Raw genomic sequence first — 123,225 nt, 5'->3', positions numbered from 1 at the left:
AAATCTGATAGGAGAGGAGGGTGGTCCATAGGAGAAAGAGGAGGAGGAGAGGATCCAGGGGGAGGTGATAGGCAGGTGACAAGAGGTAAGAGGCCAGAATGAAGAATAGAAGAGTGGAGGGGGAGGGAATTTTTTTTTAATCGGTTGGAGAAATCAATATTCATGCCATTAGGTTTGGAGGGAACCCAGAAGAAATATAAGGTGTTGCTTTTCCACACTGAGGGTGGCCTCATTGTGGCACAAGAGGAAGCTGTGGATGGTAAGATAAGAAGTAGCTTCTTGAACAAGTTTGGTACTGCAGCAAAGAAGCTTACAGGATTCAGATTCAGCATAAGACCGTAAGATATTGGAGCAGAATTAGGCCATTTGGCCCATCATGCAAAATTTCCTTTCAATTTCAATCTCCTGTCTCCCCCCTGTATCACTTCCTACCCTAACAAAACAAGAATCTGCCAACCTCTGCTTTAAATATACATAAAGATGTGGCCTCCACAGCTGCCTGTGGCAACAAATTCCACAGGTTCTCTACTCTCTAGCTAATTCCTCCTCACCTCCATTGTAAGAAGATACTCCCTCTATTCTGGGGCTGTATTCTTTGATCGTACACTCTCCCATCATAGGCAACATCCTCTCCATATCCACTCTATGAAGGCCTTTCACCATTTGAAAGGTTTCAATTAGGTCCCTCATTCCTCTGAATTCCAGTGAATACAGACCCAGAGCCATCAGGCACTCTTCATGTGATGAGCCATTCAATCCTGGAATCATTTTCGTGAACTTTGTTTGAACCCTCTCCACTTTCAGCATGTCCTTTCTAAGATAAGGGGCCCAAAACTGCTCACAATGCTTCAAGAGAGGCTTCAACAGTGCTATATAAGGTTTCAACATTACATTCTTGCTTTTATATTCTAGTCCTCTTGAAATGAATGCTAACATTGCACTTGCCTTCCTCACCTAAATTAACCTTTAGGGAATCCTGCACAAGGACTCCCAAGTCCCTTTGCATCTGTTTTCTGTAATTTCTTTCCATTTAGAAAATAGTCAACCCTTTCATTTTTTCTACCAAAGTGCATGACCATACACTTCCTGACACTGTATTTCATCTGCCATTTCTTTACCTGTTCTCCTAACCTAAGTCCTCTGTAGCTTCTCTATTTCCTCAAAGCTATCTGTCCCTCCACCTATCTTCATATCATCTGCAGACTTTGCAACAAAGCCATCAATTCCATCATCCAAATCATTGACATATAACATAAAAAGAATTGATCCCAACACAGACCCCTGTGGAACACCACTAGTCACCGGCAGACAACCTCATTGCCTCCTGCCAATCGGCCACTGCTTTATCCATGCGAGAATCTTTCCTGTAATACCACAGGCTTGTAGCTTGTTAAGAGCCTCATGTGTGATACCTTGTCAAAGGCCTTCTGAAAATCCAAGTACACAACATCAACCAATTCTCCTTTGTCTATCCTGCTGGTTATATTTTCAAAGAATTCCAACAGATCTGTCAGGCAGGATTTTCCCTTGAAGAAACCATGATGACTACAGCCTATATTATCATGTGCCTCCAAATACCCTGAGACCTCATCCTTAATAATTGACCCCAACATCTTCCCAACCACGGAGGTCAAACTAGCTGGCCTATTGTTTCCTTTCTTCTGCCTCTTTCCCTTCTTGAAGAGTGGAGTGACATTTGCAATTTTCCAGTCCTCTGGTACCATTCCAGAATCTAGTGATTCTTGAAAGATCATTACTTATGCCTCATCAATCTCTTCAGCAACCTCTTTCAGAACCCAGCATGATGCTAATGCACACTGTTATAGGGAAAAAGAAAAGAGATGTAGTCTGTTAGTATGTGTAAACGTTTGCAATTTGCATGCTACCATGCATTAAGCAAAACAAAGCCTGTTTTGCGCTAAATTTTAAAACTATGTTATCATGTTATCACCCTAGTCTAAAGGTAGCACTAATGCTAATGTCTATTATTTCTCCTTTTCCAGGTAGAATTGCAACCAACACACACAAAAACACCATTAAGTTGTCAAGAAGATGTATATCTGTAACCCATTCAAGAGATGACAGTGTAATCTCTCTTTCTCTCAGCCTGGTACAAATAACACAGCTAAAGGATGTACTATTTCCTCTGCTGAATCACCCATGAGATCAGAGGAGATTCACTAGATTATCAAACAGTTAAATACAGTCGATCATATTTTAACTTAGTAGCAATACTGAAATAAACTGGCTTTACAGGCACTGAAGTTTTGATTGTCACAGTCACCTGAATCTAACGTTTTGGAATTTGAACACATAGGACACTATGCCACAGAAACAGGCCCTTCGGCCCTTCTAGTCAATGCTGAACTATTATGCTGCTTGCTCCTGGACCATGGTCCTCCATACCCCTCCCATCCATGTACTTATCCAAATTTCTTTTAAGTGCTAAAATTGAACCCACATCTGTCACTTCTGCTGGCAGCTCATTTCAGGCTCTTAACAACCTCTGAGTGAAATAGTCCCCCCCTCATGTTTCCTTAAATATTTCACCTTTCACCCTAAACTGTGACCTCTAGTTCTAGTTTCAACCAACCTCAGGCGAAAAAGCTGCTTGCATTTACCCTACCTATGCCCCTCATGATTTTGCATACTTTTAACAAAGCTCCCCTCTTTTTCATACACTTCAGGGAATAAAATCCTAACCTATTCAACCACTCCCTATAACTCAGTTCCTCAAGTTCCAGCAGCATACTTGCAAGTTTTCTCTGCTCTCTTTCAATCTTACTGATAACTTTCCTGTAGGTAGTTGACCAGAACTGCACACAATACTCCAAAGTAGGCATCACTGACATACAACATCAGCAGGCCCTGGCTGGTGATGTTGTATAAGATGTTGGTCCATGGACCATATCCCTTGATCCAGACCCACCTGGAGGCTCACTCAGTAACCTTTGTGATAGGCCTGCTGGCTCTTTTCCTTGCAACCCTGTGATGCCATGGAGAGAGTAGCCAGCTAAACATCTACACCCTACCTCTATAGGCTCTCAACGTGCCCTCTGCCCCTGTCTCTGGCAATGATCTACCTCCTCCTGATATTTGGCCTTCTTAGGCTCAAATGTCTCCTCAATCTGGTCTTCTCAAGGCACTCTCAGTTCTACTATGATCATCTGCTTGGAGGTTTCTGACAGAATGACCATGTCAGGCCTCAGTGACGATGATGTGATGAAACCAGGGAACTTCAATTACTTCCCAAGATCGACTCTCGCTTCCTAGTGAGATGCTGTGGTGAGCAACCCTGTTGATGATTTGGACTAAAGATGTGGTTGGCCTCCAGCTTTGACACAGGTTCTGGGCTTTCAGGGTTGGGGAGGTGCTTTCTGAATGGCCGAGGAGTTATTTTCTTCCACTGCCTTCAGCAATTGCTCATGGCACCAACTGTAGTGACCTTCTCCCTGGGCTTCTGGACAGCTGCTGAGGATGTGTCCCAGGGTCTCTCTGCCAGGCAGAGAGGACATTATAGTACTTCACTTTATCCCCAAGCAAAAAGATAAAGATCCTGGATCATGAACTTGATACTCTAGGGTTCTTCCTGCCAGATCCCAGTACGTTGATAAATTTCACAAAACTTAAATTAAAAAAATGCTTATTGTGTACTTGACAGTAATACATTTAACTGGGGAATGCTGATTGCTTAATTTAGATAGATGAGACAAAAATATTTTGGAAAGGATCAGTAAGTAAGAAATAAAACAATATACATGAGGTAAAATCCTAAACGTCAAGCATCAGTTTAAATATAATTTGGCTGAACAAGAGTAAATGACACAAAAACTGGAATTGTTTCATGATTGTAATCATTAATAAGATTCAAGTTCTACTGATCATAATCATCATGAGCTGTGCCATATGATGTGGGTGATCACAGTCTTTGACCATCAATGTTCTTGGCAATTTTTCTATAGAAGTGGTTTGCCATTGGCTTCTTCTGGGCAGTGTCTTTACAAGATGGGTGACCCCAGTTGTTATCACTACTCTTCAGAGATTGTCTGCCTGGTATCAGTGGTCGCATAAGCAGTACTTGTAATAAGTACTAGCTCACCAGCTGTTCAAACAGCTATCCACCATCTTCTCCCATGGCTTCATGTGACCCTCATTGGGGGTGATGCAAGTGCTACACCTTGCCTAAGGATGACCTGCAGGCAAACAAAGAGGAGTGCCCTACACCTCTGTTGGTAAAGACGCATCTCCACTCTACTAGCCACTCTACTCTACTAGCCAGTTGAAATGATCCACGTTAGGTGAGTGAGATTTCAATGAGTTGGCAATGTGAATCTGAAATCTAAATTAAAGTGTATTAGGAGTTAAATAACTCTTTTTTCTTTACCAGCTTTCCCTCCTGTTTCTGATGATGTTATCTTCTTCCTTGGATGTTGTTGATTTCTCAAAAAGAGGACCAGTCATTCATGTGTGATCTTGATAGACAGTATTGACAGGATATTTTGTTGGTGGGTATTACAGCCAAGTACAAGCCTATCTTCACTGTGATTGTGGGTGAGATTCAGATTTCCCCCAGAACCACTTGGCTCTAGACCTATCGTAGATTTGTTCCAAATGGGAACCAGAGAACTGAATACTGGAACTGAGGCAGGTATAACTGGCTTGGCCAGAAGTCATCAATATTCCAAAGTATGGCATCAAGAGGAAAACACTTCAATGGTTGGACTCCTGGAAAGAAAAGAAAAATGATAAGCCCAGCACTAGGACAGCATTAATGATGTTCTTCAAAGAAATGTCTTAGGGCCAATCATCTTCATGTACGTTATCAAGGATCTATCTGCCATTATGAGGTCAGAAGTGGGGGTGATTGCTGATGGATATATGATTGTTGAATTCAATTTATGACTCCTCCCCAAATGAAGCAGCCTATGCCTTCAAGCAGGAAGGACCTGCCAACATTTATGCTTGGCCTGATAATTCACAAGTAACATTTATGCCCAAGCAATAACTATCAAAAGAGGTCCTAACTTTCGATTGAATTTTCATCACTGAGTCCCTTCCTATCAATATTCTGGAGTCACTGCTAACTAGAAACTCAACCAGAGCAGCTTTGTAATATTGTGGCCACAAGAATAAGTTGGAGGCTGGGTGCATTGTAGTAAGTGACTCATGAGCTGACATCACAAAGTCTTTCCGTCACCTATAAGGCACAGGTAAGGAGTGTGCTGGAACACGTTCAACTTGGTGAATAAGTGCCATGTCGACAAGTCTCAAGAAACTTTATGCCATTCATGATACACTGGCTCCCTTGATTAGGATAAGTCCACATCATGATCTTTCCATCTCTCTAGCAACGTAAACAAGCTACACAATGCACCGGAACTGCTACACCTGTCAAAATCACAATCTCTACCACCAAGGAGGACAATGCTTTGGAATTCCATCACTTGCAAGTTCCCGTCCAACACATCACCATTCCTTTAATGCTGCTAGGTCTAAATCTTAGAATTCATTGTACCTTAACATTATGGAAGTGCTTCCATTGTCTGAAGAAGGTGGTTCATCATCATGTTAGTTTTGGGAGCAAGTACTGGAATGCTAACAGCGTCAAAATCCTGACATTTATAAAACAATACAGGCAGCTTACTATGCAAAATCACCAGTGGTACCTGAAACCTTCTTGATCTCTATGATTCAATATATCAATCCAGAAACTACATGGGATGAGGATTAATATATATTAGAGCAGAAAATGCATTCCCATTTTGGTTAACAAATATCAATACCAACTACTTCAAGTTCATGCAGAGTTGAGTTTTGCTCAGTGACCCAACATGATTCAAGAGTCTGGGAAGTAGTAAGCTATTTAAAAGGATTCTCACATATACACATTGTGTTTGCTTTTTTAAAAATTGGGGCTTGCATTTTAATTCAATTTCTGCTGTTCTCCAATGCCATTTTGATTCCTAGTCAGTAGTTTGAGAAATCTGGAAAAAATCCAACCTGCTAGCAAAGTATTAATATTACAGCATACCAAAGTGGGGGAGGTTTTCTTAAAAATAGGCTCATCAGCACTGCACAACTCAGACAATGATTCAAGTGGTTTTTGTCCACTTGATCTTGACCTTGAAACTCTTGATCACCTGGGAGTGCTTTACATGAAATGCTTTCACAGGAAAGCAGCATCTATCATCAGGGACTTGTACCACCCAGGACGTGCTCTCTTCTCGCTGCTGCCGTCAGGAAGAAGGTACAAAAGTCTCAGGAATCACACACCAAGTTCAATAATAATTACTACCCCTCAACAATCTGGCTCTTGAACCAAAGGGGTTAACTTCACTCAACTTCAATTACTCCATCACTGAACTGTTTCCACAGCCAATGGACTTCAAGGACTCTTCATCTCATGTTCTCAACATTTATTGCTTATTTATTTATCATTATTATTATTTCTCCTTTTATATTTGCACAGTTTGTTGTCTTCTGCTCTCTGGTTGAATGTTTATGTTGCACGGTCTTTCATTGGTTTTGTTATAGTTATTATTTTATAGATTTATTGAGTATGCCAACAAGAAATTAAATCTCAGGGTCATATATGGTAACATATATGTACTTTGGTAAATTTACTTAGAACTTTATTTGCTGATTGTCTTTAAAATCTGGTGGAGGTTTGCAGATCCATTTTCTATTGACTTCCTCCTATAAATCAAACATAAATAAAGCAATTAAATTCACCTGCAACGAAAGGAAATTTGCAACATGGTCAGAGATCATTTGGCCCTCTATGTTTTTACCTGTTTCCCAACTAAGCTCACCTTCCATATATCTGCACATCGTGTTTCAAGTGCACATTCAGGTACTTCTAAGATTATAAAATTTATTTGTCACATGTACATTGAAGCATGCAGTGAAATGCATTGTTTTGCATCAAATCAAATCAGTGAGAGCAAGTGTGACAAGTGTCACCACACTTCTGGCACCAATAAAGTATGCCCACAACTTACTAACCCTAACCCTAATCTTTTGAAATGTGGGAGAAAACCAGGGCAATAAGAGGAAACCCACATAATCTCAGGGAGAACAGACAACAATGAGAATCAGTCTCTGACTGATGAGCACAGGTACTGTTAAGTGATTATATTAACCGCTACACTGTCTTTTAGTACTTTCATATGTTACCAATAGTCCATACTCAGGGGAACAGGATCAAAAATGGAATATTTAACAGGGTAGTCTACATTTAATTCAGAAATACCTCCCACCAATTTAAGCAGATGGAAAGTGTTTAAAAAGTAACATCTCACCCCATTCACAAAATTTCATGGTTTTACAGTTGCAGTCTAAGAAGATTATGGGAATGCATTTGGAAGCAATTTGATTTCACAGGGTGAAATTGTATTTAGTCAACACCTCAACTGCCAATGAAAAAGATAAACATTCAGCCCAAGCTAGTAATTATGTCAAGGCAATATTCCTGAAATGCAAGGATTTTTCTTGACAATGTGAAATAAAATAACATGGAAATGGTATGAAAAAGATAAAAAACAATGAAAAATTATAATTGCATTAAACTCAGAGAAATCCCATGTATTTAATGCATTGAGAAAATTGTTAGCAAGAACTGTAAGGTGTATTTGAACAATCTGTAACTTTTTTGAAGTTGTTCCAGGATTTAGAAGGTATATTTAAGAATTTTAGGTGGCAGGGTGGAGACATGTCTCTACCAAAGGCGGGGTAAGGCGCTCCTTCCCTCCGCTAGCCGGCAGGTCACCCTTGGGCAAGGAGTAGCACCTGCTTAGACTCCTGATCATGTGAAGCCATGGGAGCTGGTGGTGGATGGTTGCATGAGCTGCTGGCGCATATCACAAGCCCTGGTTATGCGACCACTGATGCTTGGCAATCTCTGAAGAGTATTGATAATGGTTGGGGTCACCTGTTTTGTAAAGTCACTGCCAAAAGAAGACAATGGCGAACCACTTCTGTAGAAAAATTTGCCAAGAACAATCATGGTCGTGGATAAGACCATGATTGCCCATGTCATAAAACATGGCACATAATTCACATATCTCCAGAATACTCATTAACAGGTGTGTTCTACAAAAATTCATCATTTTACCTGAAACAGATTTGCAAAATTATAAGGATGAGAGGCAAGGAATCCGACAGAGTGAGCCATCATATTCACTCACTGGGCAAGAGGGGAAAGCTCACATTCCACACATGCCCAACACCAGATTCCCAAATTAGCTGCTATATCTGAATTTTGTCGTGGGAGGAGATTTCCAGGAAGACAGGGGTGAAGACCCATAAAAGTTCTTAGAGGGCCTGCCAATAATATATTGATATGGGTTACAACTAAGCAGGAGTACAGAAATAACTTAAATGTGAAAATATTTTTGAGGTTATAATCTCTAAGCTGTGAGTGTGTGCGTGTGCACGCACGTTTTTCAACCAGCGCACAAAGGAAATTAATGTGCGCACAAAAGGTTAGTTACCTAAGATAATGTAGCAATTAATAATTATACTTACTGAAAATAATCTTTTAATTAAATGTTTCTGTTAACTAGCTAACTGAATATGTATGTTATTTTGTTGTTATTCTGTGCAGTTTTATGTCAAATATTTCATAAACCTACATAAACTGTGCCATGTGTGCATTCAGTGCACACATACTTTTGTCACCCGAAAATAATTTGCACAACTTAAGATTTTTGTGCACACTGACTACAAAAACTTAGAGGGAACATTGGTTCTAACTACTGCTATTGAGAGTAATTGACACCAAGATATCACATATTAATGAACCTAAGTCATCAAATTAAAATAAATGGTAAACTTGACCTCTAGGTATTGCTTCATAAACACAATTCCTTTCATCTGTGTTTCCAAGCATCTTGATTTCTTTTCATGACTTTGCAAACAGATTTATAGGAAGGTTTCTGGCTAAGTTCCATGGAATCCCAAGGCACTAACATAGCACTCTCATGCTCCATCAAATCTTTGCTATGGGCTCATTACAGCACTGTTCTCTCTTAGCTGTGCTTGTGTGTGGCTGCGCTGTAACTAAAATGCTCCCATGCACATAGCCTTTGTTGCCATGCAGCAGGATTTTTCTTTTATATAATGTTAATATAATTGTGAAATACCTTATAATTAATTATGTTAACAAATATAGTCCATAAATCTTCTAAATTTAAACATACCTCAAACTTTACTTTGAAACATTTTATAGCTTCAATGTATTTTGGAATGAACATACATTCAGTGGCACTTTATTAAGGTACCTGTATCTAATAAAGTGGCTACTAAGTGTATGTTCCTGATCTCTTTCTGCTATAACCCATGCACTTCAAGGTTTGATGTGTTGTGCGTTCAGAGATGCTTTTCTGCACACCAATTTTGCAACGTGCGGTTATTTGTGTTGCAGTCACCTTCCTGTCAGCTTGACCCAGACTGGCCATTCTTCTCTGACCTCCATCATTATCAAGGCATTTTCGCTCACAAAACTGCCACTCAGTGGGATGTGGCTTTTTTTTTGTTGTTCTCTGCACTCTTCTTTGTAAACTCTAGAGATCGTTTTGTGTGAAGAGAGATCAACAGTTTCTGAGATACTCAAACCAACCCATCTGGCACCAACAATCATTCCATGGTCAAAGTCACTTAGATCACATTTCTTCCCCATTCTGATGTTTGGTCTGAACAACAATAGAACCTCTTGACCATGTCTGCATGTTTTTATGCATTAAGTTGCTGCCACATGATTGGCTGATTAGATATTTGCATTAATGAGCAGGTGTACAGGTATACCTAATAAAGTGGCCGCTGAGTGTGTATTATCATTATAAACAATAATGGAAAACTCTGTTCCCTCTTAAGAAAAAGTTAATTTCCAATTTCTAATCTAAGTTTTTCATGGCCAGGAAAGTATAGAACTTTTTAAAGTTATACCCAAAAAACTTTTGGATATAACTTTAAAAAATCATAAAGGCATGAAATGAAATTTTCCCAGCATGTAGAAAGCTCCTAATTGATCTCAGAAGTCAGAAATTCCCAACAACATGTTACAAGCATTTACAAAGTACTTGCAGTGGCCATTTGTAACAAACCAATTGCTGCTGCTGAGGATCCCTGCGAATTTGTTATCCTTGTATGATACACCCTCCAATCACTCCAGGAATGATGTTCCACAAAGTCAGAGAAATGTATTTGATCCTTTATTAGCAACTAGCAAAACATGCAGTCTTGAAGCGATGCAATTAAGCGTAATTAAGTGGAAATAAGAGGAATTAAGTGTAAGTGATCAACAAAAGATATGACATCTGTTGGTCACCAACTCCAAAATGCCCAGAGCAAAGCACAAAGATGTAATTTATCCCCTTCATTTCTCCCACACCCACACTCACATGATGAGTTACCACCCTACACAGAATAAATGCACAGGACAGAACAGAATACAGATAGGAAACAGATGCATGACTCCTGCACTTTTGAATGAAAGGAGTAGACCCTAAATTAGAATTAATACATCAATTTACTTAATTAATGATACAATTAAGAAGCACCATTGTAAGATGAACAATATGAACATCACATATAAACACAATAATTTGCAATTAATATGTGATTTCAACAACGGAATTATGACTTGAAATATTAACAGCGATCCTCTTTTCCACAAGTGCTGTCTGACCTGCTGAGTCTATATTTTTTGTGTGTTTTATTTTCACCAGATATCCAGATCTGCAGATTTTTTTTCATTTTCATTTATGAAACATTCTTTTTCCATCACTCCAGAAACGATGTCCATCTATTGATGTACAGTACAACCATTAAAAAAGATTTCAAGGAGAGCTTGGGAGGAACATACTGTACATTATCATCACGTAAGAGACATATGCAAGCATCAGCAATCTATAATTCTACTGATACCAATCCCCTACTCCAGAATTCTTATCTTTATAATTACTGGATATTATTATGAACTTAATTTGCAAAATACTGATAAAAATCCCAAAGTATATATCTCCAGATCCCTTTGGCATAGAAATATCTCTAATGAATTATTAGTTCTAATTGTAATGGCATTTAACTACAATACAGTAATAGATTTAACATGAATGATTTGCATGAGATTTTTCATAACAATTCAGTACTAAAGTAGAATTAAGGTTCCCAAAATGGTTAATGCAAGCTGGGGTGGGCTAAGAAATGTTGGCTATTGGGAGGCCTTGACATTAGAACGTTAAAACATTAGAAAGGTTTTGACAAGAACCAGGCCAGTCAGCCCATCAAAGCCTGTCAAATTCCTATTCACATAGTGTGTTGAAATAACTATGGAGTTTAGATTTGAAGGACTCTAAGGTACTACTCTCAACTACACATCTAGGTAGTTGGTTCCATGTGTCCACAACTCGCTGTGTAAAGAAATGTTTCCTGATGTTAGTCTGAAATTTCCCCTTAACCAGTCTCCACTCATGGCCCAGTGTTCTTGCTGACAGATTAATTGTGAAGCAGCAGCCGGCACCACCTTACTTATACCCTTAATGATTTTGAACCCTTCTATCATGTCTCCTCTCATTCTATGTCAACTTAGGCTAAAATGATTTAATTCCTTCAATCTCTCTGCATAGTTCATACTCTGCAGACCTGGAATGAGTCTCACCGTCCTTCATTGAACTCTCTCCAGTGCTTTTACATCCCTCACAAAATATGGAGACCAAAATTATACACAGTACCCGAAGTGTGGCCTCACAAGCACATTATACAGCTTAAGGAGAACATCTCTAGACTTTAACTATTATAATGACTGCATTATATAGCCCAACACTCTATTAGCCTTCCTAATCATTTCTGTGCATTGTCCAGATGTTGATAGTGATGAGTCTACCAGGATGCCCATATTCTTCTCATACAGAGCACCTTCTAACTCAAGACCCCACCATTGTACAGTTGAAGTCAGAAGTTTACATACACCTTAGCCAAATACATTTAAACTCAGTTTTTCACAATTCCTGACATTTAATCCTAGAAAACATTCCCTGTCTTACATCAGTTAGGATCACCACTTTATTTTAAGAATGTGAAATGTCAAAATAATAGTAGAGAGAATGATTTATTTCAGCTTTTATTTATTTCATCACATTCCCAGTGTCTTAGAAGTTTACATACACTTCGTTAGTATTTGGTAGCATTGCCTTTAAATTGTTTAACTTGGGTCAAACATTTTGGGTGGCCTTCTACAAGCTTCTCACAATAAGCTGCAGGAATTTTGATCCATTCCTCCAGACAGAACAGGTGTAACTGAGTCAGGTTTGTAGGCCTCTTTGCTCGCACACACTTTTTCAGTTCTGCCCACAAATTTTCTAACGGATTGAGGTCAGGGCTTTGTGATGGTCATTCCAGTACCTTGACTTTGTTGTCTTTAAGCAATTTTGTGACAACTTTGGAGGTATGCTTGGGGACATTGTCCATTTGGAAGACCCATTTCAACTGAGTTTTAATTTCCTGGCTGATGTATTGAGATGTTGCTTCAACATATCCACACAAATTTCCTTCCTCATGATGCCATCTATTTTGTGAAGTGCACCAGTCCCTCCTGTAGCAAAGTGCCCCCACAACATGATGCTGTCACTCCCATGCTTCACAGTTGGGATGGTGTTCTTCGGCTTGCAAGCCTCACCCTTTTTCCTGAAAGGCTGCTCAGCTAGGAAGAAGGCACTGCCCCAAAACCGCCATTAAAAACCAGACTACAGTTTACAAGTGCACATGGGGGACAAAGATCTTAGAAATGTCCTCTGGTCTGATGAAACAAAAATTGAACTGTTGGCCATAATGACCATCGTTATGTTTGGAGGAAGAAGGGTGAGGCTTGCAAGCTTTGTGCTTTCTGCTAACCAGCCTGTTCTTATCAGTTGCTTTTCCTGCTCGCACTTTATAAATGTTTCCATTTTCTTACCTGCAATTCACATTAAGCTTACTGGTCTATAGGTATCAGGGACAGTGGGGTCACCCTTCTTATATACTGGGACAATGTTAGCCCATTTCCAGTTCAAAGGGATTGCACCAGATTTCACCAGTCTTCACTGACTTTTGAAAAATACATGTTAGGGTGTTTGTATATACTGTATAATTACAGACCTATTTAAGTACTCTTGGATAAATGTGGTCTGGCCACATAAGTTTCAGCCTTTTCAGCTAAAGCAGATCCTCACCTTCTAAGATCTCGAAGTCACTTAAAACAACCTTATTTTTCTCTACACTTACTGGCATATTGCTAACATCTTCACAGGTGAATACTTTAGCAAAGTATGAGTTAAGAGTATCCACTGTACATCTCTGCATAATTTATACTGGCATGGATATCGGTTGGCCGCCAGTGACTAGTGGTGTGCCTCAGGGGTCAGTATTGGAACCGCTGCTTTTCACATTGTTTGTCAGTGATTTAGGTAATGGAATTGATGGCTTTGTGGCAAAATTTGCGGATGATATGAAGAGAGGTGGAGGGGTAGGTAGTGCTGAGGAAGAAATGTGATTTCAGCAGGACTTAGACAAATTAGAAGAATAGGCAAAAAAGTGGCAGATGGAATACAGTGTTGGAAAATGTGTGATAATGCATTTTGGTATTATCTAAATGGGGAGAAGGTTCAAACATCAGAGGTGCAGAGTGACTTAGGAATCCTAATGCAAGACTCCCAGAAGGTTAATTTACAAGTTGAGTTTGTGGTAAAGAAGACAAATGCGATGTTGGCATTTATTTCAAGGAGGATAGAATATAAAAGCAAGGAGATAATGCTGAGCCTTTATAAGACACTAGTCAGGCCACACTTAGAGTATTGTCAATGGCTTTGGGCGCCATAACTCAGAAAGGATGTGTTTGTCATCAGAGAGAGTCCCCAGGAGTTTCACGAGGATGCTTGCAGGAATGAAGGAGTTAACATATGAGGAACATTTGGCAGCTTTGGGCCTGTACTCACTGGAGTTTAGAAGAAAGTGTGTGTGGGGGGAGAAATCTCATTGAAAACTACCGAATGTTGAAAGGACTAGATAGGGTGGATGTAGAGAGGATGTTTCCTATGGTGGGGATATCCAGAACTAGAGGGCACTACCTCAAAATTGAGGGGCAACCCTTTAGAACAAAGATAAGGAGGAATTCTTTTTAGCCAGAGAATAATAAATCTGTGGAATGCTTTGCCACAGACTGTGATGGAGGACAAGTCTGTTCATATATTTAAGGCAGAAGTTGATCGTTTCCTAATCGGTCAGGGCATTAAAGGTGAGAAAGCAAATGTATGGGGTTGAGTGGGATCTGGGATCAGCCATGATAGAATGGCCTAATTCTGCACCTATGTCTTATGGTTCTATCACCCCACTATTATTCCTAATACACTTAACTTCCTCCTTGACTTTTCTTTTTCTACTGAAGTATTTAAAAAATCTCTTGGGGTCAAACTTAGCATTATCAGCAATATCCTACTCAACCTGCCTTTTGGCAGTCCAAATTTCTCTCGACTATAGCTCTCATATTTTCACATGCTCTAAGTTTAACGTCATTACTATTTTTTTCTGTATTCCATATATATCTTTATTCATCCATGTAGTCGACCTATTGTTTTTCTTGCTTCTCCCGACACTTTACATATTGCCTCTTTAAATCGAATCCATTGCTCCTCAACTGACTCAACACCAGGCAGTTCCTTCCACTTTACCTTCTGAAGTCTTTGATGCTTCTGCATAAATTTTGCTTTAATTGGCTTTGGTTTTTACTGATATACTCTCCCAAAAAACTTTGAGACTGAACTACGTTATGATTGCTTGTTCCTAAAGGCTCAACAACTTCTGTACTCGAAATTCTATCCCGATTGTTATAGAAATCTAGACAGGCCTCCTCAGTGATGGTGCATTTACATACTGGGTCTAAAAACAATCATTCAATAACTCAATGAACTCACTTTCCTGTAATCCATTAGTCACTGGGCTCTCCCACTCAGTGTTTGGGAAATTGAAGTCACCCATAACTATAACATCACCCTTAGAACTTGGCTTTCTAATATTCTGATAGAGTTGTATATTAAAATCACTGTCAGCATTAGGGGGTCTATAACATACTTCCAATGTTATTCTTTTATTCTTATAGCTTTCAATTCTCACCCAGATATCTTCACTCTCAATTCATCTCCTATCATAAGCAGACTTGTGTTTAAAATCTCTATTAATTTTATGATCTTGCCTATCTTTCCTAAGTATATCATTTAATACTACATTCATCACCATGGATGGATCTGGCAGGCACTGAGCAAAGATATAGGCTGGCTCAAAAACTTCTCAACTTGAAGGTCTGGTCATATTTATTTTTATTCAGCTTGGAAGTTTGTGCTTCCGTTGGGAATTCCCGATTGGCAATGGAGTCAACTGGCTCACTAGTCCCAAGACTTAAGCCCCACAGTTGACTCAGATTTCAGTGTGACGTTGGACATAAGGCTCCACTAGTGTTGTATTTCTTCTCATCTATTTAAATCTCCCTAAGCAGGAAATTCCGATTTGCCCAAGGCTTGATAGATTCAAATGTGCTTGTCAATGGTGCCCCAGTTAAGTAAATGGGCAGAAGGTGGAGATGTGATAAGCAGGGAACAGAGTAGTTTATATTGCTGGGATAATTGGTTCTTATGTATTTCAGAACATAAAATATATCTAGCATCAGCTTATTGTCAAATCAAAATAGATCACCTTTTCAGAAGTTGAATAGTTGACAATACATAGATGCAACTCTTGTTGTGTTGATTTGGATTGACACTTCCTCACTTTACAGTAGTAGTAACCATCCAACGATGCCGAGAAAGACTGGAAATGCTGAACGCTAAGGCATTAATTATATTGGAACTGCTGTAGAATCAATGGGCAGGGAATCACTTAGGCAAACACCCTTTGATAAAAGCCCCTGGGTATTAAGAGAGTTAAGAGAATAATTGCTGGTGGGGCTTCAGAGGATCTGACTCACTCACTTCAGACCTCCTTTCACATAATTGGAGGAAATTTCTGTTCAGTCCATTTTGGAACAGTCTGACAATTTTGATAGCATTAAGTGCCAAGGAAGTTAAAATTTCTCCAATTAAGAGAATAATCATAGCCTTCAACTTGCAGAGCATTTTTTCCAGTTCACAATTTGTAATGAATGCTGTAGAATAAGTAGCATTAAACTTGGATTTTTGTTTGCAACACTTTCAGTTTCTGTTTGGTTAACTGGCATCCCACCAGAGCATGTAAATAGTTTTTGTGCTGCAGTGCAGATCTCACTAACGGTTATACCTACTCAAGGGTTATGTCTCTGGAGAAAATATTAAAAAAAGGCAATGCAGCAGAATACAACTACACAGAAAAAACTGGAGGCCACAAAGTGTGGAATGAATCATATTCTCCTTGGGCAAAGCATGCAATTTCAAAACAGGTTCTTCTACTAATCCCTGTTTGAATACAAATTTTACAACACTCCAACAAAGGTGCAATATTGCATTTCCAAACACCTCTGTTTTTCTCTTAGCAATGGCAAAATGTTAATTTTGGTAAACTGTATAGATGGTGCTGGTTGTAAATATTGCCATACTCATTATCAGTACTTCCTAAAATTGCTGTAATCATTTCTGAAGACTTTTCCTATTTCACTGTGTTTTTTCTGCTTGGGGATCTTGTTAACTACAGTTCCAAATGTTAATAAAATGTTCATTCATATTGAAAATCTTTAATCTTTTCATATTGAAAACTTACACTTAGTAGAATGAACTGAAGGTTTAAGGTGGAGGGTGGATATGAATTTCTGTAATCACTGGCTGGCATCATCTAAAATAGCCCTACCTCAGGAAGAAAATTACAGCAAATAACAATAAGCTATATGATTTCCTGTGAAAATGTAATTGGGATGTCATACCCATTCATATACCAATTACTCGCCTCTTCTGTGGAGGAGTCTACAATTCCTATATTGGCCAACATTAAACACAGACTATAATTCATTACACTGGAAAAAATAAAAACAATGCAACTCTATATAAATGTATCCTCTGTTGCTGTAATTTATAATAAGGGACCCATTACAATTCTACCTGTCAAACTTCATTTTATAATTTCAAGTCAATCATTCGTCACTCTTAAATCTCACTTTCATTTACTGGAATACAAAAAAGCCAAGTTTTGAAAGGTTTTATAATTTATTAAATATACCCAACTTTGACACTTAACACAAAGGGTATAACATCATGACTTTTCCACATTAGTCATCAAGCATATTATGTTTACTTTAGCAATGAACTTAATGATCACTGAAAATTCCTGGCACTTTTCAACCTAAAGTTGATATGCCTTATTAGTTGTAGACCATAACTACAATGGAATTGATCACTAAAGTACTTTCTCTGTATTGTTGGAGCTGCAAACATTACATTGGAGGGAGTGTTATTGACGAAGCAACTGATGATGTCTTGAATATTGGCATCAGCATCACTTGTTTATTGTACTGGGAGCTGAGATGATAGCCTTTAAGAATCACAACCAACTTTCTTGTGCCAGGAATGACTCCAATCATGGGTAGCTTAATTCCCAATGTCCATCAACCTCAATTGTATACAGGCTCTTTAATGCCATATTCAGTTAAATGTTGCCTTGATATTGAATTATGTGATTGATGCTAAACAGCTCATATAGGAAGTTAATACAGATGGGGCAACTAGTTTCACTCATCACTCAAATAAAGATTGAACAATTTTCACGCTGGAATCGTAGATGAATGAATGATTCTTGACTTAAAAAAATGGTCTTCAAATGTAGATTATATATGCAAATTATATACGCTGGAGGAACTAAGCAGATCAGGCAGCATCTATGGAAATAAATGAACAGTTGATGTTTTGGGCTGAGACCCTTCTTCAGGATTTCATTTGTTTGAGATTTTATTTTACATAATAATGTTTATATGAGAATTAATTGCACCAAAGTGTTTCCTTTCAGAACAAGTCAGAATACTTCAAGTTGAAGTCACGAAGTAATTTTCTCACGCCATGCTTGCTCAGTTATATTGCAGAATTTTATTACAACTTTTCAGTTCTTAATTACAAGAATGAGTTAATGGTTTGCTGTCAGTCATCGAGACAAAAATGGAAAATTCATTGTTTTACTTATCTTTTCAATAATAAAACTAAACTTTTCAAGAAACTCGGCAGATAAAATCAGCTATTTGTAAACCAGACTCAATGGCAATTTAAACTGAATTTCAATAATAGTTGGAAGAGATACTGTACAACAAAAGCCAATATATTCACAAAAAACATTTGCAAATATCTTGGGAGACAAAATGCAAGTCCCACCATGAAATCTGCTTCATCATCATATTCAATCCAAAGTACAAAGCACACAGCTCTAACACTGATGCACATAGTTTTTGCTGTTTCATCTCTAAATTTTAATCCAATCTGGTGTGAAAGGCCCATCATAATGTTAACAGCTACACTGCGCTGCAGCGTGAATCAATTTCATTCAAGTATCGCTGAGTCACCGGTGTGTGAAGAATCCCTGTGGATGGTTATATTTAAACGGCTTGATTCGATTAGGACCTCTAAAGGAAGAAAGAGTGAAACAATAAAGATTTCTGTACATCTGGGACATCCACAACTAATTAAATAAGTAAACCAGCCAAGTTAAAATTAATTCAACACATTTCCTTTCTCAAATGATTGAATGCCTTTGATACTCTTGAAGGTTCTCTCCCTCAATCATCCTTTTCCTGCAGATCCATGGGCTGCAATAATCCTTGGATACTCAGGTGCTGCCCTCGAAGAGGGCCACAACCTTATTGTTGGGTTTGGAGGCTTACGTGCCTCAATGACCTGGAGAGCTAAGTTGTGCTTTGGCTCTTGGTACGGTCACCAATGTCAAACAGGTTAAAGGGTAAAGGCCAGGTAAGAGTTGTCCACTGGTTCTCCAGGTTCAAGGGGTTCAGCTCAGGGCTAACAATGCTGACTGGTCAAAGAACAATTGTTAAGGGAACAGTAATGAAGATGGCGGATCTTCATTGCTGCCCTAAGCACCGGCGGCATAACAGGCACTAAGTAAATAATTCAATTGCTACATTTACTGTGAAGTGATCTTGGCCAGGACTTGTGCAGAACATCACTGCACGAACTGCCATCATGCATTCTGCAGCAGAGTCACGGTTATTGAAAAGAAATATTTATATTTATTTCCCCACGTTCACTACAGCCATCCCAGCTTCCTCTTTTGAGAGCACATGTGTATGCATAAAGCTCTGGTACTACATTCAAATAACCACCAACTATTTGTCCAAAATGAAATTAGTAAAATTTAATTGGGAATCGAATCTAGGTCCTTGAAATTGTAGAGTTTAACACAGTACATGAATGTAATCCAGATATTTCAGCCCCTTTTTGAAGATATGATAGAGCTCAGGTTTGGAACTGCACAGAAAACAGCTGCAAAATACATAAACAATAAGCAATGAATTTAACAAAGTGTACAAAATTAAAATAGTCTGAAAGGGCTCATTTAAATGCTGTTTTGCAAGCTACTCGAGACCAACGTATCTATTGCACAATTTTTGCTTAATATGATTGTGCAGTATCACATAGAACATGAAGTATCATGAGTTATCCTTAGTTGGTATGGAAGTTGGAAGCTGACCTTATGCAAAATTTCTTCCTATTGTTATCCAGTGACCATGCTCGAAATGTACGTTAATGACACAGTCTCGCAGATACCAGGTGTAAGAGCCATGCATCTGTTCTCAGTCTGCATTGTATTTTGCATTGTGTGTTTATTGAGGTAACTAATCACGAGTGGAGGACGTGGTAAAGTGACGGGAATAAGTTATGCTTTGCTTGTTGCAGTTGGTAGTTTGGGACTGTCAGACGCCCTTCCCTTTGCTGACAGCTCAATTCTGCTTAGACTACACTTGGGAACACATGTTTCATCGCTTCAAGATTGTATGTTTGCTAATTGCTAATAAAGGATTTGACTTTTGGAACAATCATTATTGGAGCGGGGGATGCGTCATGCAAGTATAACAAATCTGTAGGGTCGCTGGCAGCGGCAATTGTTTTGGCTTTGCCTCTACACCAGGGTTGGGGAGTCTAACTAGATGGTGCAGATACAAGAGGGGAGAGATTAAAAAGGACCCGAGAGATAACTTCTTTACATAGAAGGTATTGAGCTCTTGCAATGAGCTGCCAGAGGAAGTGGTCAAGGTGGGCACAACTGCAATATTTAAGAGGTATTTGGACAGGTACCTGGTATCTGGAGGAGACGGACATGGAGGATTTTGGGCCAAATGAAGGCAACTAGGATTAGCAGGGAGGATGCTGTGGTTGAATAGACTAGTTGGGCTGTCCTTTATGACTGTGAGATGGTAAACGACCTATTTTGATGCTGTATCAGAACCATATGTGCACATAATGTGCCCCAAGTGGGAATTAAGTGGAGAGGAAGATTCTGGGGTGGATTTTTCAAATTTAATGTCATTTTCTAAACTGAAGTTCTAGTTGGATGTATATTGAAAGAAATTATTTTTATCTAGGATCGATTAAAAAAAGTTACCTAACAAGACGTAGAAACATCTTCTCTCTTGGGAATTCCTTTGGCCCTTCCACGCTGTTATCATGAGCTTCTGTTTCCAGATACACATCCAAGCACATGCATAAACGCTGGACCTGGTTTGTCAGCAGCTGATGGCCTGGTTTAGGACCAAGCAACTCCTTGAAATACACATTAACCTCACTTTCTATAGCCTGGTAAAAATAATCCATGGAGATAAAGAAGGTAAATAAAACAAATATAATTGGAACCACTTCAACACACTTTGATAATCAAGGACTCTGGAAAGGATGCTTGAAGATGAACTGGTAGTTTATAAGGACAGAAAGGCTGAAAGACTCCCCTGACTGTATTGTGTATATTGACTGTATCTGTGGAGTTATTAAATTTCCCAGGAGCTCTGCTGTGAAGCTCAGTATAAAGTACTTTTGGGGTGAAGAGCCACATTATTGTTTTACTGCATTAATTTCCAAAATAAAGTTGCATTACTTAAACACTGCCAGATAGATGACAACTTTCTAGTTTCTATACATTGTTTACACAGGGTTATTAGGTTGGAGACTGTATATTAAAGCACAAGAATTCCACTCAACATTGTGGCATTCGGAACTTGGTAAGAGTTCCATCCCAAAGAATAACAATCCTCTGAAGTATTTCCAAAAGTCTAAGCTCAGTGATATTTTTGAAAAGCTTTCAATACACATTTTTCAACAAGTGATTTGAAATTAAGTATTAAAGCAGCGTTTACTTAACTGTGTAATTGCAAGCGAATATGTTGTTAATTGATTCAGAAACTTTTGAAAGCAAAATTAAAATATAATATATTCAGATTTTTATTGCACTGAAATTTAAACTCCAAATCATGCATGTAATTCAGACTAGGATAAGTTAGCTTTTAACCTTATGCATCATAAAACAAGTTCCAATTTAACATCTTACCTTTAGATTATCATCATTACGACTTGATTTCTCTCCCTTCCAATTTAAACAGATACTGAAGATGGGGGGAATGGATGAATAACCCGGATTCAACACTACGGCCACATGGAGTTTTGCTAGGTATATAAAGAAGAGCTTTTCAGTTAATTCAGCAATCTTTTAATCAAAGACAAATTCACCCTTTATTCTAAATTGCAATTACCAGAGCTGCATCTAATGTTTCTTTCAATTTGTTTTAAACAGGATCACTATATCTATGTGTGTTCTGAAACTAACTAATGGAAAATCCTACAGAAAGTTGTGGATACTGCCCACGGGTAAAGACCTTCCAACCATTAAGCAATCTACAGGAAACACTAACTCAGGAAAGCAGCATCCATCATCAAGGACCCCACCACCAGGTCATGGTCTCTTCTCACTGCTGCCATCAGGAAAAAGGTACAGGAGCCTTGGGTCTTACACCACCAGTTACCACCCCTCAAACATCAGGCTCTTGAACCAAAGGGGTAACTACACTCACCCCATCACTGAAATGTTCCAACAACCAATGGACTCACTTCCAAGAATTCTTCATCTCATGATCTTGATATTTATTGCTTATTTATTTATATTATTGTTTATTCTTTTTGCATTTGCCAGTTTTGCACTCTAGTTGAACACCCTAGTTGGGTGGTCTTTCATGGATTCTGTAAAGTTACTTTACTATAGATTTGCTGATTATGCTCACAAAATAAATCTCCGAGTACATATATATGGTGATAGATATGTACTTTGATAACAAGATTTACTTTAAACTTTTGCCCAGTTTTTCATTTGACAACTCCAGCATTCCAATAAAAAAATCCTAAATAAATTAATACTGTATTTGTAATGATCTTTGTCCTTCACAAACCAGAATCTATTGTAGATTTGGACTTTCTGATAACTGTATAGTTCAGTAGAAGGCTGAGATTTTGTTGAAGATGATTGACCAATTAGATTTAGCCAGGGGATGGATGAATTTAAAATTCTAAAAGTTATTTGGAATCAAATCAATGCAGATAAAAATACATTGGAGTGCAAAAGTAAGAAACATTGCAGAAATCTTTGTCTAGATCAAGAATTTTATTCCCTGAACCTCAGGAAAGGGTCCTTCTTTTGGAGTGAATTCAGAGTTGATTTATAAGATTGATTCCTGGAGTAACGGATTATCCTATGAAAGTGATGGTGAAAACTTGGCACTGACAGTGTTTACAAGAATAAGAGATGATTTTGCAGGATTCTGGCATGTATCTTAAAATAGGTGTTTTCTCTCAGTCGATTACCTAGAGGCCATTATTTCAGGATAAAGGGCTAACCATTTAGGACTGATATGAGGAAATACTTCATTACAACCCTCTGCCTTAATGAGTTGTGAATGCTCATTGAATCTTTTCAAGGCTGAAATTGAGGGATTTGGGGACATAATGACATCCAGGTACCTGGTAACTGGGTCGAAAAGAGGATAGAAGACCATAAGACCATAATATATAGGAGCAGAATTAGGCCATTTGGCCCATCGAGTCTGCTCTGCCATTTCATCATGGCTGATCCAATTTCCCTCAGAGCCCCATTCTCCTGCCTTCCCCCTGTATCCCTTTATGCGCTGACCAATCATGAATCTATCAACATCTGCTGTAAATATACATAAACACTTGGCTTCCACAGCTGCCTGTAGCAATGAATTCCATGGATTCACCATCCTCTGGCTAATTTCTCCTCACCTCCATTCAAAAGGATGCCCACTCTATCCTGAGACTCTGTCCTCTGGTCTTACACTCTCCCACCATAGGAAACATCCTCTTCACATCCACTCAATTGAGGCCTTTCACCATTCAAAATGTTTCAATTAGGTCACCCCTCATTCATCTGAATTCTAGTGAATACAGTCCCAGAGGTCATCAAACACTCTTCGCATGACACGCTGTTCAATCCTGAAATCATTTTTGTGAACCTCCTTTGAACCTTCCTCCCCAGTTTCAGCACATCCTTTCTAAGATGAGGCCCAAAACTGCTCACAATACTTCAAGTGAGGCCTCACCAATGCTTTATAAAGCATCAACATTACATCCTTCCTTTTATATTCTTATCCTCTTCAAATGAATGCTAACATCGCATTTGCATTCCTCACCACAGACTCAACCTGCAAATGAAGCTTTAGGGAAACCTGCACAATGACTCCCAAGTCCCTACGTGCCTCAGTTTTTTTTGGTATTTTCTCACCATTTAGAAAATAGTCTACCCTTTAATTTCTTCTACCAAAGTGCAATACCATGCACTTCCCAACACTGTTCCATCTGCCACTTCTTTACCTATTCTCCTAATCTTAAGTCTTTCTCTAGCCTCTCTACTTCCTCAAAACTACCTGCCCCCCCCCACCTATCTTCATATTGTTTGCAAACTTTGCAACGAGGCCACCAATTCCATCATCCAAATAATTGACATATTACATAAAGAGAATCGGTCATACCACAGACCTACGTGGAACACCACTAGTCACTGGCAGTCAACCAGAAAAGGCCCAGTTTATTCCCACTCTTTGCCTCCTACTAACCAGCCACTGCTTTATCAATGCTAATATCTTTCCTGTAATACCACGGGCTCTTAACTTGTTAACCAGACTCATGCATGGCACCTTGTCAAAAGCCTTCTGAAAATCCAAGTGCACAACATCTGCTGATTCTCCTTCGTCTATCCTGTTTGTTATGTCTTCAAAGAATTCCAACAGATTTGTCAGGTAAGATTTTCCCTTGAGGATACCATGCTGACTACGGTAAATTTTATCATGCGCTTCCAAGTACACTGAAACCACATCCCATCCTTAACAATTGACTCAAACATCTTCAGAACCACTGAGGTCAGACTAACTGTACTCTAATTTCCTTTCTTCTGCCTCTTTCCCTTCTTGAAGAATGGAGTGACATTTGCAATTTTCCAGCCTCCTGAACTATTTCAGAATTCAGTGATTCTTGAAAAATCATTACTAATGCCTCTACAATCTTTCCAGCTTCTTCTTTCAGAATTCTGGGGTGACCATCTAGTCCAGGCGACTTATCTACCTTCAGATCTTTCCGTCTCCCAAGATCCTTTCTGGAATGATAACTTCACACACTTCATGACCCCTGACACCTGGAATTTCCACCATACTGCTCACGTCTTCCACAGTTAGAGTGATGAAAAATACTTATTTAATTCATCTTCCATTTCTTTGTCTCTCATTACTACTTCTCCAGCATCATTTTCTAGCAGTCAGATAACCACTCTCGGCTCCCTTTTACAATTTATATATCAGAAGAGACTTTTGGTATCCTCTTTAATATTATTATCTAGTTTACTTTCATATTCCATCTTTACCTTCATGATTTTTTTAAGTGGCCTTCTGTAGGTTTTTAAAAGCTTCCTAGTCCTCTAACTTCCCACTAGTTTTTGATCTATTATATGCCCTCTCTTTGGCTTTTATTTTTCTAGTTATTCAAGGTTGTGTCCTCTTGCCTTCCAAACTGCTTCTAAAAATTCCAGCCATTGCTGCTCTGCTGTCATCCCTGCCAGTGTTCTTTTCCAATCAATTCTGGCCAACTCCTCTCTCATGCCTCTATAATTCCCTTTCCACTGTAATACTGATACACCTGACTTTAGCTTCTCCTTCTTAAATTTCAAGGTGAATTTGCTCCTAAGAGTTCTTTTATCATAAGTTCTCTAATCAATTCTGGTTCATGGCACAGCAGCCGATCCAGAATATCTGATCCTCCAGTGGGCTCAACCATGAGCTGTACTAAAAAGCCACCTCATAGGCACTCTAGAAATTCCCCCTCCTGGAATCTAGCACCTAACTGGTTTTCCCAATCTACCTGCATATTGAAATCACCCATGACTGTTGTAACATTGCCCTTTTGGCATGGATTTTCTATATCCCACTGTAATTTGTAGACCACATCCTTACTACTATTTGGGGTCTGTATACAACCCCATCAGGATCTTTTTACCCTTGCAGTTCCTTAGCTCTATGCACAATGTTTCAACACCTTCCGACCCTACGTCACCTCTTTCTACTGAAACACAGAATCAGCTATGATATTGATTAGTGGAGCAGGCACAAAGGCAATATTTCTTATGTACTTATTATCCAAGTAAATCCAACTGTTAGCTCATTCATACAAAATTGAACTCCAAAAATGCTCAATGCTTAATTGGGCAATATTTTAAAGATTATGCAACAACTTAATGGCTTCAATCCCAGCTACAACTTGTTTTCAGAACCTTTCCTCTTACCTGTCCCTCGTTCAATCAAAGCTGAAAAGAAGAGATCCGTCTCTTGAGCCATATCTGCCTCGATGATATGCTTGGTAAAAGGCAGTGCCTAAAACAGAATATAGGAGATCAACTCTTTATCTGCTCTGAAATGCTACAGCAATCATAATTGAATGCGTGGATGTCCTAATTTGCTTAACCACTAACGATAAAATTACATGGACATTTAGCTGAGAAACTAGCTTTTCTCCTAAAATATTTGATACCATTATTTAAATTCCACAATCTAGCCTCCTCCTCGAATACCTCTCATCTTGTTCCTGATATGGTTACCTACCTTAAATATAACCAAGATATTTAATTCAATCATTCAATATGGTTGTGAATTTCACATTCTAATCATGGTAAATAAGAAGTTTCCTCAGAACTCCTCGCTGGATATCTAAATGGTTTTCTTTATTGGAGACCATTTGCAGAAGGACACATAACATAAAGTACATTAGAAGTAGAGTAGGCCACCTGACCTCTCAAGTCAGCATCGATCTCAATGTGATTCCATACTGGTAAGTATAGCTAATGATCTGGCCTCCAACATTCTGGGGGACTGAGAATTTCAGTGATTCACTATCTCGAGACAGAAATTTCTACGCAACTCAATTTCAATTTGCCCTTATTTTGTAACTCTGTCCCTTTGTTCATGGCTCTCCCACTAATCTGAATTCTTCTGTCCTTTCTCTTTACTTTTCTCATGATCCTGTTAGCACAGCATCATAATGTAGCTAACACTTTACAGCATGAGCAATTACCATTTAGGGTTTAATTCCCGCTGCTGTGTATAAGCAGTTTGCACGTTTTAGCTGCGACCATGAAGGTTTCCTCTGGATGCTCCAGTTTCCACCCACATTCCAAAGACTTGGATTACTAAGTTGCTCGCATGCTATGTTGGTACTGGAAGCATGGAAGCAGTTGCGGGCTGTCCGCAGCATACCCTTGGATAGCGTTGGTGTTTGACACAAAAGACACATTTCACTGTATGTTTTGCTGCATGTGTGATAAATAAGATATTCGTTTTCTCTCCTTTCTCTCAGCCTTTGGATCTTTTCACATAAACGAACCCTAATTTAGCTCAAAAATGTACCCAAACACAAGTCAATTTGGACCTTCAATGTACTTTCTCACTCAATTAGAATAGGGTTTCCTGACCTCAGGTCTACGGACTCAGTTAATGGTAAGGCTCCACGACATAAGAAAAGGTGTGAACCCCTGAATTAGATGATGGCTGATTTGTACCTTAATTACAACTATCCATCTTGGTTTTGCAACTTTTAACCACCGTATTTGAACAATGGTAGCTTGGTTATCAGTACTTTGCTGACCACTGATTCATTGTACTCTCCTTGTGATCTAGTAACGTATGGAAGAGCCACCGTCAGTGCCCGGCGCTCACAGCGCTGGCCACGATGCAGTAGTGAGACCTGCATCTCAGCTCTGAGCAGCTGCCTGCTCACTGTAGCCTGCCTAACACCAATTGTAACAGGCATCCTCTGAACATTGCCTCGGAGATTCACTCCTCACCAGACCTTCTGGCAAAGAGCTCACTTCTACTTTTCATTGCTGCCAGAATGTTAGTGGAGATGAACACTGCGAGGAGTGCAGCTGTGGGGCATGGGGCAGAATTAGTTAACTCCAAGTCCCTGGCCCAGCACTGCTGTACAGTGATGCGCAAAAGGCACATATATAGCTAGAATGCCTAAGACTTCCACACAATACTGTAGTAATTTTATGTATTGCATTGTACTGCAGTTGGTTAAACAAAAACAAATTTCATAACAAAAGTGAGCGTTGACAAACCTGATTCTGATATGGGTCTTTATTGTGGACTGAAAGTGAGAAGGGGGTGGGGAGAGGAGATCATGGTTAGGAAAAGAGGAAGGAAGAGGGGAGGGGGCGGAAAGCACCAGAGCAACATTCTGTAATGATCAAGAAACCAATTTGGAATCAAGTGAGCTTGCCTGGTGTCTCAGGGCTGGGTCTGCCTGCACCCATGCCATCATCCCTGCCCCTGGTACCCCTTCTATGCCACCTGTTCCGTCTCCCATCCCGTGTGCTCCAACTTCCCTATTCCTAACAACCTTTGCTCCTGCCAGATTTATAAACTCACTCTCCATTCCATGCTGACAAATATAGTACCATGCAAAAGTCTTAGGCACCTTAACAATATATATATGCCTAAGACCTTTGCACAACACTATAGATACTATGCTATAATGACCTATCTTTATGCTAATTTGATTAGCATTCTCAGAAACACATTCTGAGCACTAAGTGGGTACCACTGCAATTATTTTACCCTGGTCAGATACATTTAATTGATTACTGGAAGAGGTCACTGCAAATACATCGACCATTTATTGTCCTGGTGGCAGTGGTAAGGCTTAGCTGAACAGTTATCAATTTTCTTAAATACACAGGCAAGTTGACAATGGCTCTCAATGAACAGGAAAAAATATTTCACTTTCCTTCTGTCATACAGAATCTTTCTGTGAGTTACCAGTAGGGTTTTGTCAGTAGTTTATGCTGGTTATGTCTGGGGAAGGAATCTAATTTTGTTGAAGCATTCACAAATAATTGTGAAAACAGAGATTGTTCATAAATTAATTCCACTAAGATGAACAGCCAGTTATTTTTGCCTATGTCATATCATGCTCATTGCTATCTTGCTCTTTAAACCATGCTTCTACTGGGTAAGATGAGCCAGAAGAGTTCCGGTCCTTTTAGGGAGTAACCTGGAGTTGTGTGAATATAGTGGATATTTTGGGCAGGAACCAGTCATCAGCTCTTGATGTGAATTGTGGTTCGCTGTCAGTGAATTAAAGTTAAAAGCACACTTTTGCAAATAAATACTGTCTGTAAGAGATGTGGTTTGCGAAGTGGTGACCATGAGATGGCTGCATATGCATCAGTCAAGTGTTAAGACAATGGGGTTATGTTAACTGGCCTTCATCAATCCAGGGTTTGAGTAATGAGGTTATATAATTTGCACCATTGTAAACAAGTTCATAGAATCTTGCAGACTGGCCTGATTCTATCACTTAGCTCTATCACTAGCAGGGCATCTGTCTCCCTGTCGTTAGAAGTTTTTGGAATATCTGGGTTCACTAATTATTGTTTCTCCCAGCAAAGGTGTTTCAGAGAGTTTTTTTTATCAATCACAATGTGCTTCCACCACTTCTCAACCCAAGTATCGAAGTAAACAATGTCACTGTAACTGTTGAAATTGAAATGAATCTATTGTTACCTTTGATCTGAAGGGTATAAAGATGTGATGTACTTTGGGTTTGTGCCTCTACCAACAGTGCCTCCATGAGAATGCCTGCTTGTCATGAAGAATAAACACCAGCTGTATCACTAGCTTTAGTGTTTCTCCGGTGACTTCAATCAATTGTCACTACAGGTCCTAGATAGTTCCATTTGCTTGTCTTAGGACAACCGCTCCAGGACATAAATTCCCAGGCTTTGGTAAAAGTATGCAAATCAATGTGGCAAGTCACATTGAAGTGCAAGTTCAGTTGCTCCAAGTGAATGTACAACCAAGGGGCAGTAACGGCTCAGCTCATCTGGCCCATCATGTGCTCTGCTAATCAACTGACTTGATAGCCATCTCAATCTTGCATTCCAGAATTATCAAAAACTATCTTAATAATAGTCAAAGTCTGCTTCCATTATCCATTGGCCACTCGGGTGGTGGTGGTGGTGGAGTACATCATCACTGTTTTACACAGTTGACCTCTTATTTTAAGCATGAGACGTTTCTGCTCATTGGTGATGGTGATTGCTAAGTATGCTTCCATCCTGATGCTTTTAAAGCAGGGGTTCCCAGCTTGGGGTCCATGGACCCCTTGCTTAATGATATCGGCCCACAGCATTAAAAAAAAAGTCTGCGAACCCCTGCTTTAAAGAGTAAGGCTATAATGAGATGAAATATAGGAAATAATGAGATTAACACTGCACACATACCACATAGTCATCATATGAAATGGCACACCATTTGATCAGTCTGGATATGATCTTCACTGGGAAAAGATGCTGACATTCACTGGATATTGGAACAATACTGTGTTCTGTAAAAGAACAGTAACTTAGCCAGAATGGGAATATCACTATAAATTTATAAAATAAGATAAACATAGGGAATCACCGAAACAAAAGCAAGGTTTACATACTTCCTTAAAATCTGCAATGAGCAACATTGTAGATTATTTTGATATTTAATTTCCAGCAATGGGATATATTTTAGTTTAATCATTTTCAAATGCTAAGACACAAAAATTCTTGCCTATTATTTTCAAAAGCCATAAGCCTCAGTTTGGAAATAGAATAAGTAAGGGGTTCCCAACTTGGAGTCCATGAACCCCTTGGTTAATGGTTCATAGTGATTTAGCCATCATCTGCTGTCATTTTACAATGTTGTATGTTTAGTTTTCCCACTGTAAACAGATCATCGCAGAAGTTCATGGTGGACAGGGGATGACTAAAAGGATTATTAACCATGCTCTTTATCCACTCTGCACCAATCCAAATTTGTTGAGACATTTCCCAATTTGCCTAGAATTCAAAAACCAATAACTACCTTGCCTGTGAAGTGACTGCAATCTCTTTGATAAATGCAGCAACTCAAACACAGAACAAAGGCGTTGTGAGTCCCATAATCATTTGTTTAGATGATTATTCCTTCCAATATATTTTCTAGACAAGAAAACTCTACTGGGGATTCCAACACGCAGAGGTTCTCTGTTAACTGAAATTGAAAAGTCATTTTTAAATATAAAAACCAAGATCCTTAGGCCGATTACTTACAAGTCACATAGCAAAAATACCCAGAAAGTAGACAGTTCCTTAGCTTCCATTGTATATGTTCCTTTTTAAAGCAAACACTTGAGACACAAACAGAAGCCAACAGCTGTGTGTTTTGCTGTTGTCAATTCATGGCTGGCATTTACAGAAATATTGGAAAAGCAAAAAGAAAATTGACTCAAACTGCGAAAAGTGGAGCTTGCTGATAGAAAAATCTATGACAACAAGTGCTTTGGTGAGAAAGCACTAGGTACGGGAGAGCAATTGATGATCTAATGATAGTAATACTGTATGGTAATAGGCCCTTTGGCCCAACTCGCCCATGTTAAACATGAAGTCCATCTAAGCTAGTCCCATTTGCTCACACTTGACCTATGGTTCTGGTAAGATGGCAGTGCACTCAGTAGCAGCGGCCTCTCTGAGTCCAAGTAATGGCGTAATTGTTCTTTACAGCTTTTTATGACCGCAAGACGCTACTGGATATTGAGAACATCAAGTCCTGCAGGTCTACCCCACCAGCAAGCTGCTGAATAACGAAGGCGCTAAACTTGTTGTGTACTGTGTTAGCACCTGCTGCAGGCACCCAGGTAATAAGGCATCGAAGGTGGGGAGCAAAGGCAGTGCACGGTCCAACAAATGGTGCAAATGATGGTCTTGTGCATTTCTCTTGTGATTGAAAAACTCCATTGGACACTGCTAACATAAAATACTGCAAGTCTGGTTCACTGGTTCATTGGCGATAATGACAGCAGGGGAGCTGCATAGCTTCGTTTGTTGTGTTGACCAGGCCCTCATAAGACCATAAGATATAGGAGCAGAATTAGGCTATTTAGCCCATTGAGTCTGCTCCACCATTTCATCATGGCTGACCCATTTTTCCTCTCATCCCCAATCTCCTGCTTTCCCTCCTGTATCCCTTCATGCCTGACTAATCAAGAATCTACTAGCTTCTGCCTTAAATGTACATAAAGACTCGGTCTCCACAGCTGCCTATGGCAACGAATTCCACAGATTCACCACTCTCTGGAGGAAGAAATTCCTCCTCATCTCCATTCTAAAAGGATGTACCTCTATTTTGAGGTCCTCCAGTCTTACACTTTCCCACCATAGGAAACATCCTCTCCGCAACCACACTATGAAGGTCTTTCACCGTCTGATAGGTTTCAATGAGGGCACCCTTCTTTCTTCTAAATTTCAGTGAATACAGGCCCAAAGCCATCAAACACTCTTCATAATACAAGCCATTCAATTCTGGAATCATTTTGGTGAATCTTCTTTGAACCCTCACCAGTTTCACACACATCCTTTTTAAGGGGCTCAAAACTGCCCACAAATCTCCAAGTGAGGCCTCACCAGTGCTTCATGAAGTTTCAACTTTACATCCTTTCTTTTATATTCTAGTCCTCTTGAAATGAATGCCAACATTGCACTTGCCTTCCTCACCACACACTCAACCTGCAAATTAACTTTTGGGACTTTTGGGAATTCTGCACAATGACTTCCAAGTCTCTTTGCACCTCTGTCTTTTGTATTTTCTTTCCATTTAGAAAATAGCCAACCCTTTCATTTCTTCTACCAAAGTGCATAACCATACATTTCTTGACACTGTATTCCATCTGCCACTTCTTTGCCTATTCACCTAATTTGTCTGTCCTTCTGTAGCCTCCCTATTTCCTCAAAACTACCTGACTCCCCCGCCATCCACCTGGCTTCGTATCATCTGCAAACTTCGCAACAAAGCCATCAATTCCATCATCCCAATCAATGACATATAATGTAGAGAACAACATAGACCCTGTGGAACAACTAGTCACCGGCAGCCAAACAGAAAAGGCTCCCTTTATTCCCACTCTTTGCTTCCTGCCAATCAACCTCTCCTTCATCCAAGCTAGATTCTTTTCTGTAATACTTGTTAAGCAACCTCATGTGTGAGACCTTATCAAAGGCATTCTGAAAATCCAAGTACACAACACCCACCGATTTTGCCTAATCTATCCTGCTTGTTATTTTCTCAAAGAATTCCAACTGATTCGGCAGGTAAGATTTTCCCTTGAGGAAACCAAGCCTCCAAGTACTCCGAAACCCAATCCTTAACAATCAACTCCAACATCTTCCCAACCACTGAGGTCAGGCCTATAATTTCCTTTCTTTTGCCTCTCTCCCCCCTTGAAGAGTGGAGTGACATTTGCAATTTTGCAGTCTTCCGGAACATTCCAGAATCTAGTGATTCATGAAAGATCATTATTAATGCCTCCGCAATCTCTTCAGCGACAATGTCGCTCGTTGCAGCCTCCCAAGGAAGGAGATGTTGGTGGCAGTGTGGGAGAGAACAGAGGCGAGGCTAGAGTGCTGGTGTCCTTGCCGGGTTGGGGTCTGGACCCTTGCCGCCACCCCCCCCCCCCCCCCCAGTGTTCACTTAGTGGAAGACAAGCTGGACTGCAATTTATGTTTTACCCTATTATTATGTCTTGCATTGTACTGCCGCCACAAAGATAACAAATTTCATGACACTTGCCGGTGATACTTATTCTGATTCTGAAATGTTAATTTACAACTTCACTGCACAGGATTTTCTAGTGTTACTTAAATTACCTTTTTATTGAAATATTTTTTTCAGCAACTATTATGTTTTTTTCTGATGAAGAGAGATTATATTGGATTCAGGAAAGAATACTTTGACCGTCTCTTGGTTCTTATCACAAAATAGACTCAAAGCATTTACTTCTGCTGGGAACTTAAGAAAAGAAAGACTTCTGTCTTGAAGAAGCAAAAAAAGTACAAAGCTACATATTCTGCTTCGTCTTCACACTATTTAACAAGAGGGGAGATATTATTTTAGTTCATGGCTCCCCGGAACTTGGAGAGAAGGAAGCCATTGTTTATTACTTACCAAGTGAAGCGAATTGCTTCTGCAGAGCCAGTCTGGACTGCAATCTTACACGCAGCAGTCTTATCGTAGTTTCCATGTGACTTGCACTCAAAGAATTGTCTGCTATCACGGATTTCTGTTGGAAGGGTAAAAATCAAATATTTGCAAAATAATTGTTTTGGCACAGTATAATACAGAATACATCCCAAATCATAATATTACAGAAAAAAATTTAACTTTCTCATAGTTTAAATCAGCAAGGGAGAGACTGGCATCATTCCAGGGTGGGAGCCAATTTAAAAGGACAAGTCTCATTGGCACTGAGCCACCATCGTATGAGTGGGCCAGTGTTAGAATGGTCAGGCTCCAACAAAACATCACAGATTCTAAGTACTGTATCTGCTAAGTTTTTTTTTTCTCTTTCTTTGTCTATTAGTATGTAGCTTGTGCAGTGAAAATTGGTCCAGGGTTTGTGGTCAAGCTTTATTCAATTCATCCTAATATGTGCTTGGATATGATTCACAATGACAACCATGATCATTGTAATCATGGAGCTCTCCCTCATTTTATTTGTTATAAGTAGTGATCCATATCACAGAATAAAATATAAAGTCTAAAGCCAAGGCCCAATGTAAAGGATAAAAAAGCTGAGAGCCCACTGTTTCTTTATTACTTAATAAGCACACTGCCCTATTGGCCATGACTGAAGCTAAATTAATTAAGGTACTTTATAGATAGATGAGTGAAGGTCACTGTTAGAATATACCGCTTCCTAAGACCCATAAGAAATAATTACTGCACCATAAAATTGCTAGATACAGCACCTTGCCCCTTTCATAGCTAAAACCCCCTTACAGATTGCGTACTACATTATGTTTAATTTAGTTATTGCCCATTACACCACTGGCGTTATGGCAACAATGAAGGTCCTCCATCTCTGCCTGTCCTTGGCCATCTTCTCTATAGTGTCCCAGGTATGGTTCAGGGTCCTCATTTCTGCTTCTATGGTACGGCCCCAATTGTCTTTGATCTCCCATGTTTCCTCCATCATTTAGGGGTTCAATGAAGTGCTGTCTTGATGATGGAGTTAGCTTCCTATCATGTGACCAATCCATCTCCAACGTTTCCTCCTGATTGTGGCCATGTCCTCTTCATGGCTGATGGAGTAAGGTGTGGTTGGAGACCATTGCCAGAAAATACGGAGGATCTTCCACAGGCTCATGGTGTGGAATGGTGACGGCTTGGCAAAGTCATTTTCTGTCACGTTTAATTTAAACAAACAAAATCTCATCATGTTGTACATACTAATATTTTAACGACCATTTCTTTATATTACCTGTGGCTGATCCTTTGGAAAATGCAGACCGCCAAGCTTCTGAACCCAAATATAGGGGTGACCCAGCTCTCCAATGTAGTCACTAAAAGTCAAGATTCTGGGAAAAAAAAATGAGATTTTTTTTTCAACTAATATAGAGACATAACATGAGAATATTTGGATTCTATAAATTCCTTACTCAGGTCAGATTTGCTTCATATAAATTAAGAATAATTATACTGTTTTTTGACTGATGAACATTATTTTAATGGTGGTGATAGATGCCATGAATGTTTATTTCTGCTAGCTGAGTTATCCACACATTATTAGAGGAGGGAGCTCATTTAAGATACCTTTGCTCATCAGCCTAGGAAAAGGCTCCATGCCTCCAATGAACGGTTTCACGAGCAGATGTGGGATGTTGTCATGTTGCTTCAACTGGCACACTAAAGTGAAAGGTAATGAATGAACGAAGGATCCCCTCTTACTTAACTTTCTCCTATGGTCCACTCTCCTTTCTCCTCCTTCCTCTCCAGTTCCTGATCTTTCCCACCCACCTGGCTTCACCTATCAGCTTCCAGCTAGCCCCCTCACCACCTTTTTATACTGGCATTTATCTTTCCCTTCCTTCTCATCTCCAAAGAAGGGGCTCAGGCAGAAACATCAACTATCTATTTATTTCCACAGATGCTGCCGGACCTGCTGAGTTCCTCCAGCATTTTGTGTGTGTTGCAATCAAGTACTCACCCAACTTTATCAAACTGATACTGATTAGCTGGGTTTGGAGTCTTCTTGCCATGGTCCCCAGGATACAGACAACTCAGTAATGAGGCTGGAGACAATAAATCTCTACATACAAAATATTTAAGAAGAAATAATTACATAACATACAATTTTCGGTATAATTAGAACATAAATCCAATGAAAAGCAGATATTTCTGAGTTTCATGAAAATATTTTACGGTTTTGCTAGAATATAAGATTCACAGTACTTTGCTTTGAAATTTATGACTGATATTGATGAACATGCTGCTTGGGCCAAATCCCTATAACTTGTATCATAAATGCTCATACCTATACTTGCCTCATATTGACCTTGAAGAACTAGTGTTGAGGTCTCTCTTTTAAGAGTTAGTTTTAGGTCATGGGAGACAGCAGGAGATTGGAACAGGACTGAACCTCTAACAGAAGAGTGACCTGGGTTAGAATCGGCAGTTCACATCACGGATAACCTCACCTGGTCCCTTAAAATCACCTCTCTGAACAAGACACAGCAACGTCTCCACTTCCTAAGGAGATTGAGGAAAATGAGCCCCCATCCCCCACCTTAACTGCATTTTACAGGAGCATCATTGAGAGCATTCTGACAAGTCGCATCTCCATGGGGTATGGGAGCACTTCAGCATCGGACTGGAAGTCTCTACAAAGGACTATGAAAACAACTGAGAGGATCACAGGGGTTTCCTTACCATCCATTGAGGACATTTATTTGGAACGCTGTGTATGCAGGGCCCTTAGTATTATCAAAGATCCCACCCATCCATCCAGCATCCTCTTTGACTTTCTACCATCAAGCAGGAGATCCCGATGCACAAAAACAAGAATGATCAAGATGGGAAATGGTTTCTTCCCCCAGCCATTAGGCTTTTGAACTCCCTGCTGCATTGCATTCAAAGAGTCATTGGTTAATCGGTTCTGTACATTACAATATTTAATTTCTGCACTTTACTTATGTGAAATCCATCTGTAGATTTCACTCTTACCTTTCATAAGTTATTGTGCATTATGTGTACTATGATGCTTTACACCCTGGCTCAAAGAAACATTATCTCATTTGACGGGATTTATATATATAGTTAAATGACAATAATCTTGACTTTCATGCCAGTAGCATTACCTTAACTTGGAAAAAGTTTGGCTGAACCGTTGCAAAAACACAAGATATTTTGGTGAAAATAATTTAAGCTTGTGTTTTGATGAACTTTTACGCTAATTTTGCCTGTGTCTGCAAAACCTGCCCGAGTTGAAATTCAGAGCTGCTGACATGGGAAGGCTGTACAAATGTCTGTTTTTGGATGCAAAGGAACCAGAAGGCAAGCCTATAAAATTCCATCCAACTCCTGTGAGGAAACACTAATATATACTTGTGAAAGTAGCTTATAGGTTTTGCATTAGAAGTAATTTTTTTCTGAGCACAGCCAGTACTATAGGCGGCAGAATTTCTGCTACTTAAAAATTAAAAGTTTTTTGTGATAAACCCACTCCAGTAGGTATTAATAATCAACAAAAGTGCTGTAGAGCAGGGATACCCAATCTTCATTATGCTATGGATCCCTACCATTAACCAGGGGGTCCATGGACCCCAGGATGGAAACCCCTGTTCCAAAGGAAAAATAAAGACAACCAATATATGCATTATTAAGATGCCCGACTCTATTGCCTCACTGCAGATTTTACATTCGTGATTGCACATTTACTGATGCAGTACAAAGCAGAAACACTACTTTTGGAAGTCAGCGTTGACAGATATAACATTTGATGTTTATTCCACCCCTCCCCCCTAACTCCCCTCAGCTCTTACCCTGCACTGATAGCTACAGACATTTCTGTAGCTGTGGTTACTTTGGTCTTGACAGTCATGATATTGAGGTTCATCAAATAATGGAAGTAGAGATGAAGAACACTGCCATCTACCGAATGGGGGGAAAGAGATATGAAGATGAAAGACAAAATTATAACTCTAATCAAAGTGCATTTTAATACACACATGAAAGTAGTAATGCACGGAGAAGTATTTTGGAACTTGCTCATCTACACGCATCCAATTAACTAACACCAGATACTGTATATCCCTTAATATTTTAATTCAAACATTAAGTAACAATTGCACACATATTAAATTATGTGAACCTGTACAGGGCTGCGATATGTGCAAGACTGTAAAACCATAACATATAGGAGCAGAATTAGGCCATTTGGCCCATCGAGTCTGCTCCACCATTTCATCATGGCTGATCCAATTATTCTGTCTGACCCAATCTCCAAACCTTCTCCCCATGACCCTTTACGTGTGATTTATCAAGAACCTATAAACCTCTGTCTTAAATATACATAAAGACTTGGCTTGCCTGTGGCAAAAAAATTCCACAGTCTCCACTCTCTGGCTAAACAAATCACTATACCTATCCCTCTACCTACCTTCATATCATGTTCAAACTTTGCAACAAAGCCATCAATTCTATCATCCAAACCATTGACATACAATGTAAAAAGAATTGTCTCAACACAGACACCAGTGGTCATCAGCAGCCAGCTAGAAAAGGATCCCCTTATTCCCACTTTTTGTCTCCTGCCAATCAGCCACGTCTTTATCCTTGCTAGAATCTTTCCTATAATACCATGGGCTTGTAGCTTGTTAAGCACTCATGTGTGGCACCTTGTCAAAGGCCTTCTGAAAATCCAAGTACACAACACCCACTGATTTCCTTTTGTCTATCCTGCTTGTTATTTCTTGAAATAATTCCAACAGATATGTCAGGCAAGATTTTCCCTTGAGGAAACCATGCTGACTATGGCCTATTTTATTGTGTGCCTCCAAGTACCCTGAGACCTCATCCTTAATAATTGACTCCAACATCTTCTCAACCACTGAGGTCAGACTAATTGGCCTATTGTTTCCTTTCTTCTGCCTCTCTCCCTTCTTGAAGACTGGAGTGACATTTTCAATTTTACAGTTTTCTGGAAGCATTCTAGAACCTACTGATTCTTGGAAGATTATTACTAATGCCTCCACAATCTCTTCAGTCACCTCTTTCAGAACTCTGGCGTGTATACCATCTGGTGGTCACTCATCCACCTTCAGACCTTTCAGTTTCCCAAGAACCTCCTCTCTAGTTATGGTAGCTTCACACACTTCGTGCCCCTGACACCTGGAGCTTCCACCATGTTGCTGGTGTCTTCCAATATAAAGACTGATGCAAAATATTGATTTAGTTCGTCTGCTATTTCGTTGTCCCTCATTACTACTTTTTTTGCATCTTTTTCCAGTGATCTGATATCCACTCTTTGTTTCTCTATTACACTTTACATATCTGAAGAAACTTTTGGTATCCTCTTTAATATTATTGTCTAGCTTACTTCCATATTCCATCTTTACTTTCTTAATGACTTCTTTTAGTTGCCTTCTGTTGGTTTTTAAAAGCACCCCAATCCTCTAAATTCCCGCTTTTTTTGGCTCTATTATATGCCCTCTTTGGCGTTTATGTTGGCTTTGACCTCTCTTGGTATGGTTGTGACATATTTCTTTTAAAATACTTCTTCCTCTTTGGGACATATATATCCTGTATCTTCCAAATAGCTTCCAGAAATTCTAGTATGCTGCTTTGCTGGCATCCCTGTCAGAGTTCTTTTGCAATCAATTCCGACCAACTCCTCTCTCACGTCTCTGTAATCCCCTTTACTCTGCTGTACCTGATACCTTAGGTTCTCCTTCTCAAATTTCAGGCTGAATTTGATCACATTATGATCACTTTCCCCTAAGGGTTCTTTCACCTTAAGCTCTCTAATCAATTCTGGCTCATTGCACAACACCAGTCCAGAATAGCTGGTCTTCTAGTGGGTTCAACCACAAACTGCTCTAAAAAGCCATCTCTTAGGCACTCCAGAAATTCCTCCTCCTGTAATGCACCACCAACCTGATTTTCCCAATCCACCTGTATATTGAAGGACCCCACGACTATTGTAACAATGCCCTTTTGGCACCCATTTTCTATTTCTTGTTGTAATTTGTAGGCCACATCCTTACTACTGTTTGGGGGTCTGTATACAACTCCCATCAGGGTATTTTTACCCTTGCACTTTCTTATGTCTCTCCACAATGATTCAACACCTTGCGACCCTCCATTATCCCTTTCTAACGATTTGATTTCATTTTTTACCAACAGAGCAATACCACTCCCTCTGCCTTCCTGCCTATCTTTTCAACGCAATGTGTATCCTTGGACATTGAGCTCCCAGCTATAATGATTCAGTGATGCCTACAACATCATACATGCCAATCTGCAACTGTGCTGCAAATTCATCTACCTTATTCCGTATACTGTGTGCATTCAGATACACCCTCTGTCCTGTACTCACCTTTTTCGATTTTGTCTGCCTTTTATGTTGCAACTTATCTTGTTGATTGCAATTTTGCCCTATCAACAGCCTCTCCTCACTATACGTTACCTCTATTTGTAAACCAGCTACCTCATCTTCAGCATTATTATCTACCCTTCCTCCAATTCTTCTTGCATTGAAATATACACAGCTCAAGACACCAGTCGCACCATACTCAACCCTTTGATTCCTAACTTTGACTGAGGTCTTAGCAACATCTGCCTCCGCAAACTCTCCACTAACTACTCTGCCAATCTGTTTCCCATCTCCCTGCAACTCTAGTTTAAACCCCACCATGCAGCATTAACAAATTTTCCCATTCGGATATCAGTCCCCCTCCAGTACAGGTGCAAACTGTCCTTCTGCACAAGTTCCACCTTTGCTGGAAGAGAGCCCAATGATCCAAAAACCTTATGCCACCCATCCTAGGCTGTATAATCTTTCTTGTTCTGACCTGACTAGCATGTGGCACGGGTAGCAATCCTGAGATCACAACCCCAGAGGTCCTGCCCTTTAACATAGCACCTACCTCCCTGAACTCCCCATGTAGTGTCATGTCACTCGTCCTACCCATGCCATTGACACCTACACTGACCACGACTTCTGGCTGTTCACCCTCCCACCTGAGAAGGTTGAGGACCCGATCTGAGATATCCCAGATCCTGGCACCCAAGAGGCAAGCCACCATCTGGGAATGTTGTTCTCAGCCGCAGAACCTCCTGTCTGTTCCCCTAACGAATCCCCTATCACCACAGCATGCCTCTTCTCCCCCCTTCCCTTCTCAGTCACAGAGGCAGACTCAGTACCAGAGACCTGACCACTGTGACTTTCCTCTGTTAGGTCTTCCCCCTGCGACAGTACCCAAAGTGATATACCTGTTGTTGAGGGGGATGGTCACAAGGATACTCTGCATGAGCTTCTTAACCCCTTTCCCCTTTCTGACTGTCACTAAGTTTTCTGTCTCTTGCTCCTTGTAAATATAAACCAACCAATCTCTTCTCAAAAAGAATTTTGAGCTGCTATATATTGCGGCAATTAAAAAATGCCAAAGGAATTCAAATGTTTGAGAAAAAACTGACATTACAGGTGGTCCTTTTAAAATTCTGAGCATAGCACTTCTTTAGAACATAAATCTCTCATTGGAAACCGGGTTGCTGACAGAACTTAAGAAGTGTTTAGAGTAGCACTTGAATTGTCTAAGCCCAGAATGTTAAAGCGAAGTGCTAGAAGATGGATTTAACATAAATAGTGCCCACTGGTCAGCATAGATGTGGTGGGGAAAATGCCTTGGCCCAATGCTGTATGACAGTCCCACTCTTAGCAACAAATACAGAGATAATTCTACATCTGTAGCAGTACATTAAAAAGTAATACATCAAATACAAAACAGCAGTATTGAACTTATTTTGCCTTGGTATTTTTCTAGCTGGTTTCTGTGATTTTAGATAGTTCAAAGGTACATACCCTTTTACATTACAATTGGTTAAGGCAAAGAAGGGAGGATTAACTCTAACCTTTGTATTTCAGGTCTAAAGCAACAGACAGAGGGTGCCGCTTCAACATTTCTCTGCGTTTATCATCTAGCTGTAGGCCAAGAGTTGGGCGACGGCGTTTCTGAAAAACAGATTAATAGTTTGGGAAATAATTTACACTCCCAGCAAATTTGATAACAGGAAGTCGCATTTATCATATTAATATAGTTATTACAATGGCTGGTCAAGCAGAAAATCTTAACTTGAGAATAAGACAGAACGGGACATGAGCTAATCATTTTGAGTATCTTATGATATTTATTCCTGGTTATATTTTAAGAACCTTTACATTTCCTTTTGCAAAGATTCTTCTCAGAATACATTCCTCATACTTATTTTTCACCATAGACCTTATTTGTCTTAGAAGAAAACAGTTTTAAGCAATTCTTTTGTAAATAGCTGAATCACAAACAGATTAAACTTTAGAATATTAACTTTAGAATATATTTGTTTTGACATAACAATTTGATAACGAATGAAGAGCGCGTTATTAGTAGACGACCCGTTAGCACTAACTGCTTAGGGAAATATAACTATCAGTGGAGTCAATCAACCCAGTCTGCCTGATAGTTAGTTAGTACCTACACACACACACACGCACACGCATGCCCAAGATATAAAATGAGAGTGCCTAGGAGTTGTGCACAGCATTGTATTTGTCAACATGGAGCGGAGAATAAGTTTGTAAATCTGGCAAAAGCAAAGGATCTTGAGAATAGCAAGGGTGGAGCGCTGTGGGAGAGGTGGCAGAGAAGGATGCCAGGTACAGGGGTAGTCACACCAAGCACCCAGCACCGAGACCAAGGCAAAGTCATTAGATTTTAAACAATTGGTTTATTGATCATTATAGAAGGTTACTCTGGTGTTTCCTGCTCCCTCCCCTCTTTCTAACCATGATTCCCTTCTCCCTGCCTGCTTCCCACTCTCAGTCCACAATGGAATCAGGTTTATCATCATTCACACGTTATGAATTTTATTCTGCAGCAGCAGTACAGTGCTGGTATGATGAGACTGTGAGTTTTTTTTAGGATGACGGCAATATATTTCGTAAAGGAGTCTTGGGTAAATTACCCACATAGATTAATAGTTATATCTAGATGGAATAGAAGCATTAGATTTAGAAAAAAGACAGTAGGACTCCATTGCTTACAAGCCTCGTGATTTCTTCAATTAATATTCTTGCTTGTCATCAGCATGGACAAATGCCTGCAGAGCACACCCGCCATTTCAGTGTGAACATGACTAAGCATATGTCGAATGTGGGTACTCTGCCAAGACTATCATCAAAGTTGACATTTTAGCCGTTTATTAAGCTGTCAGTAAGATTAGTAGCTCTGTGGCAATGAATGACTGCAGAAAACTTCTGCATTCAACTTTTACAGCAGACAGTGTCAGATGCTAGCAAGTCTCTCAAAGCAGAAATGCTGTATTGCGATATTCTGCTATGCAGTGTTAAAAAACACTGTTCTGGCTCTGACAGCTGGTGCAAAATAATTGAAGACATTTGGGATACCTGGTATACTTCAGCTGAATCACTCTCCAAATGCCGTCCATCACAAGGCCACCTTCTCCTTAAGATGGTAAGTGTAATCAGGAACCAATGCAACCATTAAAAAAATCATTGCAAATGTGCTTACAGTGATATTGTCCATTCTGGGAAAAAGTAATTAATATTCATGTTGTTGGAAGGACCAAATCATGGAATGCATTTGTTGTAAAGGCTAGCATTTCACTGACCAAAGAACATCCAAGGCATTAAACTCATATAAGTGCGACCTTTGACTGAATAATTCTGCAATATCCTATGTAAAGTGGTTACCATGGTGAGCATCTACCATGAATCATTATATTCACTCACTCACTAAGATACAGTTCAAGAAGCATCTCCCTTTCCTGTTCAGCACTACAGGAGACCGTGGGATTGATCGGCAGCATTGTGAGTATTTTCCTGTTTGGTAAAGGTTGAAGCAGTAAACAATATCATACAAAACTGTTTAAAGGGTACATATATAAATATCTTCACGTACACTTTCGCAAAAATAATCAATTACTGCTTTGTGCTTAGCTCAAGGCAATGAAAATTACAGATTATAGATTACTTCAAAAGTGCAGCTCTCTTCCTTTCATCAGCTTCTAGTTCCTACTTTAATGAAGATACAGGACCAAAATAAAAAATGCTTATTTATTTTTCACAGTATGCAAAATCGAACACTTTTCAAAAATACCTATTTAGAATCAGAGAAAAATACAGCACAGCAACAGGCCCTTTGGTCCATCTAGTCTGTGCCAAACCATTTAAACTGCTTACTTGCATCAGCCTGCAATGGGACCAAAGCTGTCCATACCCCTACCATCCATGTACCTATCCAAACTTCTCTTAAGTGTTGAAACTGAACGTGTGTACCATTAGCATTGGCAGCTCATTCCACACTCTTACAACCCTTTGAGTGAAGAAGTTTCCCCTCAATTTCCTCTTAAACTTTTCACCTTTCACTCTTAACCCATAACCTCTGGTTGTAGCCCCACCCAACCTCAGTGGAAATTTGGCTACTTTCTTCTTAAGTAATATAGCATACTAAAATAATCTATGGTCCATGACAATGTGAGCAAAGAACCAGCTCAACAAAAAGTTTCCTTAATGAACCTTTCCTCCTATGTTAACAGGAGTTTTTGTTTCTATATTATATAATTGCAGATGCATGCTTAGAGATTAAAAGTGAACTAGAAACCATAATTAGTTACAGGTCAAGAAACAGATACCAACTCATTTGACTCCATGATGAATCTGTCAACATATAGCTTCTAATTAACTTCAAGATTTATTTATTGACACCCTCATTCTCTGTATCAATAAAACTTTACCTGTGTCTCCAGCTTTCCTAGCATTCAGCGCTCAAAATGCTGGTCCATGATATTATCATGCACCAACTCACACATATCAAAGTCTTTGCTGGCTGCCTGACCCATTTTCATTTACGTGGTAACAAACTAATCTAAAATCTTTTCCTAAAGGGGTTGTAGAATACAGAAATTCTGATACTTTTTGCTTCAAGCACTCAAGCTGTATTCTTTGCAATTCACCTTCTCTGAAAAAAAAAGACCCCCTTAAAAGCAACCACTGACAGGCTATATCTAGCACCTCAACCTTGCTTTGTATACACTAGGTTGACAAGCATGGCTTTGCTTACAAAGAGCAACACAGGGTGACGGGGTAAAGATACGTCTCTACCAAAGGAGGGGTAAGACACTCCTCTCCACTAGCCTGCAGGCCACCCTTTCGGCAAAGTGTAGCACCTGCTTAGCCCCCAGGTATCACTCACAGTCAGATCTCATTGTGGCTTGTTTTATTGGAAATGAAGAACTGGCTTCAGATTAAGTAGTTCAGATCATACCCTGATCAGGGTCACGAGACCCCATGGGAAGAGGTGGTGGATGGTCCTATGAGCAACTGGTACACGTCACAAATTCTGGTTATGGGACCACTGACGCCAGGCAGAGAATCTTTGAAGAGTATTGATGCAGGTTGGGGTCACTTGTCTCATCCAGACACTGCCCAGAAGGCAGCAATGGTAAACCACTTCTGCAGAAAAATTTGCCAAGAACAATCATGGAAGATTGCAAAACTTCAAAGCACTGGCTGGTTTAGTGATCGCTGGTCAAAGGAGCACTATTTCTGATTTTGTTTAGGAATGCAACAATGCCAGCCAGAGTAGATCGACTTCTGCAGAAATTACTGTTACTTACAGTTGTTGTCTGCTCCTCTTCTGCATCCGAGTCACTTTCATCATCTGCGATGCAAAGGCAAATAAATTAAGAAACTTAAAAAGAACTGACAATCACACATTGTTTAGATGAAACAAAGGATAGTGATATGGAAGTAAACAGTTGTTGATAATCCTCTACCACTTTAATTTGAAGCCAGTTCTTCATTCCCAACAAAACACTGTGTACTAAGCCCCCTCCTTCACCCTCTGTATACCCGTGACTGTGTCGCCACCCATAGTTCCATTCTGCTAATTAAATTTGCTGATGACAGTACACTGATTGGCTTAATTTCAAATAATAATGAGGCAGCCTACAGAGAAACTGTCATCACTCTGACACAGTGGTTGGTGTCAAGAAAACAACCTCTCCCTCAACTCGCAAAAAACAAAGGAGCTGATTGTGGACTGCAGGAGGAATGGAGACAGTCTAACTCCTATAGACATCAATAGATCTGGGTTGAGAGGGTGAACAGCTTTAAGTTCCTCGGCATAAGCATCACCAAGGATCTCACGTGGTCTGTACATACTGGCTGTGTGGTGAAAATGGCACAGCAGCGCCTCTTTCAACTCAGATCGTTGAAGAAGTTTGGTATGGCCCCACAAATTCTAAGAATTTTCTATAGGGGCATGATTGAGAGCATGCTGAATGGCTGCATCACTGCCTGGTATGGGGTCTGTACTTCCCTCAATCACAGTGCTCTGCAGAGAGTTGTGCGGACAGCCCAGTGCATCTATAGATGTGAACTTTCCAGTATTCAGGACATTTAAAAAGACAGGTGTGTAAAAAGGGCCTAAAGGATCAATGGAGACCTGAGTCACCCCAACCACAAACTATTCCAGCTGCTACCATCCGAGAAAAGATATTGCCCATAAAAGCCAGGCCATCAGACTGATTAATTCATGCTGACACAACTGTATTTCTATGTTATATTGACTATCCTATTGTACATAATATTTATTATAAATTACTATAATTGCGTATTGCACATTTAGACGAAGACATAAATATTTTTACTGCTTATGTATATGAAGGTTGTCAGTAATCAAGTCAATTCCATTCAATACAAGCCATGAGATCCAACTGTGAGTAACACCTAGGGCCTCACAGGTGCGCATGGCTTAACAAGCAAATTAAAAACATTTGCATGCCAATCAAAGCAAACATCAATTTAGATATGAAATTCTCAAGTCTCAATAAATAAGATTAGTTATTACCTTGGGAATCTTCTGGTGGTCTTGCAAGTGCCTTGGCTTCTTCCACGTCCCCATCAATTGCTACTGTAAGATTTTTGTCTGGCAAAAGAAAAATTTGATCTATTTAGCTGTGGATACACATGGAAAATTTAGATATCTAAACGTGTTATAAAAGCCATCATAACAATAGTTCATTAGCAGAAAATATGGCTCATCTTTTTCGTGAGGCAGCATTTTACACACACAGAAGTTAATAATTATTCACAGCATTGTATCAGGAAACTGCACAAAGTGCTTGCTATCATATCTGCTTTTAATATATTGAGGATTAAAATAATTCTACAAATATTCAGCTTGGAATCTGGAGGTATTATTAACATACTTAGTATTATCATACCTGATAGCAAGTAAATTGATCATTATTGCTTTGATTTTTATTGTTGCCTATCTAATAGCCTCATGGATAGTTATTCAAACTATCGATACCATTTATAATCAGGCAGAAAGACAACATAAATGTACTTTTTTAACATTTATTTTACAGTTATGGTGGTGGGTGTAGATACATCTCTACCAAAGGAGGTATAATGTGCTCCTTCCCTCCGCTAGTCAGCAGGTCACTCTTGGGCAAGGTGTAGCACCTGCTTAGCCCCCGATCCAGGTCATGAGAAGCCAACGGAGCAGGTGGTAGATGGTTTTATGAGCAGCTGGTGCACATCCCAAGTTCTGGTTGTGCAACCACTGACGCCAGGCAGACAATCTCTGAGGAGTATTGATAATAGTTGTGGTCACCCATCTTGTAAAGACACTGCCAGGAAGAAGGCAATGGCAAACTATTTCTGTACAAAAATGTGCCAAGAACAATCATGGTCATGGAAAGATACAGCACATAACAAATGAACGATAGAGCAATACTATGGCAAGCCTTTAATTAATGCAAGGAAAGCAGAAACAGGAGTACACCAAGCACTAACATCCACATCCCATCCACACAACCCGCTCCCCACCAAACTGGTTGCACAATTCAAATTAATCATGACTGATCAGAGCCCACATTGATGATGGAATAACATGACAGTACACTTCTTTAGCCAGTCAAATTTTGTGTTATGGCTAAATTGGCATGTTTCAAATTTCAGGTCACCTGCCCCACAGTCCTGTTAATTTTATTGTTCTTTTGGCTGGAACTACAGTGCATGCTGTCTCTATATTAAATTACACTCATTGTATGGTCAAGTGAAATGTTTTGCCTTTCCCTTGGAATCTAGGGAAATGGGGTTGCAGGAAAATGGGGTTGAGGATAAAGATCAGATAGGACCTTACTAAATGATAGAGGTGACGTGAGCTTTCTTTTGCTTCTTTCCCCTTCGCATCACAGAATGCAAATACAAGAGATAAGAAGAGACCACTGCAGATTCTAGCAGTCTGATGTAAATGGAGAGGGGTCCGAAACGTGCAACAGGTCTTGAAGTATCTGCAAAAATGAGTCAACACTTCACATTGTTGACTTTTCATCACTTCTGGTGAAAGTCAAAAGTCATGGATCTGAAACGTAAAGACTGTGTTGCTTTCTCTTTCTCTCTGCAGAGGTCCTGTCTGACTTGAGTTTTTTCATCAATTTTTGTACTCAGCTCAAGGAAACTACTACATTAGGTCATCCACTAATTTAAATCAGTACAACTAAAGTGGCTTCAGCCCAACAAATCTTTGGATAATACCAAATATTATATAATTACCCCATATTTATGGATTGATTTTATAATTTCTTGAACATTTCAAAATCAAGTCTGAAACGGATACTATACAGATATTAAAATTAGATTTCTCAATTAAATGGCAGTAAAACTAAATTCAAAGTAAATTGTTTTACAGTGAAAAGCAAATGCAATATATAAACTGGGGTTGTAGGGTGATATATTCTAATTCCAAAGATACAATATTTTTCTAAGACTTATATGTAGTTTTCTGTGAGTTGCAATTAAGAGCGATAGAAGGTATCATCAACAATACTGGCAAATAACAGTAAATAACCTGTTCACTGATATTTGGTCTGCATTTTACCAAGACCAGCCAGCTACAGATCTCAGTCTTGGCCAAGCATAGAACAGACTGCTAAATTCTTGAGGTAAGGTAACATGGACTGTCGTTGACATCAAGGCAGCATTTAACAGAATTAGGCATCAAGGCATCCTAACTAAGATGAAGTCAATGGACACCAAGGTAAAGCATTCCAATGACCAGAGCTCCACTTTGCAAAGAATGATAGTGGTGGTGTTGGCAGTCAATAAAGAACCCCCGAAGGGCATCACTATAGGGGTTCTAGGCCTAGTTATTTTCCTACTGTTGCATCTATCATCTTCATCTCATTGTAAGGTCAGAGACAGTGAAGTTTGCTAATAACAGACAATGTTCAGTTTCACTCACAGCTCCTGGCAAATGAAAGATCCATGTTTGCATGCAGCAAGTCCTAGACAACACCCAGGCTGGGCTGGTAAGTGTTAGGTAAACTTTCCACCATGGAAGTGAAAAACAATGACCGCGTGCAACTACATAGTCCAAGCACATTCGATTGCCACCCCTCTCCCCCCGCCCCAAGCAAAGCACCATCCAGGACAAAGCAGCCTGATTGATTGGCACCCCCATCACCCATGCTAAACAATCAAGCTCTCTTCACTACCATTAGAAGAGACTGAAGCATATTCCATCTACCGTTACTTGCCCAGGCTATTCAGACAGCATCTCGCAAAAGTGCAATCTCTGTGGCCAATGATAAAAGCAGCTGCTGCTTGGGAACACCGTTACCTCCAGATCAGCTAGCATTCTGACTTAGAAACAGATTTCCATACCTTCAGCATCATACACAATCTTAGAATTTTCTCCCCCATAACACCGTGGAAGGAAGTTCACTAGAAGAACTGCAGCTATTTTTGGTGGGGGCTCACCTTCACAGGAGTAACTAGGGATGGGCAATAAAACATTCTGGTCTTGCTAGCAATGACCAGGTCTCAAAAAGGTAAATTTAAGGAAGTGTAGAGAAAACACAGTAACAAAAAGGGGGATGCTAGAAAATAATAAAAGACAGTGTACTGGATATGTCAGCATATGATGATTACAATTTACTGGAATGCTAAACGAATGGTAAAGCCGGACATACTCAATGCACATGATTTACATTTGTGCTCATGTTGACCTTGTTTAATAATAAATGCATGTTTATTGTAGGTCTCTAAAAGCAGTCAAATCTAAATTTGTGTGCACCGTCCTACAGCATAAGAGTAATGATCTATTATATAAAACATTTACAATTTAAATTTTAGTGATTTCATGAAGATACTAATTTGAGATTTTTACTATGAACATATAAATCCTTAGATAGTGCAAAATATGAACATTTCCTCCTTTGTTCCACAAGCATGGCACTATTTTATTATATATATATATATATATATATCAGCACCCTCTGCAAAATTGATTAGAATTGCAAATAGAACCCCCATCTTATTTCAAATAACAAGCCAGAGTATTCATGTTCAGATTATAGAGTCACAAATAATGAAAAGTCTAGTCACAAGAAAAATAAATATAAATGTCCATCTTATATCCTCATTAAGCATATTAGGAAAGACACCAAAAATGCTGCTGTTAATGATCATCTACCCATTTTTTAAAGAAGTAACAAAATAAAGCCTTGACCAAATCAAAGCTGTGTTTAGCTCTTTTTTTTTACTTTTAAAATGAATATCCTGGATGCCCAGTTGAATTTCAGTAAAGCTTTCGTATTTGCAACAGATTTTAAAATTACTTTTAAATACCTTAATTTATTTTAAAAGGTATTAAAAGGTATTAATTTTAGATTTTGTTCTATTTTCCCTCCATTTGTTTAGACTATTTAGATCAGGGGTTCCTAAACTGGGGTCCATGGACCCCTTGCTTAATGGTATTTGAACCATGGCATAAAAGAAGGTTTGGGAACCCCTGGTTTAGATATTTATTTGAAACTTAGTTTTATTTTTCCTAAAATCTACATATATCAATCATATCAGAAAAATATTCCAAAATACATTTGGACCATGTCATAGAGAACAGTTGTACAATAATTTAAGATAGTTTCCATTTATATTTTCTATATTTAATTTTTGCAATAGCAGTAAGACAGGACATTGGAAATAATAATCAGCATGTTTCATTTAATGTATTAAGTCAAATCAGAATTTAGATTGTGTGAGTTACATAAGCACATGTACCCAGATTACCAGAAATAACCATGAAACATAAGCACACATTTGAAATGAAAGAGAAGGGTCGAGGCTTCCCTTATCCATATGTACTGGACATGCCCTGGTTTGGAAAAATACTGGAAAGGTGTCTTCCAAACTCTATCCCAAATACTTAATTACAATCTGGAACATAACCCTTTGATTGCCCTTTTCGGCACCTCCGGAGAGGGGGACATGCACCTTAGTCCGACTAAACGTCGCACACTGTCTTTTGCCTCTGTTGGCCAGGCACGCACTTTTGCTCAGGTGGAGGGATGCTGCCCTGCCCACCTACGCTCAGTGGTTCAGGGACATCATGTCCAGTTTACACCTTGAGAAGATCCACTGTTCAATCCTCAATTCGGAAATAAACGTTCCAAAAGGTGTGGGGACCCTTCCTTGAATATTTTCAAAATTTCCAGCCAGACTAAAAGTCCATTCTTTCTCCCTTTCTTCAGTACATAAATCCCTGACCTCCAGCATTTTCCGGTAAAACTCTTCGGACTCAGATTTGTTATCATACAACAGCCTATTTACTAGAAAAATACACCCTCTCTATACCAATGCAGCTCTGTGGGGGATAAAGGTTCTGTTTAACCCTTTTTGCCAATATATTGATGGCTCGGAGTTGGGGACTGGGAGGGGTGGGTGATAATGTTTGTACTATGGGTGCATCTCTTTCATGAATGTGAATTGTACATTTGTTATGCGCTGCACAATTCTCCTTTACACTATGTTCTCTTTATTTAAAAAAAAACAATAAAAATATTGTTGAAAGTGATGAAGGAGAAGGTTGGTAGCTCGAGTTGGCTGCTTGTTTGTAGGGTTGTTCGCTGAGCCTGGAGGTTGGGTCACAAACGTTTCGTCACCAGTCAAGGTGACATCATCAGTGCGCAACTGAGTGTTGTTTCTGCGGAATGCTCGTGGTTATATTGGTCCGACTCGTTGTTCTGATTGGTTGGCTGTCGCACTGACCACCGCTCTCCGCTGGCTCCTGGCCAACCAGAATACTGAGTGATCTCCGCTGGTCTGGGTTAGCTACCTAGTTGGCCAGGACTTAGCGGAGACAAGCAGCCAGCATGACAGTTAACCAATCAGAACATTGAGTCAGACAGATATAAAGATGAGCACTCAGTAGAAACAACACTCAATTGTACACTGATTATGTCACCTTGACTGGTGACGAAACGTTTGCGACCTAACCTTCAGGCTCGGTGAACCCACTCTACGGACAACGAGTACATATTCTCATTTAAACTATGCTTACAGTTTACGTCAATGATTTGGATGAAGGCATTGAAAATAACATCAGCAAATTTGCTGATGATACTAAGCTGGGTGGCAGGGTGACATGTGATGAGGATGTTAGGAGAATTCAGGGTGACTTGGATAGGCTGGGTGAGTAGGCAGATACTTGGCAGATGATGTTTAATGTGAATGAGTGTGAGGTTATCCACTTTGGGAGTAAGAACAGGAAGGCAGATTATTATCTGAACGGTGTAAAGTTAGGTAAGAGAGAAATACAAAGAGATCCCGGAGTCCTTGTTCATCAGACACTGAAGGTGAATGAGCAAGTGCAGCAGGCAGTGAAGAAGGCTAATGGAATGTTGGCCTTTATTACAAAGGGAATTGAGTACAAGAGCAAGGAAATTCTCTTGCATTTGTACAGAGCCCTGGTGAGACCACACCTGGAGTACTGTGTACAGTTTTGGTCTCCAGGGTTAAGGAAGCACATCCTGGCTGTAGAGGAAGTGCAGCGTAGATTCACAAGGTTAATTCCTGGGATGTCTGGACTGTCTTACGCAGAGAGGTAGAGAGACTGGGCTTGTACACGCTGGAATTAAGGAGATTGAGAGGGGATCTGATTGAAACATATAAGATTATTAAGGGATTGGACAAGATAGAGGCAGGAAATATGTTCCAGATGCTGGGAGAGTCCAGTACCAGAGGGCATGGTTTGAGAATAAGGGGTAGGTCATTTAGGACAGAGTTAAGAAAAACTTCTTCTCCCAGAGAGTTGTGGGGGTCTGGAATGCACTGCCTCGGAAGGTAGTAGAGGCCAATTCTCTGGATGCTTTCAAGAAGGAGATAGATAGGTATCTTATGGATAGGGGAAATCAAGGGATATGGGGACAAGGCAGGAACCGGATACTGATAGTAGTTGATCAGCCATGATCTCAAAATGGCGGTGCAGGCTCGAAGGGCCGAATGGTCTATTTCTGCACCTATTGTCTATGTATATGAAACTTGGATGAATATACTGACATACTCTGAGAAAGTAACGCAGTATCAGTGAGTAGTGGTAGTTTCTTCCCAAATGAAATAATTGTGTATGGAACTCAAGCATAAGAGATCAATGATACTGCCCTTAAGATAAAACACCATGGAAGTACATGTAGAGATATTAAAAATGTCAAATACTTAAGGTAGCTTACTAATTTTTAAGTATGACTATACAGGATTTAAAAAAATATATATATCTGGTAATTAGGGTTGAATGCAAAAAAATGCCTTTGTTTAAAAAAAATAAAAAGAAATCTATCCCATTAAACTTGTGCCAAAATTGGTCAGAAATGGTCAAGCCCTCTGAAATTTTTTGCTCAAAGAACTTCAATTTGGTTTAACTCATTGTGTGTACTGTCTTTTATGCATTACAAATAGCACAGTTCAAAATGCAAAAAAACCCTCAAAGCTTAGCTTTAAAAAGATTCAAGTCCCAATACTCACCCCGCCCATAGGGCTGGGAGGCCTTGTTCATCTGGGCTAATGGGGCATCCACCACCACAGCCAGAAGAGGATTACAAATAAAAAAAAGGGTTATGAAAGAGAGACACGATGTCAGTAAAAGAAAACAGATCAGCAACAAAGCTGAAATTAATTCAATATTTAATTTTTTAAGCTAAATCAAAACCCAAACAGCAGTATCACTAGTCAATCCGCAGATAAGGAATACAGTAGCAAAACACGAGACTTTACAAATGACATCCACAGCATAACACACTTAAATTACTCAAGAGATGAGGCAAAAGGTCGCAAATATGCCAAACTATTTGCTTGCAAAAGTTCTTAAAGATCTGGTCAAAGAGCTCTGCTAAACTAATAGAAGGATAGAAAACTTCAACATTGCTGTGAAATTAAAAAAATCTACAATACTACTAAAAATTTTCACAAATACAAAGATGTGCTATTTAGTTGGTAATCTTTACAATAGTATGTGTGAGGACCAGAAAAGAGAGCTTCATGTATTTAACTCACAATTTATATAAAGTTTTGTATGAGATATGTTTAGTCAATGTTAGAAGCAATGATGGGGAATATATGCATCACTAATCTGAACTTCTGGGATGCCACAGCACTCAAATCGATGTTACATTTGACTTACCACAAGCTTGTCCGTAAGAATTTGCTTGTACATACAGCACATAGAGTGGAGGAGGCAGGTGTCTGGCAATTTCATACTGTTTATGAGCTTGATCAAATGGCATGGAAAGATACTCCTGGACTGGTAAAGATGCCTATTGAGACAGTAACATAAATTATCAATGGATATTCAAACCTCAGGCCTACAGTACAAAACTAATTCATTAATTTTATGAGCATTCAACACACCATACTTTCAAGCAGGTTTGGACAATCTTACACATGCCTCAATTTCCCGTTGATTCAAAACTGAACAATGGAATAACATAAGACAACAAAGATTTCGCTTTCTGAATAATTTTGGGGTTTATCTTACGGATTTTGGGCTGCTGACTTTAAAAGTCACCATGATATTTCTCTATTATGCACCATTTTTTTGAAATCGTCTATATTTGTTATTTCAATCCATAATTCTAGTCAGAATAACTGATGCCAAGTTTAAGGAAGGCATTTTTGTTTGTCCACAGATCAATCAGGTCATCAATGACAAGCAATTTGAAGAACTTCTAGTGAGACTGGGGAAAATCACATGCAAGGCATTCAAGGACACTGTTGAAAATTTTCTTGACAACTCGAGCACCAAACTATGTGTAGCTGGTTGGCAACATGCTTCAAACATACAAAACCATGAAGTGCAACATGTCACTTGAGATTCATTTTCTACATTGTCATTTGGATTTCTTGGTGCTGGCAGTGACGAGCATGATGGAAGCTTTCACCAGGACATGGTGGTCATAAGAGAAATGGTATCAGGGAATCCATCAATACTGGCTGCTTATTGTTAGACACTTAAGCAAGAAGCCTCAGACACTGAGTACAAATGAAAATCATCAACAAAACATTTTTAGCTTAGTTGACTATTGCAAAGCACCACTATGCAATTAAATGCATTACATTCAATAAAAGATAATTTCTTGTTTCTCTAAATTCTTATGCGATACTAGTAGTCTGAAATTATAATTGTGTTCAGCTTACAGAGGTCTATTGTAAATAAAAATAATATTCTGAGGAAATTACACTTTTGAAAAATATTGTTGTCCACTGTGATTTACATAGAAGATATGATCTCAGATCTGTGCCTGTTATCGATTGCAACCACCACTACTTATCTCAGTAACACCACTGTGAAAATCCTGACAAAAATCCATCTGATTCATTGACATTCTCTATCTCCCTACATCTGACTGCTGACCAGCACAGTTGACCATTAACTCTCCTCTGCATGACTTAGCAAGCCTTTCAGCTCAAAAAACATGAGGGATGGGCAATAAATGTTGGTTTTTCTTTAGCAAAGCTCACAGCTCCCAAAGTTGATTTGTGAATAAATGATAAACGTAGACCAAAAGCAATCTTAACTTGAAAAAATAGAATTAAGTAGAATCAGCGTTATTGAATAGTGGAATATGCAGGCAGAGTGTGGCGGGAGGTTATTTTTTTGGCATTTGGTAAAATTCCATCTTTCCCCAGAATCTACTGATGCAATTCTACACCATCTCAGAGAGCATCCTTACATTAGATATTACTGGCTGCTTTGGCGCAGCATCCTCTCCCAGAATACAAACACTCCAAACTGTCAATTCAGCAGAAAAAGTCTGGTTGCAATCTACCTTCACCTGTAGGTGTATAGGACAAAGAAACTCATAGGAAAAATCATTGTGGACACTGCCCACCCTGCAAACCCAATAAAATCAGTACAACCATAACGGATCCAATGAAAAGACTGCACCAATTGGGCATACAACCAGTGTACAAAAGTCAACAAACTGTACAAATACAGAAAAGGAAAAAGACAAATAAGCAATAAACATCGAGAACATGAAATGAAGAGTCCTTGAAAGTGAGTCCATTGGTTGTAGGAACAGTTCAGTGATGGTGCAAGTGAAATTGAATGAAGTTATCCAAACTGGCTCAAGAGCCTGATAGGTGCGGGCTAGTAACTGTTCCTGGGCCTGGTGGTGTGAGTCCTGAGGCTCCTGCACTTTATTCCTGATGACAGTAGTGAGAAGGGAGCATGGTCTGGGTGGTGGGGGTCTTTAATGATGAATGCAACAGCGTTCCTTATAGATGTTGCTGGTAGATGCGATGGTTTTACAGGTGATTGATTGGGACACATCCACTGCTTGTTGTAGGATTTTCTATTCAACGGCATTGGTGTTTCCTTCCTAGGCCATGATGCAACTAGTCAATATACTCTCCACCACATATCTATAGAAGTTGTCAAAGTTTTAAATGTCATGCTGAATGTTTGCAAACTGCTAAGGAAGTAGGAGGTGCTGCCGTGGTTTCTTTGTAATTACACTTAGTTGCAATTAATTGGACACATGACAGATCCTCTGAAATGGTAACACCGAACAATTTAAAGTTGCTGACCCTCTCCACTCTGATCTCCTGATGAGGACTGGCTCGTGGACCTCTGATTTCTTCCTCCTGAAGCCAATAATCACCTCCTTGATCTTGTTGACGTTGAGTGAGAGTTTTTGTTGTGGCATCACTCAGCCAGATTTTCATTCTCCCTCCTACATGCTGATCCTTTATCACTGTGCAGAACTGTTTGCTTTGGTCCTAGAGATCCCGTGTACTGTTTCCCCGTAAAATGATTTAGCATCATTACATATTAGTTTTTGATTTTCTCTATTGACTGGCCAGCAATTCTTGAAACAATCTGTCAGTCTCCCAACTTGCAGGAGCAATCACACTGTTGGAGATCTGCACACACTGGAGCAGAATCATACTACAGAACGAGCAAACAAGATTCGAAAGCTGCCTGTAACACTGGAATGATCACGGTGGTTGCTATGAATAAAAACAATGCCACCTTCTGCTGGAAGGTTGACAATATTACAGCTGCTGAATGTCTTGGCCTGGGCTTTCAGGCATTCACAAGCATTACTCTGCAAAACTGAGTTACTGCGGGATTTCTGCACAAGTTTCATTTAATTTATAAAACAACACTATTGTTGATGATTCAGAACCCCACCCAGCTGCTGCAATCTTCTCCAATTCATCTGGTGGGGGGGGGGGGGGTGGAAATCACCTCAACTGCTGTCCTATTAAAAATAGAGCTGATAATCTTGTACTTTGTTGCTTGAGATAGATTTTAACAAGGTGCTAATCTATAGTAAAAGTCTCATTTTACAAATGCAAATGGTAATATTCTCAAATGGATATTTCAAAATATATAAATAATCTGTAGTATTATTGCTGTTTCTAGCTTAATCATTATACACACTTCAATCATTATTTGGTATTCTACTTCATAGTTCAAATTTAACTGCCATTCAACCAAACATGAACATCCCTGAATACAACCAAATGAAACAGCATTACTCTGGGGCCAAGGGGCAATAAGCAGCACCAACAAACACACAGCACAAAGTCCATATAAGATATTTGTAAAATACAGTCACACAAAAAATGTTTAATGTTACAGTGTTTTGTTTCCTGCCACACATAATTGACCAGAATCCTATATAGAGATTACCTCTATTACCAACAGTGGATTTCACATTCTTTGAATAAAGTCAATGATATTATTCAATTGACTATTTCAGAGAAATTACCGTAGATTCCGGACTACAGAGCGCACCTGATTAAAAGCCGCACGCTCTAATTTTAGAAAGAAAATCTATTTTGTACTTGAACAAGCCGCACCGGATTTTAAGCCGCAGGTGTCCCACGTTGTAATATGAGATATTTACACAAAGATATTACACGTGAGGATTTTTTAACTTTTAATTAAATCCATATGGTAATATAAACAAATACATATTGCAAATGCTTTTTTTCGAACAGTGCCTGTAACACAGTTACTTTTAAATATACATACATATCGGTAACACACAAATTACGTTGCGTATACTTTTTTACTGAACAGTGCACGAACAACATTCCAATATCTCCTAACGACTGGTAAAAAAATATATATACTGCAGCCTACCAGCAAAAGTTATTGATCGCCTTCTTCATCTTTTTCCTGCGCACTAAAACCATCAAAGTCCTCTTCTTCAGTGTCCAAATTGAACAATCTCAGGATCTCGTCACTCACTTCAGTCTCTTCGTTGTCGCTCACTTGAGTGCACGCGGTCCTCTTCATCACGCAGCAGTCCAGCCTTTCGAAACCCGCTGGTGATGGTGGATGTTGTGACACGGCTCCACGCATTTAGGATCCACTGGCAGACTTGAGTTAAAGATGCTCTTCGCATGCGTGCTGTTTTGGTAAAGGATTTCTCGCCGCTCGTCATCCAAGCCTCCCACTCAACGCGCAGCGCCACTTTAAATGCCCGGTTCACGCTGATGTCCAGTGGCTGCAAATACTTTGTGGTGCCCCCAGGAATCACAGCTGGAATTGAGTTTGTACTCTTGATGGCAGCTTTCACTGAATCTGTTATATGGGCCCTCATGCTGTCCATAACGAGCAATGCTTTTTTTCTGTGAAAAAATCCCCCTGGTCGCTTGGCGTAGCACTCTCTCAGCCAATCCTTCATTAGACTCTCCGTCATCCAACCTTTCTTATTGACTTTCACCATGATTTCTTTTGGGAATTTTTCCTTTGGCACTGTCAGCCGCTTAAAAATCACCATCGGAGGAAGCTTTAGTCTGGATGCTGTGCAGCTCAGAACACAAGTAAAATGCGTTCTCTCATGGCCACTTGTTTTCAGTGTGATGGACGAGTCACCTTTTTTATTAACAGTTCGAGTGAGAGGCAGGTCAAACGTCAAAGGTACTTCATCCATATTTACGATATCATCTGGCCCGATGGAATTCTCCGCTATCTTTGTTTGAGTGAATGTGCGGAAGTTAGCAAGTTGTTCCTCGTGGTCGGAAGGGAGCTGCTGACACAGGGTCGTGCGTACCCTGAAGGACAGGCCTTTTCGTCTCATAAATCTAAAACACCACGATGGCCCACCTCTAAAATCTTCGATTTTCATTTTGGTTGCGATTGCTTTAGCCTTCAGTCTGATCTGCACGGTGGAAACACCGCGGCCGCCTGCTCTCTGTGTGTTAACCCAGTCTACAAGAAAGTTTTCAAGATCGGGCCATCTGCTATGATTACCTCTGAAAGCTTTTGTCGTCTTTTTGCATTGACTCAGTTCTTCACGCTGGCGTCTCCACCGTCTCACCATCGATTCATTTATGCCAAGATTATGTGCAGCAGCTCGATTTCCTTCTTCAACTGCCAGATTGATCGCCTTTAACTTAAAAGCTGCATCATATGCTTTTCTTCGAGTGTTTTCCATGTTGATGAGGGTGAGTACAAATGACTGATTTACAATGATTTAATTGTGAAAGTGCGCTTGATTTATCGTACAATTTCATTGGACCTCTGTGAACTACTCATCAATTTTATTGGTCTTGCTACGATCCCAGCCCCCTCCTTTGTGAGAATCGCAAGAGCACCTGTTGAGGGGGGGGAGGGGGGGTCAGTAGACCCAGTCAGAGAGAGAGAGAGAAACGTGAAAAATTGCACGTTCCACCCGGGACGACAGTGACTATTGTCTCATGGAGACCATGTGAAAAGCCCTCGGGCAAGGTGGGCTGGTTGAGAGAGAGATTGCATCATCCCAACCTGATTGACACCTGCGACCCCGTGAGGAAGTATAAAGGAGAGTCTCAGGGGGACAGCCCCCTCAGACGCACCAAGAAGACACGAGAGTGTCCCGCAGCAGCGGGAAGCCATTCTGAAGGAAGCCACGTGCGTTAGATTCCGGGATTGGAATTTGTGGCTGGAATCACAGAAAACCGCTTTTAACTAATATTGGGGCGAGGAAACCAACGCTCCCCCGATTTCACGGAAGATTCATCAAGACTCGGCAAGTTCTTTCTCTTCTCCCCCAATCTCTCTCTCTCGGATGCCCCACGTGAAACCCAGCGATTTTCAAAGGGCTGAGGCCGACAGCCTTCTGAGTGACTTTTATATTTCCAACGGACAATCTATTAACCCCAGACATCAGCAGAGCTCACTTTTTAATGATGATTATTACTATACCCGCGCTTTAGATTGAGTGTTGATGATGTGCACTATCTGAATGTATGTATTAACCCTACTTTTGTGTCCCTTTATAAATAAAACGTTTGAAAATAGTGACATCAGACTTCAACGGACCTCTCTACCTTTGCTGGTAAGTTCTCCAGTTACGGGATTCATAACAGTCTACTGTTACGAGGCAAAATGTTTTTGGTGGCGGCATGAAAAAAAACATGCATTAGCCGCACCGTAGTATAGGCCGCAGTGTTGCTGCAGTGTTCAAAGCGTGGGAAAAAAGAAGCGGCTTATAGTCCGGAATTTACGGTAGATGACATTGTTTGTTACTTGCCTAGTCTCAATTATATGAAACACTAGTTTGAATGCCGGCAAGGGGGGAAAATCCTCTTCTGGAAAGTTAAGTGTTAAATAGGTAGACATGTAACATGCGATTTTTAGAAGATAAGCATGACAACTAGAAAACAACCTGCTGGAAGAACACAGCAGGTCCACCTACATCTGTGGAGGCCAAGGGACCGCTGCCATTTTGGGTTGAGACACCGCAGTCAGTTCAAGATTGTAGAGGGAAGATACCCAGTATGTAGAGGTGAGGAGGACAGGGCTGTGATAGGTGGAAGCAGATAAGTGAAGGATAAATGGAAGATGGAACCAGAAGGGGTGGGAAAGGTAAACTAAAGGAGAAGAAACCCATATGCCGAGGTATCTGGGTGATGGGCAGAATGGAACCAGAAACAGGTGGAAGAGGGTCTTGGGTACAGGGTTGCTTTACAGCAGGGATTCCCAAATTTTTTTTATACCATGGATAATATCAATAAGCAAGGGTTCTGTGGACTCCAGGTCGGGAACTCCTGACTTACAGCATTTGTAGCTAAGGTATATTGTTCAGAAATGTATGTGGCAGAATTAACATTTGATTTAAAAATGTCTGGCGTAAATTTCAATAAAACACTGAATTCTTAAAACTCTAAAGTTATAAGCATGCAGCTTGAGCTTCAGGAAGGCTGGAGCCTGTCAATCACTGATGACGACAATATCTGTACTGCAATCTTTTCTCATTATTATTAAGCAAACATGCAGGATTTTATTTCGCTGGAGGCTCTACATGGATTGAACTACATGTACATCATCACTCACCAGCAAAAAAAAATCCTGTTATCCTTGTACTGTTAAAAATGTTGATTCGTATGGAGCTCAGCAAGAGCTTTTTCCTCACCTGCATAATAGCATTGAGTCGTGGCTGTAGGCTGCTTAAATATTCTTTTTTGATTTCAATGTCCTTCATAATTTTCTCCTTATTCGCTAGTGATTCTTTGTATTTTTCTGCCAACCTAAAACAAAAATAAACAAGAATCAAACTCAGTTAGATAGGCAGATATTCTTAGGGTGGAAAGATAACAAACTTGGAACTATTAAGACTAACTGAATAGGATTCACCTCCAATAGGACCACAGTCTTGCCACTAGGTTTGGAGGCTTGTGTGCTTCAGTGACTCAGGAAGCTATATTTGCTGGAGTCAGGGCTTTACGCTTTGGCTCTTGATAGGGTCACATGCCAAATATGTCAAAGGATAGAGCCCAGGCTAAAGGCTGATTTATACTTGTGTGTCGCATCTATGCCGTAGGTAACACGTACTCTATGCCATAGGGTGATGTGCTCCTCCCCAAAAAAGTAATTCATGTGTCGCGGCGACGCAGACCGCAACAACTGTGATTGGTCTGCTCGGTAGCATCGCATTTCCAGTTGCTTCTTCTCCACCATGTCTGTTCACCGATGCAAAATAGATGAACCAAATCGTCAAATCTACCTGCCAACATGTGAAAATGTTTGAAATGCATTTCCTTGTCCATGTCTCTCACAAAGAAACTCAACACAGTGGCATAAAAACTCCACCACCAAACAGTGTTTTGGCACACACCAACGCACACTCGTTACGGCGTAGAGCCTACACAGAAATGAAAATCAGGCCTATGGCGTAGCCCATACATGCAAGTACAAATCAACCTAAGAGTGGTCCAATGGCTCTCCAGGTTCAAGGGGGTCAGCTCAGGGCTAACAACCCTGACTGGTCAAACAGAACTGTTACAGAAACAGCAATGAAGAATCCTTCTACACCTGAGTGGGCAATGACAGACAGAAATGGAGGATCTTCACTGTTGCCCTAAATGCCAGCAGGCATAAAAGGCAGTAAGATTAGCATTCAACACAAAAATAAACTAAAAACTCTATAAAGGGAATAAAGGTAGCCAGATGAATCTGAAAAACAAATAGAAATATAACTTCATGGTGGATGTCATAGAATTCACAATAAAGGATGGATTAAAGAAACTTAATATGCATAAAGGTCCTATTTATTTATTTATTTATTTACTTACTGACTGACTGACTGAGATACAATGCCTAATTGCCCCTTCTGACTCTTTGAGTCATGCTGCCCGGCAATCTCCCAATTTAATCCTAGCATAATCACAGGAGAATTACAATGACCAACTAACCTACCAACTGGTACGTCTTTGGACTGTGGGAAGAAATGCACGTGGTAACGGGGAGAACTTGTCTGCAAATCCACTGGAGGCCTGTCCTGGGGTTGGAGCATGTCTGTGGTTGTGTGTGGGAGGAAGGAACACGGCTTGTTTTGCTGTTGCTGTTTTGTTGCTTGTATGTTCTGTGTTGTTCTGTCGAGCATTGTGGGCTTGCTACGTTGGCACTGGAATGCATGATGACAATTGCCACCTACCCCCAGCACATCCTTAAATTGTGTTGGTTGTTATCACAAAAGACACATTTCACTCTATTTTTGATACGCATGTGAAAGATGAATGAATTTCAAACTAAATCTGTGATGATATCAAACCTGGATTTCTTACCTGGAAACTGTTCCTTACCTTTTACGCTGTTCAAGTTCCCAGTCCAAACGGGATAGAGTTTGCTGATGGGGATCATTCATCGTTAAAGTTGGCTTGCTAATTTCTGTTGGAGCATCTTTATAGAATTCGTCCACGTTCACCAAGTCAATCTCTTCATGTTTCGATCTAAAAGACAATACCAGTGGTTAAAAAACTTCAAAATAAGCACAAAACAATGTATCATTTCCAATTTACTCAATTTCCCTCAGGATCAATGAAGTATGTCTGTCTGTCTGACAAATACATCTGACATCAAATACAGCAATCAAAGTCAAGTAGCTTGTATAGTTGATTCGCAACTTCTAACTATCAACTCCCTACTTCAGTAGACTGATTCACGATCTTGGTGTATACCACCCAGAGGAGAATCACATCCCTGAAGCTTCTTGTGTAGCACCAACTGGAAATGAAATCAGGGTTGAAGGTGCATGGGAAAACTACCACATCCCAGTTTCCCACAAATCACACAAGATTCTGATTTGGAAAATCACGATTCTCACACTGTAGCTGAAACTCCATTCCCAATGAAGCTGTGTGATCACTTTTATTATTGTGCACCACAGTGATTCAAAGCTCATAATTACCTTGTCAAAGGAATAGGTAACAGATGCGTGACTCTTAACTGTATAAAGCGACACACACAAAATGCTGGAGCAACTCAGCAGGTCAGGCAGCATCTATAGAAATGAATAAATAGCCAATGTTTGGTCCCAGAACCTTCTTCAGGACTCTAAAAGGAGGGGGAAGAAGCCAGGATAAAAAGGTTGAGGGGGAGGGGAAGTACTCCAGCTGGAAGGTGATAGGTGAAGAAGGAATCTGATAGGAGAGGAGAGTGAATAAAAGGAGGAGGGGACCCAGGGGGAAGTAATAGGCAGATGAGAAGAGGTAAAAGATCAGACTGTGGAATAGGGAGGGGCAGCAGGAGATGGCGGTGGGGGGGGTGTTTGTTTAACTGGAAGGAGAAATCGATATTCATACCATCAGGTTGAAGGCTACACAGATGGAATGTAAGGTGTTGCACCTCCACCCTGAGGACCAACACGTTGGAACGGGAATGGGAATTAAAATGTTTTGGCCATTGTGAAATTCCTCTTGTGGCAGATGGAGGCGGAAGTGCTCGATGAAGTGGTTTCACAATTTACAATGGGTTTCACCAACGTGGGGGAGGCCGCCTCGGGAGTACCAGACTTTACAAGGCTGTAAAAGTTTCAATTATCATCATCTAGCTTAATAATAGTCTTAAACTACACCGAACAAGGGTGAAATACACAAGATCATGCACTGAAAGTCAGTGAATTAAGATGTTAACTTTGTGTCTCTCTCTCTTTCAAATATATGGACTGATCTACCAGGTATTTTCAGAATTTTCTCTTCTTCTATAAAGTGGATTACCATAGAATTGAAGCTATTTGTTACCAATTCACTAAGTAATACTTCAGTTTCTGTTATACCACACTTAATTACCAGATTTTAAATATCTTACTTAGAATTGACAACATCACTAAAGCAAGTTATGCGAATTCAATAAAACCAAATACCAGAATATTAGAAATGAAAGGGGAAACTCACTTGAATTCCAAGCACTTTGTGATTTCTTTTTGAAGATGCATCACCTCATACAGAAGATTCTGAAGTTGAAGATGAAGAGCATCCACCTTCTGTTTGGCCTGTAAGACAGCTTGCACCTCTAATATCCGAAACAAACTCATTTACATTACTACTTCAAAAATGAGCACTTTACAATGCAGACAAAATGCTGGAGAAACTCAGCAAGTCAAGCAGCATCTATGGATGGGACTAAACAGTCGGTGTTTCGGGTTGAGACCTTTCATCAGGATCAATGCTAATGAAGGGTCTCGGCCCAAAACATCAACTGTTTATTCCCCTCCGTAGATGCTGCTGGCTTGCTGAGTTTCTCCAACATTGCGTATGTTGTTCAAGATTTGAAGCATCTTTTGCATTTATGATTTTACAATGGGGGTTTGCCATCTCTTTGTCATGGGGCTAGCAACCCAATCCCATAAAAACCCACAGCTACAGAAACACCAACAGACCTCATCGCTGGGAGAGGAAGGATCTTTGCTTAGAAGACACCAAGCTGCATCTGGAGACAACTTCAAAGACTGGCCCAGGACAGAGGACCAAAGCCTCAGTAGGGATGTTGGACTTAAGTAAGTTAACACCAGGCAGAAGAACACCTAAATGTATGGAAGAGTGATACTATTTTACTGGTTCAAAGCAAATTGGCTTGAAATTAATATGATGGAAGAGTAAATTACTTTCATACAATTTTTCAGGTTCCTTAAGGTTGTTATAGCCAGGGGTGGTAATGGGGATAAGCTTCCACTACCTAATAAATGCCCCCAATAGCGTGCACCTCAAATAGCCTCTGACAACCAAGTTGTGGCTTAGACAACAACATGTGGCTTAGTTACTATGCCCAGCAGAACTGTCTACTGACAGGAGAAGGGGCAAAGGCAGGGCCAGGTTACTGACGCCGTAAAACCAGTCGCTTCGGGCAGATCGGGCTCGTCAGCCATGGTTGGTAGCTCATCAAGTAGAAGGAGACTCTGATCTTAAACCTCTGCTGCCTTGCGTTTACACCCACTCACGAGGAAGGCTTCGGGAGTAAACCCTGAGGGAAAAATCCAGAGCTGGAGTCCCTAATACAATCCTATATAGAGTACAGTGCTGACTGGCAACTCCTGCCAAACTGTATTGGTTTTTGCCATTCCTTTGGGCTCATCAGCGGTGTGGAGAGGGGGAGCTTGCTGCATGGGGAACAGCTTGCTCTCCATATCATACTACCCAGGCTTGTAGAAACATACACAATAGGTGCAGGAGTAGGCCATTCAGCCCTTTGAGCCTGCACTGCCATTCAGTATGATCATGGCTGATCATCCAACTCAGAACCCTGTGCCTGCTTTCTCTCCATACCCCCGATCCCTTTTATCTAACTCCCTTTTAAATATAGCCAATGAACCGGCCTCAACTGTTTCCTGTGGCAGAGAATTCCACAGATTCACCACTCTCTGTGTGAAGTTTTTCCTCATTTCAGTCCTAAAAGCCTTCCCCTTTATCCTTAAACTGTGACCCCTTGTTCTGGACTTCCCCAACATTGGAAACAATCTTCCTGCATCTAGCCTGTCCAATCCCTTTAGAATTTTATACGTTTCAATAAGATCCCCCCCCAATCTAAATTCCAGTGAGTATAAGCCTAGTCGATCCAGTCTTTCTTCATATGACAGTCCTGCCATCCCAGGAATCAATCTGGTGAACCTTCTCTGTCCTCCCTCTATGGCAAGAATGTCTTTCCTCAGATTAGGGGACCAAAACTGTACACAATATTCTAGGTGCAGTCTCACCAAGGCCTTGTACAACTGCAGTAAAACCTCCCTGCTCCTGTACTCAAATCCTTTTGCTATGAATGCCAACATACCATTTGCTTTTTTCACTGCCTGCTGTACCTGCATGCCCACCTTCAATGACTGGTGTACAATGACACCCAGGTCTCGTTGCATCTCCCCTTTTCCTAATCTGCCACTGTTCAGATAATAATCTGTTTTCCTTTTCTTGCAACCAAAGTGTATAACCTCACATTTATCCACATTAAATTGCATCTGCCATGAATTTGCCCACTCACCTAACCTATCCAAGACACCCTGCATCCTCTTAGCATCTTCCTCACAGCTAACACTGCCGCCCAGCTTCGTGTCATCTGCAAACTTGGAGATGATGCATTTAATTCCCTCGTCTAAATCATTTATATTGTAAACAACTGAGGTCCCAGCACTGAGCCTTGCGGTACCCCACTAGTCACTGCCTGCCATTCTGAAAAGGTCCCATTTACTCCCACTCTTTGCTTCCTGTCTGCCAACCAATTCTCTATCCACATCAATACCATACCCACAATACCGTGTGCTTTAAGTTTGCACACTAATCTCCTGTGTGGGACCTTGTCAAAAGCCTTTTGAAAATCTAAATATACCACATTCACTGGTTCTCCCCTATCCACTCTACTAGTTACATCTTCAAAAAATTCTATAAGATTCGCCAGACATGATTTTCCTTTCACAAATCCATGCTGACTTTGTCCGATGATTTCACCTCTTTCCAAATGTGCTGTTATCACATTTTTGATAACTCTAGCATTTTTCCCACCACCGATGTCAGACTAACTGGTCTTTAATTCCCTGGTTTCTCTCTCCCTCCCACTCCTTTTTAAAAAAGTGAGGTTACATTAGCCACCCTCCAATCCTCAGGAACTAATCCAGAATCTAAGGAGTTTTGAAAAATTATCACTAATGCATCCACTATTTCTTGGGCTACTTCCTTAAGCACTCTGGGATGCAGACCATCTGGCCCTAGGGATTTATCTGCCTTTAATCACTTCAATTTACCTAACACCACTTCCCTACTAACATGTATTTCCCTCAGTTCCTCCATCACACTAGACCCTCGGTCCCTTACTATTTCCGGAAGATTATTTATGTCCTCCTTACTGAAGACAGAACCAAAGTAGTTATTCAATTGGTCTGCCATGTCTTTGTTCACTATGATCAATTCACCTGTTTCTGACTGTAAAGGACCTACATTTGTCTTGACCAATCTTCTTCTTTTCACATATCTATAAAAGCTTTTACAGTCAGATTTTATGTTCCCCGCCAGCTTTCTCTCATAATCTTTTTTCCCTTTCCTAATTAAGCCCTTTGTCCTCCTCTGCTGGTCTCTGAATTTCTCCCAGTCCTCAGGTGTGCCGCTGTTTTTTGCTAATTTATATGTTTCTTCTTTCGACTTGATACTATTCCTAATTTCCCTTGTCAGCCACGGGTGCACTACCTTCCCTGGTTTATTCTTTTGCCAAACCGGGATGAACAATTGTTGTAGTTCATCCATGCGATCTTTAAATGCTTGCCATTGCATGTCCACTGTCAACCCTTTAAGTATCATTTGCCAGTCTATCTTAGCTAATTCACGTCTCATACCTTCAAAGTTACCCTTCTTTAAGTTCAGAACCTTAGTTTCTGAATTAACTATGTCACTCTCCAACTTAATGAAGAATTCCACCATATTATGGTCACTCTTACCCAAGGGGCTTTGCGCGACAAGATTGTTAACTAACCCTTCCTCATTGCTCGATACCCAACCTAGAATGGCCTGCTATTGTGTATCTATTCAGCTGGGACGCAACATCCATGGCCAACTCTGACCGATAGAGGCCAGACAGACAACTTTGCAACACACTATAAAAATAAAGCAAACGTTCCCATTAACTGATATTTATTCTGTCCCACTCCTTCCCATCTTCATGTTCACAGTATTTACCTCATGTGTTTGATCGCGGCCTTTTTTTAATCTGATGTGAGCCAAGCGGTTTAGCTTCTTTAGAGTCATGAAGTGAATGCAACTTTGGATCCGCCGCTCTTCAATCTCTGCTGCCTGCAAAAGAACACACGAGAACTGAAGCAACACAGACAAAATGCTGGAAGAACTCAGCAGGCCAGGCAGAATAGTCAAAGTTTCAAGCAGAGACCCTTCATCAGGACTGGGTGGGGGGGGGGGGGGAACAGAGAGGAAACTGCCTGAATTAAACAATTGAGGGGTAGGAGGCTGGCTGAAAGATGACAGGTGAAGCCAGGTGGGTGGGAAAGACCAATGGCTGGAGCAGGAAGAATCTGACAGGAGCGGAGAATGGGATGGGGGAAGAGATCCCGGGGGTGGGGGTGGGGGGAAGTAATAGGCAGGTGAGAAGAAGTGAAAGGTCTGAGTAGGGAATAGAGGAAGCAGAGGGAAGGGAAATTTTGTTCATCGGAAGGAGAAATTGATATTCATACTATGAGGTTGGAGGGTATCCAGATGGAATGTAAGCTCCTCTACACTGATGGTGGCCTCATCTTGGCACAAGAGAAAGCCATGGTTTGACACGATGGAATAGAAATGGGAATTTCAATTAAAATATTTGGCCACCGGTAAGTCCTATTTGTGGCGGATGGTGCAGAGGTGCTCAACAAAGCGGTACCTCAATTTACGACGGGTCTCACCAATGTTTTGGAGACCATATCGGGAGTACCGGACCACAAAGGTGACCCCAGCAGATTTGCAGGTGAAGTGCTGCCTCTCCTGGAAGGGCTGTTTGGGGTCCTGAATGAAGGTGAGGGAGGAGATTGATGGGCAGGTGTAACACTCAGGCTGCTTGCAGGGGTAAGTGACAGTAGGGAAAGCAGTTTGGTTGGGATGAATGGACAAGGCAATCACTGAAGGGGCAACCCCTGCTGAAAGCCGTGGGAGGATGGGGGAGAGGTAAAGATGTGTTTAGTGGTAGGATCCCTTTGGAGATGGTGGAAGCTGTGGAAGATAATGCGTTGGACGCAGAGGCTGACGGGGTGGTAGGTAAGGACAAGAGGGAGTCTATCACTATTGTGGCAGTGGGAAAACATAGGGTAAGCACGGACGTACAGGAAGTGGAAGAGATGCGGGTGAGGGCAGCATCAATGGTGGAGGAAGGGAAATCCCATTCTTTGAAGGAAGAAAGACATCTCTGATGTCCTGGAATGGAAAGTTGTGTGCTGGGAACAGATACGGCAGAGGTGAAGAAACTGAGAAAAGGGAACAGTGTCTTTACAGGAGATAGGGTGGGAAGAGGTAGAGTCCAGATGGCTGGTTTATCTGCAGGTTTATAAAAGAAGTCATTTGACAGTTTCTCTCCAGAGATGGAGGCAGAGAAATCAATAAAGGGGAGGGAAGTGCCAGAGACGGACCAAGTGCATTTAAGGGTAGGGAAGAAGTTAGAGGCAACATTGATAAAATTGACAAGCTCTGCTCGGTTAATGATCAGACTGCTTAATTCTGACTTAAAAGGTCACAAATCAAGTTTCAGCAATTTCATATTTTTTTTTAAACACAGGAGATTCTGCAGATGCTGGAAATCCAAAGCAACACACACAAAATGCTGGAGGAACTCAGTAGGTCAGGGAGCATCTATTAAAAAGAGTAAACAGTCGATGTTTCGGGCTGAGACCCATCTTCAGGACTGAAGAGGAAATTTTTTGCTTTTTTTACCTTCACCTTAATTAATACATTCTTCGCAGAGTAAACCTGACTACATTAGACTGTCTCATCAACCTCCATTTCTTTGTCCTTACAATTACAGTTGATCACAGGAACCAAGATTAATTGAGGGACCTGCACTTCTTGGTACAGCGAATGCTTGAGGTCTCTACATAAGAACACAAACCACTTCCCTCATACAAGCAGCACTAACTGTACTCGTCTAGGGTCGAAGATGTGGAGCTACAGATAGTAGGCACACATCCGGCAGACCTTCAATATTTTTAAAAACTATTCTTACTTAGTGCCACCGGATACTTACAGCATCTTTCCCTCCTTTACTCTTCAGCTCATGAATCTCAGCCATCAACCTTTGAAGGTCTTCACATGTTTTCTTGTAGAGATCGTAGTCTTTGGCAGGGTCTCTCGTCTCCACCTCTGTTTCCTCACTATAAGATCGGTTCTCCTAAAACAAACATGCATTTCAGTATTCCAGTCAATAGTGTCTGGTGAGACAACAGATTTGATGCAGGCGAGCACATGAATTTAACTGAATAAACACATTAACTTTTGACAGGAATTTACAACGTGCAGGTACTAAATACTATACAGCGGAGATGACAGATCTTGCTGCTTGACCCTGTGGATCTTAATAGTGTTCTGTAGGATCTGTTGTGGGAACCTGCTCTGTGTGATGTTTACAAATGACTTGGATGAGGAATTGACTGTGGGTTAGTAAATCTGCAGATGATCTGGAAAGGTTGGGTAGGGGCTGAAACGTGGCGTGGGGTCCAGGGCTCAGGATCCAGAGCGAGGAACAACCCTGTGTTTGGACTATTTAAATGCCGGGCCAGATGAATTAAAAAGGTAGGGTGTTGGGACCAGAGGCAACGGTCTGGCCAGTTCTGCTTGGTGCTCTGCGACATTTACTTTGCTGCACTGAGAGTGAGGTTCTGGCCTGCTCCGGACGTTTACTATGCACTGAGCTGAGGCTGTGGGCCTGCTCGGGGCTTTGTGTCTGAGGACTCATCTTCATTATAGATGCTGTTTGCTTACTTTAATTGTTTGCACAATTCAGTTTTATTCTCACTCTTTCTGTACATTTGTCATTTTTTATGGTTTTTTTGTTTTGTGGCTGGCTTTAAGGAGACAAATCTCAAGGTTGTATAATGTATATGTACGTTGACAATAAACGTACTTTGAACTTTGACAATATTGAAAATTATAGCAGAAGGGTTGGGGGGAGGTAGTATTGAGGGACGATATCCTAAAAGACTTCAAATGAGGCCATATGGGTAGAGCTTAAAAATAAAAGGAGCAGTAGATTAGTTTATTGACAGATTCACCAGTGTGCATGAAAATTCTTCCTTGTGGGAAGCTCGCAAAGTAAACAGTATAAATGTTAATAATAAATACAGACAGACAGACATACTTTATTGATCCCGAGGTAAATTGGGTTTCATTACAGTTGCACCAACCAAGAATAGTGTAGAAATATAGCAATATAAAACTATAATTAATTAAATAATCAGTAAATTATTCCAAGTGAAAGTAAGTCCAGGACCAGCCTACTGGCTCAGGGTGTCTGACACTCCGAGGGAGGAGTTGTAAAGTTTGATGGCCACAGGCAGGAATGACTTCCCATGTCGCTCAGTGTTACATCTCGGTGGAATGAGCCTCTGGCTGAATGTACTCCTCTGCCTAACCAGTACATTATGGAGTGGATGGGAGACATTGTCCAAGATGGCATGCAACTTGGACAGCATCCTCTTTTCAAACACCGCCAAAAGAGAGTCCAGTTCCACCCCCACAACATCACTGGCCTTATGAATCAGTTTGTTGATTCTGTTGGTGTCTGCTACCCACAGCCTGCTGCCCCAGCACACAACAGCAAACATGATAGCACTGGCCACCACAGACTCGTAGAACATCCTCAGCATCGTCCGGCAGATGTTAAAGGACCTCAGTCTCCTCAGGAAACAGAGACGGCTCTGATCCTTCTTGTAGACAGCCTTAGTGTTCTTTGACCAGTCCAGTTTTTTGTCAATTCGTATCCCCAGATACTTGTAATCCTCCACCATGTCCACACTGACCCCTTGGATGGAAACAGGGGTCACCAGGCCCTGAGCCCTCCTCAGGTCCACCGCCAGCTCCTTAGTCTTCTTCACATTAAGCTGCAGATGATTCTTCTCACATCACGTGACAAAGTTTCCCACCGCGAACAAATGCTAAACAATAGTGCAATCGGAAGCAGTTTAAATAGAAACGCTAAGGTGATGATAATAACTTCGAGAAGCAGACTTAAGACTCAGAGAATGCAGCAGCATCCCCAGGAAGGGGAGGTGGAAGAGGTGATTAGTTTAGATAGCAGTGAAGAAGATGCTCTTGAGCCTGTTATCCCACCTTTAAACTCCTGTACCTTCTCATCCTCCAAGAGGACCACAGCCTTGCCATTAGGTTTGGAGGCTTGTGTGCCTCAATGACCTGGAGAGCTATGCTGGCTGGAGTCAGGGCTTTATGCCTTTGTCTCTTGGAAGGGTCCCACATGCCAAACAGGTCAAAGGGCAGAGGCCAGATGAAGAGAGGTCCTCTTGTCTTCCAGGTTTGGGGGTTCAGCTCAGGGCTAACAACCCTGATTGGTAAAACAAAAGAGTTACGGAAACAGCAATGAAGAATACTTCTACATCTGAGAGCGATGGTATTCCTGAGTCTCCACCTGGGACTCGTGTGACTGACAGTAGTGAAAACTGACGGGAAGCTACTGACACGATGAAGGAAGCCCTGAACTCCACCAGAGATGGAGGACCTTGATTGCTCCCCTAAATGCCAGTGGTGTAATGGGCAGTAAGTATCTTCTCATGCCTCCTTAAGAGAATTGAGTTTTTTGAGGAGGTGGCAAAACTGATAAAAGCAGTGCATGAGGTAGATATTTATTTTAGTAAGGTGTTTGACAAAGTTCCCCACAGTTGACTTGTCCAGAAAGTCTGTGGATTTGAAACTGGCTGGCTGAAAGACACAGAGCGTGGGAGTAGATGTAGTATATTCTGTCTAGTGACTACTAGTGTTCTGCAAGGATCTGTTCTCGGACCCCCTGCTCTGATTTTTACAAATGACTTGCATGAGGAATTGGAGGGGTGGGTAAGTATGTTAACAGATGACACGAAGGTTGGAGGTGTTGCCGTTATTGTAGGTTAAAACGAGATTGAGACAGGATGCAGAGAGAGGGCAGAGAAGTGGCGGATGGAGTTCAAGATGGAAAACTGTGAAGTGACACATGTTGGGAGATCGAACTTGAAAGCAGTATACAAAGTTAATGCCAGGATTCTTAGCAATGTGGAGGAAGACAAGGATCTAAGTCCACAAAGTGCCATGCAAGTTGATAGGGTGGTTAAGACCATAAGGTATAGGAACAGAATCAGGACATTTGGCCCATTGAGTCTATTCTGCCTTTTCGTCATGGCTGATCCATTAATCGTCTCAGCTCCAATCTCCTGCCTTCTCCCCGTATCCCTTCATGCCCTGACTAATCAAGATACTACCAACTTTTGCCTTAAATATACATAAAAGCTTGGCCTCTACAGCTGCCTGTGGCAATGAATTCCACAGATTCACCTCTCTCTGGCTAAAGAAATTCCTCATCGCCGTTCTAAATGTTCAGCCCTCTACTCTTGAGGAAGTGGGCTCTGGTTCCAGAGTCTCCGACTATAGGACACATCCTCTCCACATCCACTCATCGAGACCTTTCAGCATTTGATACGTTTCAATTAGGTCAAACCCCAATTAGGATAAGAAAGAATATGGTGTATGGTCCTTCATTGAGGTAATGCTGCAGCTCTGTAAAACTCTAGTTGGACCACATTTCAGAGTTCAGCTCTAGTTGCCTCATTATAGGAAGGATGTGAAAGTTTTACAGAAGGTGCAGAAGAGCATTATACCAGGATGCAGCATGGACTAGATGGAGCTGTAAGATAATAAAAACCTAGACAGAGTGAACAGCTTGTACACATTTCCCAGGGTGGCAATGGGCTAACACCAGATCACATCCTTTTAAGGTGAGTGGAAGACAGTTTAGGGGAGATGTCAGAGGTAGCGCATTTTTTAAAAAATGCTAAATGCCGGTAAAGCAATGCCAGAGGTGCTGGTCGAGACCGATACCCTGGGGACATTTAAAAGAGTCTTGGATAGGCACAAGGGTGTCAGAATAATACGGGGAAGGGGTTATGGCTGTGTGGGAGAGGGGGGTTAGATTGATCGTGGAGTAGGTTGAAAGGTGGGCTGAAGAGCTCCTACTGTACTGTTCAATTCTATGGGAGAGGACAAAGGAATAGCCATTTTTAACGACGCTGTTAGATTTCCTGAGGCACCCAAGGAAGGTGGACAGGATGGAAGGAAGCCTGTGACCGAATGGACAGCGTTTACCGCTCTCCGGCAGATTCCGTCCGTCCGGAGCCCCAGGCCCCGCTGCCGCATGCTCACTGCCCACCTGGTCGCCATCACCTCGACCCTTCCTGGGTTCCTTCTCCACGGGGCCGCCCTCGCTCCGGATTACTTTGGTTTTCCTTTTCTTCACTGATTCCGTGGACATTGCGGGGCGCCGACTCCAAACAACAACCCGGAAGAGCTTCAGGCTCCGACGGAAGGGGACAGTGACGGCGAGGGGCGCACGGTCAGGAAATGGAGGAGTCCTCCCCCACCTGCCGGGGGCGCTGCAGTTCGGCGACTGCTCCTCCCCACCTGGCGGGGGCGCTGCAGTTCGGCGACTGCTCCTCCCCACCTGCCTGGGGCGCCGGAGTTCGGTGACTGGTCCTCCCCACCTGCCTGGAGCGCGGAGTTCGGCGACTGGTCCTCCCCACCTGCTTGGGGCGCTGCGGCTGCTGAGAGCTGAAGAGTTTCCTGTCCATCGCCTGCGGGAGGCGCTGTTGGAGAAGAGACGAGGAGCTCTTGAAATGCTGAAACATTGCATTTCAATGCACGGGCAAAAAATACATTTTTTTTGTTTGTAATTAAAATTTCATGAACTGGATTCTGCCCTTATCTTAATCAAATTGTGGTTTTGTTACTGAGAGAGTGAAATTATGTTGTTGTGTTCTTTGGATCATACTTATTGAAATGTTTAGTTGCTTTGGTTAACTCCAGGAAAAGTTCTGGGGCAAAGTAAGTCATAACATCTCTTTAAAATAATTGAACAGTTATTAAATTTTTTTTCAGCTGGGAAAGTAACTTACAAGTCACAGTTGACTTAATTGTGATATGCACAAGTAAATTTGTACACAAGTGTGATTAAAAACCTATTTACAGCAGTATTACAGGCACATAAGCAGCATTTACAAGAAAATGTAAATCAACCATAAAACTGGAAGTTATTATTTGCAAACAAATTATCAGGTTTGACCTGTCTTCCTCCTGAGTAGTGCTGGTTAGGTGCCAAGTGAATTGAAAGTCTCAGAGCGTACTTGTTAACTTCTCTGTTTGGTTTTGTCGTTGTGACATTATCAGCTCAAACTTGGGCAACAGAATAAGCTGCTGGAGGAACTCGGTGGGTCCAGCAGCGGCTGTGGAAACTGAGGGGTGGTTGATGTTCAGGTTGAGAATCCCACAAACACGAGGAAATCTGCAGATGCTGGAAATTCAAACAACACACAAAATGCTAATGGAACACAGCAGGCCAGGCAGCATCTATAAGGGTCTGAAGCACTGTCGATGTTTTGGGCCGAGACCCTTTGTCAGGACTAACTGAAAGGAGAGGTACTAAGAGATTTGAAAGTAGTGGGGGGAGGGGGAAATGCGAAACGATAGGAGAAGACCGGAGGGGGTGGGATGAAGCTAAGAGCTGGAAAGGTGATTGGTGAAAGTGATACAGAGCTGGAGAAGGGAAAGGATCATGGGACGGGAGGCCTGGGGAGAAAGAAAGGGGGAGGGGGGAGCACCAGCAGGGTGATGGGCAGAGAGAGAGAAAAAAACAAACAACTAAGTATGTCAGGGATGGGGAAGAAGGGGAGGAGGGGCATTAACGGAAGTTAGAGAAGTCAGTGTTCATGCCACCAGGTTGGAGGCTACCCAGCCGGTATATAAGGTGTTGTTCCTCCAACCTGAGTGTGGCTTCATCTTGACAGTAGAGGAGGCCATGGATAAACATATCAGAATGGGAATGGGACGTGGAATTAAAATGTGTGACCACTGGGAGATCCTGCTTTCTCTGGCGGACAGAGCGTAGGTGTTCAGTGAAACGTCAAATCATAACCAGGCTCACTACTTCTTCAGCTAGCAGGTATTTGTTTAGATTCTGCTAGCTCACTGAGGTTTCTGCAAGACCCATTTTGTAACTTAACTAATTACCATCTCCTTTTGCCTTTGAATTCTATTGTCCTTTCTATACTTGATCACAGATAAATCTCACCACATATGCCAATGCTATTAAACTGGGTACTGGTTCTGAGTTATTCCCTTTCAATTTGTCTTGCCTTTGAAACATTAACTCTATTCCTCACCTCCAAAAATGCTGCCTGACTGACCAATTTTTGAAACTTTCTCAATATTGCAAAGGCAAGGATACTTAATGTCCAGTGAGATTCCACAAACAGAAATAAATTAATATCTATTTTTATCTCTACCTCTGCCTTAAAACCTTACGTACTGCCCTGTCAGACTTTTCCTGCCCCGCCTGTCGTAGCATCTGCAGACCCCATGGAGGATTTTTCAACCTCCTCAGTCACCCGCAGAACGAGAATGTAATTGAGATCCCTTAATCCCAAAGAACTGCTTGAAAAGAGGTACCTTTGTGGAGTGAGGGGTACCAGGATCTGGAATTTATCCAGTTTAGTTATCGGACCTGGTGCAAAGACCAGGTAGGTGTGGAATATTTCATTTCCATCTCTTTTACCTTGATGAGCAGCAAAGGTATTTTAAGTCAGCTGTCATAATGAAAGGCCTGTGCAGTGGGGGTGGAGATACGTCTCTACTAAAGGAGGTGAAAGGCGTTCCTTCCCTCCGCCAGCCTGCAGGTCACCCTTGGGCAAGGTGTAGCATCTGCTTAGCCCCTGATCAAGGTGACGTGAATCCATGGGAGCAGGTAGTGGATGGTTGTATTAGCAGTTGGTGCAGATCAGAAGTCCTGGTTGCATGACCACTGACACCAGGCAGATGATCTCTGGAGAGTATTGATAATGGCTGTGGTCACCTGTCTCGTAAAGACACTGCCCAGGAGAAGGCTATGGCAAACCACTTCTGTAGAAAAATTTGCCAAGAACAATCATGGTCATGGAAAGACCACGATCACACACATCAAACAACACGGCACATAATGATGATGAATGAAAGACCCCTCCCATCCCTGTCATTCTCATTCTGCCCCTTCCATTAAGCCAAGAATGCAAAGCTGGAGACCATGTACCACCAGGCTCGAGCAGCTTCTGTCCTGAACGGAACTGCAGGCACAGGTTCGTCTGCAGATTGCTGAGGCTGCTTGTTGTTGCCGATAACACCCGCAATCTGCAGGTCATGTCACTCAGGGACTTCGGCTGTAATATATCCTTTATTGAGACTGTATATTTTACTTGTTATCTTTTGTGTTATTTGTCTTGAAGGAGGGACTCGGCCCGAAATGTCGACTGTTTATCCATTTCCATAGATGCCGCCTGACCGGCTGAGATCCCCCACCGTTCTGAGTGTGTTACTCTGGATTTCCAGACTTTCTTGTCTTTATGAGGTACTACGTGTGCTTCGTGCTGTGTATGTGTTTTGCACCTTGGCCCCGGAGTAACGCTGTTTTGTTTGGCTGTATTCATGGGTATTCATATATAGCTGAATGATAATTAAACTTGAACTTGAACTATAACTACTATTTGACACAACTAATGTTGGCAGAATTTCAGGTGGTGACGAGAAGGTGAACAAGAGTGGGAAGATCAGCTGGTTGAGTGGTGTCACGGTGACAAGCATATGCTCAACATCAGAATTGATTGTGAACTTCAGAAAGGGTAAGATGAGGGCATGCACACACACACACCCGTTTTCACCGAGCGATCACAAGTGGAAAGGGTGACCAATTTACCATAAAATAAGATATGGGAGCAGAATTAGGCCATTTGGCCCATCAAGTCTGCTCCACCATTTTGTCATGGCTGATCCAATTTTCCTCTCAGCCCCAATCACCTGCCTTCTCCCCGTATCCTTTCATGCCCTGACCAGTCAAGAATCTATCAACTTCTGCCTTAAATATACATAAAGATTTGACCTCCACAGCTGCCTGTAGTAAAGAATTCCACAGATTCACCACTCTCTGGCTAAAGATATCCCTCTTCATCTCCATTCTAAAAGGTCGCCCCTCTATTCTGAGGTGTCCCTCTGCTTTTAGACTCTTCCACCATAGGAATCATCCTCTCCAATCCACTCTATTGAGGCCTTTCACCATCTGAAAGGTTTCAATGAGGTCCCCCCTCATTCTTCTGAAATCCAGTGAATACAGGCCATGAGTCATCAAACGCTCTTCATATGACAAGCCATTCCATCCTGGAATCATTTTCATGATCCTCCTTTGAGCCCTCTCCAGCTTCAGCATAAACATTCTCGGATGAGGAGCCGAAAAATGTTCACAATACTCCAAGTGAGGCCTCACCAGTGCTTTATAAATTCTCAACATTACATCTTTGCTTTTATATTCTAGCCCTCTTGAAATGAATGCTAATGGTGCATTTGCCTTCCTCACCACAACCTGCAATCTAACCTTTAGGAAATCCTGCACAGATACTCCCAAGAATATCTGTGCTCCAGTTTTTTTGTATTTTTCCTCTACTTAGAAAATAGTCAACCTTTTCATTTCTTGTAGCAAAGAACATGACCTTACACCCTGGAGTCCATCTGCCACTTCTTTGCCCATTCTCCTAATCTGTCTAAATTCTTCTGTAGCCTCTCTACTTCCTCAAAACTACCTATCTCTCCAACTATCTTTATATCATTTGCAAACTTTGCAACAAAGCCATCAATTCCACGATCCAAATTATTGACATATAATGTATAAAGAATTGTCCCAACACAGCCCCCTGTGGAACACCACTAGTCACCGGCAGCCAGTCAGAAAAGTCTCCCTTTATTCCTACTCTTTACCATCAGCCACTGTGTTATCCATGCTAGAATCTTTCCTGTAATACCATGGGCTTGTTAAGCAGTTCATGTATGGGACCTCGTCAAATGCCTGAAAATCCAAGGACACAGCATCAGCCACCTCACCATTGTCCACCTTGCTTGCTATTTCTTCAAAATATCCCATCAGATTGTTAGGCAAGGTTTTCTCTTCAGGAAACCATGCTGACTACAGCCTATTTTATCATGAGCACCCAAGTACCATTTCAAGTTCCTGGGTGTCAACATCTCTGAGGATCTATCCTGGGCCCAACATATTGATGCAATTACAGAGAATGCATGACTGTGGCTGTATTTCATCAGGAGTTTGAGAAGATTTGGTATGTCACCAAAGACGCTCGCAAATTTCTACAGATGTACAGTGGAGAGCATTCTAACCGGGTGATATGGGGCAGGGGAGGAACTGGAGGCCACTGCACAGGATTGAAATAAGCAGCAGAAAGGCCTTGATAGTGGGCACTCACCTCCTCAGCAAGCAGGACATCTTCAAGAAGCGATGCCTCAAAAAGGCAGCATCTATCATTAAAGTACCCCATCACCCAGGGCATGCTCTCTTCTCATTGCTACCACCAGGAAGGAGGTACAGGAGTCTGAAGGCACACACTCAATGGTTCAGGAACAGCTTCTTCCCCTCTGCCATCAGATTTCTGAACACAGCGTCACTACTTTTTTTTCCCTGTCTTTTCAGTGTCTCTCAGCTCACAATAAACTCATTTCCAAAATTATTTTCAACTTAAGAATTGAAATACCTTAAATGTTTTTATGTTTGACAGACCATTGTGAGGAAGGTTAGAGTCACAGAGTCATAGAAAAGTACCATACAGTAAAAGGCCATTTCGCCCATCTAGTCCATGCAGAAACCTTTTAAGCTGCCTACTCCCATCGACTTGAACTGGGGCCATAGCCCTTCATACCCCTACTATCTATGTACCTCTCCAAACTTCTGTTAGACATTGAAAGTGAGCTCACAAACACCACTTGTGTTGGTAGCTCATTTCACACTCTTACAAACCTTAAACATTTCACCTTTCACTCTTAACCCATAATCTCTGGTTGTAGCCCCACCCATCCTTAGTGAAAAAAGCCTTCTAACATTTATCCTGTTGATACACCTTACAATTTTAAATACCTCTATCAAATCTCCTCTTAGTATTCTACGTTCTAAGAAATAAAGTCCTAACCTATTCAATCGTTCCTTATAGCTCAGGTCCTCCAGACCCGGCAACATCCTTGTAAATTGTTTTTGTACTCTTTCAACCTTACTTACATCTTTCCTGTAGGTTGGTGCCCAAACGAAGGCGAAGCTCTTTGAGGCCTAACGCCAACTTGTTTGCTTGCATCTTCGGAAACAGCTCTATTTCCATCTCTAATATCTCTATTTTTCCCACTCAGGATTCTTTTGAAGACCCCGACCTGGAGTTACACGCTGACTACGGTTCTTTGCGGGAATGGGCCCCACTCTCGGGGTTTCACAACTGGCCGTTGTTCGGCATGCCAAGGGCGCAGCCTAACAGCTCTGCTCGCCTTTGGAGGACCGAGTTTTCATTGCTCTGGAGACGGGGCGGGGGGGGGGGGGGGTGATCGGAGGTCGGTGTTCGAGTAGAAGACTGGCGCGTCATGGGAGATGGAAGATCTACGGCTGTGTGCCCAGAGACCCGAGATCTTTGGGCATGGGGCCCGGAAGAAGCGACGCAATGGACTTCTGTCATCATAAACCGGCGAGTTGTTTGTTATGTCTCCCCTCTCGCTGTGAAACGGAGACACCTTTTTCTCCCTTATTAGGGAGAGAGCGCCTGTGGTATGTCGAATACTGGGTGAACAAGTAGCCTTTGGAGTTACTGCAAGTCTGTGTCTTTGCTGCTGCCTTGCTCACGCTTGAGTGCTTGGAGGTGGGTGCTGATGGTTTTTTTGCTGGTGGAGGGAGGCGTGGGGGATTATTGCTTGCACGTGGGAGGGAGGGGAGCTGGGGGAGATATTGGGTTCTCATATTTAACTGTCATTCAGTCTTTGGGGCACTCCTCTGGTTTTGTGGATGTTTGCGAAGAAAAAGCATTTCAGGATGTGTTGTATACATCTCTCTGACATTAAATGTACCTTTGAAATCTTTGAAATTCCACACAATACTCCAAATTAGGCCTCACCATTGTCTTGTAGAACTTCAACATAGCATCCCATCTCCTGTGCTCAATATATTGATTTATGAAGGCCAATGTGCCAAAAGCTTTCTTTATGACCCTATCTACCTGTGACACCACTTTCCATAAGATATAAGAGTAGAATTAGACCATTTAGCCCATTTCATCATGGCTGATCATTTATCATCCCAGCCCAACTCTCCTGCCTTCTCCCCGTATCTCTTTGTGCTCTGACCAATCAAGAATCTATCAACCTCTACCTTAAGTATACATAATGACGTGGCCTCCACAGCTGCCTGTGGCAACCAGTTCCACAGATTCACCACTCTCTGGCTAAAGAAATCCCTTCTCATATCCATTCTAAAAGGATGCTCCTCTGTTCTGAGGAGGTGGCCTCTGGTTCTAGAGTCTCCCACCATAGGAAACATCCTCTCCACATCCACACTATCAAGGCCTTTCGGCATTCGATAAGTTTCAACGAGGTCATGGCTCATTCTTCTGAATACTAGTGAATACAGGCCCAGAGTCATCAAATGCTCTTCATGTGACAAACCATTCAATCTTGGAATCATTTTCGTGAACCTCCTTTGAACCCTCTCCAGAGTCAGCACATCCTTTCTTGGATGAGGAGCCCCAAACTGCCCGCAATACTCCAAGTGTGGCCTCACCAATGTTTTATCAAGTCCCAACATTAATCCTTGCTTTTATATTCTGGTCCTCTTGAAATGAATGTTAACATTGCATTTGCCTTCCTCACCACAGACTCAACCTGCAAATTAACTTTTAAGAAATCCTGTACAAGCACTCCCAAGTCCCTTTGTACCCCAGTTTTCTGTATTTTCTCTCCATTTAGAAAATAGTCACTCCTTTAATTTCTTCTACCAAAGTGCATGGCCTTACAGTTCCCAACACTGTATTCCATCTGCTGCTTCTTTGCCATTTCTCCTGATCCAAGTCCTTCTGTAGACTCTCTACTTCCTCCAAACTACCTGCCCCTCCATCTATCTTCATACCGTCTGCAAACTTTGCAACAAAACCATCAATTCCATCATTGGAATCATTGACATATAACGTAAAAAAAAAAATCCCAACACAGATCCCTGTGGAACACCATTAGCCGCTGGCAGCCAACCAGAAATTGCTCACTATTTCCACTTCTGATCCCTCTATGAGTACTGGTGTGCATTCCCTCATCATACCCTTTCTGAAGTCCACAGTCAGTTCTCTGGTCTTTCTGATGTTGAGTGCAAGGTTGTAGCTGCGACACCTCTCAACTGGCTGATATATCTCGCTCCTGTACTCCCTTTCATCACCATCTGAAGTTCTACCAAGAATAGTTGTGTCATCAGCAAATTTATAGAAGGTACTTGAGCTCTTATGGGTGTAGAGAGAGTAGAGCGGTGGGCTAGGCACACATCCCTGTGGTGCACCAGTTTTGATTGTCAGCGAGATGGAGGTGTTATTGCCGATTCACACAGGTTGTGGTCTTCCGGTTAGGAAGTCAAGATTCCAGTTGCAGAGATAAGTACAGTATTATGATCCAGCAACAATGAATATATAATTGAGACAGGTTTTTTATATCAAATAAAACATTTATTAAACACTGCTAAAAGAAACCCTATAGTAAACAAACGACTAACTTAACCGGAAGTTGGCTGCGATACGGCAGCTCGAACAGTTTTTAAAGTGAGAAATGCGAACTCAGTTCTTTAAAGTAGTATTGCAAAAGTCCAAAATGATTTACAGTCAGTTAGGAGGGACTTTCCTTGAAGCAATACAATCCTCTTTCGTGACGTTACTGCTGATCCCAGCCGAAGTATGCTTTGCCGAGGGATTTACAATTGAAGGAAATAAAACGGCTTAAAGGCCCTGACCTTTCTTTGGCAAAACTCTGCATCCAACTCTTTCTGCTCTTTTAGCAAAGCAGGAGCTATCTCGGATTGCAGGTTACTAACTCCTTGTACGAAGATTAAATAAGGTCGAACCTGTTTACCGCCGACAACAAGTTTACTCGATCCTTCAGCTTCCTGAACTTCGATAATTCTTCACTCTCCGACAGGACTTTGACTGGCAGTGATTTCCAGAACTGCTGGCACAATGATTCTTACAGTAGAAATTAAAACTGCACTTTTAAAATGAAAATGTGTCATAAAATCAAATACGCAGCAGAACGGAGTCACTGATGACTTAAGCCATGAAACTGACCTGCGTCACAAGGAGGGGTCCTCCTTTTATACTCTGTTGAAAAACCCATCACATGACCTCTCACTGGCGGGAAAATTACATCACTCCACCATCACAAGACCATTACATCATGACCAGCAGAGCCTCAATTACATCATGGTCATGTGACAGTCACAAGCTACCCACGGTACATAACACCTCCCTCCAAAAAAATTTTGGTCTGTCCTGAACAAAATTTTAACAACTAACTATTTACAAAAGAAAAAATACAGATGTATAAAATTTACAACATACTAGTATACCTGGTATTATCATATAGCACCTTACAAATTATTACACAGGAGTGTTACAAATGTTAAGATATCACTCCAATAAAAAAAATTACATGGTATGTTCAACATCAAGATAGACAATCAGCAATCACATTATCTTTGCCTTTGATATGAGTTATCAAAATATTGTACTCCTGTAACAATAACCTTTTGTTACTAAATTGGAGTTTGATGTATTTCCTTAACCAAGCCTGGACCTACAACAGAACTAAGGTAGGTCACAGTGGCATGTCTGAATTCACTTTTAGCTAAGTTAATAGTTAAGTTAGCTTTTGAAAGCCTTTCAAATAATTTCTCCACTGCAGTAATGTGTGCTTCCCAATTATTATTTCCTGTAACTAAATGGTCAATATATGCATCTGTACCTTTCAATCCCTGAATCACAGAGTTAATCATCCGCTAGAAAGTACCTGGGGTACTAGGGGATTTCTTCATTCCAAATGGAAGAACATTATATTCATACAACCCAGATGGAGTTACAAATGCAGAAATCTCTCTACCTCTATCTGTTAATGGAACACATCAATACCCTTTCAATAAATCAACCTTTGTAAGGAACTTTGCTTTTCTGACTTTATCTACACAATCATCTACTCTATGAATTGGATATGCATCTGTTTTCATCACAGCATTCACCTGTACAAAACCTAATACTACCGTCTGACTTAGGTACCATAACGCAAGGTGAACTCCAATTCAAATTAGAAGGTCTAATAATATTATTCTCTAGCATATATTTACTTTCTTTCTCAGCAAGTTCACATTTTCCCCTGTTCATCCTATAAGGATGTTGTTTAATGGGTTTGGCATCTCCAGCATCTACATCATGTGAAGCTACTGTGGTTCTTCTAGGAACGTCTGGAAACAAATCCTTATATTTAAAAATTAATTGCTTCATCTGCTGCCTCTGCTCTGGCTGTAAATGTGCTAATTTTTCATTAATATTTTCCAGAATGGTTGAGTTTGTTAATCTGACAGAAACAATGTTGGGTTTAGAACAAGATTCAGATGAATCATCCATTATGTTCCTAGTGAGATCAGACTCGTTATTATTGACCACAGCAGTCACAGTAGCAAACTATTTCTCATAATATGGTTTTATCATATTTATATGGCAAAGTTGTGTTGACCTTTTATGATCTGGAGTTTTTATCACATAATCCACATCATTAATTAGACACAATTTCATAAGGACCATGAAATTTAGCTTGTAAAAGATTTGTTTGCACCTTATCTCTAGGCTTAAATGTCCTCATCCTAGCTTCTTTATCGTGCCAGGTTTTCATTTTCTCCTAAGCCAATTTTAAGTTTTCCCTGGCTAAGATACAAGCTTTGTGTAATCTGTCCTTAAATTTTAAAACATAGTCAAGCAAATTAGTGTGTACCCTTTTATTAATCCATTGTTCTTTTAATAAAGCCAAAGGTCCTCTAACTCTATGCCCAAATACAAGTTCAAATGGACTGAAACCTAATGATTTCTGTACCGACTTCCTTACTGCAAATAGAAGTAAGTGTATACCCGCATCCCAATCATTTTCATTTCCCACACAATACATCTTAATCATAGTCTTGAGGGTAGAATGAAACCTTTCCAAGGCACCTTGCGATTCTGGATGGTATGCAGACGAAGTGATTTGCTTAGCTCCCAATTTATAAACTATTTGTTGAAACAATCCAGACATAAAATTACTGCCTTGATCAGATTGTATTTCCTTTGGCAACCCAAAATAAGTAAAGAATTTTATAAGAGCCTTTATTACAGTTTTAGTTATTATATTCCTAAGTGGTACTGCCTCTGGAAACCTAGGCACAGTGCACATGATAGTCAGCAAGTACCGATAACCAGTTTTTGTATTTGGTAATAGGCCTACACAATCTATAATAATTCTGGAAAACGGTTCACCAAATGCTGGAATAGGTTGCAATGGAACTACTGGAGTAACCTGATTTGGTTTACCCACAATTTGGCAAGTATGACACATTCTTCAAAACGTCACCACATCTTTTCTTAAACCTGGCTGGAAAAAATGTTTTAAAATCTTGTCCACAGTTTTCCTTACCACTTGATGTCCACCCAAGGGCACACTATGGGCTAAATTTAAAACCTCATTTCAATAAACTTTAGGAACAACTATCTGGTGAACAATATTCCACTCATCACTTGCAGGAATTGTAGGTGATCTCCACTTCCTCATCAATACCCCTTTCTCAAAATAATATCCTACTTGCACCTTATCAAGTTCACCATCTGGAAGAGCTTGTTCTTTTAATTTGACAATCTCAGGGTCTCTAATCTGCTCTGCTATCATCTCCTTCCCAGACAGAGACAAATCTTCATGGCCAGACTTACTCCGAGAATCTTGTTCAAAGAATGAAGGTAAGAAGGTTTCTGACACATCCTCAGAACTTGAATCCTGAGTTGAACAGTCATGGGTAACAACCTCATTCTGCACGTCAAACCTTTTAGCCATAGCTCGAGTTACAACACAGGAGTAATTTGTGTTAGAATCCATCCGTGGTCCTCTGATTTTATTGTCAAATGCACTTCAGGAAAAACTTGTCCACCTGCCAAGTCATTACCTAACAATAAAGAAATATCCTTCACAGGTAAGCTAGGTTGTAGTTCTACTTTAACAAGTTCTGTAACTAACCCTGACTTTAAATTTACTTCTTGCAGATGTACAGGCATAAGGGCAATCCCAACACCTCGTATGTAATTTACCTCACCAGTGTCAGACTCATCATTAAACTTTAACACATTGTCTAACATGAGTGATTGATAAGCTCCAGTATCCCTAAGGATTTTTATTGGTACCAGAGTAGATCCTTTTTTAAGGATACAAACCCTTCAGTTATAAAATGAACATATCCCTTCCTAACTTGGTCAGACCCTGACAAAGCTTCATTTGTGTTCATCGAACACTGTGGATTTACAGGTGTTTCAGTATGTTGCACACAAGCATCTTGGACTGCTTCCTTCTCCTTTTTTTTCAACCGGAAACTGCTATTACATGACCAGGTTTCTTACAATAATTACAAATGGGAAAAAACTGTCTTTCCTTCACAGGATTTCCTTTCTCCTTACCTTTCTCACTAACTTTTGATCTAATTTCTGGTTTACCTTGATTCATTGTGTTACTTTTCCTTTTAAAAGTTCTGCCCTGAGGAAATTTATTCTTGTGGATTAAAGCATACTCATCAGCTAATTTAGCAGAGTCCTGCAATGTCGCAATGTCTCTCTCATTTATTTATGTCTTTACTTCATCAGGGATGCTCCTTTTAAATTCCTCCATTAAAATCAGCTCTTTCAATTTATTATAGTCCCCATTTACATTTTTAGAGGAAACCCATCTCTCAAAACACACAGCTTTATTGTCGGCAAATTCCACATAAGTTTTTTCCACAGATTTCTTCAAATTTCTGAATCTTTCTCTATATAGTGCTTCCAGGACTAACTCATACACCTTTAATATGTGTAATTTCACAGTATCATAATCAAGTGCTTGCTCAGCAGTTAAAGCTGTATAAACTTGTTGTGCTTTGCCCTTAATTATGCTCTGTAACAACACTGACCATTTCTCTTTCAGCCACTCTGAAATCAGAGCAATAGTCTCAAAGTGTTGAAAATATTTCTCTGCTTCTGTTTCACTAAATGGAGGGACCAATTTAATTTCCTGAATAACAACAAATGTTTTCCTAGAACCAGAAGACTGATTCTCGGATCTTAATTCCGCCATCGCAAATTCAAAATCTCTCTTTTTACTTTCAGCTTCTAACCTACATCGTTCCAAGTCCGCTTTACTTTGTTCTAACTTCATTTGTTTGATTTGTAACTGCACCTCTAGAGTACTTATTGGAAACATATCTAAAATCGACTCATCAAAATCACCCAAATCTACATAGTGTGATGCGATTTTTCTCTGAATTACAGGCTTTGTTATAGTCTTCGAAATACCTTTAAGTTCCAACCTATTAGCAATCTCAAATACATCACTTTTTCTCGCCTTCGCTAATAACTCCGAATCTGGTGATGCCAGGAAGCCATCAATATTCATTGTTGCCAAATACCACTCACAAGCCAATCAAACAAAAGAATCAGGTATTCCCCTTTCCTAAAACACTGATCGATAATTAAACAAAAGTTTAAACTCAAAAATGGTTCATCCCACAAGCCCCCAATTGTTATGATCCAGTAACAATGAATATATAATTGAGACAGGTTTTTTTATAACAAATAAAACATTTATTAAACACTGCCAAAAAAACCCAAAAGTAAACAAACGACTAACTTAACCGGAAGTCGGCTGCAATACGGCAGCTCGAACAGTTTTTGAAGTGAGAAATGCGAACTCAGTTCTTTAAAGTAGTATTGCAAAAGTCCAAAATGATTTACAGTCAGTTAGGAGGGACTTCCCTTGAAGCAATACAATCCTCTTTCGTGACGTTACTGCTGATCCCAGCCGAAGTATGCTTTGCCGAGGGATTTACAATTGAAGGAAATAAAACGGCTTAAAGGCCCTGACCTTTCTTTGGCGAAAATCTGCTTCCAACTCTTTCTGCTCTTTTAGCAAAGCAGGAGCTATCTTGGATTGCAGGTTACTAACTCCTTGTACGAAGATTAAATAAGGTCGAACCTGTTTACCGCCAACATCAAGTTTCCTCGATCCTTCAGCTTCCTGAACTTCGATAATTCTTCACTCTCCGACAGGACTTTGACTGGCAGTGATTTCCAGAACTGCTGGCACAACAATTCTTACAGTAGAACTTAAAACTCCACTTTTAAAATGAAACTGCATCATAAAATCAAATAACGCAGCAGAACGGAGTCACTGACAAATTAAGCCACGAAACTGACACAGGGAGGGTCTCCTCCTTTTATACCCTGTTGAAAAACCTATCACATGACCTCTCACTGGCAGGAAAATTACATCACTCCACCATCACAAGACCATTACATCATGACCAGCAGAGCCTCAATTACATCATGGTCATGTGACAGTCACAAGATACCCACGGGTACCTAAAAACAGAGGCCCGGGTTTTGGAACTTTTCAATCAGAACTGTTACAATTTTTATGTGAAACACTGAGCCATGTTTGATAATTGAATTAAATGTAAAAATAAAGCAAAAGTGAGTGAGAGAGAGAGAGAGAGAGAGAGAGAGAGAGAGAGAGAGAGAGAGAGAGAGAGAGAGAGAGAGAGAAAGTTAGTGAGAGCGTTTGTTTTGGACCGCAAGCCGCTGGCAGAAGCTTGCTGCAACAATTGGTAAAGTCTGATGCTTCACCATGCCCAAAGGAACATTGCATGTGTGACTGTCACTTTGTATGATCCATACGTGGATTTTTGGAGTATTCGGTGGTGACCACTTTCATTAACCCTTACATGCATTCAGTTACATGCACCCTTACATGTGTTATGTGGTGACCACTTGTGCTAAGGAATATTCTGCGACTGTCACCTTGTGATATCTTTGTGGATTTTGGAACACTACTCGTCAGCTGAAATCTTCTGTGACCGTTACCTTGTTTTCCCACCTGTGGAATTCTTCGTGATCGCATCCTCTCTACATTTTAACGTAGATTTACCGGTCCCTCCCCTCACTTATTTCGTGGATTACCGGACCTTTCTAATTTACCTTCTTAAGACTTTAAGAACTGTTCCTAAGGGAAGATCAAACCGGTTTTATTAAAAATTGCTATTCTTTTTTCAATGTCAGGAGGTTATTGAATATTGTGTATACTCCTTCACATAACATTTCAGAATGTGTTATTTCATTAGATGCGGAGAAAGCATTTGACGGAGTTGAATGGCCATACTTATTTAATGTGTTGGAGAAGTTTAATTTTAGTCGGACATTCATTTCCTGGATTAAACTGATATATCATACCCCAGTAGCCTCAGCGTTTACTAACAATCAAAGATCTCCCTTTTTTCATTTATTTCGGGGCACTAGACAAGGTTGTCCTCTTAGTCCACTATTATTTGATATTGCTTTAGAACCCTTGGCAATTGCTATCAGAGAATCACAGGATATTCTTGGTACTAATCATGGGACAGATACTCATAAGTTATCTTTGTATGCAGATGATTTATTATTATTTATTTCTAATCCTGAGAAATCCATTCCTGTAGTTTTATCATTGTTGGCTCAATTTAGTGATTTTTCTGGGTATAAATTAAATTTTAATAAGAGTGAATTTTTTCCTTTAAATAGACAGGTCCCAATTTATGGAAACTTACCTTTTAAATTAGTTAATGACTCTTTTATTTACTTAGGGATTAAAATCACAAAAAACTATAAAAACTTATTTAAGGTTAATTTTGTACCCTTAATTGATCAGATTAAATGCTTGCTTACTAAGTGGTCACCATTATCTTTATCTCTGATAGGTCAGATTAACACTATTAAGATGGTTATTTTACCCAAGTTTTTATATATTTTTCAAGCGGTACCAATTTTTATTCCGAAATCTTTTTTTTACTAATGTTGATTCAAAAATTTCCTCATATAAATGGCAGAATAAAAATCCCAGGTTAGGTAAAATATACTTACAGAAGGCAAAGAATGAAGGTGGATTAGCATTACCTAATTTTAGATTTTATTATTGGGCAGTTAATATCAGATATTTGATATGTTGGTTGAAAGATTGGGATGGATCTTTTAGCCCTCATTGGGTGAGCCTGGAAATTAAATCAGCAGGTTTTGCACTGGGTTCTATTTTAGGGACTTCTCTTCCTTTTACTCTTTCTAAATTGCCGAAACGAATTGACAACCTGATAGTTAAACATACTTTATGTATATGGTTTCAATTTCGGAAATTTTTTGGGTTGACTCAGTTTGTTTTAAATATTCCTATTGTATCCAATTGCTTTTTCCACCCTTCAATTATAGACCAAGCTTATTCGGCTTGGAAGACTAAAGGATTACTACAATTTTCTGATTTATTTTTGGTTAATTGTTTTATGTCTTTTGAGCAATTATCTAATAAATATAATTTGCCTAGATTTCAATTTTTTAGATATCTACAGATTAGGAATTTTTTAAAATACTGTACTTCCTACTTTTCCAAATTTTGTGTCTTCAGGCATTTTGGAGAATTTGTTTGAACTAAACCCTTTTCAGAAAGGGCTTATATCAAAACTTTATAATATAATTATGAAGATACGTTCAGAGCCCCTTTATAAGACAAAAAATGATTGGGAAAGAGAGCTTAACATTATTCCTATTGAGAATTGGGATAAAATTCTTCAATTAGTTAATACATCATCTATATGTGCCAAACATTCACTAATACAGTTTAAGGTTGTGCACGGGGCTCATATGTCCAAGGATAAATTGGCTAATTTTTATTCCTATATAAATCCTATTTGTGATAGATGTCAATATGAAATAGCATCTTTAACTCATGTGTTCTGGTCATGTCCGCTTTTGAAAAAATATTGGAAAGATATTTTTGATATTATCTCTGTGGTATTGAACATTGATTTACAACCCCATCCTATTAACGCAATCTTTGGTTTACCAATGATGGACTCACTTCATTTATCTTCTTCCGCTTGTCGAATGATTGTATTTCTTACACTAATGGCTAGAAGATCTATTTTGTTGAATTGGAAGGAAATTAATCCTCCTACTGTATTTCATTGGTTTTCTCAAACTATAAAGGTAGAGAAATTTCTGCATTTCTAATGCCTTCTGGGTTGTATGAATGCAATGTTTTGCCATTTGGGATGAAAAATGCTCGGGGAACATTTCAGAGAATGATTAATTCTGTAATTCAAGGGTTAGAACACACAGATGCCTATATTGATGATTTGGTCACAGAAAATGACACATGGGAAGCCCATATCTCTGCAGTGGAAAAGCTGTTTGGCAGGCTCTCAAAATCCAACCTTACAGTTAAGAGTGAATTTGTCCATGCCACTGTGACCTATCTTGGTTATGTTGTAGGTCAGGCAAAAGTTCAGGAAATTTCTGAGGTTCCCGTTCCAACTGGTAAAAAAGCTCTTAGACGATGGTCGGATATTTTCGCAAGTTCTGTAAGAACTTTGTTGATGTTGCTCTCCCGTTGATTAACCTCCTGAAGAAGGGTGAAAAGTTTGTTTGGACAGAGCCTTGTCAGGAGGCATTTGATAAACAGAAAGCCATCTTATGTCACCAACCTGTGCTCAGGTCACCTGACTTTGCAAAACCATGTTCCAACGCTGTGGATGCCAGTGATGAAGCTGCAGGAGCAGTGTTACTACTAAGGGGTGATTATGATGATGTTGACCATCCTGTGGCTTCCTTTTCAAAGGAATTCAATGAGCATCAAAGGAATTTGGAGAAGGAGGTCTGAGAATCAGAACGGGAGTGCTGCAGGAGCCATTTTGATTTTTTCTTCTCATCGGGGTTAAGAAAGGCGGGACTGCGCAGGTGTGTGACGTCATGCAGTGAAGCACTGAGGATTTAAAAGTAACACAGCCATATACAGTGGGCCGTGTCGTTTGTGGGCAGCGGAGTGAGCCAGGAGCAGAGTGAAGGCTTAAGGGCTTTGGCTCAACAGGCTTAGGCGGAAATGGGTGAGGCAAAGTAGGTTTAGTTTTCAATGTTTTCCTGTTATTTGAGGAAAGGGGGAATTACGAGTGTGAGGGCAGCTTCTTCTTCTTGGAGTCAGATGTGGGAGGTCCTGCAGTCTCCTAGCCTAGCCATATCTAGCCATATGGCAGCTAGCCACATCTGCACCAGGTGCGCTGAGCTGCAGCTCCTGAGAGGCCGTGTTAGGGAACTGGAGATGCAGCTCGATGACCTTCGCCTACTCAGGGAGAGTGAGGAGTTACAGGCAGGTGGTCATACCGGGGCCACGGGAAGCAGACAGGTGGGACACGGTTAGGAGGGGGAAGGGGAAGTGTCAGGTACTAGAGAGTACCCCAGTGGCTGTACCCCTTGACAATAAGTACTCCTGTTTGAGTACTGTGGGGGGGGGTGGCGAATAGCCTACCTGGGGGAAGCAACAGTGACCGTGCCTCTGGCACAGAGCCCAGCCCTGTAACTCAGAAGGGTAGGGAAAGGAAGAGGAAGGCAGTAGTAATGGACTCGATAGGGGGTCAGATAGGCGATTCTGTGGACACAGTCAGGAGACCCGGATGGCAGTTTGCCTCCCTGGTGCCAGGGTCCGGGATGTTTTTGATCACGTTCAAGATGTCCTGAAATGGGAGGGTGAGGAGCCAGAGGTCATGGTACATATAGGCACCAATGACATAGGTAGGAAAAGGAAAGAGGTCTTGAAAGGAGAATATCGGGAGTTAGGAAGGCAGTTGAGTAGAAGGATGGCAAAGGTAGTAATCTCGGGATTACTGCCTGTGCCACGCAACAGTGAGAGTAGGAATGGAATGAGGTGGAGGATAAATGAGTGCTGAGGGATTGGAGCAGGGGGCAGGGATTCAAGTTTCTGGATCATTGGGGCAGGTGTGACCTGTACAAAAAGGCCGGGTTGCACTCGAATCCTAGGGGGACCAATATCCTGGCGGGGAGATTTGCTAAGGCTACTGGGGAGACTTTAAACTAGAATGGGTGGGGGGTGGGAATCAAATTGAAGGGACTAGGAGAGGGGAAGTTAGTTCACAAATAGAGAATGCTTGTAGACAGTGTGTGAGGGAGGATAGGCAGGTGATAGAGAAGGGGAGAGCTCAGACCAAAGATATAAGGGAGAAGGAAGAAAAAGATGATAGTAAAGTTGTTTGCACCATTAGGGTTAAACAGAGAGTAAGAGGTGGAGAATTTCTTAAATGCATCTATTTTAATGCTAGGAGCATTGTAAGAAAGGTGGATGAGTTTAGAGCATGGATTGATACCTGGAAATATGATGTTGTAGCTATTAGTGAAACATGGCTGCAGGAGGGGTGTGATCGGTAACTAAATATTCCTGGATTTCATTGCTTCGGGTATGATAGAATTGGAGGGACAAGGGGGGAGGTGTTGCATTGCTTGTCAGAGAAAATATTACAGCGGTGCTTTGGCAGGATAGATTAGAGGGTTCGTCTAGGGAGACTATTTGGGTGGAATTGAATGGGAAAGGTGTAGTAACACTTATAGGGGTGTATTATAGACCACCTAATGGGGAGTGAGAATTGGAGAAGCAAATTTATAAGGTGATAGCAGATATTTGTAGTAAGCACAAGGTTGTGATTGTGGGAGATTTTAATTTTCCACACATGGACTAGGAAGCCCATTCTGTAAAAGGGCTGGATGGTTTGGAGTTTGTAAAATGTGTGCAGGATAGTTTTTGCAGCAATACATAGAGGTACCAACTAGAGAAGGGGCAGTGTTGGATCTCCTGTTAGGGAATGAGATAGGTCAGGTGACGGAGGTATCTGTTGGGGAGCACTTTGGGTCCAGTGATCACAATGCCATTAGTTTCATTATAATTATGGAGAAGGATAGGTCTGGACCCAGGGTTGAGATTTTTGATTGGAGAAAGGCTAACTTTGCGAAGATATGAAAGGATTTAGAAGGAGTGGATTGGGATAATTTGTTTTATGGGAAGGATGTAATAGAGAAATGGAGGTCATTTAAAGTTGAAATTTTGAGGGTACAGAATGTTTATGCTCCTGTTGGGTTGAAAGGAAAGGTTAAAAGTTTGAGAGAGCCATGGTTTTCAAGGGACATTGGAAACTTGGTTCGGAAATAGAGAGAGAGATCTACAATAAATATTGGCAGCATGGAGTAAATGAGGTGCTTGAGGAATATAAAGAATGTAAAAAGAATCTTAAGAAAGAAATTAGAAAAGTAAAAAGAAGATATGAGGTTGCTTTGGCACATAAGGTGAAACTAAATCCAAAGGTTTCTACAGTTATATTAATAGGAAAAGGATAGTGGGGGATAAAATTGATCTCTTAGAGAATCAGAGTGGACAGCTATGTGTGGAACCAAAAGCGATGGGGGAGATTTTGAACAATTTCTTTTCTTCGGTATTCACTAAGAAGAAGGATATTGAATTGTGTAAGGTAACTGAAACAATTAGAGTAGTTATAGAAACTGTGATGATTAAAGAAGAGGAAGTACTGGTGCTTTTAAAGAATATAAAAGTGGATAAGTCTCCTGGGCCTGACAGGATATTCCCTTGGACCTTGAGGGAAGTTAGGGTAGAAATAGCAGGGGCTCTGACAGAAATATTTCAACTGTCATTAGAAACGGGGTTGGTGCTGGAGGATTGGCATATTGCTCATGTGGTACCATTGTATAAAAATGTTCTAAGAGTAAACCTAGCAATTATTGGCCTTTAAGTTTGACGTCAGTGGTGGGTAACTTAATGGAAAGTATTCTTAGTGATGGTATATATAATTATTTTGATAGACAGGGTCTGATATGGAACAGTCAACATGGATTTGTGCGTGGAAGGTCATGTTTAACAAACCTTATTGAATTTTTTGAAGAGGTTCCTAGGAAAGTTGACAAGGGTAAAGCAGTGGATGTTGTCTATATGGACTTCAGTAAGGCCTTTGATAAGGTTCCGCAAGGAAGGTTAGTTAGGAAGGTTCAATCGGTAGGTATTAATATTGAAGTAGTAAAATGGATTCAACAGTGGCTGGATGGGAGATGCCAGAGAGTAGTGGTGGATAACTGTTTGTCAGGTTGGAGGCCGGTGACTAGTGGTCTGCCTCAGGGATCTGTACTGGGTCCAGTGTTGTTTGTCATATACATTAATGATCTGGATGATGGAGTAGTAAATTGGATTAGTAAGTATGCAGATGATACTAAGGTAGGTGGCATTGAGGATAATGAAGTAGGTTTTCAAAGCTTGCAGAGAGAATTGGGCCAGTTAGAAGAGTGGGCTGAAAGATGGCAGATGGAGTTTAATGCTGATAAGTATGAGGTGCTACATTTTGGTAGGAATAATCAAAATAGGATGTACATGGTAAATGGTAGGGCATTGAGGAATGAAGTAGAACAGAATGATCTAGGAATAATGGTGCATAGTTCCCTGAAGGTGGAATCTCATGTGGATAGGGTGGTGAAGAAAGCTTTAGGTATGCTGGCCTTTATAACTCAGAGCATTGAGATGGGATGTAATGTTAAAATTGTACAAGGCATTGGTGAGGCCAAATTTGGAGTATTGTGTACAGTTCAGGTCATCGAATTATAGGAAAGACATCAACAAAATAGACAGAGTACAGAGAAGATTTACTAGAATGTTACCTGGGTTTCAGCACCTAAGTTACAGAGAAAGGCAGAACAAGTTAGGTCTTTATTCTTTGGAGCGTAGAAAGTTGAGGGGGGACTTGATAGAGGTATTTAAAATTATGAGTGGGATAGATAGAGTTGATGTGGATAGGCTTTTTCCATTGAGAGTAGGGGAGATTCAAACAGGAGGACATGAGTGAGAGTTAAGGGGCAAAAGTTTAGGGGTAACACGAGGGGGAACTTCTCTACTCAGAGAGTGGAAGCTGTGTGGAACAAGCTTCCTGTAGAAGTGGTAGAGGCAGGTTTGATATTGTCATTAAAAAAAAATTGGATAGGTATATTGACAGGAAAGGAATGGAGGGTCATGGGCTGAATGCAGGTCGGTGGGACTAGGTGAGAGTAAGCGTTCGGCACAGACTAGAAGGGCCGAGATGGCCTGTTTCCGTGCTGTAATTGTTACATAGTTTTATGTTTATAAATTATTCCACCATTGAGAAGGAATTATTATCACTTATTCAGCATTTTGATGTGTATGTTTGCCCAGCTCAGAAACCACTTGCGGTTTATGCAGATCATAATCCATTGGTATTTTTGAGTAAGGTGAAAAACAAAAATAGAAGATTGTTGAATTGGAGTCTGATTTTGCAGGAGTATGATCTCATGATAACTCACATTAAAGACAAGGATAATATAACTGCCGATTGTCTTTCCAGATGTTAAGTTTGGGGATGTACTTTTAATAGTGGAGTGGAATTTACTATTTGTATAAGCTTCTGTAATATGTTATATTAGTCTGTAGTATGCTATATGGTAACTATAAATGTATCGTTTCACATATTCTAATTTGCAGTTAAAATTTTGCTCTTACAGATCAAAATTTTCCTTTTTTGGGGGGAAGTGTTCTGTGACCATGGTTTCCTTTGCTGTGGGTGTCACTTCAAAATGCCTGGATGAGGTGGGACTATGACATCAGTATAACAAGCTGCGACAGACCCCTGGGACTTTCAGGAAGAAGGAGAGAAGAAGAGGGAGAAGGAGAGAGAGAGAGAGAGATAGAGAGAACGGAAGTTTTGGACTGCAAGCTGCTGGCAGGAGCTTGCTGCAACATGGGTAAAGTTTGATACTTTCCCATGCCCAAAGGATTGTGTTGATTAACGACATACAGTGCACGTTGGATGTGTGACTGTCACTTCGTATGATCCATACGTGGATTTTTGGAGTATTCTGTGGCGCCCACTTTCGTTAACCCTTACATGGATTCGGGCATGTATTGTGGTGACCACTTGAGCTAAGGAATATTTCGTGACTATCACCTTGTGATATCTCTACGTGGATTTCAGAACACTACTCATCGGCTGAGATCTTCTGTGACTGTTACCTTGTTTTCTCAGTGTGGAACCTTTGGAATTCTTCATGATCGCCTCCTCTCTGCATTTTAACGTGGATTTACCAGTCCCTCCCCTCACTTATTCCGTAGATTACGGGACCTTTCTAGTTTGCCATCTTAAGACTTTAAGAACTGTTCCTAAGCTTGACAGTTTGGGAGCCACGCACACACACAACACTGTTAACTTATGTTTACTTCATTTAATTTTCCTTAATTTTGAGTAGATACTAATAAATATAGTAGTTTTAACATTAAAACCTGACTCAATTTGTGATCTATTGCTGCTTTTACGTAATATAACTAAAGATGACCCTTTGTTCTATTGAACTACCTACCATGACCCCTGAACTGTATTTGTCAGTCAGCATTGTACTTTTCTCTGTAACTGTATCACTATATTTTGCCTCTGTCATTGTTTTCTTTTTGTACGACCTTGATGTACCTGTGTCTGGAAAGATCTGCAGGTGTGCAGAGTATGCAGACAAAAGCTTTTCACTGTCTCTCAGTTCGAGTGACAACAGTAAACCAATTTCCAGAATTATTTTCTGCGTGAAAAGCATACTATTGTGGTCAACTTAGTGTTACAAAACTGGAAGAATTGGGATACCTTAAACGTTTCTATGTTTGACGGTTGCGAAGGAAGATTGAGAGAGACTCAGGTCTATCTTCACAGCAAAGAGCAGGTGTGTGTTTTGTTCCCTGCAGCCACAAGGGGGCGCAAGTGCCTTACAGTAGAGTGGATGTGGCCCGTTCTGTAGGATGGGACTGTAGTTTTGTTAACATCCAGCAGGATGGAGAAGGAAATCGTTAACCTGAGTTTATATGGGGATGAGATCACAGGTGGTATGATTCGTTTTTTTTCCCCCATGAATGAATCGAAGGGGGCTTAATTAGTACTGTGCTGCCCGTGAGGGCAAGAAGCGGCAAAGAGTTGTGGAAGCAGCTTAGCTCAACACAAAAAACAGGCTCGCCTTGTAGAATCTAACTATACTTCTTGCTGCCCCTCTCAAGCAGCCAACATAATCAAAGATCCCTCACATCCTGAAATCCTCACATCAGGAAGAAGGTGCAAAAGTCTGAAAGCACATACCACCAGGCCCAAGGATTCAAACCCAGGACTACTCGCCTCAAAGTCCGGAGCTGATGCTATGCGCAGGAACCAAAATGAACAACTTATAAAGAGGACAAATGGGTCAGTGGAGGAAAGGAACAGCAACTAAAATCAGAACCAGTTTGCAAACATACAACTGTGCTTTTTATCATCAAAATTACCACTCATTTGGAACATTCTGTACGCTGTCTTGGAAAGAATTAATCTGACGTACAAAATGAGTGGAATTCAGTTTGTAAGTTATTATTCCATGTCATCTGTGAAGTACAGTAATGTGTCCTGATTAATAGTGGAAGTGCTTGAAACAATAATCAGGATCAGAAATAGTTGTTACTCGGGCAATGCAAGATTGATAAGAGTCCATGTGATTGTTAAAGGCAAGTTTGGTTCAGCTAACATAACAGAGGTTTCTATTGAGGTAACCTAGAGGGTCAGTGAGAGATATGTGATTGATGTAGGCTTCCAAAGGGCTTTTGATAAGAGGATTGTCGTAAAGTTGAAGCCCATGACAGTGTAAAGGTTTATTGCAACATGGATGGGAAAATGGCAAGGTTGTTGGAAACAGTGAAGGTTGTACAATGTACAGAGGCAGGGCATTAATGGGATTGCTGTAAAGACAATGGATGTGGGTGTAAAGGGCAGAATTTCCAATTTATTGCCAATCAAAGTTAGCCCGTATTTGTTTCTTTCATCTTAGATCTCATTAAAGTACATTCTTCACTCACAGCGAATAGTAGTTAGCTATTTCAACATGATGACCCACTAAGTAATTGGAAATAGTTTCATTATTTTATCTGCTTTTGTTTGAGGAATTATTTCCCAGTTCTCCAAACCTGTTAGTAATTCAGATTGCAGTTCAGAAACCAATACTGTTACCATCAGGTAGGAGGTAGGAGTCTGAAGGCACACTCTCAGTGATTCAGGAACAGCTTCTTCCCCTCTGCCATCCGATTCCTGAATGGACATTGAATCTTTGGAAATGACCTCATTTTTTTTTAATATACAGTATTTCTGATTTTGCATATTTTAAAAAATCTATTCAATATATGTAATTGATTGATTTACTTTTTTATTTGTTATTATGTTTTATTTTATTTATTATTTTTTTCTCCCTCTGCTAGATTACTTATTGCAGTATACTGCTGCTGCTAAATTAACAAATTTCACGTCAAATGCCAGTGATTATAAACCTGATTCTGATATTTTGCAGTTAGACTAACAGCTGATCTCTTCATGAATCGTGTTGGAGAGTTAATCCCGTGAACTCATGATGTGGTGGTTATGGTTTACAACTGGAGGAGATGAAATTAGACCAATCAGCCTCCTTTGGGAGAGACGTATCTCCACCCTGCCAGGTGAGGGTACCCTGGGAAAAGCCTTGAGGTCACAGTGAGAATGCTCAAAATCCATAACGACGGAAATTGGATGGCAGAGGGGAAGAAGTTCTTCCTGAATCATTGAGTGCTTGCCTTCAACATGGGGTGAGTGAGCTGCCCTGGAATGGACATGACAAACCCCCTCACCAGAGGTATTACTCCTCCCTGGACACCCCACACAATGCATAAAATTGTACATTAAAATATAATCATACATCTCAGGAAGTGGATCACTGCTCGTTTGGTAAAATATTGTCGTACTTAGCAGCTTGTTTCCACTTGCAATACTTGTTTTGCATTGCAAGTGGAAACGAGTCAATTTTAAATGCCATACAGTTTCATCAAAGGACTAATGCGCAAAATATTATTTTTTGAGATTCATTTCTAAATTGGAAATGGTGGGAAGTGAGGTCCCATCGTAACCAACCACATCCTTCAATTTGATGGTGGGGCAAGACTGAAATTCAAGCATGCCCTGGGTCTGTGTTGGTCATTGATGCAAATGAGGTACTTCTCTGTATGTTTCAATGTTTTCATGTACATGTGACAAATAAAGCCAATCTTTAATCATAATCCTTTAAGTCAGTACATTTAATTTGCCACCAACAACTTGGTCAAAAATGCAAGTTCATAACTCCACAGTATTGGACACCATTTTGAGGTGTAAAGCTGGCAGAAATGACCATATTCAACAACAACAAAAAAAAGACCTTTTGTAGATATGACTCTAAACCAGTGACAGTAACAGTTTAGAGTTCCAAGGCCAGTAGGTTTAAATAAAGCACTTTTTTCACAGATAAAACTGCCGAGATAAAGAAAGTAATTAACGTGGATTAACTATATATATTAAGTATAGTCACCGGTATGATGATTTATTTAAAAATGGGGATAAGACGGCATTGAGGAAATCACTGCAGACCTGAAAGAGGATGTGACTAGAAACCTGACCTTGAGGAGAAGCCAGGTCAGGTCTTGGAGGAGCATCTCTTGACGAAAGCAAGAATCTCAGAGCCTCTGACATCGACTGTAATTGGAACCATTTACTCTCTTATCCTTCTCATCATCTGACAGACAGAACCTCGACCAGAATTGATGGAGGAACAGGCTTGAATTTTACATAAGGGTGCTGTTTTTCAATATAACGTGGTAAGTGTGGACTACCTGCCCTTTGATCACTGATGGGATCGCTCTGTGTGGCCTACTGCTCTGCCTGGAGGGTGGCCCTCTGTGTTTGAGCAGCGTCTCTCTCTTTCGATAGTGTCGGAGGATGTTACTGAGCCTCTGTGTTTACGGGTTTGGACTATGGACCACGGACTTTTTCAGCCGTGGTTTTTATATACTGTGTTGTGGCCCGTTCTTACTCAATGTTTTTTTTTGTGCAGGGCAGGGTTGGTGGTTTGGGATCCGGTATTCTTGTCGTGTTTTTGTTAGTTTTATGTGCGGGGAGGGGGATTTGGGGGTCGACGTTTTTGCTGAGTTTTGTGAGGGGGAGGGGGATTCAGGGGTCGATGTTCTTGTCGCGTTTTTGTTAGTTTTTTGTGCGGGGAGGGGGATTTGGGGGTCGACGTTTTTGCTGAGTTTTGTGAGGGGGAGGGGGATTCAGGGGTCGATGTTCTTGTCGCGTTTTTGTTAGTTTTTTGTGTGGGGAGGGGGATTCAGGGGTTGATGTTGTCGTGTTTTTGTTAGTTTTTTGTGCGGGGAGGGGGATTCAGGGGTTGATGTTGTTGCGTTTTTGTTAGTTTTTTGTGCGGGGAGGGGGATTTGGGGGTTGATGTTTTTGTTAGTTTTTTGTGCGGGGAGGGAGATTTGGGGGTTGATGTTTTTGTTAGTTTTTTGTGCGGGGAGGGGGATTTGGGGGTTGATGTTTTTGTTAGTTTTTTGTGCGGGGAGGGGGATTTGGGGGTTGATGTTTTTGTTAGTTTTTTGTGCGGGGAGGGAGATTCAGGGGTCGATGTTGTTGCGTTTTTGTTAGTTTTTTGTGCGGGGAGGGGGATTTGGGGGTCAACGTTTTTGCTGAGTTTTGTGAGGGGGAGGGAGATTCAGGGGTCAATGTTGTCGCGTTTTTGTTAGTTTTTTGTGCAGGGAGGGGGATTTGGGGGTTGATGTTTTTGTTGAGTTTTGTGAGGGGGAGGGGGATTCAGGGGTTGATGTTGTCATGTTTTTGTTAGTTTTTTGTGCAGGGAGGGGGATTTGGGGGTTGATGTTCTCGGTGCTTTTTGTGTGGGGGAGGGGGATTCAGGGGTCGATGTTGTCGCATTTTTGTAAGTTTTTTGTGTGGGGAGGGGGATTCAGGGGGTTGATGTTTTTGCTGAGTTTTCTGAAGGGGAGGGGGATTCAGGGGTCGATGTTGTAATGTTTTTGTTAGTTTTTTGTGCAGGGAGGGGGATTTGGGGGTTGATGTTCTCGGTGCTTTTTGTGTGGGGGAGGGGAGTTGACAAGTGTGTTGCTGCTGTTTTTTGTGTGGGGAGGGGGATTTGGGGGTCGACGTTTTTGCTGAGTTTTGTGTGGGGAGGGGGATTCAGGGGTTGATGTTGTCATGTTTTTGTTAGTTTTTTTGTGCAGGGAGGGGGATTTGGGGGTTGATGTTCTCGGTGCATTTTGTGTGGGAGGGGTTGACAAGCGGGTTGCTGCTCTTTTTTGTGCGGGGAGGGGGATTTGGGGGTCGACGTTTTTGCTGAGTTTTGTGAGGGGGAGGGGGATTCAGGGGTAGATGTTGTTGCCTTTTTGTTAGTTTTTTGTGTGGGGAGGGGGATTCAGGGGTTGATGTTGTTGCGTTTTTGTTAGTTTTTTGTGGGGATTCAGGGGTTGATGTTGCCTTTTTGTTCGTTTTTTGTGCGGGGAGGGGGATTTGGGGGTTGATGTTCGGTGCATTTTGTGTGGGGGGGGGTTGACAAGCGGGTTGCTGCTCTTATTTTGTGCGGGGAGGGGTGAGTTTGCCCATTCTCCTCGAACTGATTTCCATGGTTTTTCTGTGTTTCGTGGCTAGCTAGAGAAGATGAATCTCAGAGTTGTATGCTGCATGCATACATTGATAACAAATGAACCTACGAACCTTCAAATTGACCTCTCAGATGTCCACATACGCGAGAATGCGTATCTCAGCATACAGTTTATAGAGGCATTAAGTGCTTTTAAGAGAATATCTCAGGTATTGTGAATCAACCTTAATCCTTTGGCAAAGATAGCACGAAGGAGTAGAAGAAAGCATAATTTTACTGAATATCTAATTGTAGTTCTAGTGGGAGCACAGCAATAGAAATTGTTCCATCTGCATAAATTAAACACCTTTTGACATTTGGAGCTTGTTTTTTTTTGCTGAACCTGCAGGATGTATGATTGATGCGTTGTCTCAATTTCCTAGACACTTTGTATTTAGTGAAATGAGATAACCAGCAAAGTGTCTAGGAAAGGAATTGGGATAATGGGCCTCAGAATAATTAGCTGCTTCTAAAATAGTTGGCGCCTTTTGAAGGAAGTTTTTTCCTTTCTCGGGTCATGTTCACAATTGCATTTCTCGCGTCTTTAAGAACTAGCAATGGCTCTGTGCAAGAGAGGCAGCCTATCAAGCTCTGAAGGTTGTTTTAACAATTTGTAAAGAGAATTGTGTTTGACACAGCCTGATCTCAACACAGGAGAAAGACCAGCATTGTATTCAGTGACCACTTTATTAGGTATGCCTGTACACCTGCTCGTTAACACAAATATCTAATCAGCCAATCATGTGAAAGCAACTCAATGCATAAAAGCATTGTCAAGAGGTTCAGTTGTTTTTCAGACCAAATGTCAGAATAGGGTAGAAAAGTGATCTGACCATGGTATGATTGTTGGTGCCAGATGGGGTGGTGTGAGTAACTCAGAAACTGCTGATCTCCTGGGATTTGATGCACAACAGTCCTAGTGTTTATGGAAAGAGTTTGCAGAGAATAGTGCGATAAACAGACTATAAAATGTCCAGTGAGTGCAGATCTGTGGAGAAAAAAACTGCCTTGTTCATGAGGGAGGTCAAAGGAGAATGGTCAGACTGGTTCAAACTGACAGGGAGTTGACAGTAACTTGTTACAACAGCGATGTGCAGAACAGCATCTCTGAATGTAAAACATATTGAATCTTGAAGTGGATGGGCTAAAACAGCAGTAAACCATGAACGGTGCCTCCTGTATATAATAAAGTGGCCGCTAAGTGTAAATTGTAGGCTCCCCTGCAAGTTTGCCGTTTTAAAGAATTGGTGTATGACAGGAGATGGTCAAACACAAATGGACAAGACTTCTGAGGCTTTGAGATCACTGGGTTCTTAAATATGGACCACATTGCCTCTTTTGATGTGGCTCTAACATTGTCTGCTACTGGCAGCCCTGTTCCCAGGACTTCTCTCTGGCAAAGTGAGGGCAGCACTGGGTCCACCTCAGCCCAGGAAGTTGGCTGTGCTCATAGAAGGGCTTGGATAGATGGTGCTGTCCCACCCATAGCTTCAGCAGCTGTCACAATATTTCACTTACAGAACGTTTCTGAAAACCTTTTATATTTTGAAGCATTCAATGAAATTTGAGATCTGTCAGAAAATAGTAGAAGTACACACAATAATTGAAAAACAAGTAAACTTAATTAACTAAAGAAAAAAATATGTCCATTCATCTACGGCCTCCCCTCTATCACCATTTTCGGAGCCCTTGGCCACATCACATCGTATTTCCCACTCAAATAGACAAAGGCCGAATGTCTTAGTTCTCTCCACTCTACAAACCTCCTTGGGATCATTCATGAAACTCTCTCCTGAAACAACACAATTTCACCATCAGGCGTATCTTCCCTCCTCCTCATTGTTCTGTATTTAGTATTTCCTTAATATCTGACTAATCTTGTATAAATATCTCTCTCTCTTTCTCTAGCTCTATCTCTCGATATCTCTCTTTCTATCTATCCCTCTCACTATCTCTCTTTCTATCTATCCCTCTCACTACCTCTCTATCTCTATCTACCTCTTTAGTTTGATTAAGCATTGTTTGTTTAAACCATTCATTATGGGTTATATGTATAAATAAGTGAATTGCATATGTAATCATGCTACTATGTGATACGTGCACATCTCTCTTGAAGTAAACATGAAGTTAGACCCATGTTTCGGACTCCCAGGTCTTCCTTTGAATTAGTTTAACGTTTTGAAGTTATGAAACACAACACCCACCCTTTCAGCTCTCTGAATGGACCATTGCTTTTGTGATTCCTCAGTCCACTCTAACATCCCCACCGACTCTTTTTACGTTCCTTTCCCATGCAGTGCTCCTTTACCTCGACCCTATCATCATCCAGGGACGAAAGGCCTTTCCTGGAAACCAGTGTGTTTCATTCACTTGAATGGGCTTTTTGCACAGGTTTCATCTGTTGAAAGCTTGGCATGAGCAGGCTGCCCCAGCATGGGGAGGTGGAGGGCTTATGGAAGGTTTCACTATTCCATGGGACTTCACGGTGGCAGTGCGTGAAAGACTCAGTTTTTCGTCACGGCTGGGCGCTCGAGCTTCAGTGAGGAAGCACGGGGAAGACCTGTTTCATTAAACTGTTCTGACATCATAGGCAAAATCTAGTGTCGGATTCAAACTGCTTACATCATGTGCTATGTTGTGTTCATTATTGAGGGATGGTGCAGAGCACACCGGGACACCAGCACGCAGGAAACTTAACTGAGCACTACTGATGACCCACGGTGTACAGTATGTGAACTCCCCCCACGTGGCCGTGGTATAGGAATAACACAATTAACTGCCACTATGTACTATAAGGGAGAACCCTCACTGCCCCCGCCAGCCAGATTCGTGCCTCAGCTTCTGATGAGCTCAGGGAATCCTTGCTTTCTCAACATGACAGAATCAAGTCTCCTCTTTTGGTATCCAGCAATGGCATCATAAAGCTCCAGGCACACACTGCACTGGATACTAACAGCGTTTATAGAATGATTTAAATTTCAGGTCCAGATCAAGCAGATGGCACAACTCTATCATGGGATATGTACCTTTCCTTCTTCTCCTTCCCTCTTCCCTCCTTCACTCCTTCCCCTTTCGCAGACCATTGAAAATGCAGGGTAGTTCCTTGTATTCGAGCTGGTGCTCTGTAAAGCAGGGACCAGCGAGCTGTGTCTGTTTATAGTAGCTACAAAATACTTATGCAATCCACCTCCTTCCCTCCTGGACCACCCCACCAGTTCATTCTGTTTTAGCTTCCCCTCCCTTTTTCCTGTTGTTCTTAGACCCTGGTTTGTTGGAGCTCCATCTTCACAACCTCCTCACTTGTTCAATCAGGGCCTCAAATCAGCCTGCTTTTAGAGTCATGTACCCATGTTCTTAACATAAAGGGGTTAAAGTGTGTGTCTGCCTCATGATCTCAAGATATATATATATATATATACATTTGGAATGATATTGGGGGCAGCTGAGACTACAACCCTGCTAGACCTCCTTGCCTTCAACTCTCAGTTATTAGATCCTCTTGTAATCCCTCATTACTTCCTGTTATGAGTAGGAACATAATTTCCTGAAAAAAAAACATTCCCCCTCCTGTATTTCTCTATTCTCTGACTTTTCACCTCTTCTCACTTGTCTATCTTCTCCCCCTGGCTCCCCTCCTCCTCTCCTTCTCCTATGGTCCACTCTCCTTGACTATCAGATTTTTTCCTCTCCAGCTGTTTTCTTTCCTACCCACCTGGCTTCACCTATCACCCTTCCAACTGGCCTCTTTCACCTCCCCCCTACCTTTTTATTCTGGCGTCTCTCCTATTGCCTTCTCCGTCCTGAAGAATAGTCTCGACCCTAACCGCCGACTGTTTATTCTTTTCCATAGATGCACTTTATGTGTGTGTGCGTAACTTTGGATTTCCAGCATCCACAGATTTTCTCATGTCTATGATTTGAAGCTCTCATACGCCCTTTTTCTTCAGGTCCTTATTCCATCTGGTCTTGTTCTTCAAATGATCTCAGACCTTTGTAATGAATCACAGACTATTAGGAAATTCCTTAATGTACTGGGCTTGTTAGTGAGGGAGACTTAAGACAAAATCAGTTTATTTTCGACTATTTCTGTACCGCCATGTAGTCAGTAAATCAATCACTGGGGAGACAGCATCATTAGGCTGTGATCAAGCTGTTAATAGACCTCAACAGCTGGAATGAAGACAAGGGTCATTACACATGATGTGGAGCAGGTTATAGCAAAGATCAGAGACCAGCTTTGTAGGAGCTCTTCAGACTAGGTTTTGTATAAAATTAAATTAACAAAAGGAATCGAATTTCTTGCACCATTAAGAGCATCAGAATGCAATTGCATGCTGAGTTTGCCTTTGCTTGCTATTTTCTGAATCTCTTAGAGTCATAGAGACACTCAGCATGGGAAATGGCCCTGCAGGTCATGGTCATGGTCAAGTTTAAGTGTATGGTCATTCAACAGTATACATGTATACCAACAAGTGAAACAACACCGCTGGACCAAGGTGCACAACACAGTACATATAATTCACACCTGACACATAAAGTAAGATTATCACAAATAAATTAAAAAATAATATAATACAGTGTTCTGCAAAAGTCTTAGGCACATTTACATAGCTAGGGAGCACAAGGCTTTTACACAGTTCTCTAGTGGTTGGTGGTGGTTTGTTGGCATCCGTTGGTCTCGAAGGACAATCATCATCACAGGCCTGGGCAGAAGGTATGGAGATCCTGAGGTGCCCAGTCATCAAGATCCCTCTCTTGGCCTCACCAAAGGAAAGCATGTAGCAATACCTTTGGCAGCAGCTTGGCTGCAGGAGTTGCCGGAAGGATGTTCGGTGACGTCCAGCCGCCTTAGGGGTCTCCACTCCAGATTTGCTGTCTGGGTTTACTCCCACAGCCCTTGCCTCTCCCGAGGCTGCCCACAAGGCAGTGGGGATCCGTAGCTGGGGATCTGGTTCACGAGCACCAGGGTGGGTCTGCGTGCTGCGTGTGCAGGGGCCAGACTTCCTCCCTGTCCTCTGTGGTTCAGCCTGATTCTGAAAGGAGTTCAGTTTCCATATGTCGTCAGCGAGGAGGCACTACATGAGGCTTGCTGTTGGACAGGCTATTTACTGGCAGGGAGAGACTTACACATTCAGCTCTCCTATTTGTGAGACTGCCAGCCAGCAGTGGAAGATAAAATACCTACTGCACTTCCACACTAGACACATCGCAACAACCATTTTGACACCAGTACTCTAGTAATTCAATGTTTTGCAGCAAAAAAAAAATGACATATGACGTATGTGAGTGATGATAAACTTGATTCTGATATGGGTCTCTGTTGTGGACTGAGGGCAGGGAGAGGGGAATCATGGTTGGGAAAGGGGGAAGAGAGAGGGAAGCACCAGAGAGACATACTGTAATGATCAATAAACCAATTGTTTGGAATCAAATGACCTTGCCTGGTGTCTCAGGGCTGGGTGTGTCTGCACCTGTGCCACCCCATCTGCCCCCCTCTTAGCCGTCCTTCTCTGCCACCTGCCCCACACCCCTCCACACTCGCCACTCGCAACATCCTTTGCTCCCACCAGATTTATAAACTCGCTCTCCACTCCACATTGACAAATACAGCACTGTAAAAGTCAGGCACCCTAGCGATATATACGTGCCTAAGACTTTTGCACAGAACTGCGTATATTCCAGATGACTGACATTTAGTGTAAGGTGCCATTGAGGGAGGGTGCCAAGGACAAAGCGAGTTCAATTCCCGACACTGCTGCCTGTACAGAGTCTGTACATTCTCCCTGTGACTGCGTGGCTTTCTGCCACAATAATTCCGCATGTTGATTGGTGGGTTAATCGGTCATTGTAAGTTGCCCCATGATTAGGCTAGGATTAAATCAGGGGTTTGCTGTGCGTTGTGGTTCGAAGGACTGGAAGGGCCTATTCTGAATCAGAATCAGGTTTATTATCACTGGCATGAGTTGTGAAATTTGTTAACTTAGCAGCAGCAGTTCAATCCAATACATAATACAGAAGAAAACAAAAACCTGTAAATAAGTAAATAAATCAATTACAGTGTACGTATATTGATTAGATTAAAAATGTGCAAATACAGAAATAATATACATTAAAAAGGTGAGGTAGTGTTCATGGGTTCAATGTCCATTTAGGAATCGGATGGCAGAGGGGAAGAAGCTTTTCCTGAATCACTGAGTGTGTGCCTTCAGGCTTCTGTATCTCCTCCCTGATGGTAACAGTGAGAAAAGGGCTTGCCCTGGGTGCTGGAGGTCCTTAATAATGGATGCTGCCTTTCTGAGACACCGCTCCCTGAAGGTGTCCTGGGTAATGTGAAGGCTAGTACCCAAGATGAAGCCGACTAAATTTACGACCCTCAACAGCTTCTTTCGGGCCTGTGCAGTAGCCATCCCATGCCAGGCGGTGATGCAGCCTGTCAGAATGCTCTCCACTGTACATCCATAGAGGTTTTGAGTGTTTTTGTTGGCATACCAAATCTCTTCATACTCCTAATGAAGTATCTTTGCTGTCTTGCCTTCTTTATAACCGCATCGATATGTTGGGACCAGGTTAGATCTTCAGTTCTTGACACCCAGGAATTTGAAACTGCTCACTCTCCCTACTTCGGATCCCTCTATGAGGATTGGTACGTGTTCCTTCATCTTACCCATCCTGAAGTCCCCAGTCAGCTCTTTCACCTTACGGACCTTGAGTGCTAGGTTGTTGCTGCGACACCACTCCACCGGTTGGCATATCTCGCTCCTGTACGCCCTCTCCTCACCACCTGAGATTCTGCCAACAATAGCTGCATCATCTGCAAATACTCGTGCTGTATCTGAATAAATCAACAAGTAAATAAATGTGCAGCTGTACATGCATCGAAAAATAATTCTAGTTTGAAGCAATAATGTAGCTATTATACAAAAAGTCAACCTTGATGAAATAATAAACAAAAATTGTGATACTCTGGCATGTTTAGTGAGTAGTAACACTGAAAGGTTGGCAGCTTTGGTATGTGCTTGATGTTATATTGTTATCTTGATGTGTCTAATAATGGGGCTTTACTTGCTCTTTTTATTTGCTGTTAAATAAGATCCCATTGCAAAATAAACATAAATATCACACAGGAAACATATCAGCCATAAAGATGAAACAGTGCTTTCTGTATCTGCTTATGTCTGCATAGGTGAGCATAGATTTTTAAATTCAAAATAAATTTTATTGGTAATAAAAATTATACAAGTATAAACCATGCAAGCCTTTTCATTCTTACATTGTTAAGTGTTAAGTTGTGTTCTTTGATTTTTTAAAACTAATGACACTGTTGCCACTCAAGTCCTCCCCCTACACCCCCATAATAACCCCCCCACACCCCCATAATAACCCCCCCACTTGGATGATACAGTTCTACAATAATTGAGGGACTTGTTGACCTGCTTCAATTCTATGCCACTGTGTCGATGAATTTCAGATAAAACAGAGGTTTACAAGTGTGCGCTTGAGACACTTATTGAGGATGTCCTGAAAGTCATTGCTGGCCAACGCGATCCTGCCACAGGGTCCCCTCACAGTTTGACAGAGCTACGTCAAGAGCTGGACAGTCTACAGTCATAAATCTTGAACTCTGCTGCCTAGGAGAAAAGAACTCGCCCAGCTCACAGGCGGTTGCTCTGGGAGTTCTCAATGTCAGATCTGACAGGCTCTGAACTTAGTTTGAAGACCTTGGGTGTCAGGAATATGGTCAGCTCGCTGTGCTGGCGTGCTCACTCTCTCTCAGCAGCCTTTCCTTTGAGGAATGGTCAAGGAACAGCAGCAGACTGTCTCTGAGCAAAACAAATATGACAAGCTCATCTGACAGCTTACAGTCGCTATTACTGTTACCAACTCTGTATTTCAATTCTTTTCTCTGAGTTTGTTGTGGATTTAATATTTCAACAATAATTGAGTAATATTGTACGTATATTATTTGATAAGCATTCTTATTTGTTTACATAATTAATTATGGGTTATATGTAAAAATACATTAATTGCTTATGTCATCATGATATCAAGTGATACGTGCGTGTCTCACTTAAAGTAAACTTGAACTAGACCTGTATTCCTGGACTCTTGTGTCAGCTTCGGAATTAATTTAATGCTTTGAAGTTACAAAACATAACAGAGTTTCATGCTGCCATTGGTGTGATTTTAACTCAAATTATTTGTATTTTTGGTCTATGCATTGAATTACTAATTCACCAACATAGTCATTGTTGTTGTTCCTTATGGCAAGACCCAGGAGGGACAGACACGAGTCTGTCCGTTCAGGAGCCAGGGTTGGATCAATCTTCGTCTGGTATCTTGTCCACAGCCGTTCCAACATGCATAGCACTGAGTTGGCACCGCCTGATGGAGTCCTTTGAGCACACAAGCCTCCACACGACATCAACGTGTTGATCCAGGCCGTGGAGGAACATAGTCATTAGACTTTGCTTAACTACGCCTTCATTTTAATTTGTGGTCCAATAAAGCAAAGAGATTTTAGATCTAATTGGATTTGAGGTAAGTAATTGTATTAAACAATGGATTTATCTGCAAATGGTACTGTTGGGTTTTATGGACTTTTCAGTTAATGGAAGGGGTCAATGGTATAAAAATGGTTGTGAGCTCCTTTTCTGGAAGTCCATGTGAGCTGCTAATGATATAATGAAGTTCCAGTGGTGCTTTCACCAAGTTGAACTATTGGGGTGAATAGTTGTTTTTGATGGACTCTAGATTATGGTCTCTTGGGGGCTTTGCTATTCTTTGCGTGGTGGGTGGTGGGGGTGGGGCAGCTGATGCTTTTCGCTGAGGCGGGTGGTGGGGGAGGGTTGATGCTTTTGCAGCTGCTTGTGCGATGGAAGGGGGAGGTGGGCTACGGGTTCTCACGTCTTCCTGTCATTCATTCTTTGGGATTTTTCCTTCTGTTTTGTGTATGTCTAAGGAGAGTAAGAATTTCAGTTTGTATACTGTAGATATTAGAACATAGAATAGTACAGCACATTACAGGCCCTTCGCACCACAATGTTGTGCCGACCCTCAAACCCTGCCTCCCATATAACCCCCCACCTTGAATTCCTCCATATACCTGATTGGTAGTCTCTTAAACTTCACTAGTGTATCTGCCTCCACCACTGACTCAGGCAGTGCATTCCACGCACCAACCACTCTCTGAGTGAAAAACCTTCCTCTAATATCCCCCTTGAACTTCCCTCCCCTTACCTTAAAGCCATGTCCTCTTGTAATGAGCAGTGGTGGCCTGGGGAAGAGGCACTGGCTGTCCACTCTATCTATTCCTCTTATTCTCTGATATTAAATGGAACCATTGAAATAACACTAATTTTATCTGTGTGGTATTATAATTTCTTCATATAATTATTTCATAGCATAAAGAATGAGTTTTTGATATTGCAGTATGCCCTCACTACTGCACCAGAGTGTTAGCCCAGCTGTCTGAGCTCAGGCCTCAGGTGTGAAGCTTGAAGTCTGGACAAGGGACCATTTAGATCCCCTGACAAGTACTGCTCAGCCAAATTAAGTTTATAGTGACATGTTGCAGCTATTAGAATGAGAGATGATAAGCTGCTGTCAGAGATTGTAGTGTTGAAAAGGACGATTAAAAGTTTGTTTCGTCCTCGCCTTTTTTGATTCACTGGGAATAGCTCATATTTTCCTGTGTGGATAAGGCATTTCTAAGCAGAAACTATCAGCTTAACTACATTCAATTTTCTTTATTCCTTACTGGGACCGGGCATTACTCATAACTCAATATATGTAAACATGCCTTGTGCCTTTGAAAACTGTTCTCTCTAACCTCTCGGTAACACTGGTGTAGTGTTGGTCTGATCTTGTGCAACCAGGCGCCACACTCTTTATGAGGAAAATCTAATTATACTGTACTACACTAGGTGCTAGTGAGCCAGCAGAAGCTCTGGGTGTTGAAAGGAGGCAGTGAATTGATATGTACACAATATTTACGTGAATAAGAACAGTTCAAAATTCCAACATTCTATTTTAGATTCCAAATCTCAGATATCAAATGAAAACCAAATTCCATTTTAGTTAGAATCAGTGTGATTCATTAGAATAACCTGTATTACTCCAATTTCTCTAACTCAATAAGAGTGTTATTCCTTATTTAAAGGTTTACAAACTAACCTGGTTAGTTTGGAAACCAATTGAATTCCCAGTTTCAGTTTAGGTCAGTGTGTCCACAAATTCCAATTCAACCCTCTTCCCGCAAAAAAAAAACAGTTTAACTCCTTTCCTAACAAATGCTCCAACATCACAACTTTTAAACAAAGTAACTCTCATTCAGTCGCTTATCCAAATCCTGGCAAAAATAATGAGTCCTTCCAGAAAATCAGATTCAGATCCTTCAAATGAGAAATGAAATTATACATCGGATCATATTAAATCCACCGCATCTTGAAGAATTCTGTTCCCGTGCTGGTTCTTCGATCTCGAGTAGCTCGCCATCTTGTTTCTTGGTTCGTTGGATGAAATGGTGGATCATTCACAGAAAGTCAATTCATAATACTTACACAAAAAAAAACCTGACTAAATCCCTTGGTATGATTTAACAGAACTAATTCCTTGTTTCACATAGAAATCTTGGACTTCTGTCTCTGCCGGTATTGTCTCACTATAGCTAGTACTCGTAATAGCTATAGCTTCAATAAATCTTTTATCGATATCGTCTATCCTCCAGGGGTTCCACCCTGAGGATTTCCAATAAGTAGGGTAGAAATGCTAACTACTAATTCCACTTTTAACAGTTTTATCTTTTGTAAGTTTCTATAGTTTGCAGTGTTTCTGTCACTTGCCCATGTCAGCCACGCCTCATTCTCGCATAGCTATTTTTTCCTGAGTTCTCTTTGCAATCCTGTAGGTCTCGCTTTCATCCCTCCACAGGTAGAGCTTTCTAACATTACATCTTTGGGTTTAATTAACCTGGCTTACATTTCGTTTTGCTTTCCCCTTGCGAGTGACGGTCCCTGCAAAGAGTTGGCATGGTTGGTCAAACCGTTCTTTTGCTACATAATGGCAAAATGTGTTTTTGATGCTCGCCTCATGAAAGGTATTGGAAAGGTCTCCTGGGGTAAGGAGGCACATGGATGATTGCAGCTGGGGTTTCCTAACCCAGTCACTGAAGGGCTTCTACCACCATGAGCAAGGAGATTAGATCTCCTGTCACCTGCAAAAGGCTCGAGCCACAGATTGGAGGTGAATCAACTGATACAGTCCAGCATTTAGTTCAGGATTGACATATTCTGAAGGCAGTGGGTGCAAGGTAATAGTGGAACATAAAAGGAACTAAATGATATTATTTAAATACAAGAATCAAAACAAGAAAATGGAAGCAGGAGTAGGCCACAGGTCCTCTTGCAATTTAATATAATCTTCGTTGGTCTATCAGCTCTTTGTTGTATTTTTAAAAATTTAGACCGGGGGTTCCCAACCTGGTGTCCACGGACCTCTCGGTTAATTGTAGGGGTCAATGGCATTAAAAAAAGGTTGGGGACCACTGATTCAGCAATACAGGATGGAAACAGGCCCTTCTACCCCCCCCCCACCCCCGATCCCATGCTGCACAATTACAACCTACTAAACTGTATGTCTTTGGACTGTGGGAGGAAACCGGAGCACCTATAGGAAACATACATGGTCACAAGGAGAATGGGAATTGAACCTGAGTCGCTATGGTAACCGCTGCACTTCTGTGCCACTCTTCTTCTGTGGCAACTGACCTTCAATGGTCAGATCTCTCAGAATGTATCTGCCTTCTCCTTAAGTACCTCTGGTGGTTTAAACTCCATGACCCTCTGGATCAGAGAATCGCTGCGATTCATCACCCTCTTTGTGATGGAGTGGACAGCGAGTTTGTAAATCTGGCGGAAGCGAAGTATGTTGGGAATGGCGAGGGTGGGAGCGGTGTGGGACAGGTGGCAGAGAAGAAGTGTCAGGGGTGGGGATTTGCCCAGGTGCAGACACACTGGGAAAGGTCATTTGATTCCAAACAATTCGTTTATTGACCATAACAGAATGTTTCTCTGGTGCTTCCCGCTTCTTTCCTTCTCCCCAAGCATGATTGCCCTCTCCCACTCTCACTTCACAATTGAGACCCATATCAGAATCGGGATTATCATCACTCGCAAGACATGATTTTTGTTTGCTGTGTGGCAGCAGTGCAGTACAATACATAAAACTACTACAGTGCTGTGCAAAAGTGTTAGACACCCTAGCTAAATATAGCAACGTATCTGAGAATGAAATGACTGCATTCTCTTGTAAGTATATGCCCTCACTGAAGAGTCCCCCACAGGCAGAAACAACTCAATCCTATCTCAATCTTGCGCAGGCTTATGGTCTCAACCCTAAACAGAAACTCACAGTACGCTTCCAGCATCTTGATTTATTGTAGCCAGAATCTAGTACCATGTTCTCTTGATTCATGCCAGACATAATTGTCCTTTCATTGACCCTACCCAGCCACCTACTTGTCCTGTAACCATTGCTACCTCTTGACCAGATCTTTTGTCCATTCAGTTTCTACCTGTAAAATGGCGAAGTTTTCACCTGAAACACCCACGGTGCATTTCTCTTTACAGATTCCTCCTGATCTACTGAGTCTCTCCAGCAATTTCCTTTTTGCTCCAGATTCCAGCATCCACACTCACTTGCTTCCTAACACTTACCTTGTCTTGCTCCCTTAGGGTTTTATAAACCCATATAAGACCATAAGATGTAGGAGCAGAATTAGGCCATTTGGTCCAATGAGTCTGCTCTGCCATTTCATCATGGCTGATCCATTTTCCTTCTCAGACTCAATCTCCTGCCTTCTCCCCATATCCCTTCATGCCATGACTAATCAAGAATCTCTCAGCCTCTGCCCCAAAGACTTGGCCTTCCCAGCTGCCTGTGGCAATAAATTCCACAGATTTCACCACTCTCTGGCTCAAGAAATTCCTCCAAAAGGACACCCCTCTATTTTGAGTCCATATTCTCTGGTTTTAGACTCTCACTATTGAAAATCTGCTTCTCATCCACTCTATCGAGACCTTTCAATATTCAATATAATTAGGTCATCCCTCCCCCACTTATTCTTCTGAATTTCAGTGAGTAGAGACCCAGAACCATCAAGCACTCCTTGTATGACAAGCTTTTCAATTCCAGAATAATTTTTGTGAACTTCCTTTGAGGTTCATTTTAATTGTTAATCATATTTTCTTCTGGCAACTGAAAAGTTATTAAATCTAAGCTGGTCCTCACAAATATTCATTGCATTGCACAGAAGATAAACTGACCTGAAATTTGCTCAGCACTTCAGAAGTGATGTTAAGGTGGTGTGGATGATTGCAGTTTTTGTGTATACTTTGTGATGTGCAGGAGTCCCAAGGTAAGGTATACAACAGAGCAGAGCTTCCACTGAAAACCTGCTCAAAATCCTTTTCTCTGCTAGCTTCACCATGGCTGAAATAATAAGAAGCCACCTACTTGCCCTGTAACATTGCTACCTCTTGACCAGATCTATTACCTATTCAGTCTCTACCTGCAAACTGGTGAAGATTCTCAACCTGAAACATCCACGGTGCATTTCTCTTTACATATTCCTCCTGATCTACTGAGTCTCTCCAGCAATTTCCTTTTTGCTCCGGATTCCAGCGTCTGCACTCACTTGTGGCCACAGGTTATAGGCCACGAGGAGAGGAAAGGTCAGAATGTCAATTGGTGGGATGTATGAAGGATCTCTTGATGAGGCAAGGCATGGAAGGACCTTAGGCCTCCATTTGTCAGGGTCGACCATGGATCAACAAGCTGTCTCGATACACAAGCCAGGGCAGTACAATATGGAGAGCAAGCTGTTGCCCATGTAGCAAACACACGATTTCCACGCATCTGGTGAACCCAAAGGAATGGCAGAGACCGATACAGTTTGGCACCAGAAGCATCGCAGGAGTTCCCAGTCAGCTTTGAGTTCAATGTAGGACTGCCGTAGCAGCTGCAGCTCAAAGGTGGGATGAGGGAGGGATGACTGCACAAAGGTGGGATGAGGGAGGGATGACTGCACAAAGGTGGGATGAGGGAGGGAAGAGGAATGTAACGAACAGGGATTGTAGAGAAGTGAATGAGTGAAGGGGGCCGAGTAAATTGGTGAAGACAAGAGGACTGTTTTTAGATCCGCCTGTTCACACGTAGATAGACCCTATCTGTGTGTGGTTAAAGTGTGAGCAGGTGCCCGAGTCTGTCCACTCCTCTAGTAGTTACATTTTACAGCATAGCCTGACTTGGTAAAGCCAGTATAAACAAATTTAAAGATTTCTACATACTTTCCACTGTTGCAGTGTTCGTATGCACTAAATACGTATGTCCACCTGATCCTTTGCTTCTTCAGTATCGTTGATCATTCTGTATATTTAACTGTGGCTACAGGCAAATCTGATTATTGAACATTACAACACATAATGCACATAATGTTTTTGATCTTCTATCATTAGTACTTACCTGAAAATGTCAGGACTAAAAATCTGTCAGAAGATTGAGGAGTGACCTGATAGAGGTTTATATGATCATGGGAGACATAGAGACATGGAGTCATAGAACACTATGCCACAGAAACAGGCACTTTGGCCCATCTAGTCTATGCCATACTATTATGCTGCCTTGTCCCATCAAACTGCACCTGGACTATAGCCCTCCATACCCCTGCCATCCATGTACCTATACAAATTTCTCTTAAATGCTGAAATTGAATCTACATCCACTACTTCCACTGGTAGCTCATTGCACACTCACCCCCTATGAGTTAAGAAGTTACCCCTCAAACATTTCACCCTTCAACCTTAACCCATGACCTCTAGTTCGAGTGTCACCCAACCTCAGTGGAAAAATCCTAATAGCACTTACTTTAATCTGTTCAGGTGGCGGGGGGAAATACATCTCTACCAAAGGAGGTGTAAGGCGCTCCTTCCCTCTGCTAGCCTGCAGGTCACCCTTGGGCAAGGTGTAGCGCCTGCTTGGACCCCACCCCTGATTAGGGTCATGTGAAGCCATGGGAGCAGGTGGTGGAAGGTCGTATGAGCAGCCGGTGCAAATGACAAGTCCTGGTTAGGTGACCCACAGATGCCTGGAAGACAGTCTCTGGAATATTGACGCAAATACGAGGAAATCTGCAGATGCTGGAAATTCAAGCAACCCACACAAAATGCTGGTGGAACGCAGCAGGCCAGGCAGCATCTCTAGGAAGAAGTACAGTTGACATTTCGGGTTGAGACCCTTCATCAGGACTAACGGAAAAAAGAGATAGTAAGAGATTTGAAAGTGGGAGGGGGAGGGGGAGACCCGAAATGATAGGAGAAGACAGGAGAGGGAGGGATGAAGTTAAGAGCTGGGAAGTTGATTGGCAAAAGGGATACAAGGCTAGAGAAGGGTGGAAAGCCTTGGAAGAAAGAAAGGGGGAGGAGAGCACCAAATGAAGATGAAGAGCAGGCAAGGAGTTATTGTGAGAGGGAAAGTGAGAGAGAAAAAAATAAATTAAATTAAAATAAATAAATAAACAAACAAATAAATAAATAGGGATGGGGTAAGAAGGGGAGGAGGGGCATTAACGGAAGTTAGAGAAGTCAATGTTCATGCCATCAGGTTGGAGGCCACACAGACGGAATATAAGGTGTTGTTCTTCCAACCTGATTGTGGCTTCATCTTGACAGTAGAGGAGGCCATGGATAGACATATCAGAATGGGAATGGGACATGGAATTAAAATGTGTGGCCACTGGGAGATCCTGCTGTCTCTGGTGGACAGAGCATAGGTGTTAATCAAAACAGTCTCCCAGTCTGCGTGGGGTCTCACCAATATATAAAAGGCCACAGCGGGAGCACTGGACGCAGTATACCACACCAGCCGACTCACAGGTGAAGTGTCACCTCACCTGGAAGGGCTGTCTGGGTCCTGAATGGTGGTGAGGGAGGAAGTGTAAGGGCAGGTGTAGCACTTGTTCCATTTACAAGGATAAGTGCCAGGAGGGAGATCGGTGGGAAGGGATGGGGGGGACGAATGGACAAGGGAGTCACGTAGGGAGCGATCCCTGCGGAAAACAGAAAGAGTGGGGGAGGGAAAGATGTGCTTGGTGGTGGGATCCCATTGGAGGTGGTGAAAGATAGCTTCATGAACTGGGTCTCAGCCATACCTATCATCCTTCTGATCTCAACTTCACATCACCCATCATCTGTCTGACAACTGCCAAGGTATTCAGACTTTCGCACCTGTTCAATGTCTTGTCCATTCACTTGTAACGATACCATCATGAGTGAGTCTTCAGTGTTTGTTGTGCTTACCACCATTGATTTTGTTTTCTTATGCTTGATTTTAAGTCAGCAGTCAAGGCTTTTCTCATTCACTTTATTCAGCATAATTTGCAATTCATTTTCGCTGTCAGCTAACAACGCGGTGTTGTCCACGTACCTGATGTTATCCACCTTCCGGCCTCCGATTGGAATACCTGTCACCTGCTGGTCGCATTCCCAAAAAATCCATTCTCTGCAGAGGTTGAACAAATCCAGGGAGCCAACACAGCCTTGCCTTACGCCTCGTTTAATACCTGCCCATGGTGATAGCTCATTTTCTACCCTGCCCACCGCTTTCTGTTTCCAATCCACGTTCCTTATTATCTGCACATTCTCCCATCCCAAATTGTACTTGTTCAGTACCTCTATTACTTTCACGTGTCTTACTTTATCAAAAGCCTTTTCATAGTCAATAAAGCATAAGTAGATGGTCTTTTGTGCCTCAATGCATCTCTCCATGAGGTTTCTCATCACAAATATTCCTTCCCTTGTTCCTGAGCCTTTGCGAAAACCAAACTGCATTTGTCCAATTTCATCGCTAATTGTATCTTTCATTCTGCTGAATACCATTTTCAACAGTAGCTTGACGCTGCAAGACATTATGCTTATCGTCCTGTGTTCATTACCTTTTATCATCCTTGGCTTTTTTGGTAAGATGATAAATACCGATTTGAGAAAGTCCTCTGGAAGATGTCCTGTCATATAACTGTTGTTTAATATCGTTAAAAGGTTCGTTGTTCCCTTCGGTCCAAGTGATTTCAAAATTTCAGTGGAAATCTTATCTTCACTGGCTGCCTTTCTGACATTTAGACTCCGAATCGCACTTTCCAGCTCTGACATCAATATTTTAGGCTGATTAGTCATTTGATTTAATTCTGGTAATTCTTCAATCCTGCTATCTTCAAATAATTCTGAGATGTACTCAACCCATCTGTCCATGATCTCTTCTTTTTCATTGCATGGATTACCACTACGGTCCTCGATACACCCAGTTGATGGCACGGTCCTTCTTAATTTCATCATATCCTCCGTTTGGTGAAGGCCTCTATAGTCATGACTTTGTTCATACTGCTCAATTTCTTCATACTGTTCATTCATCCAACACTCATTTGCTTTCTTGCATTTTCTTTGAATCAAGTGGTGTAGGGCTTTGTATCATTCATTATCCCGATGTTTTACCTTTCTTCTTACTTCAGTTAACTTTCTCAGCTCATCGGTGAACCAAGGATTATGTCTTTTGCTCCTTTTCTGATAACCCAAGATCTTTTCCGCAACTTCTGTCACTGTTGTTTTAAACTCTTCTCAGATGTTCTCCACTGCCATGTTGCTACCCTCATCATCTAAGACTGACAATATATTCTCCGTTGCGACCAAATGTTCGACTTTTTTTTGCAATAAGCAAATCAAAGCCTATTTTGTTTGATGGTTAGGCCTTTCTCACCTTCTTCAAACATGCACTCATGTCCAGTACCACAGGGTTGTGATCTGGATGACAGTCAGCACCAGGGTACGTTTTTGCCTGCTTCACTCCATTCCTGAACCGACTGGGTACTAAAATGCGGTCATTTTGGATTTTTACTGACCCATCAGGACTAGTCTACGTGTACAGTCTCCGTTTTGACAGACTGTACCAGGTGTTTGTTAGTTTTTCCAAATTCAACCACTCTTTCTCCATGGTCATTTCTTTCCCAAGCCTAAGGGGTCCTACAGTCAAAACTTCTCTTGCACTGCCAACTTTGGCATTAAAATCACCAAGAATCACAGTTACTTTGTTGTTTTAAGTCTTTTCCTTAACTTTTCAACTTCTCAGTAGAACATATCGACTTCGTCATCGTCATAGGCCGTGGTTGGCATATAGACCTTTATGATGTTGATGTCAAATGGTTTAGCTGAGATTTTAAATAATCATCACTCTTACACTAATGGAGACACTGCCTTTGATAGTTCTCGCTGTTTCCTTGTCTACCAAGATTCCAACTCTGTGCTTACGATCACTTCCTCCTGAATAGATCAGTTGGTATCTGTCATCCCTTTTGATCCACGCTCCATCTCATTTCACATAGTCCGAGTATGTTTATCTTCAGTCTTTTCATTTCCATAGCCACATTTTTTAGTTTACCTCATATAAGAAGAAATCTAATATTCCACGTAGCTATCTTGAGGTGAGGTTTTCACTTGATGATGACCCTGGTAGCCTCATTCCTACCGTTGCCAGACGCAACTCCACTACTGTAATTCATGGCTCTGTTTACGTTGGTGTTTTGATCCTTTGTTGAGACTGACATGTTGGGAAATCATGTACGTGACAGGTTACCGCAGTGGTTTGCCAGGTGAGTTTAAGGAGATCACGACCTCTCTTCTTGGTAGATCATCTGATTGCAAAGCAACCATTGTCTTCCAAGGTTGTAGCTCTTCCACCTTCCCCACCAGTCTCCTGCTGGGTCCACCATTGGCCTTTGCTCATAATCCCAAGCAAGGGAACTTTACCAGGTGCTACCAGCCGGGTCAGCTGGACCTGGGGTGTTTCGCCTTTCTATGTTCTGGGCTGGTGGCTGAAGGCCTCATACCAGTTGTACAGGATCCCAGCATGGAGAGCACCTGGTTGACACCGAGGGCTGCGTACCTGGGCAGCTCGAGCACAGGGCGTCCGTTGCTGGCCACGTTTGGACTGCGGGAGGAAGCCGGAACACCTGGAGGAAACCCATGCATTCAAAGGGAGAATGTGCAAACTCCTTACGGGCTGTGGTGGGAATTGAACCTGGGTCACCTGTACTGTAAAGCGTTGTGCTGACTCACCACGCTACCGATCAGCATGGAAGGAAGAGGTTCAGAGGGCAATAGGGTAAGCATAGGAAGATGGGACTAGTCTGCTGAACAATGAGTCAGTTGTGGCTGGATAACTGTGAATGACTCTAGGTACAGAATTAAACCACCAGAAACAACCCTACAGAAAATGAAGAGGCTGATGCAACTGTTATGGTTTTTGCTAGAAAGATAAGAGCAACTCTCTGGACCTTATATGTACTTGTGAAGTGATGATGTCATTGTGCGTGAGATCTAAGTACATGGCATTGTTGTTAAGTTTAATAAAAATCTTCTTTTTCTTCTGCTTGGGCCCTTAGCTCCCAGTAGAACACAGGCCATTGATAACTTCCCATCTCCATCGTCCTTCACAAAGCCGATGGTATGGATGGAGTTCTTCAATGTTTCTGTAATTCATTGTGTCCTCCGTACAGGGGATTGTCCTCTACAGCTTCACCAGAGCCCTGTTGGCTGGTCTTATTTGTTTCCATCTCTCATGACAGGGATCTAGGATTGGACTTAGAGAGGCAATGAAGGTCATGTAATTCCTAGCTTGTATTCAAGGTTATACGCCATTGCTTTTCATGATCTATTCAGAAGATGTCGACTGAAGGAGCATTGTAGATAGGTGCCATCTTTGACCAGAAGATCTTGAAATTTTTGCAGCCTCCCTTTACTGTGGCTTTTAAAGTTTAGATGCCACTCCACATTGTCAGAATTTTGGTTGTGGCCTTTCAGTTCTGCTCTGTCTCCGTCCTGGTTGTGTTTCTATGTAATACTCAGCATTAATCTCTAGAATGTTACTTCAGTTGACAGGTTGAATGATCTTCAACACTTCAGCTGCCCTGTATTGTATCAGCGCCATTCTTTAAGCTCTAGTTTCTCAGCCTGCTGGACATTTCTTCTGTGTACTCCACTCGTAATGTTCACTGGCATGTGGCCTCAATCCCTGGACTGCTTTGTTCAGTTAATCGGCTATCTGACTCTATTCTGTTCCTCAATAGGCTGAGAAAACAATAAACACAAGAAAGTCTGCAGATGCTGGAAATCCAAAGTAACACACACAAACTGCTGGAGGAACTCAGCAGGTCAGGCAGAAATTAGTAAACTGTCGACATTTTGGGCCAAGACCCATCTTCAGGACTGAAAAGGAAGGGGGAAGATGTCAGAATC

General features: G+C 41.2%; 1 protein-coding gene across 2 annotated transcripts; it reads right to left on the bottom strand.

Annotated features, from left to right (window-relative positions):
- Positions 1-18,044: 18,044 nt before the first annotated feature.
- On the bottom strand, positions 18,045-74,779 carry thoc5 (THO complex 5). Of its 2 annotated transcripts, XM_059988063.1 has the most exons (20): positions 74,569-74,779; positions 70,408-70,551; positions 68,364-68,477; positions 64,608-64,705; positions 63,018-63,164; positions 61,349-61,463; positions 54,115-54,247; positions 53,460-53,495; positions 46,498-46,575; positions 45,263-45,306; positions 41,501-41,600; positions 37,411-37,519; positions 35,577-35,678; positions 34,851-34,947; positions 33,536-33,650; positions 29,809-29,912; positions 25,813-25,900; positions 21,526-21,641; positions 20,590-20,780; positions 18,045-18,595 (listed from the first exon to the last, which is right to left on the bottom strand). In XM_059988063.1, exons 1-20 carry the CDS (start codon positions 74,668-74,670, stop codon positions 18,532-18,534), a joined length of 2,097 nt encoding a protein of 698 aa, XP_059844046.1. In that variant the 5' UTR covers positions 74,671-74,779; the 3' UTR covers positions 18,045-18,531. The 2 variants fall into 2 exon arrangements, with proteins under 2 accessions (XP_059844046.1, XP_059844047.1); XM_059988064.1 differs by lacking the exon at positions 53,460-53,495 and having other exon boundaries at positions 74,569-74,776.
- Between the last annotated feature and the right edge of the window lie 48,446 nt (positions 74,780-123,225).

Source organism: Hypanus sabinus, chromosome 13 (genome assembly GCF_030144855.1).
Source record: "Hypanus sabinus isolate sHypSab1 chromosome 13, sHypSab1.hap1, whole genome shotgun sequence".
NCBI lineage: Eukaryota > Metazoa > Chordata > Chondrichthyes > Myliobatiformes > Dasyatidae > Hypanus > Hypanus sabinus.
This window is presented reverse-complemented; position numbering and strand designations above follow the sequence as displayed.

What these genes read in the sequence shown, in the direction of transcription:
- thoc5 (XM_059988063.1), bottom strand. Translation starts at nt 74,670, where the DNA reads ATGTCCACGGAATCAGTGAAGAAAAGGAAAACCAAAGTAATCCGGAGC. An exon ending in GTAAAGGAGGGAAAGATGCT is followed by an intron (nt 68,478 to 70,407) that starts GTAAGTATCCGG and finishes GTTCTTTTGCAG; the next exon opens with GCAGCAGAGATTGAAGAGCG. An exon ending in GAACTTGAACAGCGTAAAAG is followed by an intron (nt 61,464 to 63,017) that starts GTAAGGAACAGT and finishes TTTTTGTTTTAG; the next exon opens with GTTGGCAGAAAAATACAAAG.